This window comes from Lutra lutra, chromosome 1 (genome assembly GCF_902655055.1).
Source record: "Lutra lutra chromosome 1, mLutLut1.2, whole genome shotgun sequence".
Classification (NCBI taxonomy): Eukaryota; Metazoa; Chordata; class Mammalia; order Carnivora; family Mustelidae; genus Lutra; species Lutra lutra.
The window spans coordinates 203,917,768-204,031,368 of record NC_062278.1 but is presented as its reverse complement, the minus strand read 5'-3'; the positions used below and the strand labels follow the sequence as shown (position 1 = coordinate 204,031,368).

General features: G+C 58.5%; 15 protein-coding genes and 1 long non-coding RNA gene across 26 annotated transcripts in view; 6 read left to right on the top strand and 10 right to left on the bottom strand.

Annotated features, from left to right (window-relative positions):
* SLC38A3 (solute carrier family 38 member 3) overlaps positions 1 to 3,142 on the top strand; it is a 14,555-nt gene extending 11,413 nt beyond the window's left edge. Inside the window, exons 11-16 of the mRNA XM_047693547.1 lie at positions 52 to 131; positions 408 to 508; positions 738 to 862; positions 949 to 1,093; positions 2,022 to 2,125; positions 2,214 to 3,142. Of these exons, the coding sequence (XP_047549503.1) occupies positions 52 to 131; positions 408 to 508; positions 738 to 862; positions 949 to 1,093; positions 2,022 to 2,125; positions 2,214 to 2,318 (660 nt within the window). The 3' untranslated portion in view covers positions 2,319 to 3,142. The remainder of the gene's footprint in view (positions 1 to 51; positions 132 to 407; positions 509 to 737; positions 863 to 948; positions 1,094 to 2,021; positions 2,126 to 2,213) is intronic.
* Positions 3,143 to 15,855: 12,713 nt separating this feature from the next.
* Positions 15,856 to 35,221, top strand: GNAI2 (G protein subunit alpha i2). Its single transcript, XM_047693535.1, has 9 exons — positions 15,856 to 16,099; positions 29,794 to 29,836; positions 30,096 to 30,237; positions 30,413 to 30,573; positions 32,947 to 33,075; positions 33,475 to 33,604; positions 33,684 to 33,837; positions 34,194 to 34,408; positions 35,008 to 35,221. The coding sequence occupies exons 1-8, from the start codon at positions 15,982 to 15,984 to the stop codon at positions 34,382 to 34,384; spliced, it is 1,068 nt and encodes a 355-aa protein (XP_047549491.1). The 5' UTR covers positions 15,856 to 15,981; the 3' UTR covers positions 34,385 to 34,408; positions 35,008 to 35,221.
* Positions 35,222 to 40,500: 5,279 nt separating this feature from the next.
* Positions 40,501 to 51,326, top strand: SEMA3B (semaphorin 3B). Of its 3 annotated transcripts, none has more exons than XM_047693513.1 (18): positions 40,501 to 40,610; positions 44,291 to 44,477; positions 45,199 to 45,356; positions 45,522 to 45,584; positions 45,987 to 46,106; positions 46,187 to 46,280; positions 46,454 to 46,573; positions 47,399 to 47,544; positions 47,636 to 47,747; positions 47,864 to 47,933; positions 48,011 to 48,155; positions 48,474 to 48,693; positions 48,962 to 49,053; positions 49,163 to 49,204; positions 49,443 to 49,600; positions 49,702 to 49,757; positions 49,852 to 49,991; positions 50,507 to 51,326. In XM_047693513.1, exons 2-18 carry the CDS (start codon positions 44,369 to 44,371, stop codon positions 50,906 to 50,908), a joined length of 2,247 nt encoding a protein of 748 aa, XP_047549469.1. In that variant the 5' UTR covers positions 40,501 to 40,610; positions 44,291 to 44,368; the 3' UTR covers positions 50,909 to 51,326. The 3 variants fall into 3 exon arrangements, with proteins under 3 accessions (XP_047549469.1, XP_047549474.1, XP_047549479.1); XM_047693518.1 differs by having other exon boundaries at positions 40,518 to 40,610; positions 44,276 to 44,477; XM_047693523.1 differs by lacking the exon at positions 40,501 to 40,610 and adding an exon at positions 41,739 to 42,894.
* A 1,226-nt stretch (positions 51,327 to 52,552) lies between these two features.
* Positions 52,553 to 57,012, top strand: LSMEM2 (leucine rich single-pass membrane protein 2). Of its 2 annotated transcripts, none has more exons than XM_047693546.1 (4): positions 52,553 to 52,700; positions 55,438 to 55,548; positions 55,642 to 55,827; positions 56,006 to 57,012. In XM_047693546.1, the coding sequence occupies exons 1-4, from the start codon at positions 52,679 to 52,681 to the stop codon at positions 56,137 to 56,139; spliced, it is 453 nt and encodes a 150-aa protein (XP_047549502.1). In that variant the 5' UTR covers positions 52,553 to 52,678; the 3' UTR covers positions 56,140 to 57,012. The 2 variants fall into 2 exon arrangements, with proteins under 2 accessions (XP_047549502.1, XP_047549499.1); XM_047693543.1 differs by having other exon boundaries at positions 55,435 to 55,548.
* Positions 56,644 to 61,981, bottom strand: IFRD2 (interferon related developmental regulator 2). Its single transcript, XM_047693529.1, has 12 exons — positions 61,737 to 61,981; positions 59,470 to 59,589; positions 59,300 to 59,384; positions 59,069 to 59,193; positions 58,826 to 58,983; positions 58,613 to 58,663; positions 58,348 to 58,526; positions 58,158 to 58,263; positions 57,693 to 57,830; positions 57,480 to 57,608; positions 57,304 to 57,399; positions 56,644 to 57,166 (listed from the first exon to the last, which is right to left on the bottom strand). The coding sequence occupies exons 1-12, from the start codon at positions 61,792 to 61,794 to the stop codon at positions 57,086 to 57,088; spliced, it is 1,326 nt and encodes a 441-aa protein (XP_047549485.1). The 5' UTR covers positions 61,795 to 61,981; the 3' UTR covers positions 56,644 to 57,085.
* Positions 61,982 to 62,605: 624 nt separating this feature from the next.
* HYAL3 (hyaluronidase 3) lies at positions 62,606 to 68,164 on the bottom strand. The gene is given in 5 exon segments (XM_047693499.1): positions 62,606 to 63,077; positions 63,194 to 63,283; positions 63,696 to 63,827; positions 63,829 to 64,607; positions 67,789 to 68,164. Coding segments are annotated over 4 exon segments (1,248 nt in total). The 5' UTR covers positions 64,591 to 64,607; positions 67,789 to 68,164; the 3' UTR covers positions 62,606 to 62,813.
* Positions 65,328 to 66,800, bottom strand: NAA80 (N-alpha-acetyltransferase 80, NatH catalytic subunit). The gene is given in 7 exon segments (XM_053447785.1): positions 65,328 to 65,637; positions 65,639 to 66,082; positions 66,085 to 66,132; positions 66,134 to 66,235; positions 66,237 to 66,263; positions 66,265 to 66,311; positions 66,392 to 66,800. Coding segments are annotated over 7 exon segments (975 nt in total). The 5' UTR covers positions 66,585 to 66,800; the 3' UTR covers positions 65,328 to 65,523.
* A 1,916-nt stretch (positions 68,165 to 70,080) lies between the features above and the next one.
* On the bottom strand, positions 70,081 to 73,084 carry HYAL1 (hyaluronidase 1). Of its 2 annotated transcripts, none has more exons than XM_047693495.1 (4): positions 72,495 to 73,084; positions 71,100 to 72,023; positions 70,657 to 70,746; positions 70,081 to 70,468 (listed from the first exon to the last, which is right to left on the bottom strand). In XM_047693495.1, the coding sequence occupies exons 2-4, from the start codon at positions 71,997 to 71,999 to the stop codon at positions 70,154 to 70,156; spliced, it is 1,305 nt and encodes a 434-aa protein (XP_047549451.1). In that variant the 5' UTR covers positions 72,000 to 72,023; positions 72,495 to 73,084; the 3' UTR covers positions 70,081 to 70,153. The 2 variants fall into 2 exon arrangements, with proteins under 2 accessions (XP_047549451.1, XP_047549448.1); XM_047693492.1 differs by having other exon boundaries at positions 72,521 to 73,084.
* Positions 73,085 to 76,287: 3,203 nt separating this feature from the next.
* HYAL2 (hyaluronidase 2) lies at positions 76,288 to 81,301 on the bottom strand. 3 transcript variants are annotated; one of them, XM_047693481.1, is made up of 4 exons: positions 81,159 to 81,301; positions 78,063 to 79,030; positions 77,460 to 77,549; positions 76,288 to 77,017 (listed from the first exon to the last, which is right to left on the bottom strand). In XM_047693481.1, exons 2-4 carry the CDS (start codon positions 78,978 to 78,980, stop codon positions 76,607 to 76,609), a joined length of 1,419 nt encoding a protein of 472 aa, XP_047549437.1. In that variant the 5' UTR covers positions 78,981 to 79,030; positions 81,159 to 81,301; the 3' UTR covers positions 76,288 to 76,606. The 3 variants fall into 3 exon arrangements, with proteins under 3 accessions (XP_047549437.1, XP_047549442.1, XP_047549444.1); XM_047693486.1 differs by lacking the exon at positions 81,159 to 81,301 and adding an exon at positions 79,877 to 80,198; XM_047693488.1 differs by lacking the exon at positions 81,159 to 81,301 and adding an exon at positions 79,406 to 79,659.
* A 2,042-nt stretch (positions 81,302 to 83,343) lies between these two features.
* On the bottom strand, positions 83,344 to 86,320 carry TUSC2 (tumor suppressor 2, mitochondrial calcium regulator). Its single transcript, XM_053447783.1, is given in 5 exon segments — positions 83,344 to 84,652; positions 84,785 to 84,820; positions 84,823 to 84,878; positions 84,881 to 84,906; positions 86,023 to 86,320. Coding segments are annotated over 5 exon segments (330 nt in total). The 5' UTR covers positions 86,169 to 86,320; the 3' UTR covers positions 83,344 to 84,586.
* Positions 86,321 to 87,361: 1,041 nt separating this feature from the next.
* RASSF1 (Ras association domain family member 1) lies at positions 87,362 to 96,678 on the bottom strand. 3 transcript variants are annotated; one of them, XM_047693379.1, is made up of 6 exons: positions 96,167 to 96,678; positions 94,209 to 94,315; positions 89,888 to 89,992; positions 89,405 to 89,702; positions 89,172 to 89,287; positions 87,362 to 88,299 (listed from the first exon to the last, which is right to left on the bottom strand). In XM_047693379.1, the coding sequence occupies exons 1-6, from the start codon at positions 96,669 to 96,671 to the stop codon at positions 88,153 to 88,155; spliced, it is 1,278 nt and encodes a 425-aa protein (XP_047549335.1). In that variant the 5' UTR covers positions 96,672 to 96,678; the 3' UTR covers positions 87,362 to 88,152. The 3 variants fall into 3 exon arrangements, with proteins under 3 accessions (XP_047549335.1, XP_047549343.1, XP_047549353.1); XM_047693387.1 differs by lacking the exon at positions 96,167 to 96,678 and adding an exon at positions 93,496 to 93,765; XM_047693397.1 differs by lacking the exons at positions 94,209 to 94,315; positions 96,167 to 96,678 and adding an exon at positions 93,496 to 93,784.
* On the top strand, positions 91,500 to 92,334 carry LOC125079660 (uncharacterized). The gene is made up of 3 exons (XR_007121166.1): positions 91,500 to 91,606; positions 91,706 to 91,775; positions 91,918 to 92,334. It is a non-coding gene; the product is annotated as an uncharacterized LOC125079660 (long non-coding RNA).
* A 54-nt stretch (positions 96,679 to 96,732) lies between the features above and the next one.
* Positions 96,733 to 101,025, bottom strand: ZMYND10 (zinc finger MYND-type containing 10). The gene is made up of 12 exons (XM_047693409.1): positions 100,649 to 101,025; positions 100,273 to 100,381; positions 99,234 to 99,350; positions 99,068 to 99,121; positions 98,812 to 98,946; positions 98,618 to 98,706; positions 98,425 to 98,525; positions 97,955 to 98,127; positions 97,635 to 97,760; positions 97,431 to 97,552; positions 97,185 to 97,310; positions 96,733 to 97,096 (listed from the first exon to the last, which is right to left on the bottom strand). Exons 1-12 carry the CDS (start codon positions 100,738 to 100,740, stop codon positions 97,021 to 97,023), a joined length of 1,320 nt encoding a protein of 439 aa, XP_047549365.1. The 5' UTR covers positions 100,741 to 101,025; the 3' UTR covers positions 96,733 to 97,020.
* An 816-nt stretch (positions 101,026 to 101,841) lies between these two features.
* On the bottom strand, positions 101,842 to 105,245 carry NPRL2 (NPR2 like, GATOR1 complex subunit). The gene is made up of 11 exons (XM_047693416.1): positions 105,043 to 105,245; positions 104,413 to 104,504; positions 104,143 to 104,311; positions 103,895 to 104,003; positions 103,304 to 103,440; positions 103,105 to 103,202; positions 102,948 to 102,984; positions 102,736 to 102,829; positions 102,543 to 102,660; positions 102,139 to 102,281; positions 101,842 to 102,053 (listed from the first exon to the last, which is right to left on the bottom strand). The coding sequence occupies exons 1-11, from the start codon at positions 105,118 to 105,120 to the stop codon at positions 101,986 to 101,988; spliced, it is 1,143 nt and encodes a 380-aa protein (XP_047549372.1). The 5' UTR covers positions 105,121 to 105,245; the 3' UTR covers positions 101,842 to 101,985.
* Positions 105,246 to 105,297: 52 nt separating this feature from the next.
* LOC125079639 (transmembrane reductase CYB561D2) lies at positions 105,298 to 108,031 on the top strand. Of its 3 annotated transcripts, none has more exons than XM_047693443.1 (4): positions 105,298 to 105,443; positions 105,868 to 106,019; positions 106,479 to 106,516; positions 107,206 to 108,031. In XM_047693443.1, exons 2-4 carry the CDS (start codon positions 105,893 to 105,895, stop codon positions 107,707 to 107,709), a joined length of 669 nt encoding a protein of 222 aa, XP_047549399.1. In that variant the 5' UTR covers positions 105,298 to 105,443; positions 105,868 to 105,892; the 3' UTR covers positions 107,710 to 108,031. The 3 variants fall into 3 exon arrangements, with proteins under 3 accessions (XP_047549399.1, XP_047549416.1, XP_047549408.1); XM_047693460.1 differs by having other exon boundaries at positions 105,313 to 105,430; XM_047693452.1 differs by having other exon boundaries at positions 105,319 to 105,452.
* A 651-nt stretch (positions 108,032 to 108,682) lies between these two features.
* On the bottom strand, positions 108,683 to 113,395 carry TMEM115 (transmembrane protein 115). Its single transcript, XM_047693430.1, has 2 exons — positions 112,115 to 113,395; positions 108,683 to 109,466 (listed from the first exon to the last, which is right to left on the bottom strand). The coding sequence occupies exons 1-2, from the start codon at positions 112,963 to 112,965 to the stop codon at positions 109,262 to 109,264; spliced, it is 1,056 nt and encodes a 351-aa protein (XP_047549386.1). The 5' UTR covers positions 112,966 to 113,395; the 3' UTR covers positions 108,683 to 109,261.
* Positions 113,396 to 113,601: the final 206 nt, after the last annotated feature.

The window sequence follows — 113,601 nt, the reverse complement described above, 5'->3', positions numbered from 1 at the left end:
CCCCATGAGAGTGGGGTGGGCTGCCCTGACGTGGTCCCTGTGTCTCCCCAGACGGCGTACACCATCCCCATCATGGCCTTTGCCTTCGTCTGCCATCCTGAGGTGCTGCCCATCTATACAGAGCTTAAGGAGTAGGTGTCTGTGGCGGGGGGTGGAGGGGCCCCTGGAGCTGGTTTGGGGAGAACAAATGTGATCCCGACAGGACGAGGGTAGGGGGTGGGGAACGACAGGGGCCAAGTCACTTTTTCAAACATCTCCATGGCTGCCCTGAGGGGCGACTGGGGGCAAGAGGGAGACATCCTCAGCTGCCAAATGGTGAGGGTGTGGTGTCAGAGAGACCCCAGGGCCCACGGGGACCTCTGGGGTAGCCCAGCTTGGCACCAGCCCCCTCCCCTGCTTTGCCACAGTCCCTCCAAGAGGAAGATGCAGCATATCTCCAACCTGTCCATCTCCGTCATGTATGTCATGTACTTCCTGGCTGCCCTCTTCGGCTACCTCACCTTCTACGGTATGGCTGGAACATGGGGGCAGAGGCCAGGCTGGGGGGCACGGGGCTGGCCGGCAGCCATGGCACCCTGCATACTATAGGCGCTAAGTAGGTGTGCGCTGCCTGATTGTGCCCTGCAGCTGTGGAGGTGAGTCTGTTGCCACTCCCCACAGTGTCAGGGTCAAGCCAGGCTCAGAGCCCACCCCCCTCCCCCGGGCCAGCTGCTGACCACCCTCCCTGCCTGCCGCAGACGGAGTGGAGTCGGAGCTCCTGCACACCTACAGCAAGGTGGACCCGTTTGACGTGCTGATCCTCTGCGTGCGTGTGGCCGTGCTCACAGCGGTCACGCTCACCGTGCCAATCGTTCTGTTTCCGGTGAGTCAGTGGGTAGGAGGACCAAGTCAGGGGGGGCAAGAGGGAGCTGACAGATTGGTGACTCTTCCCATCCCCCCCCCACCCAGGTGCGCCGTGCCATCCAGCAGATGCTGTTTAAGAACCAGGAGTTCCGTTGGCTGCGGCACACGCTCATTGCCATTGGCCTGCTCACTTGCATCAACCTGCTGGTTATCTTCGCTCCTAACATCCTGGGCATCTTCGGGGTCATCGGTGAGGGTCTGGCCCAGCTGTGTGTAGAGGCAGGGCACTGGCCCAGAGAATTTCCTATCTGTACACCCTGGCAGATTCCTGAGATCATGCCCTACATTTAAGTGATGGCTGCTGGCCAGGTGCACAGCTTGGCTTCCTGTCTGAGATTTTGTCCTTAAGGCTATTCTAATCCTTTCTGAGGGCTCAAAACCAGAGACAGTTCCCCTTGCTAGGGGACGGGATGGAGCCCAGGTGCCAGGGACCTCTGCAAAGGATCTCACTGAGTCTTGTCCCCATTTCACATATAAGGAAATTAAGGTCCATCATGATTAGGGGAATAGCAGAGCCATACAGCTGGTAAGTAGGGGGCCTTGATTTAACTCTAGGATCATGGGACTATAGGTTTGGTGTTCTGTCCACTGTCCCATCCCAGTTGGGGCTCTGAGCTTAGAAGATCAGATAATTCAGAGATATCTTCGGGGTGACCCAACTCAGGAGACTCAGAGACCCAAGCCTGCAGGGACCAATACACAGGCCTGGGGGCCGACTGTCATGGATATCATAGACAGGACTGGAGATTCTATGTATCTGAAATCTGACTCAAAATGATTTAAGCAGAAAGGAACGTATTGGCTCAAATAATGAGAAAAACCTTCAGGAAGAGCTGTATCCAGGAGCCCAGTATCTTCAGGGCTTTGTCTCTATCTCGTAGTTTGCCTCTTTTCTTTGCTAGCTTCATTTACTGACAGATTCCTCTACTGCCAACAGCACTAGCTTTCCATCCAGGTAGACAGAGAACAAGGGGAGGGACTGGTAGGCTCTCCAGAATCAGGCAGAGCTCTCAAGGGGAGTCTCCAGGTGAGACTCTGACAACAAGGAACATTTGATCTCATGGAAGGGTCCACCTGCGGACCTCAGCCAATGTGCGGACATGCCTCATTTTTTGCAGGTGCCACATCGGCCCCGTGCCTCATCTTCATCTTCCCTGCCATCTTCTACTTCCGCATCATACCCACCGAGAGGGAGCCTGCAAAGTCCACCCCCAAAATCTTGGTGCGAGGGTCCTGGAGGTTGGCGGCCTGGTGTGGGGCTGAGGGGGCTGCCCTGACCTCACCCCTGACTCTGATTCCTGACCTCACAGGCACTTTGTTTCGCTGTGCTTGGCCTCCTGCTGATGACCATGAGCTTGAGCTTCATCATCATTGACTGGGTGTCAGGGACCGGCCAGCATGGAGGAAGCCACTAGGAGGAGACACCCATCCTGTTCTGTCTACTCGTCCAAGTACCCCTGCCCAGAGTCTTCAGCCCCTGCTCCCATCCAGACAAGGGGGAGGAGAAAGACATGGTTAACACTATGGCATTGGGCCCTGCCTCACATCCTCTCCGTGGAAGGTTTTAGCTAGAGCCAGGACCAAGGCCCTTGGGCCACTACCTTGCTGGGCTCCCATACTATAGGGGATTCATGGGCTGTGAGCAGGGTGGGGCTGTACCCTTGCTCCCTCCCTCTTGCCTCAGGTCCCCCCAAGCCTCTGTTCACCTTGCACAGATGCATACACTGAGGCCCAGCCGCTGCCTCCTGAGGTCACACAGCCTGTAGGGCACATAGAGCTGGAACCTAGACCTGCAGCCATCTCCCCACTTGCTGCTGGGCCGTGGTCTGCACCTGGGGCCTCATCTCCCTCAGTGCACTTGCCTTTTTCCACTTCTGTCCCCGAGGCCCCTTTTAGGCACTTGGACTCAGGCCCTAGGCTACTCTTGTCTCCTTCTCCCATCCCCGTCACCAGAAGCAGCACCCCCCTCCAATACCTGGAGCCAGCAAGTTCTTTTGAGTGTGAGGCTGGTGTGGGCACCCCCAAGGGACCCCTACCCTGTCCCTTCACCAGTCCTGGGGAGGCTGGGACTCCCCCAACCCCACCCCAAGCCTGGGCCATAGCTCACATTCCACTTCTGGAAGAAGAAAGAAGCTGGGGACCGGAATGTCTCTGCCCCTGGGAGCCGAACACCCAGGGGCTGCTCTGGGGCAGGAGTGGAGAGACAGTGGGCTGCCTTTTATAAATATCATACATCAGACCAGCTCTGTTGTGTATCCGTGATCCCCATGGGCCCGGTGCTCTTGGAAAGTAGGTAGACATTGGGAAGTGGATGGTAATGGGAGCCCCTCCTGCCTCCTTCCCTGAGATGAGGGTGGGGACGGGCCCCCTTGCTCCCAAACCGGCCAGTGGCATGCTCAGATTCAGCTCTGGATCCAGGCCAGGCTCAGCACAGACCTGCTTTCTCACGGGGTGAGGTGGGGAGGAATTAATGAGGCCCCAGGAAATGGGACAGAGAGAGGCCTCCGGAAGGAGGCAACGTGAGGTGCATCCCCAGCAGCTCCAGGGAGGGTCTGAGCGGGGGGCAGCCGAGCCCTGCGGAAGCCCTGCCGAAGGGCCCCCTGCCCTCCCTGGCTGCCGCATCGGCCCTCTGTCAATGCCTTGAGTCTGGGAACAAGAGTCCAAGAATCCTGTGACCTGTCAGGCTGATCTTCTATTGAGAGTAAAACCCACTGTGAATAAAGGTAGGTTAGTCAGTTCCTGTACTGGGGGCCCCGGGTTTTGAGTAGAGGGTCCAAAGCAGGGCAGGGCTAGTCTAAGGATGCAGGGTGGCCTCAGGTGCCTTGGCCCCCGCTGGGACTGGGAAGCTGCCCATTGCCTGGGGCAGGCCTAAACCAGCTGGTATCCAGCAAGATGGAGCTGCCCAGGCCTTGGCACCAAACCCTCATTAGGAGAGACCCCGCACCCGGCTAGGCCGCCGGGGAAAGGGCAGCAGGAAAAATCCGGTTTGAACTGGCAGGGCAGTTGCCAGCTTGGGAAACCCCTGAAGAAAGAATTTCCTCAAGCTGGTGGCTGCGAGGCCCCTGGCGGTGCCAGCTGACCAGAGGGGGGCTTCCTGAATCTAGTTCCTTTTAGCCCCAGGCACCTGACTCCAGCCTGGGGACTTACCCGGGAGGCCTGCAGCCCCAGAAAAGAGCTGGACACTGGCCTAGAAGGGGCTGCAGCCTTCTGGGGGTCTCTGGCTTCCTCCTCATCGGACTGGGTCATATCCCTGCGTGGAAACTTCAGCTCCTGGAGAGTGGGAGGCAAGGAAGGACAGGGCCCAGCCTGCCGACAGACCCTGGCGGTCTTTTCTCATACTCCATCTGTCCAAAGAAGGCTGCAGGTCAGGGCAGCAGCAGGCCTGCCTGGATTTCTTTCAGACCCCGGGCCTGACTTTAGGCTTCTCAGACCAAGAGGATCGGTTCACGGTAACACCACCTGCTCCTCCGCCCCCTCCCCACCCATATAGAGCCGGGGTAGAGGAAGAACTCTGGTCCCCCCAGAGGCCTTCTCTGCCTGCCCAGCTAGGTCTCCCCCAGCCTGGCCACTGGACAGCCTTCTCCGGGGGGAGGGGGCAGATGATGCGGCCACCAGACTATATCTAAAAGCCAAGTGTCCACATGGCTGCTTGAAAATGAGTATCCCTTGTCCCTGGCTGTCAAGGTCCAGCTGGTCAGGGGCGCCTCGGCAGCTCAGTTGGTTAAGTGTCAGACTCTTGATTTCGGCTTATCATGATCTCAGGGTCGTGGGATCGAGTTCCAAGTCAGTCTCTGCCCCTGGGCAAGCAGCCTACATGGGATTCTCTCTCTCTCTCTGCCTCTCCCCTCCCCCTCCCCCGCTTGAGCTCTCGTTCTCCCTCTATCTAAAAAAAAAAAAAAAGTCCAGCCACTCAGCCCCCATAAGGATGGGTCTGCAGGCCCTGGGTCATATTTAAGCATTTTTGTATGTTTTGAAGAATTTCCTAGGTCTTCTTTCTCTTCTTTTTTCCTTTTTAAAATTTGCTCTGCTTGGGATATTAACAAGTTGAAGCAGCCGGAAAGTTCAGCACAGGGGTCTTCTCTTCACTGCTTTTCTTACGATTGTTTGTAATAGCAAAGTGAGATGATACAGACCAGGAAAAGGGGCCAGAGCCCCGCCTTGGTCTTCTCTGAGCCACCCTCCTCACCAGTGTGCCCGTGCACACCTCCCCCTGCTGATGGAAAAGAAGTTCATTCATTCAACAAGTGTCTACGAAGATTTCCCATGCTAGGCACTCTGCCAGCCTCGGTACACACAGTAGTGACCAAAGTGAAGGCCCCTGCCTTCCTGGAACTTACATGCTAGGCGTGGGATTGAATTCAGACCAGAAACATGAAACATAATCAGGGAGTGACTTCCTTTGTTAGAAGATGGTCAGGCAGTACCTTAGGTACTGACAATGGCAAGATAAGGGCAACAAAGAGTAGGGGTTCTGGAGGTGGGTCCAAGGTGGGCCTCACTGAGAAAGAGATGTTTGACCAGAGATTTGGAGAGGGAGGAAGTCATGTGGATGCCTGCAGGGAACATTCCAGCCAGAGGGATCAGCCTGTGCAAAGCCCTGAGGAAGAAGTTGCCCAAGAGAGGGGCAGCGGGGAAGTCATTGTGGCTGATGCTGAGGCCGTCAGACGAGTCTAGGATGACTCTAAGGCTGTCTAGAGACCAAACTGTCCCAGCATCCGCTGAAGGAGGCAGTTCTTGGAAGGGAGGGAGATCAGTTTTGCCTATGAAATCTTTAAACAGGGGCGCCTGGGTGGCTCAGTGGGTTGGACATCTGCCTTCCGCTTGAGTCGCCATCCCAGGACTCTGGGATCAAGCCCCACATTGAGCTCCCTGCTCAGCAGGGAATCTGCTCATCCCTCTCTTCTTGGCCCCTCCTCCCACTTGTGCTTGCTCTCTCTCTCACTCTCCCTCTTTCTCTCAAATAAATAAAATCTTTTTTTTAAAGATTTTATTGATTTATTTGACGGAGAGATCACAAGTAGGCACAGAGGCAGGCAGAGAGAGAGGGGAAGCAGGCTCCCGGCTGAGCAGAGAGCCCGATGCAGGACTTGATCCCAGGACCCTGAGATCATGACAGGCATGATCATGACAGATCGTGAGCCAAGGCAGAGGCTTAACCCACTGAGCCACCCGGGTGCCCCATAAATAAACAAAAATCTTTAAAAAAAAAAGCTTTCAACACTGACTGGACATCAAAGTGGAGATGCCAAGTCGGCGGCTGGATATGTGACTCAAGAGTGGCCAGTGGCCAGTGCTGGGGCTTTGGGTCTGGGAAGCAAGGGGCCCTAGATGAGAGGACAGTGGTCAGTGTGGCGGTGAGTGCAGATAGGAGGGCAGCAGTCAGGAGGGAGCTCTGGGACCCTCCTATTAGGAGGAGGAGAGATGACAGTAGGATCCAAGAAGGAGCTGAGCAGGGGGAGCCAGGAAGACGTGGGAGAAAATGCGGGAGGAAGCAGGCTCCTGGGAGCCAGGCAGGGGTCAAATGCCTGGGAAGGTGAGCGTGGAGCTTCAGCTGTGTTCAACAATGTGTGGGGTCACTGAGGACCCGGTCCAGGGCTGTTTTGTGCAGGAGGGGCAAGCCTGACTGGAGGAGGCAGAGGAGGGCCCGGTAGGACTTGGGTGAGACTAGGGATAGGTGACCTGTGTGCAGTGAAAGGAACAGGGCCAACAGAGGCTTTTAGGAAGACTGGGGAGAAGCTACTGAGGGAAAGAGAGTGGACCGTGGGTTGGAGGTAAGTGAAGGCCAGGGCTCTGGAGACACTGGGCTGGAAGACAGTAGCTGGAGGTTGGACAATAGGCACGATGAGTATACAGGGCAGACCCTACCCGGCCTCGCCAAGCTTTGATAGCCAGAGACATGGGAGAGCACATGGAGGGACCCAGAGGACTCATCCAGATACCTGCCTTGACCTCTGTTTAAATTTCCTCCAGCAACTGACTTTCAAACAACTTTGAACAGTAATAATTGACTGGAAGTCACTTAGAAAGAGTAGTCCTGGAAAAAATCTGAAAGAACAAAACTGTTTTCAAAACCATAAGGTTGCAAACCTGCCCTCCAACGCACAGCGGGACCTGGACAGGATTAGACCGCGACGTGAGTCCCCACACCCACACCACCACCCCATCGTCTGTAGAAGGCGGCCTCTGCTGTCCCCTGGCGGCCAACAGCCGGAGTCCGGGCTGCGCCGTGACCCACTCGACATGTTGCAGGGCTGGGTGGCTGGGATGGTCAGCTGTGGTTGTGCAGCCGGGCCTTGAGACTCTGAGGCAGTCTCCAAAGGCTTCTGGGCTGGTGCGTGGAAGGAAGGCAGGCAGGAAGGCTCGGGGAGGGACAGCGGGGAGGAAAGGTGGCCAAGGAGGGGCCGGGACCTTAACGGGGGGCGCGGGGGCTGCGGGGAGGGCATCCTGGGCAGGTGAGTGAGGAGCTGCCAGTCCCACACCTGGCCAGGTCCTGGGGGTGGGGGGTGGGGGAGCAGGCCTGGACCTCCACAGGGTTGCCTGATCTGGAAGGAAGGAAAGGGCTGGACTCCCAGAGCCACTCTTGGGATCTAGCCTTAATCTTGCCTTCTGAGAGTCCCTCCCCGCGTGACCGAACTCCTCTCCTTATCCTACCCACGTCGACACCGCGGTCAAACTCAGAGCCCCCCACTGCGCAACCGGCCCGGGGCTGGGCGCGGACGGTAAATAGAGAGCCGCGGGGAAGTGCCTGCCAGGACTGTGCCCCGAGAGGCGCCTGAGGCGCCTGAGGCGCCTGATCTCCGCTGTGAATTTGGGGAGGCAGAAGCGGGTGAGGGTTCTGGAACGGAGGGCGTAAAGGTGCCAGGACCAGAGAGAGCTGAAGGCAGCTGTTAGGGCACGTTCTGGGGATGGGCCGAGGGAACGCTCATCCTCCATGGCTGGAAAGGCTTGGCAGGCTGGGACCAGGCACAGGAGAAGGCCACGCCACGGAGGGCTCGGAACCGGAGGACGCTGAAGGGCTGCTGCCCTGTGGAGAGAGAACCTGGGTGGCCTCTGATGGCAGGCAGGTCTGCGGAGGCCGGGGCCAGAGCCGGAGACTAAACGAGGCGAAAAGGCAGGTCTGCGACAGCCAGGAGAGCGGAAGGAGAGGAGGAAGGCTGCGCGGAAGCGGAGGCGAAGGTGAAGGGCGGAGGACGCACCGCGGAGGGCAGAGGCGGAGGGCTGGGGAGCGCCGGGCCGGTCTAGGCTCCCGCGCTGCGCCCGAAGCACGCCAGGGGGCGCCGCTGTTCCGCGAAGCCTTGCCGGGCCTCCTGCGGCCACCGAAGTCCCGCACTCCCGCCTAGAGAGGCCCCGGAAGAGGCGGGGCGCGCGCTCAGAGACGGCTTCCGGCCCCAGTTCGGCCCGAGAGGCGGGGGGTGGGGAGCGCCGTGGGTGGGGCCTGGCTGCGAGAATTTGGGGAGTGGGGTCAGAAATGGGGCGGAGCTACAGGGCTGCGGTGGGCGTGCGGGGGTGACGCGGGCTGGAGGCGGCAGGGCTGGAGCTAGTAAGCCCTGTGCCTGAGCTCCGGGCCATTTCTCTCATGAAATACTGTCCTGGGGCTCCGGGGGCCCTAGCGCTGCGCAATGCCTGGGGGCAGGGCATAGAGCGCTTCGAGCAGTGAAGAAAGGGGAAGGGAACTCCAGAGGGGAGGTGGGAGGTACACAAAGGTGGGGAAAGCAGGTATGGGACGCGGGGAAGTGTTTAGACCGATTTTCTTTAAATGTCCGTCTAGAGGCACCTGGGTGGCTCAGCCGTTAAGCGTTTGCCTTCTGCTGGGATCATGATCCCGGGGTTCTGGGATCAAGCCCCTCATTGGGTTCCCTCCTGGGGTGGGGGGAAGCCTGCTTCTCCCTCTCCCACTCCTTCTGCTTGTGTTCTCTCTTGCTGTGTCTCTGTCAAATAAATAAAATCGCTAAAAAATAATAATAGGGGCGCCTGGGTGGCTCTGTGGGTTAAGCGTCTGCCTTGGGCTTGGGTCATGATCTCAGGGTCCTGGGATCGAGCCCTGCATCTGGCTCTCTCTGTCTGGCAGGGTGCCTGCTTCCCCCCCCACCCCCGCCCCCAGCCTCCCTGCCTACTCTCTCTCTCTCTCTCTCTCAAATAAATAAAACCTTTATTTTTATTTTATTTTTTTTTAAAGATTTTATTTATTTATTTGACAGAGAGAGATCACAAGCAGGCGGAGAGGCAGGCAGAGAGAGAGGAGGAAGCAGGCTCCCCGCCGAGCAGAGAGCCCGATGCGGGGCTCGATCCCAGGACCCTGAGATCACGACCCGAGCCGAAGGCAGCGGCTTAACCCACTGAGCCACCCAGGCGCCCCTTTATTTTTATTTTTTAAAAGATTTTATTTACTTATTTGACAGAGATCACAAGTAGGCAGAGAGGCAGGCAGAGAAACGGGGGAAGCAGGCTTCCTGCCGAGCAGAGAGCCCAATGCAGAGAGCCCAATGCGGGGCTCAATCCCAGGACCCTGGGATCCTGACCTGAGTGGAAGGCAGAGGCTTTAACCCACTGAGCCACCCAGGTGCCCCATAAATAAAATCTTTAAAAAAATAATAATAATAGGGGCGCCTGGGTGGCTCAGTGGGTTAAGCCGCTGCCTTCAGCTCAGGTCATGATCTCAGGGACCTGGAATCGAGTCCCGCATCGGGCTCTCTGCTCAGCGGGGAGCCTGCTTCCCTCTCTCTCTCTCTCTCTGCCTGCCTCTCTGTCTACTTGTGATCTCTCTCTGTCAAATAAACAAATAAAATCTTAAAAAAATAATAATAATAATAATAATAAACGTCCATTTGGAGGAGAGGACAAGTCTGTGGAGAGGGGTGAAAGTGCACCAGCCAGCCCAAACCTGCTAAAGGAAACAAGCTCAATCCAGGTATACATGCCCCCCAGTCCATGGGGTGGGGCTACTTTCTAGGGGATGATGGACAGCCATGTCTCAGTAGGCTTCCCTCCATTACCTTCACCCCTGCTTCCCTCCCTGCCTTCTTTGTCCACAGGGGCCTGCCATACCCCTTATAGCTGCCAAAGGGAACTTTAAAATAGTAGATCATGGGGCACCTGCGTGGCTCAGTCCTTAAGCGTCTGCCTTCTGCACAGGTCATGATCCCTGGGATCCTGGGATGGAGCATTGGGCTCCCTGCTCTACAGGAAGCCTGCTTCTCCTTCTCCCACTTGCCCTGCTTGTGTTCCTTCTCTCACTATGTCTCTCTCTGTCAAATAAAATCTTTAAAAAATAAAAAATATAAAATAGCAGATCATGTCACCCTCCCTTAAACTCCCCCCTAGCTGTCAAACAAAACAAAACAAAACCCCTAGTTGTTTCCATCACAATTACATTTGGAATAAAATCTAAACTCTTCTTTGCCCCCATGGCCCTGAGGATCTGGCCCCTGCTGACCACCCCTGGCGCTAGCCCACAGCCTGGACCGTGCTGTGACATCCGGACACCCCATGCCGGCCCAGGACTTTTGCCCTGTGTGGTAGCATCTCAGAAGCTTTTCTCCAGCAGCCTAACGCCGGCCCCAGGCAGGCTCATCCCTCTCACTGTGTAGCTGGCTTCAGTGGCAGCATTTGTTTCCTGCAGTAGGGCAGAGCAATGTCCCACCCCGCAAACCCCCTACTCCCCCCACCACCACCCATGCTTCTTGCTCAATGACCAGCATCCCTCCTGGGACAAGTCCCCTTTCTCGCGCCCCTCTACTCCCAGCTACCATCTATAGGAGGCCCCTGAGCCCAGGTGGCTGGGCCTTGGAGGCACCTCACGGGCGGCTTGCTCTTGCATCACCTTCATTAGGGCTGTTTTTGCTCCTTCATTAAATTAAATTCCAGGAAGCATTGCTAATGAAGGCCCTAAGGAGTCACGGGAGAGGCTACCAGCCCCAGCCTTTGGACAGAGTGACAGAGAGGGCTAGGCAACAAGGTGAACAGAAGAATGGCTCCTGGGAACAGGCTGATTATCATTTCCCAGGCCCTCTGAGGCCCCGGGGTTTCCTGGGGAAGGTGGCCTTTAGAGTCTGTGTCTGCAGCAGATACAGTGAGGAGTGGGACCACAAACTCTTCAAGGATAAGGAGAGGGACTGAGCTTGGACTCTGCCCCCAAGCCCCGAGGGCTCCCTGGGCAGTTCTCCCCCAGTCATGTCAGTAGCAGCCTGAGCGCCAGGACCAGTTGGCTTTGCAGGGCCAGGCGTGGGTCACAGGCTGCAGGCTCAGATATACCCCTGCCTCAGCATCTCTTGGGGACTTGGGAAACCCCTGCCTGCCCTACTCCTCAATAAAGCCTCTTGGCAGTCTTCTCTCACAGCTTTGAACCTCTTGCTCTTGCTATTCTGGTCAGGGTGGCCTCCTTTCTGTTCTAGGAACATGAAATATCTTTCTACCCCAGGGTCTTTGCACTGGTTGTCGCCTCCACCTATCACTCTCTTCTCGGCTTGTCACCTAGTTGGTCTCTTACCATTCAAAGCTCTTCTCAGACTGTTACTCCTGCAAACACTCCCAGTGGCTTTCTCGTCACCCTGTTGATTCCCTCTGAAACCGTGGAGTTCATTTCCCTGTTTACTTGTTTGGCATGGGCTCTTGAAGGCAGGGTCCCCGCAGCCTCTGTCCCCCTAGGGTTCTCAGCACAGTGGCTCACATGGGTTCACAGTAGTCAGTAGCTGCATATATGACTCCTCTTCCCAGATTAACACCCCCCCACTCCACCCCCCCCACCCCCATCAGGTGGAGCCCCCTAGCCCATCCAGTAACTTCTGGCCTGAGTTCTCCCAAGTGAAAGCCAATTATCTCCGAAGGAGGAGGATGACCAGGAAGGGGGACCCTGGACCTCAAGTCCTCCCAGGCTTGGGACTCTTTGGGAGTCTTTTGGGAGTAAGAGAAGCCTGGGAAGAGAGATTTGGAAGGAAGGGGCAGAGAGGGCAGGGTAGCTGACTCAAATCTCAGAACGGCTCCTGGCCTAAAGCAGGAAGGGGGAAGTGCAGGGGTTGTACCAGGAGGTGGAGCCTGGCTTGGGGCTGTAGGGAGGGAGCCATCTCTGGCCACTGAGATCTACAAGCAGAAGCGTCTGAGGCTCTTATCTGCAAGGCCTGTGATTCTGGGACCACAGAGTTTTGTTGGGGACTCCCCACCACCTGGGAGCCATGGAAGTGGGGGTGGTCAGGATCCTGGATTCTGGGTGTCCCTGTGGGGTCCTGCCTGTTCCTGGGCTCTGGGTAAGGGCAGACACACCCACCTCGAAACTGCTTTTGAGGAAGTGCTGGTAGCTTCCCCTTCCTGGATGGAGCCTGTGGGCTGGGGTGTGACAGCCCACTGAGAGGGTCTCCATTCCTCCCCCTGCTCAGGCTGGTGCATGGTAGGAACTCAGTTCCAAGCTGGCCCTGTGTGGCCTGTGGCGAGCCCCGGGGCTGTTCTAGCTGTCCCAATGACCAAGACACTAAGCAGGCACCTGCCACTTCTCCATTCCAGCCCCAGTGCTGTGCCCACTTCTGCTGGCTGTCACTTCACTGGCTTTTATGGTCTAGTCCAGGGACAAGTCCTGCCTCCTCCAGTGCCTATGAGGCCCTGGCTAGGCAGCTGTCCCCAGCCTCCAAACCAACATCTCTCAAAAGGACTCCCAGGTTCTGAAATGCGAAGGAAGCAGACACCTGTGTTGTCCCTCACTAGATGACGGTGAATGGGTCCTGGCCCCTTCTGACCCTCAGTGGCCTCAGAGGCAAAGTGAGGGGTTTCTCCAGCATGACCCTTGATTTTCTCACGGGCTCTTCCCCAAACCCACCCTCACAGTCCCACCTCCAGGTTCCCTCTTGCCGCCTCATCCTTTCTCAGCGCTCCTTTCCCTGTACCACTCGCCACATCACCTCCACCAAGCAGCCTCCTTCCCCAGCACCGGCAGTTTCTCCCTTCTCGACTATGCCACACACGACTATGACAAATATAGTGGCAGCAAGATTAGTTGCTTACAGTTTTCCCAGCTCCAGGAGGGGGGACCCCTGGAAAGGTAGGGTAGGGATTGAGTGATTCATTCATTTAATTTGACAAATATTTATATACCGTTCTCCAGGATTATGCTGTACGGGGTCTGGAATCAGAGACTGGGTGGAAGAGACTTACCACCAGGACAGTGGGATCTGGGCCGGGGGTGGGGGAAGCTCCAGAATGGTGGGGTCCTAGAGGCTCAGCTCATAGCTGTGCAATGAGAAATAGGGAGGAAGAGTAAGTAGAGAGGGCTCAAGGAGAAGAGGATGGGGTGAGTGAGGTCAGTCAGATGGCTTGAGTGCTAATGTGTTAAGTGAGCAGGGAGAGGAGGTGGCCTTGGGTGGGGTCAGGACCTTGCAGAAATTGCTGTTATAACAACTCACCCCTACTATGAGTTTTCCATGTGCCATGCATATTCTGAACATTTTACCTACATTTCCTCCCTTAGTGCTGACTTCAGCCAGTGTAGTACGTAGATGTTACTGTTAGGCCCATTTTACTGATGAGAAAACTGAGGCACCAGGAGTTTCTGATATTTCCCCAAAGTAAGAAACCTGGCAAGTTTGTAGTCTGTGCCCCAGAGTCCTTGCTGTCAACTGCTACTCTACCACTTCTGTCTCCTGCAGAGTCCAAACTGGGGTGTGTGGGTTTGATTCTCAGGACACTGTGGAGCGACAGAAGGTTTGTGAGAAGAGAGTGATGTGATTTCTTTCAACAGGATCCCTTGGCTGCTATGTAGAGGATGAATTGTAGAGGAAAGAAGAGAGCCAGGGATGAGGCTGGAGGCCTTCAATTAGGGACATGGGACAGGAACATATTCGAGGGGGAGTTAAGAAGGGGAAGAAACTGATGGGATGTAGGGCTGGGGACGAGGGGGTCATGACTCCGGCTGGTGAAAGGTCACAAAGTGGAGAGACCAGGAACAAGGGCCACTGGAGGTGCCTGAAGTGTGTGGGAGAGGTTTCAGACCAGTGATGGACATGGGGCTGGTGATTAGGGGAGAAGCTGGGCTAGAGATGACAGAGTGGGGTCCTGAGCCCCTGGAGTGGGAGGGAGGCATGTGAATGGAGTGGCAAGCAGAGGCTCAGCCACAGCCCTGGGGCTCCCATGAAGCCCGAGAGGGGGCAGCCGGGAGGGGTGGAACAGGGGTTGCTGGACACTCGGGGAAGAATGCACAATTGGAGGGAGTGACTATCTTGGTGGAAGTGTGCAAGGACGGCATAGCCTGGCTTGGGGCTGGGGGAGGACATGCCTCCCTGTGGCCCTCTCCTGCCCTGCCTCCATTGATTGGGGTCTGTGTCTGCCCACCTCTGGTGAGCCTGGCCTCTAAGGGGCTGACAGGTTCTCCCCGTTGCCCGGCAACTCCAAGAGCTGTTGGCTGTTGCTAGGAGCCAGCTGGGGAGGCCCAAGGAGGGAGGATCAGCTCTCAAACGTGGGGCGGGGCTGGCGGGGGAAGAAGCCCGTCTTAAAGCTGGGTTTGTAGCCTATGCGTGGACAGGCTGTGTTTTGGGCTGGGTGCACCCATTTTATAGTGTGTTCAGTGGATTTGAGGCATGGTGGAAGCTGGGCCTCTACCTGGATGAATAGTGCATATCTCTGAGTGTCTTTGTCCCTGGATGGCCAGTATATGTTTTCATCATGTTTGCTGCATGCTTGTGGCAGGACAGGCCTGAGCTTTGGCTCCAGGCAGGAGAGGACCCTGGAGGAAAGGCAGGAGGACTTACAGGCCAATGGCTGCTCAGCAAGGGGGCCATTCAGATAGGGATCTACAGACCCTTCAGGGAGAACAGACAGCCTGAGGATTTGGAGCTGAAACAAGGTGTGTGATAGGGGCCATAAGGAGGGAGTCTATGCGGAACAGGGGGCTGTGGGTGGCCAGCTCCCTTCCTGGCTTTGTGGATGTTCCTTGTCTTTGGGCTGGGGCCTCCTCGCCTCATAGCACCGGGACCACACAAGACATCTTTCTCAGTAACCCTTGGTACATCCTTTCATTGGAGGCCCATTGGAGGTCAGGGCTGTGGGCTCTTCCTGAAGAGGATCAGAAAGATTGCAGTGTTCTGCTGAAAACGCTGCTACCTCCACTCCTCTGCCCAGGAATAGGGTTGCAGCCACTGTCCAGTGGGGACAGACCATAGCATCATGTCCACTTATTCTTCAGGAAGTCAGGTGGACCTCTACACTCTCTCGGTCTCTCTCTCTCTCTCTCTCTCTCTCTCGACCTGGTTGCCATGTCCCAGGCTGGAGTCCATGATGACTACGTGTAGGAGGATGCCTCCTAGATCCGTGAAAGATGATTAAAGCCTTGGGTGACAAGGGAAGGCACCCTGGCTGACAGAGACAGCCTGGACAAAGGTGTAGAGGTGGCAATAGACATTTTTTTAACTGCAACCCAAGATAGAAGAGGCCAAACCCGCGGTAAGACAGAGAAAGCCATAGTTCAGAGAGGCTCCGGGGCTCTGTAGGTCCTGAAAGAAGTTTACTGGGTTCATTAACTTTAACGAGACGAAGACACGCCTCCTCCACCCTGCTGGTCGAACTTGCTTAAGCTCGAGGGTTGGTTTCTGCTCAGCCAGCGAGGTGTCCCGGATCCCCACCCTCGGGCTACAAGATCCGCCCGCCCCCGCCGTCGGGCCGCGGAGCTCCCGGCGCTCCGCATCCAATCGGAGCCCGGCCCCGCCTGCCTCTCACCGGGAGCCCAATCCTTCTGGGCTTGGCTCCACTCCGGCCCCTATTCCTCGGCGTGGCTCCGCCTCCGGCCCAAACCCGAGCCCGGGCTGAGCCTAACTTCTACTTCGCTCCGCCCTCGAACCAATCACCGGCCCCGGATCTCCTATGGCCCCGCCTTTGGGCCCGCCCCGGCCCAGTCCCGGGCCTGGCCTGCTTCGGCCCCACCCTCGGCCCGCCCCGCCGTCGGTGCGCGGCGGCCGGGAAGGCACCGCCCGCAGACGCTCGGAACTGCCGACCCGAGAGCTACCCGTAGAGGGCCGGCGGCGGGAGCGGAGTGGGTCGGGCGGGGCCGAGCCGGGCCGGGGGCCGTGTGGGGGCCGGGCGGCGGCCGGGCCGGCGGACGGCGGGATGGGCTGCACCGTGAGTGCCGAGGACAAGGCGGCGGCCGAGCGCTCCAAGATGATCGACAAGAACCTGCGGGAAGACGGCGAGAAGGCGGCGCGGGAGGTGAAGTTGCTGCTTTTGGGTGAGGCCGCGCCCTGCTCTGGGACCCCCGATTCCCCGCCCGAATCCCCAGACAAGGACTTTGGCCTCCAGACTGAGGTCCTTGAACTCCCGGACTCAGCTTGGACCCCCACACCTGGACTTGAACTCCCAGACCCCGCCTGGTCAGGACACTCAAATACTGGTTCAAAACTCTGGGATGGCCTAGACCTCTGATCCGTAGCCTAGATTCTTGGTTAGACCCTCAACTGGCCGCAGACGCCAAGCACGGAGACCCAGAACCCTGCTTGGCCATCCACCTTCGCTGACCACCTCACAGACCCTCAGAGTCCCTGCCTTGTCCTTCCATCCTTCCCTAGACTTTACTCAAAGCCCCCAAACCCCACTTGGCCCCCACCCTCCGGCACCACCTGTTTCCCCCACCTGCTCCCCTGGTTCCTATTGGGCGTGAATATTTCTGGGGCTCCCCGCCAGGCCCCCACCCACCCCCTCCCTCCCGCTCTGTGCCCCATCCCTTCTCTGAACCCTGTATCCTCCACCTGGGCGCCCTGACAGCAAGGTACCTCTCAAGTGGAAACTGATTGCTCATGAGCCCTCTCCAGCCAGAACCCCCAAAGCTTTAGAGATCCTTGCTCCCTCCTTCTGGCCCAACCTGGTCCCTCTCTGCACACAGTACTCCTCAAATCCGCTGCTCCTCCTCCCTAAGTCCTCTCCCACACTTTGGCCTACCTCAGATTCCCCCCATCCCTCCTGCACCGGGTGGGCCCGGCCAGAATGGAAGGAGGGGGCGCAGACTGAGGGGCTGGACTGAGGATCCACTGGTTGCACTGGGGGAGGGAGCCAGGCCTCCAGCTTCCCAGGGAGATTCCGCCGGCTGGCTCTTTCCCAGTTTCTGAGCCCCATTTGGGCCAATGAGGGGGGCGTCTGGGGAGTAGGAGGGAGTGTGAGTGTGGAGGAGTTTGGGTTGCGGCGCCTCCAAGGCCAGGGAAGATGGTGGCTGCTTGAGGGGTGGGGGGAAGTGGAAGTGGTGAGACAGCCGACATATTGCTGTCCCGGCGGGCAGGCCGAGGAGATATGCTGACGGGTGCTGGTCTTCCCGCACCCTTTCTGGGCCCAGCAGCCAAGGACTTGGGCCTCTGGGAGTGGCGGGGGGGGGGGCTGTCAGATTGTGAGGCCCTCTGAGGGGGAAGTGGTAGACCAGCTAGATGAGGACTTGGGGGCCAGCTGGAGTTGGGGGGCATCTGAGGTGGACTTTTGCAAAGACTGTGGGCCTGGTAGTTGTCCCCGTCCAGCCTTCCACTGGGGTGCAGGTGTGGTGTTCGGTGGCTGCCTGATTCGGAGGCTTCGGGGGTCAGGGGAGAGATGCCCTCACAGCAGCGCTGGAGGCTGGACAGTGTATGTGTGGGGGGGTGTGGCCCCTCAGCCTTAGAGCCGCCGTGGGGTCCCCAGGCTCTGAAAAGCAGAGCTTTCCTTGCTGGGGGCCTGGCCAAGGGACAGCGTGTCTTCCATCTGAGCCCATCTGTTGACTGTCCCTGGGGGCCTGGCCTTAGGGGCACAGCCCAGAGGTTTCAAAATGGCATCCGTTCCGCCGCCGCTGCGGGTAGGAAGAGAAGGGGCGGGAAGGGGCGGCGGCCCAACCTCCTGGGCTGTTTTGCGTTGGGCGCTTGCCGCTTCCTGTCTTTACTGCGAGTGCGGCAGCCCCAGTGAGTGGGTGTCGCCAAGGTGGAGGGCCCGTTGCTGATGGCCGCTGGGCCTGGGTAGGGTGCTTCCGGTATCGCTGTCTCCTGGTGCCCACCCCGAGGCCCCCGGCCAGCCCCTTCCCAGGCCAATCGGCTGAGGAGATGGGCCACTGGGCCCTAGGGCCAGGGTACAGAGGGCTTCTGGCCCTCTGTATCCCAGCCCCCTGCCACTAGCTTCGCTCCTTGGAGCTCAGCTCAGGTTTTGGACCTGGCAACCCCCTCCCACACTGGGCTGGCAGCAACCAGGGGTTCAGGGTCTGGCTCAGCATTTTCCAGGCTGGGGAGTCCATCTCAGCATCCTGCTCCTCAGGCCTTTGCTTCTTCTGTTGAATGGGCTTCCTGGGTTTGGGCCAGAGGAGTGCTGGGCCCAGGATGGGAAGAACAGGGGCCTCATGGAGGTTCCTGTTGAGGGTAGGGAATGGGAGCTAAGACCCTGCAGAGGGTGTACCGCAAGGAGCTGAGAGACCTACCTCTGCCTGAAATTGGGGACCCTTGGCTGCCTGGGTAAGTGTCCTGGCCGGCCGTCCCTTTCCCATCCAGGTCCAGGGAGGTGCTGGGAGCCCAGCTGGGGCAGCTTCAGAGTGCTGGGCGCCTTTCCCACATAGCGGGAAGAACTCTGTCCAGGCAACGGGACTCTTCGGTTGGGCAATTGCCAGCTTTCCCTTGCAGCCAGAACCACGCCTGCTGCCCCACCCGCATACTGGCTCCTTGCCCTCCTGGGTAGCCCTGCTGGCGGATGGGCACTGGGAGCAGAGGCAGAAGCGCTGCACACCAGTGAGTGTGCTTTTCCTGGTAGTTTGGTTGGTTGGGGGAGAGCCTCGATACCAGCCCTACTTCAGGGACACCTGACTGACTGACAATCCCCAGGTGGAATTTGGCGCCTTAGGCTGGGCACTTAGGGGAAAGGAAGCCAGAGTGTGTGGGGGGGGATGTTTCTGATTTGGGATGGGCTTGTGTGGGCAGCCCACAGAGGAAAGAGAGACTGTCCCTGGTGGGTTCCACGCAGGCTTCAGAGTATAAATACAGCCCTTCTCTCTTGCCCCTGGGACTTTGCATCTGCTCTCCTAGCCTGGCATGCATTTCCCTTCTTTCCATCTAACTCACTCCTTCTTGATTGTTCTTCAAGACTCTTCTCTGGGGGCACCTGGGTGGCTCAGTGGGTTAAAGCCTCTGCCTTCGGCTCAGGTCATGATCCCGGGTCCTGGGATCGAGCCCCGCATCGGCCCCGCATCGGCCCCGCATTGGCCAGGGGCCTGCTTCCTCCTCTCTCTCTGCCTGTCTCTCTGCCTATTTGTGATCTCTGACTGTCAAATAAACAAATAAAATCTTTAAAAAAAAAAAAAAAAAGACTCTTCTCTGGGACCACCTCCCAGGATCCTTCCTTGACAGCTCCCCTTCATGGAGGCCACTTGATGCTCCTCCCCTGGCTCTTCTTGGTGCTGCTGCTTTTGCCATCAGCATCATACTTGCCTGGGTGACTGCTGCGTTTCCCTGAGCCTACAGGGGCAGGCTGTGTCCTATTCGTTTCTGAGCCTTCTGTGCCAAGCATGGGAGCCTGACACTTGCGGAATGCTTCTTACCTATTTGTTGAATGAAGGAAGTGCTGCTAGTCTGGACTCAGTCTTGGGGATGGGTGGGTGATAGAGGAGTAAGATGGTGGTCACTGAACCTGACACTGTGGGCAGGTGACAAGGGCTCAGTGTCAGGCCAGTGACAGGGACTGGTGGGGGATAGCCAGAGAGAAGTTCTGCAGGCTCTTTCTTCCTCAACTCCCCACCTGCCCGGTCAGACACAGCCTTCATCCTGCCTCGTGCAGAACTCTTGCTGACCAGTCCAGAGCCTGTCACAGGGCAGAGCATGTGGTCAGGCCTCCACCGTTCCTAGGAGAGTGGCGTGGCATGCTTCCTTTCTGCTCAGGCAGTTTGGGGACTGCCACAGGCCTGCTGTCTTTGCTGCTCCAGGAGAGCTGGTCTAGCTCTCAGGGCTGGGACTGCCCCACAGCCTGGGGACTGAGGCCAGAGCAACGCCACAGGAGTTCCTGGCCTGGCCAGACCAGGGACTGCCCACACAAGGGCCCAATTAGGTTTACCAAAAGAAAAAGAAGGGAGTTTTGTGGTCTCTGCCCTGTCTGTGTGTCTAGCAAATGGCCTGGCATACAGTAGGTGCCTATTAAGCATGTGTGGAAAGAATGACGCTATAGAGCACAGGGATAAGTAATTCTGGGGCTGTTGCTTGGCGCTTGGTCTAGCTGGAGAAGGGATAGCCTGGGGTCCTGGTTGGCTGGGTAATGGGAAGAGACCAAATGGAGTGTGCGTGCATGTGTGTGTGGGGGGGGGTGTCCTCTGGGTGGCTTTGAAAAATGAGCAGCATTTGCCAAGGGTAGGTGTGGGGCAGAGGGACCAACTCAGTGAGAGCACTGAAGCTGGAAGGCCTGGCCTGGGGGAGGAGGGCTCACCTCTTTGGACTAGCTCTTGGGGTTACCCAGATGTGGGTTTCTGTCCCAGCTCCACCTAGTGCATCCTCTGAGAAACGCAGCGACAGGTGAAATCCTGTAGGCGTTCTGTTCCCCATGGGGCACCTGCCTGCAGCCACAGGTGTTGTGGGGACAGTGCACCAAAGTCTGCAGGTTGCAAAACAAGTGAGAGAGCCTCTAACGGCTACTGTGGAATTGAGAGTTGAGAGTTGATGGGGAGGGCTCTCCCCAGCCTACAGGCTGCCTGGCCCCAGTATGGGGGATCCCCCTCCCTTCCCCTCAGGCAGCTGCTTATGAAACACGTAGGGAGGCCGAGGTGTGTAGACAGTTTGTGCCACCTGGAGTGACAGACTGTCCTGGGGACCATAAGCCCAACCTCTGGGGACTGAGTGGCCTTCCTGGGGGCCTGAGGTTGGGGATGTGGCTGGGCCCTGGACGCCAGGTGGGCTCGTACCCAGGCCGGCCTCCAGCCTCCCGGTCCTCCGGTCCTCCCCAGAGCCTCGAGGTCCCGGCTGGAGCTCATTAGCACTTGAATGGGGGGCGGGGTAGCTTGGGGCCTCCAGTCTCTCCTTCCCACCCCTCCCCCAGGCTGGGCGAGGCTTTGTCTTCGAGAGCAGCCGCGCCGGAGCTCCCACGCTGGGAAGTGAGCAAGGGTCTCAGGCCTTTCTGAGCCCCTGTGCTTGCGTCCTGCCCAGTCCCGCTGGGACCAGCCCCTCGCCCCTAGTGTTGGTACAGCCATCAGGAGGGACCTGTAGATAGGAGTGGGATTGGATTCCTCAGGGGATACCCTGAGCCAGGAGACTGGGTGAATCAGAGTGGCTTTGCAAAGGAAGTGACGCTGGTACTCAGCTGCGGGCATCCCAGGAGGGTGGGAGTGTCGAACCCCAGATGGGGCAGAGCAGGTGGCAAGGAGAGAGGGAATGAGCGGCCTCCGTAGCTGGAGGTGGAAGTCAAGGCAGCTGGGAAGCACAGGCTTCCATGCCAGGCCCTGAAGCAGCATCTAGCCACCCACTGTGCTCAGCTGGAGCCTAGTCTGCCAGACCATGGCTGGCGTGGTCAGGGACCCCTTCAGGCTTGGGTGGCCCATCAGGGGTTGGCCCTGGGCTAGCCTGAGCTGCAGGGTCACTGGGTGGCATCATTGGCGTCGTAGGCCCGCAAACATGGCTCAGCAAGTGACCGCGGGTTAGGGTGGGCCTGACCCTATCCCGGGGAGGTCACTAAGCCTTCAGCCCTGCAGAGGTGGCTTGGGCCACAGGTGAGCACAGCAGTGTCTCTTGGTCTTTGTCTCTAAAAGCCACCCATTCTTTAGGCAGGAACGGGATGGAAGATGCTTTGTCCACTGAGGGACCGGGGCCTTGCCCTATCAGACCCCCAGGAGAGGATGAGACGGTCTGACCTGGAGCCTGAGTGCTGCCTCCCCAAAACCGCTTTGTGCTTTGTGGGGCAGCCTTGGGCAGATGGGGACAGGGAGGGCCCAGGCCAGCATCTGTCCTGTCTTCACAGTATCCTGGGGCAGGAGTCCCAATCTCAGAGCACATTGCGGGGGCAGGGGTCATCGGGTTCCGACTAGACCACAGTTCATGAGCCCTGCCTCAGGACGCATTTCAAGGTGCCCCGATGAGGCAGAGGACTAAGCTCTTTGATGGTGGCCCCGGTACCCCAGGGAGGGCTCTCAGCAGCCCCTCTGTCAGCCACAATCGCAGGGTGGGATCCCTCTGCCCAGCTCCATGCAGCGCTTCTCTGACCTGAAGCTCTTGCTCCTACTGAACCCCAACCCCATCTTCACCCTCACCCCAGTGCTGCTGCTTTGAGCGATGTTCATCAATGGCTTGGGAGAAAGTGTCTCCGTGGAATCACCCACCAGTGGCTGGGTTGGGTTGGGTCACGGTGTTGGCCTAACGCACGCATTTCCAAGGCTTGGCAGCAAGTGCCAGGTCAGCTGGAAACAAAGCCCAAAGGTGGGATTGTCTAAAGCTCCTTGAGAAGCTTGTGGGGAAGGCTTGGAGGATTCTGGGGTACGAGACTGCTCCGCCTCAAAATATGCAGGCGGGGGGGCGGTTGTCGATGGCAGCATCCACTGTGCCTTGGGCGGGAGGAGGGGCAGTGAAGTCTGCATGGCAGGGCTGGGCCTCTCGGGGAAGTGGTGTCCACACCGGAGGAAAAGGAGGAAGCAGCTGGAGGAGGAGGAGCCCAAAAGAGGAAGAAGCTCGAGGCCTGCTTCTGCTCTGTCCTGGGGTGGGGGTGTGAGCCCTGTCAACGGGGAGGGGGGGGGATCTGGAAGGTGAGTCCCACCTGCTCAGGCTCATCTCTGTGTAGCCCTAAGGGCCGCTGCTGGTAGTCACGAGGTTGGCGTCATTCCAGGCAACTCTGTCCCTTGTCCCACCTTAGCAACTGCTGGGTCCAGGAGCTCAGAAAAGGTGGTGCCTTTGAGAAGGATTCCAGGCCCCTCCTTTGACCACAGGAAGTGGTGGCTGGGAGAGGGACAGGGGCAGGGTGGGGTGGGGGGGCGGGCAGCTAGCAGGAAAGCAGAGGGCTGCTCTTCTATTCCCGAGCGGCCATTGCCCCGCAAAGCCGGAAGGCCGGCTACAGGCCGAGATGAATGCCCGGAAATGGAGCAGCAGCCGTGGGATTAGCTCACTCTGGGTTTCCCCTGCCGGGCAGTGGACAGAGGGGCCCTTAGTCCAGCCTAAGGATTCCCCTCTGCTACTACTACCTGCTGGGCCTGGGAGGGTACCATCACTGGGAGACGAGCTGCTGTTATCACTGGGCCTCAGTTTACCCTCAGTGGTAACAGCAGCTGTCTCTGATCAAACCATGACTTACATAGAACTGGTCCCTTCAGCATCTCTCCGTATTTAACCCTATGAGGCTGGAACGGCCATTACATCCATTTCACTGATGAGGAAACAGGCTCGGAGATATTACATGACTTTCCCAGTACACGGAGACACCAAGATAGGAGCAGATAGTGACGGAGCACCCATCCACAACTACCTTTGTCCGTGAGGAGTCTGTGCCCAACTGGCAGGAATTGGTCAGTCAGGACGAGAGGCAGATTCTGTCGTCTGTGTGTTTTTTACTTATGCTTGGGGACCTGTCTCCGGGGGCCTTGATTCCTCTTCTAGGAGATTGTTTCAGTCTGCCTGCTCTGGAGGTGGGGGACCCAACAGTCTGTTCGTGAATCTTTTTCCTGTTCTATGCCAAAACTCTGCTGTGTGGCCACGGGGTGACTTTATCCAAATGCAGCTGCCATTGTCCCTCCCCGCCCGTGTTGCCTCACAGAAAGACTCGGATCCTAGTTTGGCCACTGAGTCTCCTAACACTACGCTCGTTCCTCCCCTAGCCCCCAGGGTCAGGAGGACGGAGACAAGGCCTGAGGAAAGGTCAGAGTCTGTCAGAGTCGAGGGTGGGGGTGCCTGAGTCTGGGAGTTGTCCAGATGAAGCGAAGGGAAGAGCTTTCCCGCAGAGGGCTCCCGCTGAGCCGAGGCTGTGGGGGACTGGTAACAGTATGATAGGTGAGAGGCTAGTCCTCAAGGTCCTCAGCCTGTGAATCTGAGCACTTTGGCCTTGCCTTCCCCCGCGGAGGCTCCTGGGGGTTCTGCTCTGTGTTATCAGGCCAGGCCGGAGGGTGCTGAGGAGCCTGAGGGAGATTCTAGGATGGCTAGCACAGATGCTTCAAGAGCCTGCTGGGCCATGAGGCCACACACTAAGCAGAGAACATGCATCTTCATGGCCACTCAAGCCCTTGGGTCCCAGAAAGCCCAACCCCGCCCCCTTCTTCACTTTGTGACCTCAGGCTGTCCTTTTCCCTCTCTGTGCTCCAGCGCTGGGACCTGTCATGTCCTGATTCTCAGCAAGGGCCCATGGCTTGTGGGCACAGAGACACGGTGTACGCTTGGGGTAGCGTACCTTGGGGTAGTTTGGGGGGTGAGTGTGAGGGTCTGAGAGAGGCTGCTCAGGGCAGGCCTTGAGTTTGGCACATTCCCTGGAGGGGTACATTTCACATATGGGAACCCTGAAGCCTGGGGGCTGGGCATCTCACCCAGGGCCCACACAACGAACCCAAAGAGAAGTTGGGGGGGGGGGGGCACTCAGATTCTTGGAAAACAGCAAAGGGATTCCTTCAACGAAGAAGCATCCAGGAAGAGGAGTGTGTCAAAAGGCCTGGCTCGTTGTGTGACCTGGGCCCAGTCCAGCATCTCTTGGCTCCTATAGAGGGTGAGACCTGTAGCATCCAGGCCTCCTCCCCTCCAGGTTGGCCTGCCTTACCCAGTGCCTCAGTTTCCCTCTGTCCAGTGGACAGGGCTCCGTGGCAGGGGACACAGCCCTGTCCCGGCAAGCCCTCTCCAGGTCTGAGGCCCCAAGGCCAGTCCCTTACACACACAGCTCTGACTCTGGAGTAGCAGGCTGGATCCTGGTTGCTGATGCTTCCTTCCCTGGTGGGGGCACCATGAAGGCCTGGAAGCCACTGGAAGCTGCCCAAGTGACAGAGACCAGAGAGAGGGAGGTTCCAGGCTTATTAGGGGCATCTGGGGGGAGGCAAGGCCATACTTGCCGGTGGGGATGTCGCGGCCCCCATCCAAGACTCATGTCCCTGCCCCCCACAGTGCCAGACCCTTACTAAGCGCCTTGCCTCTGAGGGAGTGAGGGGACCAAAGAATACCACCTGGAGGAAGGAAGAGACGCCGGGGGCGGGGCTTGGAGGGCCTTTGTCTGGCGGAGCCCTCCTCCCCCCCATTTCCATTGTTCCCCGGTGTGCGGGTCTCCGGGGGCGGAGGGCCTCCCAGGCCTGGGAGAGGTCGTTGAATAAGGGTCCAGGCACCTCCCCCAGCTGCCCCTACCCTAGGCCGCTTTTCAGAAGCGAAGGCTCCCCGGCACTGCCCAGCCCCCATCTCCTCCACTGTCTCTGGCTGCCGGGCTCCCCCTGGCGGTGGCGTGGCCTGGGACCCTGAGGCTGCAGGGGAGGGGCCAGAGCCAAGGGGCCCGGAACCACTGGCTGGGCCAGAGACGTGGCACCTTCCTGGGATGAGAGTGGGAGGTGGTGCCCAGGCTGCCTTTGGGGTAGGCTTCCCAAGGTTCATCCCCACCTTCTCCCTGTGCCCCACTAGGGCCGGGTGGGGGGTGGCCGTGGAGGCGGGCCTGGTACTGTGGGCTGGAGCTGGGCTGCAGCCCAAGTCTACCCTGTGGTCCCAGCCCTGCTGCTTATGAGAATCTCTGCCCTCGGGCTGCCACGTCAGCTGGCTGCGCTCCCCAGCCCCATGTGTTAGAGGGGAGCCCACCAGCGCTGGAGCCTCTGCCTGGCCTTCTGAGCGCAAGGAGTTCTGAGCAGTGTCTGCGGCCAGGCTCTGGGTGGGAAGGAGGCTCCACAGCTATGCAGAAGTCCTGCCTCATGTGGAGGGGGTGTGATGAACCCAGAGCCAGACGCCCGGAAAGGCCCTAGTGGCTCTGACTGCCATCCCAGGGTCCCCGAGTCCCAGCAGGGAGCGGCAGTGCTTCGCCAGCCTCTGAACCACTGGTCCTCCTCGCCCTCTACTGTGCCTCGTCTGAAAGCCTCAGAAACTCTCCTTCTGATGAGATGGCCGCAGCAGGCCACTTTGCAGGTTGTGGTTACAGTGACCTATGCAGTATGGTCTTTGGAGGCTGCAGGATATGAAAGGGTTGGGGACATCTGTGATCTTCCATAGAGTACAAACATCGTGATAACTTTTATCTGAGTGTTCACTGTGTGCTGGGCACTATGAGAAGCGCTTTGTGTCGAATCCTCCCCTCCCTCTTGGAGGAGATAATGGTGGTGTCCTGTTTCATGGATGGGGTACCAGAGCAAGGGCAGGAAGCGGGTGAGGCCCTTGGAGACAGCAGGAAGGATCCGCGTGGGCACCAGGGCTGTGGGAGGTCTGGACCTCCCTCTGGGAGAGGATATGAGAGTGAGAGTTAGGCCAGCTGGCCACTTGAGGCTTGGCAGCCTCTGCAGAAGGGAAACTGAGGCCAGAGAGGACAAGAGCAGCGTGTCAGGGCCTCCCAGCAGGGCAGAGCCTTGTCTGGGATGTAGAGAGTCCAAGATTGTCAGACAGACAACCATGACCTGACGCTGGGGCTGGAAGTGGCATCAGGCCACAGGTCCCATTGGCCTTGCTGGGGCAGGTGGAGCTGCGCCATCTCCTTTCCCCCATCCATTCCCCCCTCCGTTGGGGCCCAGCATTCCCAGAGTGGAAGCAGATGTTCTAATGCAGCCGCTGTGGCCAGCACATCGTGGCAATTATTGCCTGCCTGCGGGGGGCCCAGCAGCTGCGCCCTGGGGCGAGAGCTGCAGAGGTTTCTTCTTGGTGAGAAGAGGTATGACCCCATGGGAACACCGAAGCCATCCTAGGAAGCCTCTGTGGGGCCCTCTGATCTCTCCCAGCTGGAGAAGGGAGCGCCTGGTGGGGTCCTCTGTGGGCGGGAGACTCCTGCCACCTTCTATCAGAGGCACCTTGGCAGCTGTCCAGGGCCAGGCAGTGAAGCCCCTTCCTCTTGGGAAGGTGCAGGGCTGGGTGGGAGGAACCGGCTACTCAGGATCAGCGGGGTACAAGCAAACTCATTCCAGTACTGCCTTATTGGATAGGGGAACACTGTCAGGCCCTGATGGGATACAGCCCCAGGGGTGGTGGTGGGGGCGGGGGGCTGGGACCCACAGCTCATGGGGCACCTAGCCCCACCTGTTCCACCATCTCACCCACCTCTCCCCTGCTCCCTGGTCCCCGCTTATTTTGGCTGCTCCCGGGCCCTGCCTCTGCTTCTCTCCCTGTCTTCCCTGCAGCTTCCTGCCTGGCCGCCCACACCACACCCTCGTCCTGCCACTTGCTCCTTCCTGCTTGAGTCACAGCCGCTAGGAGGACAAAGAGACTGCCCTGAGTCCAGGGATGGGGGCGCCCTGATTTTGGTTTGTCCACCTGTCAAATGGGGGCAGAAAATGTCCTCCTAACCCTCAAAATGAGACAGGAAGGGAGCCTGAGGCTCAAAGGGGATAGGAAAGTGGACTCCTTGTTGGCTGGGGCAGGGAGCAGGTGTCCTGGCTCCAGCCTGGTCACCAGGTGCTGCCCACCTCTGGGCCTGCCAGGCCTGCTGCTACTAGGAAAATCACATGCAAAGCAAGAGCGTGCTGTTATCCCTATCTCTGGGCAGGGCCACGGAATGCCACAGCACTTCACCAAGAGAGTGGTCAGAAGGCCAGGCAGGGAAACTGGCGCTTCAGGTAGACACACAAGAGGGGACACCTCACCAAAATCTCAGGTCTCCTGTGGCCCGGACGGTTGCCCCTGCTCTGAGTCTGGGTTTGCCTGGCTGGGGCCAGCATGACTGAGCTGACCCATCACTTCACATCCTTGGCCTCTGTTCCCCCACTGAGCCCCTGGCTCAGCCACTGGCTGACACCCCTGATTCCTGAGTCTTCCTCCACCCCAGGATGTGCTTCCTTCCTCCTGTGTGGGAGCAAGTGACTAGGTGGGAAGGACAGCCAGGAGGTCACCTGCACCCCTGTGGTTCGCCCCTCCGGTGCTACCCTCCAGGCCCTGGAGGATGGGCCTCTGTGGTTGGGCATCACTGGGACAGTGAGAAGCCTAGTGATCCCTAGCAGCTGGTGGCATGTGTGAGGAGAGCCCAGGCCCTTCTGCTCAGGGAGGCCACTGGGTTGTGGATGTACCCAGTCCTGCCCCTGTGAGGGTGGGAGGTGGGGTAAATGGAGGTGGGGGGCAGGGTAGGGGTGCGCTCCTACTGCCTGGAGGGCACTGCAGAGACTGAGCAGCTCTGCCTAGGAAGGCAGGGTGTGAACCCAGTGACAGGTGCAGTCTGGGCAGAGGATGGTGTGGCCCAGCCACAGGACAGGGCTCCAAGGGCAGTTCTAGGAGGCCAGCAAAGTGGGCCATCCACAGAGAGAATGATGACCGCATGACAGCAGCCTCTCCCTGTTTCTTCCTCATTTGCGAGGTGGATTGCTGGAGATGATTTAGTTGGTGCGGTAGGTGCCGAATAGCATCTGGCCCATAGTGGGCACTGTTTGCGGCTTTGCTGTTAGGAATCTTGCTGCTCGCGTTAGTGTATGTGTTAGCTAGCCCCTCATCCTCTGAGGTTGTCCTGACCCACCCTGAGGGATGCGGGAGCCAGAGTCCCCAAGTGTACCCTCCCCATAGACCCCACTATCTGCCCCGCTGAGCTGCTCAGAGGGACCTCAAGCTGCTCAAGAGGGTTGGGACACATGGAAATGGGGCATAGGACCTGTGTGCCCAGCACAGGAAACTGCATGGGCAAATGCCTGGCGTTGGCAAGAAGAGGCAGGGCCTGGCAGGTGCAGGTGTGACTGGCAGTGATGGGAAGGAGCAGAGGGAACAGTCTGGGCAAGCACTGGGAGGGAAAGCTGGCCCCACTGAGATGTGTTCTACTTGGAGTTTAGGACAGAGAAAGGAGATGAGGTCCTGCCCCCACTCCCAACATCTCCCAGCCAGGGAGGCAGGGCAGCCCTCGTGGTCTTCACACTTCCCTGCAGAATCCCTGGGAAATGTGGGTTTCTGGGCTGCACCCCTCAAGATCTGTGTGTCTCAGATGGGACCTGGGAATCTGCTTTTTTTAAAAACATACTCCCAGGGCTTTCTGAGCCACATTCTGAGAAAGGCTGGGCAGGCCAGGTGTCAGTCACAGTCCTGTGCGTCTCCCTGCCCACCTGAATCCTGGCTGCACAGTCTTGGGCCAGGACTACTTTTCTGAGCCTCAGTGTCCTTGTCTGTGAAATGGGAACAGAAGCAGTATGTGGGGCTCATATGACAGTCATGGGAAAGAGCACCAGCAGATCCCTCAGTACTGGCCAAAGAAAATACAGAATGGGCCTCTGCCAGACTTGGAAGCATATGTGTCCGTCCAGGGGTGTGTGCCTGTGAGTCTGTATGTGTGTCGGTCATGCTGCATGTCTCCCACGTCCCCATCTCCATCTGCTGAGGGTAGACTCAGGCCATGCCTGGGAGGCAAGAGTATGACCCTGTGCCCCAGCCCAGGCCCCTTGGTGGCTCAGAGTGTGAGGAGAAGAGGCACTACTACCCAGCTGAAGTGTGTGGGACTCCTTCCTGTCAGCTGTGCCCAAGCACCATGTTGGCGAGCCTGCCCACCCCTACCCCCATGAGAGTGACAGGGAGACTCCTGAGGGCTGGCGTTGTCTCCGACCGAAGCCCCTGAGCTCAGCCAGCACTGCGGGGGTGGGGCAGGGTTTCCTGTGGTGGGCAGTGAAGCTTATGGGAAGCAAAGCCTTGGGGTGAGTCCCCCAGGGGTGCAGGCGGTCTGGGTTATCTGGAGCACTATGTCCCTGCCAGCTACACCCTGGGTAGCTTTGCCACCCACTAGGCCTCACTGCCTGCATCTCCCTGTGAGGCTGATGGGGAGGGTGAGTTCTGCCTCCAGGACTGTGGGTGGCTGGGCCACTGGTGGTTGGTCCATGTAGCCCTGCTGGGGCTGCTCTCTGACCACCTGTGCCCTCTGTTCCAGGTGCTGGGGAGTCAGGGAAGAGCACCATTGTCAAGCAGATGAAGTAAGTGCTGTGTATGAGAGGCAGCCACCAAACCCTGATGTCCCTTCTTCTCTTCTTCCTCTGAGTCTCTGCTGTCCCCCATCTCCCACCCCTAGTAATGCCCCAAGACCTTCTCAGAGGCAGCCATCCACCCTCAGGTCCCAGGGCTTGGGGAAGGTCCCTCCTCTCTGTAGTAGGTCCTGCAGGCCCCAGCAGCCCCATAAGGCCATGTGTGGTCCTTGTGCCCTCCGGGCCCTAACTCTTGACCCCTGGCTGCCAGGATCATCCATGAGGACGGCTACTCAGAGGAGGAATGCCGGCAGTACCGGGCGGTCGTCTACAGCAACACGATCCAGTCCATCATGGCCATTGTCAAAGCCATGGGCAATCTGCAGATTGACTTTGCCGACCCCTCCCGAGCGGTATGTCCTCCCCTCAACCCCTACCTGCCTCCCTGAAGGCGCCAGGGCAGATGGTGTCCTGGGAAACCTGGGACTACCCAAGCCTGCGTGGGCCCCATTCCGGAAGCCTCCCTGCCTCGGCCAGGTGGGGTGGGGTGCGCCCCTGTGACTGGCTGACCCTCCCCGCTGTGCCCAGGACGACGCCCGGCAGCTGTTCGCGCTGTCCTGCTCTGCGGAGGAGCAGGGTGTCCTCCCTGAGGACCTGTCCGGCGTCATCCGCAGGCTCTGGGCCGACCACGGCGTGCAGGCCTGCTTTGGCCGCTCTCGGGAGTACCAGCTCAACGACTCTGCGGCCTAGTGAGTACCCTGTGGGGCTGGGTGGGGTGAGGGGGTCCTGGACCACAGGCAGGAGTGGAGGGCTTGAGCACTGTCTGGAAGACACTGCCAGTCCCTGTTTTTGAAAGCTGGTGACTGTCTCCCAAGGCCTTGGTGGTTTTTGCCTTGAGGTGGGAGGAGTGGTATTGAAAGCCAGGAGGAGGGCCAGGCAGGGCTGCTGTCCCCCAGGGCCAACTGAGTCTAATCTGTCCTTAGACATAATCATTCTAAAGGACATTTGCTACCACCTGTGTCAAGCCTTGGGCAAGGCTGGAGGGACCCAGGGATAAGTGGAGCGGACGGATTCCCAAGCAGTGACTACCCATGGTGTCTGGGTCAGGGTGGAAGTCGGTGTCGGTCCAGAGGAGGGACCGCCTCAGCCAAGTTCTGAGCAAGAGATGGGCAGGAGAGGAACAGGACAAGCTCACACGAGGGGACACAGCGTGCACACAGTCCTGGAGGGAGCAGTGTGGGCTACAGATGTTCAGACTGGCTGGAGCGGAAGATACAAGGGGAAGAGACTGGGTGGGGCCAGATCGGTGTGCAGCTTAGAGCCTTAGACTCAGCTGGGGAATCCAGGGGGTTCCGGGAGTTTTCCAGAGGCCCAGCCCACAGGATCATGCTCCAAACTCCTTCCCTGAGCTGCCTACCACGTGCCAGGCCTGGTGCTGGGGGCTGAGCACCCATGGAGAACAGGACAGGTTGCTGGCCAGTGCTGATGGCCGGGGGGCTGGAGGGGACGTACACAGGCTTTTTGGACAAGGCCACCCAAAGAGGCAGCTGTCCCTGTGCGCTACCTGACCCCTCCCACCTCTGCTTAAGCCAGCACACCCTGTAGCACTTTCCCTCCCGCTGCCCATCCAGTCCTGAGCCCGCCCACAGAGGGGCTGGACCAGGGCTTGGGTGGATAAGAGGCAGGCCCTGCCTGAGCCTGAGCCCTAAGCGTGCCCCAGGCCCAGGGACTGACTCCCTCTCCTTGCAGTGGCCTGAATGCCCTTGTGAGTGCCCCCCATGGGAGCTGCAAAATTGCAGCCAAACACTGTGAGGACCGTCACACCTCAGCATGCCCCCACCCCCAGAGGTCAGAGGCTTAGCGCCAAGAGAGCTGTTAGGTCCTAGAAGCAGGCAGGGCTAGGCCCTCCCAGCCATTACCACCTCAGTGTCTGGGGCATTCAAGGAGGTGAGGAGAGGATACCTTCCAGGCCACTTCCCGCTCCATCGTGCTGTTCTTCGTTCCCCAGACGTTCAGTACCCACTGTGTGCCCAGCGTTGGTCTGGGTGTGGGGATTCAGCAGTGACACAGGTCCCACTCTCCCAGGCAGGTTTAGGCCATGATAAGCTCACCGCCCCCCCCTCCCCGGGGTGGGGGAGACAAGAGGCAGGGGGTGGACTGGAATGCTGCAGAGGACCCCAGGCCCTCTTCACAGCAGTCCTTCAAGGCTGCTGGCAGGGCAGTGGGTCCCTGTGGTGAGCCCTGCTGGGGAGGAGGAAGAGGCTGGTGTAGAGCCCACCAGGAGGCCCAGGAGGCCTCTAGGCAGGAGCTTCTCGCTAGGCGACAGTGTGTAGTAAGCAGGTCACAGCACATGCGTCACGGGCCCTCACGGTCCTTCCTGTTTTTCTGTTCTGTCCCTGCGTCTCTGAGATCATTTCCCGCTGGCCCCAGCAGGCCTACGCCAGGAGTGAGACCTCGGCACCGGGCAGCCACTCGGAGGACCCAGTCCCCAGGGCACAGCAAAGATATTGAGGCAGACAGCAGAGTCAATCCCAGGGCCTAGCAGGGGCAGTGTTGATACTACTCAGGGAGCTGGTAATGAGGAGACCCTGGGACTCCTGCCAAACAGGTGTCCGTGCCCCCCACCTCGCCCCCGCCGAGGAGCCCAGATTTTATTGGGCACTGGGCAAAGAGCCCATGGAGCCTGGAGGGCCCTGACCCATCCAGCCCTGCATTGAGGGTCATGTCGGGCTGCTCTGCAGCAGCTGCCATGATTGGGCCGATTAATACCCCGAATCCCTCCCCAGAGGACTCATTGGCCCCCTCCCGCCCTCCTCAGTTTGCAGCTCACCAGCCTGGATCCTGTCCGAGGCAGACCTGGCTCAGCCCTGGGGGCTAGGGCTTGGCTTGCGGGGCACAGAGCTGTACTTCCTGCAGGCCCATTCCCCAGGCAGGGGTAAGGGATGCTGGTCCAGTTTTTCCTCATCTGAGCAAAGACTATGATGAAGGCAAGGGTTGAAGAGGCAAGGGCTTTGTCTGAACAGTGAGGGGAGGGGAGCGAAGGGGCCTGGGTCAGCTGGCCCAGGGTCCAGGTAAAGAGGCCTGATGCTGTCCCCCACTGACCCACCCGCCCCCACCTCTAGCTACCTGAATGATCTGGAGCGCATTGCACAGAGCGACTACATCCCCACACAGCAGGATGTGCTACGGACCCGTGTGAAGACCACGGGCATCGTGGAGACGCACTTCACCTTCAAGGACCTCCACTTCAAGTGAGCCCGCATGTGGGCAGGGTGGAAGGTCAAGTCTTTGGAGGACAGATGGGAGTGTGGCGCGGGGGGGGGGGGGGGGATCCCCTCACTCAGAGGCCCACTGATGGCTCTGCTGGGCAGGAGGGGCTATCCCAGGAGTCCTGAGCATCGCTCTGGGTTTCCCGAGGCTGTGTGGGTGCCAGTGGCCCTGCTCCTCTGCTGCCCTGCTGACCAGCCCCGGCCCTGCCGGCACATACGGGCTCTGGCCCAGAACCAAGCGGGAGGCACACAGCCAAGGAGGGTTCCATGAAGATAGCGCCCCCCCCTCTGAGCGGGCGTCTGTCCTTAGCCAACTTGCAAAGCGGGGACCTTCTCTGGGAACGCGCTTTCTCTGGAGCTAAGGCGACCCCGTGTCTGCAGGATGTTCGATGTGGGCGGCCAGCGGTCTGAGCGGAAGAAGTGGATCCACTGCTTTGAGGGGGTCACTGCCATCATCTTCTGTGTAGCCTTGAGCGCCTATGACCTGGTGCTAGCCGAGGACGAGGAGATGGTGAGGGGCCGAGAGGCCGCTGGGGGGGTGTGGGGGCGGGGGGCAGGGGCCGGTGCTGACCGCGCTGTCCTGCCCCCAGAACCGCATGCATGAGAGCATGAAGCTGTTTGACAGTATCTGCAACAACAAGTGGTTCACAGACACGTCCATCATCCTCTTCCTCAACAAGAAGGACCTGTTTGAGGAGAAGATCACACACAGCCCCCTGACCATCTGCTTCCCCGAGTACACAGGTGTGGGGACTGGGCCTCTGGGGAGGAGCTGGTGGTGACCAGGCGGTGCGCCGGCGCCCCCCGCTGGACAGAAGGGTAACTGCAGGACACTCGCGTAGGAGCTGGGGCCTGCCTTGGACTCCCGGGCTCTTACCTGCACACGGGGCCGGCGCCCAGCACACGCGCACGGCGCCCAGCACACACGCACAGTCAGGAGCTCCTCTTCACACACTCTGGCGCCGCATGTACCACACGCACACCATCACCCCTTCCACACAGGGACACATGTTCTGTGCTTGTGTGTCCACTTGCACAGAACCTTGTCGCTTGTGCCCGGCCCACATGTGGCCGAGTCCTCACCTTCTCATCTCCCACAGGGGCCAACAAGTACGACGAGGCAGCCAGCTACATCCAGAGTAAGTTCGAGGACCTGAACAAGCGCAAGGACACCAAGGAGATCTACACGCACTTCACGTGCGCCACCGACACCAAGAACGTGCAGTTTGTGTTTGATGCCGTCACCGACGTCATCATCAAGAACAACCTGAAGGACTGCGGCCTCTTCTGAGGGGCAGCGGGGCCTGGCAGGATGGTGAGCCGGGGGTGGAGCGGAGCGGAGCTGTGGAGCCCAGAGAAGGGAGCAGTGGGGGCTAGGGAGGGCCGCGGTGGGGGTGTGGAGCCTGGGAGTGCAGGATGATAGGTCGGCGGGAGGACCTGAGGGGCTTCGGCACACGGATAGACGGGGCCGTGGTCCAGACGGCAGAAGCATCCGGCCATGCACTGGGAGACAATGGAATGGCTGTCCTGACCACCCCTGGAGAAAGCTCACTTCTGACCCTGCCAAGCCACTGGCCTGGCCTGACAGAGGCTGGCTAACAGAGGGCCCAGCCACCTGACACTCAGTGTGACCGGCTCTGTGCTCAGCCCTGCAGTCTTTCCCTCAGACCTATCTGAGGGTCCTGCGCTGACGCTGGCCCCACCGGCCGTGGGGGGAGATGGGCACGGTTCTGCCAGTGCTGTAGACCCCCCTCCCTTACGTAACCCAGCCACACACACTGGCTCCGGAGCAGCCACTGTGTCCCTCATAACAGGTGGAGGAGAAAAAGGAGAGAGTCCTTGTCTAGGGAGGGGGGAGGAGAGGCACACCCTGGCCACCTCCCAACCCATGTCCTGACTGTCCCCCACCTCCAGGGCCACCGCCGACTCTGCTTCCCCCAGCTCCTGAGGAAGATGGGGGCAAGAGGACCACGCTCTCTGCCTGTCCGTACCCCCCGCCCCGGCTGCTTTCCCCCTCTTTTCTTTCTCTGTTCTTGGCTCCCCTGTTCCCTCCCTCAGTTCCAGAGACTCGTGGGAGGAGCTGCCACAGGCCTCCCTGTTTGAAGCCGGCCCTTGTCCTAGGGTACGCAGTACCCCCCTTCCCGGGCATCTGTTCTGGTTTTAACCATTGTCTTATTCTGTGATGGGGGAGGGGAGCACATGCTGAGTCTCCCAAGGCCTGTGTCTGGAGGGGCGCTCACTTCTCCAGCCTGGGACCCCTGGCTTCGCTCAACACCAGCCCGTGACCCAGCCCAAGTCCAGATGTTTACAGGGAGCCTCCTGCCCATCCCAGCCCTCCAGCCGCTCGGAGGCCCCAAAGGAAAAAGCACAAGAAGCGTGAGACACCACCATTCCTGGAGACTACAGTCCACCTGCTCATTCTAGTAGCTTTTTAAAAAAAATGAAAGTAAAGAAAAAAAAAAAAAAGACAAAACTGCAAACCTAGAAAACTTTTTAGAGAAAAACTATTTAAAACTGTCAGATCCTGACCAGCACCCACCCAGCCCCCTTCCAGTGATTCCGTGCCTTGAGTGTGTCTGCGTGTTTACACCCTTCCCTCTGCTGGCTACCCCCCCTCCCTGTGTGGGCAGCACTCCTGCCCTACCCTCCACAGAATTGGGTTCCAAGGGCTGTTCCAGACAACTGCCAACATCACCGAGGGCCCGTCCCAGTGGCCCTGGGCCCTGGCTCCATTAACCTAAATGTAGCTCTTTAGCACGCTAACCTAGGAACCGCTGCTGCCTGCTGAGGGCCATGGCCCTCATGCCCTTGCCCCAGGCCGGGTCCTTCAGCGTTGAACACTTCCTTGCTTTTTTCACATGTTTTATGGAATTGTTCACCTGGTTTGAAATAATAAAATGTAGAAAGAAAAAATGCCAAGTACTGCTCGGTCCTCTTCTGTCCCCGGGCTAGAGACCCAGACAAAGCTGTGCCAAGGGGATAGTGACCCGAACCAGAATCCTCATTTGTGGTAGGGCCCTGGCTGCCCCATCCTCCTCAGGCCCAGTATGCGGCCCCTCAGTTTTCCCACTTGGTAGTCATTTTATGTCCTGGGGCCTGTACATGCCCCTTCTCCTCCCAGCGCCTGTGTGGCCTTGGGTCAGTGGCACTTGCCAGGCCTCACTGCAGCAGCAGGACAGATATCTTCCAGAGCGGTTCCTCCGAGGGTTTCTCTCCTGGGAGCATCAGGTGTCCCGTGAGGGGTGCAGGAGGAGACTGACTCCTGACTTCCCAGGCCCAAGGCTGTGCTGAATCCCTTGTATCCCCTCCCTTCTAATCGGTGGTGTTCTCTGCTCAGGACTGGGCTTCTCAGGATTGACAAAAGTTGGGGACAAAAGAGGGGCCTGAGACACGTTCAGCAGCGTCTCTGACCTGGCCCAAACCCTGGGGGGCAGGGAGGGACAGGCAGGTGGCTACACATCAGTGTGTCTGTAGGCATAAGCCAAGTGGCCCCGGAGGGCAGCAGACTTGGTGCATTGGGACAATGGCCCTAGAAATGTGGAAGCTAACATGAAGCTATGGGAAGTGCACGCATGTCGCTGGAGAAGACAATGGCAGATGACATGGCGGCAGGGCCCGCCGTGGGTGGGGGTATCCCTGAGCGCCTGGCAAGGCGCCTGGACTTTGCCCCGCGGCTGGCGGCGACAGCGGGCCGCTGAGCCTACGGAAAAGGGCTCTGCTGGGCGGGGCTCGGAGGCGAGCTCCGCCCGCGTTTGGCCGCCAGGGGGCGCCGCAGTCCGTAGCCGGCCCCGCCGGGCTGGTCACGGACGCTGACGTCAGCGGGTCCTGCGGAGGCCGCGGGGCACAAAGACAGCTTTGTGGGGCAGCGACGGCTTCGCGCCCGCGGCGGGACAAAGCGGCCTGGGCCGGGGTCGGCGCCGCAGAGGCGGGGAAGGCGGAGGGTGGGAGGGTGGGAGGGTGGGGCTGGGCACCCGGGACCCCGCCTCCGCACACCTGCCAGTCCCGGCGCGGCCTTAGGGCCCCCGAGTGTTTGGCAAGAGATGAGAGGCTGTGGCCGCCAGATCGGAAGGAGATCAACGCCCCCCAGCCTCCGCTGCCGCCCCAGTACCTCGGGCCTTTCCTGCTACTGCTGCCTCCGGGACTGAGGGCTGAGGGCCGGCTGACAAGGAGAACAGGATCCCGCGCCCCCACCCAGGATCCCTGCCTTCCTTCGGCGGTCAGGCCTGGACCCCGCTGAGCCCCAGATAGCGGGCGGGGCCGGGGCTCCGGGGGGCCGTGAAGCCGGCCCAGCAGGAAGCCGCGCCGGAGATGGTTCCTTCCTAACCTCCTGAGGGGAACCCCCGCACAGAGGGAGCATTGAGTGGCCAGCATTGTCTGCCAGACGCACCCAGTGCCTCTCTCCATGGGTGGGCCCTGCAGGATTCTGGCCAGGATCCCCTTGAATCTAGCTTGCAGCGGGTCTGGGTGGGGTCCTGGCAAGCAGCACTTTCTTTCCTGCGTGCTGACAGCTAGGCTCCCACCTGCCTTCAGCCTTCTACCCCTGCTCTGATTTGGAGGGCATAAGGCCCCATTGTCCCAGCACTGGCGGGGGCGGCCTTTCAATTCTTCCTTGTCTTTGGCAGTTGGGAAATTCCCAGCCTTGGGGGGCAGCTGGGGCTAGCGGAGGGTGGGGGTGGTGGCATCCCAGGTGTCCTGCACCCCAAAGGGAGGGACTCCAGATGGTTGATTTCTGGGGATCCCCTTATGCTTAGAGCTTTCCTGGGGCTGAACCTCATCCCTGGGACCACGGGGTGAGGGCAGCTAGAGAGACTCAGTGATCCCTGGCCCTGTGTACCCTGAAGCACTCCCAGCTTAAGGAGAGCCCCATCTTTTTGGCCCCAGTCACGGGTAGCTTGCAGCTATGAGGACTGGGACCCCTAGACAGGCAGAGCCGGGAAAGGGACCCAGGCTCTTGCTTCCAGACTAAGCTTGTGGGTCCCTGTATGAAGTGGGCTGTCGCCAGCTGATGCAGACTTCCATGAGGCTGACCCACCTCTCAGAGGGCCCACCCTACTCCAAATAGTTGCTCAGGCTACTGATGTGGTGCCGGCCTTGGTATTTTTAACCCATCTGCAGGGTGGGGAAACAGCTGGAAAGAAAGACAAGTTCTGAGAGCCAGAGGGCTTAGGAGAGCAGGATCTAGGGAGACCCTGCAGAGAGGAGCCAGGTGGGCAGCCACTCCCCAGCTCCGGCCCAGGTCCTCCATGACAGGTGGGTGGAGGCCAAGATTCCAGGCGCAGAATGGGGAGGGAACCCATGAGATTTGGAACCTGTGACACTGCAGGGGCTGTCAAGGCCTGGAAGAACACCTCACCGTGTTGCTGGGTGGCCCCACTGTTCCTTCTGATGTCAGGAATGCCTGCTCCCCACGCAGCCAGAGCTCCTCAAATCATCCCCCCAACAGACCGCATCCCAGATCCAGAATGCCAGGCCAGCCAGGACGCTGGAGAACACAAGCCCTGACTCCAGCCACCTGGTCTGTGGCATGAGCGACCAGGTCCTAGCTGCCCTGGGAGTCAGGGTGTGGGCTGGGATAGGATTGTAGCTTCTCTTGGCTCTCTTCTGGGTTCACCGTCATTCCCGAACAACTGAGCTCAATCTTCCTGTCTATTGGCCTAACAAGAGATCCTGGGGGCCCACATCCCTGTCGTGGGGCTACGCATTCCCCTAAACCGTCCTGGACTCCCAGAGGGAAAGCCAGCCCGCATCACACATTCAAGGAGGGCATCAGGCCAGGTGGGGTATGGTGCAGCTATGTGACAGTGAGTGTGTCCATACTTGTCAGCCACTCGGCTCTTTGGTTAATAATGGTGATGGGCACTAGGGTGGAGGGGGTGGTCAGTACCATGGATCACTTTCTCCTATCTTGGTTTCTCCCCTTGCATGAAATAAGCCCCACAGGTGATCTTATTTAGGAGAAAAATAGGTTTGATATCCTTTCCCATTGACTCTGATTTCCAACCTCGTTGTGGATGGAGAGTCAAGGCCTGAGGGGCTGGTGCAGGGTCAAGGAAGGACTTGACCATCAGTTTCCCATCGCACCCCATCCCCAGGACTCAGCATGCCCAGGAGGGTAGAAGGGCTTCCTGTAGGCATTCTCTCTCCTCCCTCCCTGTGCCTGTCCTCTGCTGGGTCCTCTGATGACAGCCATTGGGGGACCCAGAGGCCTGCAGAGAGGCTCGACCCTGGGTATTCTAGGCATCTGGGGCTTCACAGAGGAAGTGACACTGGGAGACCTGAAGACTGAATGGTGACGAAGAGAGTCTAGCAGGTGGCAAAGAGGAGGGGCTAAAGGGTGGAGGGCACAGCCCAAGCAAAGCCCTGCTGCCCTCTGGAAATTGGGTGCCCGGAGCCCTGGTGGGGTCAGCTAAGGCTGGTTGGGAGCCCCCAAGCTCCAGCCAGGTCTCTGAGGTGTGTAGCGGGGTACTGCAGAGGGGAGGTATTGGGAGGAGGAGGGCAGAAAGACCACAGGGGCACAGCCTGGGGGAGAGTGAAGGGGTCAGGTCTCCGTGCTGCTGGGGGAGGAGGCGGGGCCTTGTCTGGCTAATGGCGGGGGGGGGGGGGGGGGGGGGGGGGGGCGCCTAAAGTTCTCCCTAAGATCAGGCCTCAGGGAGAAGGGATGGGCACCTGGGCCCTGCCAGGGCTGGGTTGGAGACCAGGAGGAAGAAGACTGAGGAGTCCCCAGGGGTCAGGGAGGGACGGAGGTTCAGGTGGAGGGTGGCAGCAGTCGTCGTGTTGGGGGCGGGGATGGGGGACAAGAGTGAAGCTGGGCTGAAAGACGCAGCAGTGAGGGGTCTGCCTGGTGCGGAGATGGCACCAAGAGCAGACACCTGTGTTCCCCCACCCTGCCCCCTGCTGCAACCGCAGGGCAGTTGAGTAAAGAGATCTGAGATTCAGTGTCTCCCTAAGAACACACAGCTGGTGAGGAGCCGTGACGACCCCACCCTACCCTTCCCAGCATACTAAGGGTGCTGATCCCACCCCAGCATCTCGAGCCCCTCAAACCTGCACTCCTGGGCAGCTGTCCCCCTCTTCCCCCCCATGCTGATTAAGAGAAGATAGCATTTATGTTAATATATGTTAATAAGCTTGGAGTGCCACCCCGGTCTACCTTGGCTGCATTCCTGGCACCCCCCCACTACTCCCCTAGGCTGTGGAGGAGGGGAGAGGGAGGCTCCACCCCCTGCCCTATTCCCCGCCCCCCCAACCCTGCTGGGCAATGAAGAAAACAGGAGTGAGAGGAGAGCTGTGATGTGGCTGGTGGGGGGGGGCTCCCCCATCCCAGAGGGGCTGACCTCAGCCCAGGAGGAATGTGCAGGAGGCGGAGGGCTGGGGCGGAGCGGGTGGGGGCAGGGCCGCAGTCAGAGGCCCAGGGTTCCAGGCGGTCCCGCCCTCGGCCCCTCCACCTCAGCCCTGACATGGCCCTCAGAAGGGAAGGGGAACAGGCAAGGAGGGGAAGAGCTGATCTTTCCAAAAAGGTGGGCCAGGGGTCTCCGGGAGCATGGATTCCAGGCTGGGGGCGGGTGGGGGAGGGGCCCCCACACCATTTCCCAGGAGATCTCCCTGCCCCCCTGGGGTGGGTAGTACCTTGTCAGGGAAGTCAGGCCTCAGGCTTCTCTGGGCTCATTCCTGCCCCTCAGCCCACCCCCACTCAATGCCTAAGTCCTCAGGGTAGTGAGTCCTAGTACCCACGTGGCCTGAAGTAGGAAAGGTTGTGACGTCGGAGTCACCAGCCTTGATGGCTAAAGCAGGTGTAAGCGGGGAGCCAAGGCCTGACCCAGCCCAGGCTGGGCACTGGGAGGGTTGACGCTGGCCTTCCTCAGATGGATGCCCTACCCCAGCCACACCACCCAGAGTCCAGGCTGAGGGCGGGCCCGGCTGAGGGTGAGGGCCCAGAAAGCAGGTGGTAGGATTTTGGCACAACAATTAAGTATTTCCAGAAGGAAAAACCAAGGCCTTGGAGGCTGTGGCACTGACAGGCAGCATCGGGGCGAGAACCCAGGCCGCTTTTGCCTGTGGCTACCCTGGCAAAATGTAGACGCCTGGAGTCTGAGGTGGCCTTTGGGTGGGGGGGCTGCAGGTAGGAGTAGGAACCCTAGCTGCCTTTTCTAGTTTGCTCCATTCTGTCAAGACTCAGGCCCAGGCTGCTTGATTCTAGAATCCTTAGGAACTCCCGGAGTGCAGTGTAACCCACTGCTGTTCCTGGAGGGCTGCCTCCATGAAGTACCCCCCGCCGCCCCCCGCCTCCCCGCCCCCCCCCGCCCCCCCCCCCCCCGCCAGAGTCTGGCATATACTTGGGCCTGTGGCTGAGGAACAAAGACCCTGGGGGACACCCTGGGCTCCCACCCCTGCATTTCTCCCTTCCTGCCCCAGGGAAGAGGACTCACCTAGGGCAAGGAAGGCAACACAAAGGGCTCCAGTGGGCAAGGGACAGCCCCCAAATGCTGGAAAGATGGTGGTGGGGGGGGTTCCTGGTCCTGCTTTTCAGTATGGACGTGGAGCTTGGAGGGAATGAAACAGAGACTGGGACCCTGAGCCTGAAGAACTAAAAGCAGTGGGGGCAGGAAGGGGGCACCGTGGGGGTGGATGGGGACCTCAAATGCACTTGCTGATTTTGGCGGCTAGGGTGGAAAATTGTAAACAGCCGAAGAATTTTGTTTGCTTGCGTGGGGCTGGGGGAGGCTCCCCAGGTCCAAGGCAGAAGCTGGGAGGAGGAAGAGGCTGCATCCTGGAAGTCCAAAAGCCCAGGCTGGGGTGCATCCTTCTACTCCCTCTCCCGAAGGCCCCTGGTCCTCCCCCGGAGGCCCTCCCTTCATCTGCCTGCCTGCCAGCCAGCCAGCCAGCCAGCCAGGCCAGTCCAGGAACACTAGGTCCTGAGACTCAGGAAAGCAGGGCCCGACCCCACCCGGAACAGATACCGACACCCCTACTCCGGGAGAGCTGGCCAGAGAGGGGCCACAGCCCTTGGAAACCACAGCCTCCCTCACTGACCACTGACAAGCTGCTGACCAGCCTTGGGGAGGTTCCAGGAGGATGCCTTTTGGGGGGATTGAGGGGTGAAAGGCCATCCTCAAGCCCTGTCACGTAGACCCAAGGGCCCCATTCAGCCACGGTCAACATTCGGCCCTTCCAGAGTAGACCCCTAGCAGTCCGAATGGGGTCGTCCACCAGACTCAGCTTCAGGCCAAGATCCCAGACCCTTTCCAGCTGAGCCCCTCACTACCCACTTGCAGCTCTCCAGCTGTGTAGGGACCGGTGAGGACCTCAAGTCCCCTGGACCTGCTGTTCTGCCTGCTTCACAGAGACTTTTGGGGCTGGGGAGGAGGCCCTATATGGTTTCTTCCTCCTTCGCCTTGACTGGCCGCCCTGCTTCTGCACTGGACTGCTATTGGGCGCACCCTATTGCCCCGAGGCCTGACAAGGGAGGGGTCGCCCCTCCCTTGTGCTGGCTCCATACTGGCCTGGCCACCAACTCCTGCCTGGTCACCCGATCCGATCCGCCGCCCCCCCGTAAACTTGCCTGCGCGTGGGGCGGCGGCAGGCTGCGTGGAGGCGGGGGCTGCTCCTTAAAGGAGCCGTTGTAGGGTGCCCTACAGTCCCCAGGCTTCTCCCTTCCTCCCGGGCGAGCCGGGGCTGGGGTGGAGTGGCGCTGCCGCCTGAGTTCTGGTGGAGTGTGGGAAGGTGGCCAGGTGTTCTGTGGCGTTGCAGACCTCACGGGCTCAGAAGAGGCAGTGGCAAGTGTCAGTGGAGGGACAGCAGGAGGTGGGAGTCCTAGCCTGGGAGGGGTCTGGGAGCTGCGGAACTGGGCAGGGGCTTGGGGGCAGCAGTCTGGAACGTGGCTCGGCAGTTGTGCCCCTTGCTTGATGGCACCCCAGGACCTTGCCCCATGCCAAGGCTCCTGTGCCCAGCACCTGCCCCGCCAGCTCTGGAAAGGACGATGGGGATTGCAGCCAGAGGCTGGCCCCACAAAAGGGGTTCAGGGGAAGGCTCTGGCGCAGAGTTGGAGGGGCTCAAAGATGGGGGAACCTGAGGGAGAAGGCAGGGGAGGGAGAGGTGCCGTGGCAGGGGAGGCTCAGAGAGGGCAGGGCAACTCACCTGAAGTGGGGGTGAGAGGCTGCCTGAGACCCTTGGCTCTCCCCCGACTTGATTCCTCTTGGTCTGAAGTCAGCCCACAGAATTTCTGTGTAACCAGCCTCCTCTAGGCTCGGGTGGGGAGAGAGGGGTCAAGCAGGAAGCCAGGACTGCGATGTCCTACTGGGAATCACCTCCAAGTAGAAGCTGAGGTTTCCCTCCAGACTGGGTGGGGGAGCGCAGTCCTCGGGGCTCCTGGACAGACGTCTTCCTGAGGAGTGGCTATCCAGGCGCTCTCAGAGTTGCAGGCAGTTGACTGTCCCTGTGGTTGTATTTACTCACCGGCGTGCCGAGGGACACGCATGCACTTGTGTGTGTACACACAATCGTAATGCACACGTACACAACACACATGTATGAGTGTCTGCAAAGTACACACGCATGCCATCGCAGACATGGACATACACCTGTCTGCACACACGCGCGCACACACACACACAATACAGATACACAAGGGGACCCTCAGAAATACTCAAACTCACGGGTGCCCACACCAGTGGCTCCAGCTCCAGCCCCAAAGGTACCTCTGTTTCTCTGTGAGCCCGTGGGTGCACAACCACCTCCAGAGGCCTGACCCCCTCTTGTTGCTCACTCCTATGACTGTCTTGTTTTGCTCATTGCACTTGGCGCCCTCTGAAATGACTGCACTGATCTGAGTCCTTGTTGGCATTCTGCCCTCTCCTGCATGGGGACCTTGTCTGTGTCCCCCAGTGTCCCAGGCTGGCAAGAAGTAGGCACACAGAGTTTGTGAATTAATGCCTGTGAGCGTGTCTACGGGAAGAGGGGGGTTCTTGGGGAGGGTGACGTGGTGGGGCGGGCTCCTGCCAGTGTGGGGGTGACCCCGAGGGTGTGCCCAGCGTGGGTGTGTCTGTGATTGTGGCCAGGCAGGGCACACTCAGGGAGGGGAGAGCTCGGAAGTGGAATGCGACCCCCCAGCCTCTTTCCCCCAGGGGCTGTAATCTGATCCCTGGGGACTCCCCCCTCTAGCCTCCCGCCCTCGTCCTTGCTGCAGCTCCTTCTCTTCCAGATCCTGGGGCAGAGTCCAGGGCGGCTCAAGGCTCCTCCGTACGCGCCTGCTGAACCGGGAGCACCCTGAGCCACCAGGATGGGGCAGGCCGGGGCTGCCGCCATGATCCCGGTCCTGGCCCTGCTCTGGGTGGCAATGCGGGGGGATGCGACCCCCAGCACCCCGCGCCTGCGGCTCTCCTTCCAAGGTAGGTGCACCTGGTGGGCGGGAGGGCTCCGCTCATGGTGGGCGGGAGAGGATCCCAGTGTGGGTAGGGGGCATGCGTTTGCTGTTGCTTTGTGCCACTGGCCCAGGTTTGATTGGGGGCACTCTCAGGCCATCTCCAGTTAACCCTGTCCTGGCCTCAGCCCCCCGACTTTCTGTGCACATTCTCTTCTTGCTTTCCCAGGAAGACCCCCTTCCGTTCCCATGGCAACAGATCCTGTCTGGGTCCCATCCACGACCCACCCCCAGGGAAACTGAGGTGTGGGGGTCACTAGAGCCTCCTTCCCACACCCCCTACACAGGAGGCCGGTCACTGGTCACTAAGCAATGGCATCGCACTGAGCTCAGGCTGGTGGCAGGAAACCCCCATGCTGGGGTTGGGGTTCTGGCTTTCCGGACATGCTCAGCACCCCACCGGCACCCCGGCCTCCCAGTGTGCCTGCCTGCAGACACTGCTTGTCCAAGCCTGCCCGAGGAGCTCAACCTGCTTGCCCCTTGGTTGGGGGGGGATGCTGCACTGCCCACCATGGAAGTTTCACACCTGGGTGGGCCTGTCTTCATCAGTGGAAAGTCACACATGTGGAAACTCACATGTGTGTGGGCCAGGTCCCATGTACAACCATGACCTGTGAGAGAGACAGGCAGGGTCTAGGGGAAGCTTCCAGCAGGGTTGGCAGATCCTCTGTGGTGTCCACCCCCTGCAGAGCTCCAGGCCCGGCATGGTCTCCGGACCTTCAGGCTGGAGAGGACCTGCTGCTATGAAGCTTTGCTGGTGGATGAGGAAAGAGGACGCCTGTTTGTGGGCGCTGAGAACCACGTGGCCTCCCTCAGCCTGGACAACATCAGCAAGCGGGCCAAGAAGGTACCAGGGACCCCCAGCCTTGGCACCGCCCAGGGAAGGAGCCCCAGGACCCTACTCCAGACTGCCTGGAGAGGCCCAGGGGGATGGGCCCCTGAGCGGACACTCTCTGCACAGAGACCATGCAAGGGCCCTGACCTGTGTCCCCTTCCCCCGACCTCCTTGTAGCTGGCTTGGCCGGCCCCCGTGGAATGGCGAGAGGAGTGCAACTGGGCAGGGAAAGACATTGGCGTGAGTGCTGGCTTCAGGGTGGGAGCGGGGAGACCAGCCCCCCCGCTTTACACACAGTGGCGCCAAGACAGAGGCCTGCCTGTTCTGGTTGTGATGGGGGCAGGGGGTCGAGGTGGTTGAAGTTTGGAGGTAGTGACTCAGGGTGGAGGCTCATGTGATTCTTCTTGGGGGCCTCTGAGTCACAGGGGGACGTATAGGCCTGTGCTTTTCCATGTGAGCCTTCTGGTGAGAGGTGGGCTGGGCTGGTCACCAAGGGCACGCGGGTCACCGCAGCCCATGTTGGTGCTTGCCTGAACTGATGCAAAAGAGAGGAAGGGGTGAGGTGCTACCGGTGAGCTGGGACTCCTTAAAGCTGCCTCTCTGGGGGAGGCCTCATTGTCCCTGACCCTGCCTGCCCACTAGACTGAGTGCATGAATTTCGTGAAGTTGCTGCATGCCTACAACCGCACCCATCTGCTGGCCTGTGGCACGGGGGCCTTCCACCCAACCTGTGCATTCGTGGAGGTGGGGCACCGGCTGGAGGTAAGTCCAGCTCTGGGCAGAGAGGGAGGTTGGGAGGTGAAGAAAGGTCCAGAAGTAACAACTGTCCCCTGCCCCCGCAGGAGCCCATTCTTCGGCTGGACCTTCGGAGGCTAGAGGATGGCAAGGGCAAGAGTCCATATGACCCGAGGCATCGGGCTGCCTCCGTGCTTGTGGGTGAGTCCAAAGGCTAGGGCCCCTCAGAGACTCTCGACTCTCTTGAGAGCCCAGAGATTCCCCCACGGCCTCACTGACTCCCAGGCTACTGCCAGAGCTCTCCAAGCACCCCCCACCTCCATCCCCCACCCAGAACCTTCAGATTGGCTGAGCGGCCCCCACCCTGTCTGCAGGAGAAGAACTGTACTCAGGGGTGGCTGCAGACCTCATGGGCCGGGACTTCACCATCTTCCGAAGCCTGGGCCAGCGTCCGAGTCTCCGAACAGAACCACATGACTCCCGCTGGCTCAATGGTGAAAGGCTGGTGGGGTTTTGGGGAGGGGGCCCTCCGCCCCCACAGGGTAGGTGCCAAGGAAGGCCCATAACAGAAGTGAGCAGTGGGTGCAGCCGGGTCCCACCAGGTAGCTAGCATGGGTCCAGCCTTGTGCCAGGGACTGGGGTTGTAGGGCAGACAAGACATGGGGCCTCTGCCCTCTTTGAGTTCACAGAACTCAGAACGAATACATCATAAGATCAGTTCCAATGGCCATGAGACTGTTCAATGCACAGACAGAACGGGAAAAGGAGACCAGGTGGGAGAACGAGAAAGGAAGCCAGTCCTGCTGGGGAGGGGCCTGAGCTGATTCCAAACGCCCCGCACGCCCCGCAGGATGGAGGGAAAGAGCAACTAGAGCAAAGAATCCGGCTCAGGAACAAACCAAGGATTAGACGCAGGAGAGGATAAGGGGTCTCCACCATCAGGGGCTAAGTCACTTGCTCTAAGAGTGAGGAGAATGGGGGCCCCTGCCTCCTGTCCAAGAGTAGGATCCGTGAGTGAAGGTACAACTGATTGGCCATCTCCCTCCTTTCCTGGCCAGCTGGCCTGGGGAGCTACTGGGCTGAGGTGGGCTCTCCAGGTAGTCTCGGTCTCTGCTGCCCTCTTGTGGCTGCTTCTTGACTCACAGGCCCTGATCCTCTGGATCCTGTGAACTTGCTGGGCCATCCCAATGAACTTGATCCTAGAGACTGGGTGCTCAGATGCTGCCTGGCAGGCTTCTGGAGGCACCAGAGTTAGGAGTTAGGAGAGAGAGTGTATGGGTCTCATGAGGGAATGCTGACTTCACACCTCCTGCTGCTAGAGCCCAAGTTTGTTAAGGTCTTCTGGATCCCAGAGAGTGAGAATCCCGATGATGACAAGATCTACTTCTTCTTCCGTGAGTCGGCAGTGGAAGCTGCACCAGCACTGGGGCGCCTGTCTGTGTCCCGTGTTGGCCAGATCTGTCGGGTGAGGAGTCCCTGGGCCACAGCCTGTGACCACACCCCTGCCCTCTTGCCTCTTTGGGGCTCCCCCTCACGCCCTCTGATTGGCCCCGCAGAATGATGTGGGTGGCCAGCGCAGCCTGGTGAACAAGTGGACCACGTTCCTGAAGGCACGGCTGGTGTGCTCCGTGCCCGGTGCAGAGGGTGACACGCACTTCGACCAGCTCCGTGAGTGCCAGGAGTGGAAGGTGGAGTTGGGGAAAGGGAGCGCAGTGCCCCAGACCCGGGAGCTCAGCCACCCTGAGGGCTGTGTGCCCTCCCCCAACTGGGCCCCTTCCCCACAGAGGATGTGTTCCTGCTGTCCTTGAGGGACCGTTGGAGCCCACTGCTCTATGCCGTCTTCTCCACATCCAGGTGAGGGTCGGGAGGTCGTGGGCGGGACTGGCCCAGCTCTGCTGGGCCCCTCACTCTACTCATGCCTTCGCCCACAGCACCGTCTTCCAAGGCTCTGCAGTGTGCGTGTATAGCATGAACGACGTGCGCCGTGCCTTTCTGGGGCCCTTTGCACACAAGGAAGGGCCCCTGCACCAGTGGGTGTCCTATCAGGGCCGTGTCCCCTACCCCCGGCCAGGCATGGTGCGTAGCCCCAGGATTCCCACCACAACCTGCTCGAAGTCTCAGGGGTGGAGAATCTGGTCTGGGATCTTCTTGGTGAATGTGGTTTCTTCCTCTTGTTATGGGTGGATAAACATCAATTTGATCAGACAGGGCTTCTAAAAGCAAGGCCATATTTCCCCCTAAGACTCCCAAAGGCAGGGCTGGGTCTTCTCTCTTCAGAGTCTCAGGGCAAGGCTCTATCCATTAGCACCCCCACTCCCAGTTCCTGGAGGTCTCTTGTGGGCCCACCAGACCTTCATACCCACATCCCTGTCGCGCCTCCTCCCCACCGCCCAGTGCCCCAGCAAGACCTTTGGCACCTTCAGTTCTACCAAGGACTTCCCTGATGACGTCATTCAGTTTGCCCGGAACCACCCTCTCATGTACAATTCAGTCCTGCCCGTGGGTGGGCGCCCTCTCTTCCTACAAGTGGGTGCCGGATACACCTTCACCCAGATCACTGCAGACCGTGTGGCAGCTGCTGACGGACACTACGACGTCCTCTTCATTGGCACAGGTCAGTGGCCTGCCATGTCCATTCATTAAACCCAGTCTAGACTCTGCCCATTACTGAAGCTGCCCCTGTCCAGGCTCACCTTCGCATCTTTGCCCGGGTTATGCCCCCATCTCCTTCTGGATGCTGCTCTTATTCTTCCAACCCACATTCTTCACTGACCCAACCATGCTGAGGGTAAAGTGAGAAGACCTCCGCAGAAGTGAGGAGACCTCCAGCCCTAGCTATCAGGGAATGCAAGGAGTCAGTCACTCAGTCCTCATCCTTGCAGATGCTGGCACAGTGCTGAAGGTGATCTCGGTCCCCAAGGGCAGCCGGCCTAACGGGGAGGGGCTGCTCTTGGAGGAGCTGCACGTATTTGAGGTGAGATCTAGCCTCCCCCCATTCCCCCCACCTCAGCCTCTGTGCCCCCCCTGCCTGGAGTAACCCCACCTCACTGATCCCTGATCCCAGTGCTCCCTCTCCCTCTCAGGACTCGGCTGCTATCACCAGCATGCAAATCTCTTCCAAGAGAGTAAGTGACCAGAAGGCTTGGGGGTAAAAGGGACCCAGTGCGTTCCCCGAGTGCCCCAACCCCCATGCCTCCCTTGGTAGTTCGAATCCCGGGTTTGAGAATAGGTTCTGCCTTTGCTAGACTGCGTGACCTGAGACCTCAGTGTTCCCATCTGTCAAGTGGGGTAAGGGATCTCTGACCTGTGGGAGGCGGGCACCGGGCTGCCTTCGGTCACCCCGGAGCCCCTCGTGCCCCCTAGCACCAGCTGTACGTTGCCTCACGGAGCGCAGTTGCCCAGATCCCCTTGCACCGCTGTGCTGCCCATGGCCGTGCCTGCGCCGAATGCTGCCTGGCGCGTGACCCTTACTGCGCCTGGGACGGGGCCGCGTGCACGCGCTTCCAGCCCAGCGCTAAAAGGTGGGCCGGGTTGGGGGCGGGCCACCCGGAGTCCTTTGCGGCACCTGGCTGACTAAAGGAAGAAGAGCTCATGGAAGTTCCACGTGTCCTGCTCTCCGCAGGCGGTTTCGGCGGCAAGACGTGAAGAACGGCGACCCCAGTACGCTGTGCTCCGGGGGTGAGTGCCCCAGCTTGCCCCGACTTAGCGGCCTTCGAAGACGCCACAGCCTGCCCTGCCCTGCCTGAATCTGACAATCCCTTGCCCTCCCCAGACTCGTCCCATCCCACATTGCTGGAGCGGAAGGTGTTCGGGGTGGAGGGCGGCAGCGCCTTCCTAGAGTGTGAGCCCCGCTCGCTGCAGGCACGCGTGGAATGGACCTTCCAGCGCGCGGGGGAGGCGGCCCGCACCCAGGTGAGCCTCCCGCCGCCCGGCTCCTCAACTGGCCCTGGCCCCGCCCCTACATCCAGGAGAGGCCCCGCCCTAGCCAATGAGGCCCTCGGCCGGCTCCCACCTGTAGACGAGGTGCGGCCCCGCCCAGTGAGACTCCAACTAACCGGTCCCTCTGCCTGGTTTGGTCCCTTCCCTGCACGCCGCCCCCCAGTGAGGCCTGGTCCTTTGCCTGCACGCCGCATCCCGGTGAGGCCTCTCACTCCAGACCCAGCCCCCACGCCCCTGTCTGAGAGGAGTCGCGCCCTCTCTCCTCCTGTTGCGCTCCCTGCACCGCCCCCCATGTCCTGCCCGGTACGGGGATCCCCTCTCAGACCACCAGTCCCAGTGCCCCCAGCCTCCGAACGTGCCCCTGCGGGCGCCTCTATCCTACTCCCGCTCGGCCGCTGGTGACCCTCTGCATCTCCCGGCCGGTCCTGGAGCCGGGTTTCGCTGTTCCCGACCCTGACGTCCCCGCCTCCCGCTGGCCCGGCCTGCAGGTGGCTGCGGAGGAGCGCGCCGAGCGCGTGACGCGGGGGCTGCTGCTGCGCGGGCTGCGGCGCGGGGACTCAGGCGTGTACCTGTGCGCGGCTGTGGAGCAGGGCTTTTCGCAGCCGCTGCGTCGCCTGGCGCTACACGTGCTGAGTGCCGCTCAGGCCGAAAGGCTGGCCCGGACCGAGGAGGCTGCGCCCGTCGCCCCTCCAGGCCCCAAGCTCTGGTACCGGGACTTCCTGCAGCTGGTGGAGCCGGGCGGCGGTGGCGCTAGCTCCCTGCGAATGTGTCGTCTGCAGCCCGAGTCGCGCCCACCGCCTCCCGAATCGCGGAGGAAGGGCCGAAACCGCCGAAGGCACGCCCCCGAGCCGCGCGCAGAGCGGGGGCCCCGCAGCGCCGCGCACTGGTGATTCGGCCTCCGGGCTGGGTACAGGGAAGGCGACTCCAGGCAGGAGCGGGAGGACAGACCCTGGGGGACGCTCGGCTACGGGGCCCGGCACACTGGTCCCTGGCCGATGGAGACCGACCGACCGACAGGCCCTGGCCGAGGGGCTGCCTCGCCAGCTTATTTATTAACAGAGGATAACCTTTGAATGTAGCCCTGGGAGGGACGGCCCAGGCCGGGCACGGGGTCCTGCTGGTCTCGAGAAGGCAGAGAAGTGGGCTCCAGAGCAACGACCTGGGCGGAGGAGGTGCCCGGAGTGCCCACCCTCGGGGAAGGCCCTCCTCCCTGGGGGATGAGCAGAAAGCTGTGAACAGGCTGAGCAGGTGGGGGTGGGGACAGGGGCGTGGGGGACTGTACTAATGCAATAAACACGTTATCAGCCGAAGCTGGAGCGGCCCCAGCACGCAACCGCTGGTGCTAGGTCTCGCTGTGTGGCCTTGGGCAACTTCTTCGTGGTCTCTAGACCTCAGTTTCTGCTAAGGATGCTGTGGTGAGGATTAAAGATGGTTTCCATGTGACCGAGGGGATTCCGTGGGGCCTTTCCGGGTCCTAGTGACATACACAGTGTATTCTGAATAATAGAATTTCTTGGCTGAGTGCTATGAAGAAAATGCAATTTGGTGATATGTAAAATAATGTAAGAAAGCATCAATGAGGGGGTGACATTTGAGCTAAACAAGGAGCCAGCTGCGGGAGTATCCAGGGGAGAGCCTTCTTGGAAGGAACAGCCAGGGCAAGAAACAAGGTTGCTGTGCTCGAGGAACATCAAGGAGGCCAGGGATACAGTGAAGTGATGGATTTGGGATGTTTAAGGAGGTAGAGCTCATTGTCTTGCTTTGTCCCAGTTGGGAAGGAGGGCTTCAGGGGTCCAATAGCAGAGTGTGAGCCCTAAGATCGGCCACTTCCTCCCTTCAAGGGTAAGTGGTACCATGCCTCCTCATACACTGTGTGTGACTTGTATACCCTTGGAGAGTAGGAAGGTTCTAAACTGCATGTGCTAAGTGCTTCTGACATGTGGCTGTATTTCCATCCTCCTGTGTCCTGTGCCAGGGAGGAACCATTGTCATTCCTGTTTTAGAGATGAGGAAATGGAGGTCAGAGAGGGGGCAATCCCTTCCCCCAGCTTGTAAGCTTATTAACAGAAATACCAATCTTCAATCTAAGTTTGCCCACTGACCAGCATGAGTACCTGCATGTGTAGGTGTGTCTCCGCCCCCTCTGGGGGCCCTCATGTCCCTGGCTCGTTATCCATCACCCCAGTCCCTGGGGCCAGCAGGTCACACAAGGCTAGGTGCTTATCCATCGGTTTGGAGTAGAGATGACCCAGCTTTGAGTAGAGGTCTTTGGGGGTAGAGAGGCTCAGGTCTCAGCTGCCCTGAGGGGCGTTGCTGGAGGTGAGCATGAGGCTGCTTGTCTGGGTAAAGACACCAAGGCCTGTACATATACGGGGGGTGGCAGGGTTCCCCAGGAAAGACCCTGGGCACCTGCATTAGTGGAGGTGTGCTTTGGTCTGGGCTCCATCACCAGCTAGATAGTCCCCACTGGGTCACTCCACCCATTCCCAGGGCTGAGGGCTGCCCCCTCTAAATATAGCCCAGTGGGCTGAGCTCAGGCCTATTTTAGGCCCCGGGCTGGGAGGCGGCTAGCCTTTCCAGCCTCTGAGGAGCCACTGCTGCCTTCATCCTGTCCTGCTACTGGGTGTTATTATCAGCCCCCCAACTGTCCACCACCCACCATGCCTGAGGAGACCCAGGAAGGTAGGAGAGCATTAATGGGGGAGGGCAAGTCCCCTGTCCTGTGACCCTGTAGACTCTGGAGCAGCCCTGCCTCATCCCATTGACCTCACTTCCTTGGTTAGTCATCAGTCACCATGTCCCAGCTTGAGTAAAGGGACCTACCCCCTGTGCATGGAGAGAGGGCTTACCACATCTGGAGCCCCACGTCCTCTCCGGCCCTGCCTGTCTCCCCTGCTAAGGACAGGGAGGGATTGGGGGGAGCTACCTGGTCAACTATAGGCTGTGCCCAAGTGGGTGTGGGCAGGGCAGACGCCTGGCCAGCTAGGCTCTTCATTCAGGGAGGAAGCTGGGATCCGGGCAGGCTGTTCCAGGAAGGCTTTGGGCATGTGGCCCAGAGACTGGGAGTGGGTAGATCTCCGGCCTCCTCCAGCTTGAGCCTAAAATGGACCTAACTATTGGCTAGTTGGGATCCCTTGGCCTGGCCCAGCTTAGAGCTAGTTAGGCCTTTGGTGGCCACTCGCCTAAGTGCCCCATTGCACCCAAGTACAGAGGTTCAGTGGGGCCGGAACAGGGCTGACCAGCTGACCCACACTTCTCTGGCCCAGCCGGTCAACTCCCTTACCACATTTTCAACATTTCAGCTGGATGGGGGCGGGGTGCCCAGCCCCCAGTAGTGATGGGAGATGTTTGCCTCCTTCTGGGGTCCAAACAACGTTTATCAAGCTTTCTCCTGGGAATGAACAGAATCCGAGTTCAACTTAGGAAGGGTGGGGAAGGGGCACCTGGGTGGCTCAGTCTGTTAAGCACCCAACTCTGGATTTCTGCTCACGTCATGACCTCAGGGTGGCGAGATGAGCCCTCTGTCGGGCTCTGCGCTCAGCAGGGAGTTGGAGCCTGCCTGAGATTCTCTCCCTCTCCTGCCCCTCTCCCTACTTGTGTACACACACACTCCCTCTCAAATAGGTAAATATTATTTTTAAAAAGTGTGGGGAAGGGGTGCCTGGGTGGCTCAGTGGGTTAAGCCGCTGCCTTCGGCTCAGGTCATGATCTCAGTGTCCTGGGATCGAGCCCCGCATCGGGCTCTCTGCTCAGCAGGGAGCCTGCTTCCTCCTCTCTCTCTGCCTGCCTCTCTGCCTGCTTGTGATCTCTGTCTGTCAAATAAATAAATAAAATCTTTAAAAAAAAAAAAAAAGTGTGGGGAAAGCAGAGCCAGCTGCAGAGAGGAATTTACTATGACCCCCAACCCATCACCCAGACGTGACTGGCATCTCTTTTTGCTCTGAGGCATCTCAAGGGCCAATTTCAAGCAAATCATGAAGGCTGAGTTCTTGTTCTAAAAGTGACAGACTGAGAGTCCAATCACCCTTGCCCCTATCAGCAGGCATTCCCTCAATGCCCCCCCTGCTTTGTTATCTAGCGTCCAGCTGGGTATCTGGAGGTATAAGGAGCCAAGATTATTTAAAAAAAAAAAAAAAAAAAAGGTATACTTTTTAGAAATCACAAAATATTTTTGATGGGTTTAAAAATCAGTGAAATCACAAGAAAAGTACAGAGACCCCAGTGACTAAGTGGGCAGAGGCTGGGAATGGATAAGGAAAGTATTCCAGGCAAAGAAACCCAATCAAAGGGCGCCTGGGTGGCTCAGTGGGTTAAAGCCTCTGCCTTCAGATCAGGTCATGATCTCAGGGTCGTGGGATGGAGCCCTGAATCAGGCTCTCTGCTCAGCAGGGAGCCTGATCCTCCTCTCTGCTTGCTGTTCTGTCTACTTGTGATCTCTGTCAAATAAATAAATAAAATCTTTAAAAAAAAAAACAAAACAATCAAACAGGTCAAGGAAGGCCTTTCCTCATCTCCCAGTTTGGGAAACATACGTGTACACATGTATGTATGTAATTTTTTTTCAGTGAAAAGGCCTAAAGGTGGTGATATACCCTTCTGGGGGCTATGGACAGCCATTCTGGAGGGCAGTTTGATGATAGCTTAAAGAAGAAGCCCCTGCTCTTTAAGCCAATAACTTTGCTTCTAGTAATCTGTCCTTATTAACAATTAGGAAATTGGGAAAAACCTTCATACTTGCTGATGCATGTCCTTTCCTAGGGGTTATTAGCTTCAGAAGGGAACTGGAAACAACCTAAATGCCCAGGTGGCCTCAAAGGGAAGCTGCAGGAGCATGTGGAACAGCTTGATAACAAAGGCAGGTCTCCTGTTACAAGGCTGAGTGAAAACAGCGGGGTTCACAGAAGAACAGCTGAATCACAGATCTCAGAGGCCGTTAAAGCAGGCCCTGGGGGACAGGTGGCACCCAGCTAGCAAAGGGGTGCTTCTGTGGGGCATGCAAAGTTGCCAGACACTGGGTCTGGCCTGGTGGCTACCTCACAGGGTCTGCAGGGCAAAGTGATAGCAGAAGCAGGGGTGAAATTTCATGCACCGTCAGTTGAGCCCTCCAAGGCTGATAACTCTTTAGGAATGAGCAGGCAGAGGAATGCCTGAAAGTCCTTCCGGTGCTTGCTTGGGCGGGGGCTAAAGTGAGCAAGTCAGATGTACCTCCTGCTGTCGTGGGTGTTACCAGGCCCAAGGGGCTCTGAGGTCATCCTGGTTCCCAGACAAGGATCATTTCTGAGTCGGTTTTGGGGGCATTTGGAGCCACCCTCCCTTTGTCCTTTCCCATCTTCTCTGAGTCCCTGCTGCTGCTGGAAGCCACCTCAAAGAAGGGGGGTGTGTGGCCTGCGGCTGAATCAGTCCTGCCCTGTCCCAGCAGACACTGTGGCACTGACAGCGAGCCCCAGGAGCAGGGCGCCACTGGCCCCCAGCCACACACAGGAGGTGCGGCTGCACAGGGTGGAGTCCATCAGTGACCTGCACAGTGGAGGTGAGGGGGGCAGGGCGGCGGGACTGACGTACTGGGAGAGGGGAGGAGGGCAGGTACACCCCCTACCCTCCTGATGCCCCATCTGCACCCCAGGTTCGCTGTGCCCCTACCTGGCCGAGGAGGCACAGCCATGGGATGAGCTGCTGGGCATCTTGCCCCCGTCACTGTGTGCCCAGGCTGGCTGCGGTCCCCTGCAAGGCCGGGGAAGCTTTCTGATGCTGCTGGCACTGCTGGTGCTCACCTGCCTGGCACTCGCCATTCTGGCTGTCTATCTGAGCGGTACGGACAGACAGATGGTGTAGGTAGCAAGTGGGGACCGAGGGTGAGGAGCAGGGCCTGGAAGGCACTTCCTTCTGCATGGTTGGAGGGAGTAGCTGCTGAGGCCGAGACAGCAAAGGGTGGGGAGGTGTGGGGTGGCATGAGGTCTGATGATCCCCTCATTCCCGCCTGTCCCCAGTGCTGCAGAGCGAGTCTCTCCGCGTGTTGGCACATACCCTGCGCACCCAGGAAGAGACGCTCCTCAGGCTCCGGCTGGCCAGCCTCAGCCAGCTGCGCAGGCTCAACTCCAGCGAGGCCCCCGCACCCAGCTGAGACACCACTGGGACTAGGGCTTGGGGATGGGGGGGGCGGGGATAAAGTGGCCAAGGCAGGCTTCTCCTGACCCACCGTTCTGCACTACTTCCTTGGTGGGGTTTCTGTACCAGAGTCTGACCTGACCACATGCTACCCACCTCTCCTGTCTTCAGGCCAGGGCTGGCCAGGTTTTCTGGTGCCAAGGCCCTGGTTTGGGTGGCCCAAGGTCAGAGGAAGCAATACCAGCCTCCTGGCTCCTTCAGTGGCCTGTCAGCAGCTTCTGGCTTCCCCCAGACATAGGTTCAAATCTAGAAATAGCTGCCCCCACCCCAGTTGCCCAAACTCTGCCAGGCCTCCCAGCAGGGATCCAGCCTCAGTGCTCAAGCAGGAGAGCTCTGAGGATGGGGAGGACGGCCACCTGAGGAGACGGTCTCAGAAGGCAAAGATGAGATGGAGATGGTGCAGGGCCCACGAGGGCAGCAGATGGGAGGGAGGCAGAAATAACCAGAGCGAATGGCTGCAGAAGGCTGAGCATTTAGTTTAATTATCTCTAATAATCTTTAAAAATCAGCATATAGATCCATTCCAGGCACCCCCGTGTCCCCACCTGTTTCGGTGCCATTTGGCAGATGCCGTTCCCCTCAAGGACGTGGGTCATCCCAGAGGAGCAGGGCCCGAGGAAGGAGAGCAAGGGACGGCCCTCCTACCATGTGCCCCACAGCTCTGGGATAAGCACACATCTGGCCAGGCCTGGGACAGGGCAGGGAGAGGCCACAGCGCTGTGGGCAGGGGCAAGGGGCCAGGATCCCAATTGCCCTGGCCTCTGGCCACCCCATCCCCATGTCTGTTTTTGGTTTTGTCATTAAAAAAATAAAGCGATGATTCCCGGCAGGGACGAGTTGCTGCAGTGTCTTCTGTTAAAAACACAGGCACGGGTGTGGACGGTCTCTTCTGCCAGCCCGCCTCAGAGGAGGTCTGCCCGCTTGTCTCGCACGCGGCTGCGTGCCTTGGTCCGTGCTTTGAAGGCAGCAGCGTTGTACAAGTGCTGGAGTGGGGGCAGCGAGCGGGGCTCTGGTGAGCCAGGGAAGGGGAGGCCCAAGCCCTTTCCTCCAGCCCCTGCAGAGTGCGGGGCCTCGAGGCCACGGGAACGTGGGGAAGAGAAGGGTGCCCGAGGGTGCAAACCTTCTCAAAACGTGAGATCTTGCAGGCCTTCAGGGCAGCGGCATCCAGCACCAGCACAGGGCCCAGGCCAAAGATGTCACGGAGGAGCTCGTTGTTCTGGGGGACGAAACGGGCAGTGAGCTGAGGCTGGTCCACAAGAGCCAAGCTGGGCACCCCCTCCCCATCCGTCCTCCCACCTGGAGGTGGTGGTGCATGCCCGATCCCAGCACGTCCTTGAAGGCAGCGTAGGCACGGCGCCGCGCCCAGCTGTCCACATAGAGCACCTCGAGGCCGAAGCGGATGGACTCTTCCTCACACTCCCCGCCCTGCAGCATAGGGGACCCACAGAACAGGGCTCGGCGGCTGTGTCCAGGGAGCACTCTCACCAGGACACATGCGCCCACACGTACCTCAACGAAGTGCAGCACAGCTCGGAAGGTGGAACGCTGCCGCCGGCGGTCAGCCTTGGCACGGTACTTGTTGCTGTCGGTGGCCAGGGTACGCAGGGCGCTGCAGAGGGCCTCCATGTCCTCGTACAGAAAATCCTCCTGCAGCAGGAGCAACGGAAGGTGTGTGAGCAGAAGCCCAGGCCCTGCACGCTCTCAACATGGGGCTGTTCCTCTCACGGCCGAAGTGGTTTCCTCCTTTGCCTGGCTCCCTTGAATCCCTTCCTGGCCCCTCTCTGGCCAGGGCCAGACACCCCTCTCAGAGCCCCCACCACAGTACCCGGCGTCTGAGTCTGTGTCAGGGTGACCTCCCCTCTGTCACGACCTAGGGCTGCCCTAACTTCTGTGATGTCCCCTGCATCCAGCCTAGGTTGGACAGGTGGTGTCAGGAGGCCCCCCTCCCTTCCCTTCCCCCACTCCGCCTCACACCTCAAGGTCCCGGGCAAGCTCAAAGAGTAGTGCGATGGTCTCGCCAGCAGCAATTCGCAGGTTCACGCTTTCACTGGACAAGAGCTGGGGCAACCGGGGCAGCTGCCTGGGGAAGGGGCAGGCTGAGCTATGTGTGGGCTGGGGCCTTATTGCCTTTCCCCTCCCACTCACAGCGAGCAGTCACTCTTACCTGTCCAGGATGTGGCTGATATGGGCACTGGGGCAGACGGTGAGGAGCAAAGCCCAGGCCTGCAGGGCAGCGCAGAGCAGGCCATGCTGGCTGGCGGGGACCACAGTGACTGTGGAGCCACCCATGGCACAGGACCGGCTGAAAACGCTTTCCAAGCAGTTGAGGCAAGACATCAAGTCCTAGGGACACAGGGAGCCAGTGGGAATGGCTCAGGGGCAGAGCCAGGGCCTAGGTGCTCTATTACCTGTGCCCGGAGGCGACTTACCTGGACATCGGCAGCAGCCACATAGCACCCCAAGCCAAGAGCAGAAGCGCACTGTGGGAAGGGGGGCAAAGCCATGCCACAATCAGAGAGTGAGCCTGGGTTCCTGGCCACAGGGCTCACCCTTAGAGTAGGGGAGCCTGAAGGCAGGTGGAACCCACCTCTCTGCTTGGGGACTAGGGGATGGAAGGGGGTCACAGAGCCTGAAACACTTACGTGGAGCCGGGCAGCAGGGCTGGCTGTGCTGTCACTGAGCACAGACACCAGGAGGGGCTGCAGGCTGTGGAAGAGCTCCTCGCCCTTGGGTCCAGGGCCCAGCTGCACGCAGAGCAGGCCTAGCACAGCAGCGGCCAGCGCCTGCTCCTCGCCCTTCCCTGGAGGAATGCTTTCCGGTCAGCCCATGCAGCGAGGGTCAGCACCCAGCCAGTTCAGGTCTCCCCTGAGCCCCCAGGGCCCAACCTTTCTTGAGGCACTTTTCCAAGGCATCAGCCAGGGTGAGGCGGCGCTCCAGCAAGAAGTCGGGGAGTAGGCGGGATGCGAGGGCCAGGCGAAGGCTCTCAAGAGCACCCTGCCGGGTCTTGGCACTGGGGGACGAAGAGAGGGGACCTTGTGGGCCAGCCCTACTGGGTCACACTTGGCATGGGCTGAGCAGGGACACGGGTGTGGGGGTTGGCCAGCAGTCAGGGATACCTCTTATCTGTGAGGCAGTCCACATACTCCTTCAACTTCTCCTCAAGGTCTTCCTGCTGGCCCTGTTCCTCCGCGGCATCCCCCCCTGCAAGGTCAGCGGGTCAGCCCTATGTCTTGACCCATCCCAGGGAATCCCCACAGAGGCCCTGCCACCTCCCACCTGCTCTCACCAAGGCTGTCCTCGGCTAGAGTGCTAAGGAGGCTGGGGCATTCACTGGTCGTGCTGCGGGCCTCACTGACGGCCTCATCCTCACTGGAACCTGAGTCAGCCTGGGTACTGCTCCGGGCACCTGGGAAAGGTTGGACACATTTGTGGCAGCACCTGGCCTGCCTCCATTGATGAGGGACGGCTGGGGGGTACCTCACCCAACCTCATGAGCCCACGAGAATAAAATCCTGCCCCTTTCAGAGATGAGGAAACAGAGACTGTGTCAGGGGGCACTCGGGCTGATTCAGGGGACACTGAGCCAGGAAGGAGGAGAAAGGGAAATGAGGTCCATCAGCTGGAGAACATCAGGCGCGAGGTCCACCCGAGGAAAACCCAGCAGGCTTGGTGAGTAGAGCCTCCTTGAGACTACAGCCTGCTTTACGGAGATTGAGAGCCTGGTAGCGGTAGACAGGGCTGCACAGGCCCCACCTAAGCCTGTGGCTGAGCCTGGAGTGGGGTTATTTCTAGGCAAATCCTGGGGGAGCTCAGCTACTCGCCCAGATTATGCCTAAAAATGGCCAGGGCAAAGGTCAGGGGCTTAATTATAGGATCTGTATATATAGAATACATACAGACACAGGGTTCAAATTCCAGCTCCCTATCTTTTTTTTTTTTTTTTTAAAGATTTTATTTATTTATTTGTCATAGAGAGAGAAGCGAGAGTGAGCACAGGCAGAGTGGCAGGCAGAGGCAGAGGGAGAAGCAGGCTCCCTGCCAAGCAAAGAGCCCGATGTGGGACTCGATCCCAGGACGCCGGGATCATGACCTGAGCCGAAGGCAGCTGCTTAACCAACTGAGCCACTCAGGCGTCCCTCCAGCTCCCTATCTTAAAAGGGGTGTAACCAAGTCAAATACCTAGCCTTTACCCCCTCAATTTCTTCATGTGCAAAACAGAGATGCTAAAGGACTCTTTTGGTATAGCAAATGAAGATAATAACTAAACAACTAGTTATGGCTCTTCTGTGGGCCAACATCACCTATCTGCCCTGGGGCAGAAGCCCAGCTCCTAGTGGATGTGGGTGGCTGCCCCAGGCTTCAAGCATACTGTCTTCTGAGATCCCCCCTGGACCATCCCAGGATTTTGCTTTGGGTGAATGGACACACAGCACCCTCCTGATCCTGGGAAATGCAGAAAGTGGAGTGGCCCCTGACCCCATGAGTCCCTGAAAATAGGTAAACAAAGGAGAAAGTCAGGGTCAGCAAAACGTATACTCCTGTGTGTGGGTTCTGCCCAGGGCCGGGGGCTGACTTTGGCAAGGGCAGCTGCTGCAGCAGAGCCCCACATGGGTTCTGGTCACCAGACTGGTCCTAATTCTCAGGAACTAAATACTCCATGGGCCTGCTGGACAAAGTTGAGCATGCATCCAGGCCTCTCCTCACCTCCTCTCTTACTACCCTAACCAGCCAAAGCAGCCCAGCCTCCCTCATGTGCTCCCTCCAGATGCCAGGGCTTGGCATAACTTTTTCCCTCTGCATAGCGCTCTCTTCTTCACCTTCTCGGGATTCACCCACAGGCCCCTCGAGAATTCCTTGGTTCCTAAGTGTGGAGCTGACACCATTTAATGAACTTATCCCACAGCACCAACCCTTCTGGAATGTCGCTACCCTCTTAGATAGCCCCACACCCAAGTCCTGTTAGGGTTGTGGCCAAGTCTGAGCTGTGCGTAGCAGGCACCCCATTCCTGAAGAGTAAACATATGTGTTTACTGCACCAAAACACACTCCTGTTGGAAGCTGATAAGTCTCAGAGCCGCCTCAGGCTCCAGGGCACTCCCCAACCCTCTCGTGCCAGGCCCACCAAAGCCGTAATCCTGCAACTTCCCTATAGCCGGCTCCCTCAGTACTCCCCGACAGGCTAGGTCTCCCTCCAATTTCCTAGTCCAGTCCAGGAAAGCACCAGGGAGTGGCGAGGGGGACAGGCTTCCTGCTCTGTTCGGCGGTTTGTCCACCATAGGAAGCAACTGGGGTGCGGCGGCAATGCGGGAAACTGAGGCGGGGAGGCGCCCACCGGTTTAGGGCCGGTAACGCGAGATCCTGAGCTGCAAGCAGTGCGCTCGAGTTGGACACCCACGTGGCCGCTGCCTCCTGGGGCACGTGCGACGGCGGGGGAGTTGCGGGACGCAGCGCCAGGTTGGTCGAGGCAGAAGTCTCTGTTCAGGACCCTCCGGGACACAGACGGGAAAGCCACGCAGGACCCCGCTCTCGGTTCACTAGTTGCTCCCCACTTACCCGCTCCGCGGCGCTGGGCGCCCTTGCGGGGCGCGCTGCCCTTACGGGCGCGGGGCATGCCGGGAATCAGGAGCGCGGGCGCGCAGAGGGCGCGGGGTCAGGGACCCGGCGGGTGAGGGCTCCAGACCGGCGAGACGCCGGCCGCTGGGCTAAGCTGAGACTTGGGCAGACGACGGGAGCCACACGCCACACGCGACACCATCTTCGCGAGGCGCCCCGCCCTGCCAAACGGGTCGGAGCGCCCCGCCCTGCTAAACGGGTGGCCGGGAATGCGAGTTCTTGGCCATTGGGTTCAGGCCCACATCCACGCGGCTGAAACTACTAGTCCCAGGGGGCTGTGCGCGCAGATGACGGCCGGCCGGCTGGGCACAGAGCATCTCGGGAATTGTAGTGTACTCCCGAGACCCAAAAGCCCACGAAGCTCTCGCTGAACTATGCACCCACAATGCCCTGCGGACACCCACCCCCTCCTCCCGTGTCCATGTGCTTCCCAGCACAGTCATTAACTCTGAAGCTGCGGCCTTGGAGCCCCCTACCACGGCAGGCAGGACTGGCATTTCTTGGCACTTGAGGCTGGACGTTCGCCACAGGAAGAGCGTGGGGCTTGGTAGAACCGAGTAAACAGTCAAACCTTAGGCAGTGAAAGAAAAAGTGACTTTATGATGAAGCAGAGGAAAGACAACAGCTTAGCACTTACAGACCTTAGCCGAGATCTTGGAGCCTACCCGTCCCTGGATGGGTCTCCTATGACCTTTCCATGGACTTGGTGAGGAGTTGGAACAGAGCTCTGGGCTGGCAACCCTAACCATCTGAAACGCTGACTTGGGCTGCTTTCTTATCAGAAGGGATCCAGTGATCTCAGAAGGACCTTTGGTTTTGAAATGGTGCAAGCAAAATAATAAGGTAAAATGTTGTAAACCATTTTTTTCTGGCCCCTTCCACTTCCCAGGGGTTCCATGGGAAGTGGGGGGTGTGTATGGGAGGACTGAGTATAAACTGAATAGAACAAGTGTGGGACAGGGACAAGAGACATATGGCAGCAGGGACAAGAGACACAGGAACAGATAACTTCTGGCTTTATGCTGCTTCTTCAGGCCTGGGCTCCTGGCAGGTAGGGCCAGCCCAGCCCAGGTAACAACGGCAGCCAAAGGACTCCCAGGGTCCAGGGCCGCCATCTGGCTGCAGGTGTAGAAAGGCTTCCAGCTGTCCTCCATCTTGCCAGGCACAGCGCCCATGGCCATGGCACCGCTGGTGACTGCAGGCTATGGCTGCCCTGGTCACGTTGATTACATAGGGGCCCAGGGTGCCCACTAGGTAGTCATGGAGATGCCAGCACTCCTCCTGAAGAGAGGGGAATGATGTATCAGTGGTCCTGCTCCGTGGCTCTGACATGGTCCTTTCCCCAACCCTGGGACTCTAGCATGGGCTGCATGGCAGGTTGGAGGGACAATGTTCACCTCAGAGCTGGAGAAGCTCAGGTCCCCCCAGAGCACCACGCCGGCTGCCCCGAGTGCTGCGCTCACACCAATGGTCTGCACAAGGTCATCCTGGAGGCAAAGAACAGCTAAGCCAGGGCTGAGCTGGCCGGATCCAACTGGGCCTACTTCCACCTTTGAGAAACTTTTCTGGCTCATCGCCATGATCTGATTTCACATCTAGAGTAAGATTCCTTGGCACTGAGCCTCTAAGTGGCTTCTCAGGTCCTCCGCTCAGAAGATGTCTCTCCTCAGATGAGGGCTCCAAAGGCTGGGCTTGCCTTCCCCCTCAAGATATTCCAAGGCAGAGCCAAACTTCCTTTTCAGATGCTCCAGGATGGGACCTCCCAGGAAGAACTAGATCAGAGCCTCCCCATCAAATTCCCCTGGGGCAAGGTCTTCTCTTCAGTCATTCCTAGGACAGGGCTTTGCCTCCCCACTCATGCCTCCCCACTCAGACCCCTAGATCTCAGCTTTTACTCACCCGAGACAGGAACCTCCCAGAGCTCCGGTGTGTGAGGCGGGCATAGGCCAGAACAGGCAGAGGATGTGGGTGTCCAACAGAGGCCACACGGAAGGCCTCCTCTAGACGGTTTCGGACAAATGCCTGGTGGTAGAATGGGTGGCAGCCTGGGTGGGAGGTAGATGCTAGGGAAGAGGGCACTGGAGGCAGCCCAGAGCCAATGAAGTTGGGTGTTGCGGGCGAGGGCAGCTGGGTGGCAGTGTCCTGTGTAATTGGAAGCGATACCATGCCAGCCATTGCTACAGGCTGGGAAGCGGTAGAAACCCCAGAGCCCATGGGGTTGCAGGGCTTGGCCCAGCCGCAGTGTGTCCTCCATCAGGGCACGGGCTGCCTGCTCAAAGCCAGCACGGGCCTCATGGAGCTGCTCCTGGGGGCTCAGGTCAGGGAATACCCGCTGTGCCCAAGCCCATGAGGCTGCCTGATAGGCTCGGCGGCGGCCCCAGTTTCCAGCCCAGAGTGGGCTCCATTCCTCCCAGTCTAGCACTGCCAGGCCAGCGAAGCCACGTCCTAGGCTGCGATGGATCTGGTAGGCAGCCCGTGCCAGGTGGCGGTCAAGAGGGACAACCTGGGGGATGCCCCCATTGTGAGCTGTGCCCCCGGGCCCAAGGTAGGGATAGAGGCCCAGCTGGTTCTTGTAGAAGATGGTGATGTTCTGGCCATGAAAACGCTGGCCATGATTGGCTGTGATGCCCAGGGCCTCTAGTGGCAGGTGCACGCCGAAGCGCGTCTTACAGTGTGCTGAGGGTATGTTCCACAGCACAGAGAAGGGGCGTTCAGGAGCCCACACCAGAGGCTGGCCAAACCCTAGGCACAGGGCCACTCCGAGCGCTAGGGCCAGGCCCAGCAGCATGATCATGCCCCAGGGATGGAAACCTGCAGGAGAGAGGAGCTGTGAGCTTAGAGTCCGATTCCATGGCCATACCTTCCACATAGCCTAGAAAGCTAGGAACACTCCCCCACCTATTCCCCACAAGGATGAGGGGATGGGGAAAACATGGCCCCCCTGTAGTCCTCTAGCCCCCTCAAACCAGCCACGCCATGCATTGGCCTGGGCAGCTCCCCTCCCATGCTCTCCCTCTTTGTCATGGGACCACTGTGCCCTCTGACACCTTGCCTGCTCACAGTTCTCACCAGTCCCCTTCTGTCCTCTGTCCATCTTGTTCCCTGCCCCAGGAACACGAAACACCCTCCCCCTTGCCTGGCTTGATTCCTACTTAGCACTCAGATCTCTGCTGTGACATTACCTCCTCCGGATTTCCAAATGGACTGAGGGTATTTAGGTTCCCATCGTCCCAACATAGATCCTGCCACTGTATGCCTGTGGCAGGATCAAGGCCCTATCCGTCTAGTTCCCCGTTGCCCGGGCCCAGTCTAGGGCCTGACACACAGTAGGTGCTCAGTGAATGGTGATGAGTGACGTGGAAGGGAACTGACACCTTGTCACAGTGGCCTGGCAGAGTGGGAGGAGCAAAGGTTAGGCTTCCCTTCATCCAGGGCACAGGGCCAAGGTGGATCCCAAGGATCTTACAGAGACAGCAATCTAAGATAAGGGTGGGACGGGGGGGGTGGGTCAACAAATACACTGTCACAGCAGCACCCATCAGAAGCCTTTATTCAGCCACACTGACAGCTCAGAGCCCCAGCTGTGGAGCCTCTCCCAGCCCCGCTGCTGCTCAGGAAACAAGCAGCTTCCAGGTTCTAGGGACTGAGCTACGGCCAATGGGCTGACGCTGGTACTGTCCTAAGCAGTCCATCGACCCTGAAGGACAGTGCTTTCCCGTGGGTAGCCTCAGATGTCCTTTTCCATCCAGAATATGGGGCATCCTCTCAGGTCTTGGTACTGCGTTTCCAGCAGACTTCGTGGAGGGGGCATTGCAGGAGATGGGGGTGAGGTGGTCAAAGGGCTCAGGCAGGGGAGGGGGTGGTGGCAGTGCCGGCCCCTTGGGGGCTCTTGGGGCAGTCTGGGCAGTTAGACTAGGAGGCTTGTAGGGCGGCCGGGGAGGGGGTGCTCTGGGGAAGGCCTTGAGCAGGGTGGCAGGCAGCCGTCGGCTGGTGAAGACCAGGCCCTGCACAGGCTCACCCAGCTGGTAGCCCAGGTGGGCATAGAACTGCAGCTGGTCGTGGGTGGTGAGGTGCAGCCGGCGGAAGCCCCGGGCCTGAGCAAAAACCTCCAGGCCCTCCATAAGACGGCGGCCAAAGCCACGGCCCCTCAGAGCCCGGGCCACCACCACTGTCTCCACCAGGAGGCTCTGGGGCCGGTCCAGCACCCGTGATAAGCGGGGCATGACCACCACAATGGGGAGTGACTCGGGTGTGGGGCGGGGGCTCAGCAGCATCAGGCAGAGGGGGGGAAGGCATCTGAGGACTGGCCCAGGGAGTGCAGGCGGGAGGCTCGGCTTTCGGGGCCACTGCTCATTGATGAGGTCAGCACAGGCATCCAGGAGCTCGGGTCGGCAGTGCACAGGCTCCAGGGTCAGTTCAGCCAGGTTGGGAGCTGGGGTTCTCCTCTGGCTGGTGTGCGGGATCCAGGGGTCAGCTCAGTGGAGCCAGGACTGAGGGTCATCTCTGGATGGCATGCAGAACCCGGGGTCAGCTCAGCTAGCCTGGGGCTCAGGGTCAGCTCTGGTGTGCAGGATCCTCGGTCAGCGCGGCCAGGTTGGATCTCAGGGTCAACTCTGGCTGGCATGCAGGATCCAGAGTCAGCTCGGCTGGGCTGGTACTCAAGATCAGCTCTATCTGGTGTGCATGGTCTAGGGTAGGGGTCAGCTTTGGGGAGCCAGGGCTCAGAGTGAGCTCTGGCCTACATGTAGGATCTAGGCTCAGCTGAGTCAGGCTGGGAGCCAAGGTCATACCCTGCTGGGTTGCAGGTGGCTCAGTGGAAGGCTAGGGATTCAGAGCACAGTTTCCAGACAGTGGTATTTCCTCGGACCACAAAGGTGCTCCTCTTATGGACAATAGCCACGTTAGCTGTACCAAGAGGGAGGACAGGGTTGGGGCAGGGAGGGGCTGACAGAGTGCTAGGGAACCCAAGCATCCTGCAACTACTAAACTATACCTTGTCCCTATACTCACCTGATGACACAGGTGACCTGGAGACCATCCCCTATACCTGACTCAGGTGGACAGCAGAGGAAACAGATCCAGTGTGTCCTGCCCCACACTGGAGGGAGGCTAAAGGCTAAGGCTGGGGCAGCACCCAAAAGTCCTGGCTCCAGCCTGTTGTGGCTACAACTTTGTCCTCCCCAGGACAGTGGATTAGTCCTACCACCATGGCTGGCTGGCCATCAGACAGAACATGCAAACTAGACACCAAGACCCCCTACTTTAGACCATTCAGAATTCTCTGTGGAGGAAACACAGCTAACCCCAGGAGCTCTCTGTCCCTTCCTTTTCCCTACATTCTTGGTCCCAGCCTTTTTGGCTGCTTGGGCCATGCCTGCCACCTGAGCAATCCTGGGGCACGACTCACCCACCCATTAGGATCGGATTTCCTTCCCTGAACTGCCTTCCCTGCCTGCAGCACAGAGTCCACTGCCCCCTCCCCGACATTGTGCAGCTCAGGACACTTTGCTTGGGCAAAGACGCAAGTGTCCCTTCAGATGGGGCCCCAACAACACTGGCAAGGGGCCTGGCTCACAGTCCCACAGCAATGTGGCTCTTGCAGGCTTGGTTCCCCCCCTGGCCTGAGTTTCGTTGTCACCCTAGATAAGGACCACAGCTTCCTTCCTAAATCCACAAGGGTGTCCAACGGCCACCAGGTTGGGGGCTCAAACCTCCTGCGCCTAAATCCCATTGTTTGCCTAAATCCCATTGTTTGCCCATCCGACCCCAGGCCCTGCTGCCAGGAGGGTCTATGCTGGGGGATTTCTGGCGGTGGAGTATCCGCTAGGCCGCACGCTTTTACTCACCTGCTCCAGAGAGGACGTCCTGGCTCCCCTTCCCCACCTTCCCAAGAAGGTCCCCTGAGCTTGAGGCCAATTCCACACTGGTCATGCCCAGGTCGGAGCCCCCACCCCCACACACTATATCACACAGAGGGCTATAAGCCCCTCACCTGCATCAGCTACCTCCTCAGCAGCCGCAGCCCCGGACCTAGAGGGAGGAAGCCCCAGGACCCGCCCGCAGGCTTGGAACCCCAGACGTCCCCGCGGGCTTAACCCTTTCAGTGCCGACCCCACCTACTGTGGGCGGGGCTCCTGTATTCTCAGGGAGAGGCGGCAAGGCTGTCCTGTGGCTGTTTCCCCCTCCCTCCTAATGGGTGACAAACCGTGGAGCTTTTTCGGGGGCAGTTGCTTCGGGAGTTGGACTCTGGGTGGGTGTGGCTCGGCATGCTCTGGGAGGGAACGACAGACGCAGGGAAGGCGTGCGGGGCGGCATAGCCACTTGAGGACCGCATGCGTGGGGCGGACGGGAGACACTGAGGACGAACATGCTGCGCGTGGGAAGAGGGAGGTACTGACATGTTGAAGGCAAGATCTGGGATGCTCCGCGTCCTCGCTCCGCGCTGGCCGGTTTCTCGCTCTGTGGTTTGGATTCTTCCGACCGTCCGCGCTGGCCCCTAGTGGTGCGGCGGACGCACTGCAGCCGTCGCGGCCCGCAGCGCCCCACCTGGTCCGGATTTTCCTTAGGCCGCCAGACCCCACCCCGCCTCCGCGCGTCATCGCTTAGGCTCCGCCCCCGGTTCAGCGCGTCATAACACGGGGCCGACGCAGGTCGGGTCTTTGCCCTGGCTCCGCCTCTGTCTCTCCTGCCGTCGCCAATCCACAGCTCCCGGCTCCGTGCGCAGCAACGCTGTGACCCAGCGCAGGCTCCACCTCCTCTTCGACATGCCCTGCCCAATGCAGAGCTAGTCTCTGGCTCCTGGGCACCGCTTAGGTCCTCCCGGATTCCGTTCGGCCGATGCCCTGCCCGGATCCATCTAGTCAAAGCCTTGGCCGGGTGGGCCCGTCCTCCACCTGGCTCTACTTCCGCCTCGCCTCGTCTTGTCCCACCCTAGGCTCAGGCGCGTCTCGGACCCCGTTGGCCTCCAGGGGTAAAGGGGTCCTGTGTAGAAACCGAGCTTCCTCCTGAAATTTGGGTCCCATCCTCGGAAGCAGCCGTCCTTGGACAGACATCAGGACAGAGTGAGAGAGACGAGCCTTTCCTGTGCTCTCTGCATCCCAGCGCGTGTACGTTTTAGGCACTTAATAGCTCTTGAAGCAAGAATCATGTCTGCTTTATTTGCGAGGCTGGTACCTGTGAACAGGTTCAGGTTGCGTGCAGGGCTGGTTACTGTCAACACACAGGAGGAGCCAAAGGGCTTTACCTCTATGGCTAGACAGCCTGGGTTCCACCTAAGCTTCTCTATTTTTCTGGCTGTGCAGCCTTGGGCAAAGTGCTTACCCTTTCAGTGTGTGCCTGTTTCCTCACAACGTCATGTTAAGATTGAATGAGTTTGTCCACTTAAAATGCTTAACACAGGACTTGGGGAGGAGTAGGTCCCCAGTGAATGTCAGTTTGCTACACTGTCATGATTTGCTACAATGTCATGATTGCTACAGCTTAAAGACTGGGCTCAGTGTCTCTGGAGATATTTATGACCCTGCTGGGTGGGTGCTGGAGGCTCTAACCCCTTCAGCTCTCCTGGCCTGTAGACGTGTGCAGGTGCAGGCATGTGGTGTTGATGGTCTCTGAGAGTACTCCTGACTGTGACCATGGCTTGTGTGATAGCTTGTACTTCAGAAAGCTGTGGTCAGGCTCAGACTGCATTAGGCTGTGAAATCAAATAAAGAAAACATTTAAAATGGAGTCGAGGGACGCCTGGGTGGCTCAGTCAGTTAAGTGTCTGCCTTCGGCTCAAGTCATGATCCCAGAGTCCTGGGATCGAGTCCTGAACTGGGCTCCTTGCTCAGCGGGGACCCTGCTTCTCCCTCTCCCTTTGCTGCTCTCCTTGCTTGTGTGCTTGCTCTTTCTCTCCTTCTGCCAAATAAGTTAATTAAAAATAAAATAAAGTGGAGTCGAGAGGCTAGAAGGGGGAACTCAGACATATCACTCCTTGCAGCCCTTTGCAGACCCAACAGGAAGGAGCCTACTTTACTCCTGCAATGGGAGGAAAGGTTTTCTCATCGCCTGACAACAGCCCAGCCAACAAGAGCCTCATAACTCAATGAAAAGCCATTGCCACCACCCTTCAAACTCCCAGTTTACTCCAATGGATTTTCTGTTTGTAACAGGCCCTTCCAACTACCCCCTTTCCTCTATAAAATAGCATTCCTCCTCTTTGTTCTCCAGACTTGCCCATGGTTTTGCAACAGGTTGCATGTCCCAAATGGCACTACTTTCCTGTTCCCAAATAAACCCATTTTTGCTGGTAAAATAACTAATTTATTTTTAAGGTAAACAGGGGGCTCCATGTGTGTATCCTGGTGTATGACCAGTCACTATGTGCCCTGCTGCTCACACCGTGCTCCCTTCCAGCCACGGTAGCAGCGACATTGGAACTCCACAGCCATCCGCATCTGATCCTCAAGTGAGAGGGCACCTTGTAGGGTCAGGGGCTGGCCACCACTAGCGAGCTGGATGGAGAAACTGGTGGGGTTGAGGATGAGGAGGGCCTCAGGGTGGCTGGGGCGCCGGGCACAGCGGCCATGGCCTGAGCACAGGGCTTGACTGCACAGAAGAGCCCCACTGGTCACGTTGAGGATGAAGGGCCCCAGTGTGGTGTCCATGTACTCCTTGATGGCCTGGCAGGATTCCTGGGAGGAAGAGCATCAGGGACACACAACGATAGTGCATGGGCCTACCTAGGGCATTGAGGCCCCCAGCCTGCTGTCCCAGCCAGGACTGCAGGGATAGAAAGGGCAGGCCAGGGTCTTCCCAATCAGCCTGGCAGCTCCACCCCTGCCCCCACCCTAACCCCCCATCCTGGGCTCACTGAGCTTACCTTGGTTTTTGTGTTCTCCCAGCTCACCCAGAGCACCACTCCTGCTGCTCCCTGGGCTGCACTTTCCCCCAGGCTGTGCTCCAACTCATCCTGGGGAAAGGGACAGCACAGCTCTGAGATGCTTTCCTCCTCCCCACCCCCCACAGCAGATTGCTGTAACACCACTGGATGGGACAAATAACTCATAACCCCCACCGGGGGCCACCCTGGTCTCCCATGGCAAGAGGCAAGCCTGTCACTTTAGCCTGTGAGTGCCATGCAGCAGGCACTCCATCTTTGTGATGAAGGCTGAAACATTGCTGAGCACAGAGCTTGGCACCCAGTAGGAACTCAAGGAATGGAGCATAATGGACAAAAGTGCCCCAAGGCTGTGTGGCCTCCCTTACTGGATCTAATGCCTGACAAGGTAGGCTACAAGGTGGGTGGGGTCATAGGAGACTCACCAGGGGCAGAAAGCGGTTCGTCCAGTCATAGAAGATCTGAGCATAGGGCAGCACCGGCAGACTGGGGTCCCCAACACCCATAGCCATACGGAATGCCTCACCTACGCGATGCCGCACATACATCTGTCCCTTCCCCCGTGCCCTCCAGCTCTGCAGGCATGTAGATGCTGGATAGAGGGCACGGCTCTGGCCCCACAGCCACCCCAGCTGGTCATTCTGGGCACTGACCCCCGGTGGGCACTGGCCAGTATAGTTGGGGCTTAGAAAGTCATAGTTATAGCAGTCAGGGAAGCCATAGAAACCCCAGAGGCCACGAGGCCTCAGTGCTTGCCCTAGCCTGAGGGTGCCCGCCATCCAGGCCTGTGCAGCCTCCTGGAACTGGTTCCGTGCTGCTGCCTCCACCTCAGGAGCTGGCCAGTCAGGGTGCTGCTCCCGGACCAGTGCCCGGGAGCGCTGCCGGTAAATGTCCTTGGTGTCCCAGTTGAAGGCCCAGCGTGGGCGCCACGCCTCCCAGTCGATGACCGCCAGCCCTGAAAAGTCGGATGCAGGGATGGCAGCCAGGATGTCCTGGAAGGAGTGGGCCAGGTGGGTCTCAAGGCTGGCATTCTGGGGCAGGCCACCAAACACAGGCTCCCCGGAAGACGTGTAGTAGGGGTAGGTGCCCAGCTGGTAGCTGTAGAAAATGGTCATGTCAGGGCCACGGAAGGTCTGCCCCGGGTTGGCCACCACATCGAAGACACTGACATCCACGTCCACGCCGTACTTCTCCAGGCACCACTGCGTGTTTGCGTTCCAGATGGTGGTGAAGGGCTGGTTGGGTACCATGGGGCTCCTGGAGCCTTTAGCCGTGCTGAGCAAGCTCAGGAAGAGGGCGTAGGTGGGAAGCAGGTGGACTGCCATGGCAGAGGATGGGTCTAGGAAAACCTGGTCAGGGGAGGCAAAGCTGAAAGCAGGTTCTGAACTCTCTTACCCCTGCTTAGAGAAGGCAGGCCAAGCCCCTTGCTTATTAATCCATCCCTGCTCCACTTTGGGTAAACATTGACCTTGGCTCAGGGCTCAGGGAGGTCAGAGGGCAAAGGAAAGGCATGCAGAGGGAGCGCTGCCACTGGATGGCACACAGAGTTGCCTCGAGGGTGGGGCCTCTGCCTTCTTGTCTCTCATGGGCTTTGCCTTGGCCTACGCTAACCAATCCCCTTCCCCAAGAGCCACAGAAGCCATGACTTCTGTTTTGAGAAGAGCGGCTGAGAGACAGGCCCTCAGTCCCCAGGCTGACCTGACTGATGGGCGGGGGGGGGATCATTTCCTGTCTCTTCCCCTAGGAATCCTGGCCAGCCATCGGAAGAAGAGATGCTCAGCCACCAAGGACAGGTCAGCCCAACCCTCCTGTATACCCACCAGTCTGCCCACCTGTCCCTGCTGACCTCAGGGCTGAAGGGCCTCATCCTCCAAATTTCCTGACCCCAGCGGGAGGGCCTGGGTAGGGCTCAGCAAGATTCTGTTCCTCAACTCTGGCCCCAGCTGCACCAGACCCAGAGGAAGCTGCTGCTGGAAACTCTGAGCTTTTGTAGGGGGGGGGGGGGTCACGCCACCCAGTCTGGGGGCGGGCTGAGGGGCAGGCTGTGGGTTGGAAGGCTGAGCCCCGCAGAGGGCTGCCTTGGCGCCCCTAACAGAGTGCCTTGGTGGGAGGTGGGGCTGGGCCGGAAGCAGCCCCGCCCACAAGGTCAACACCAGGCCAGCTTTGTGGCTTTCTTTGGATTGGGGTGGGGGTGGAAACTTGAGTGGCAGACCCCGCTGGGCAGGTCTGTGTGTGGTAGCAGAGTCTGGGAGTCTCGGTACTGTATCCTGAGGGAGCACACTTTTCTGCATGGCTGCCTTATGCCATCTGCGGGCCTTGGGCACTTTTGCCTTTGTGGGCCCCTTCCTCAAAACATTAAAAAATGAGAGGCATCTGGGTGGCTCAGTGGGTTGGGGCCTCTGCCTTCAGCTCAGGTCGTGATCCAGGGGTCCTGGGATGGAGCCCAGCACCAGGCTCTCTGCTCAGTGGGGAGCCTGCTTCCCTTCCTCTCTCTCTGCCTGCCTCTCTGTGTACTTGTGATCTGTCAAATAAATAAAATCTTTAAAAAAAAAAAACATTAAAAAATGCATTTTAAACTGTGCTGGTACAAGGACAGGTACCATCCAGACTGAAGTCATTATTATATGTTCATTATGAGTATATATTTTCCTCTGCTTAAAAAAGTGAAGACATTTCTTGGGCCCCTGCAAGTATTGCAGCCCCAGGCCCTACACCCACTTGCCCTAGGTGGGGGGGGTGACTAACTCCCCTCTGCTTTAGGGACAAGTCTGAAAGGCACTGTCTAGGACGTTGGGGCCGATCAGCGAATGTGTCTTTGTGAAGCCCCGGTCAGCTACGGCCCAGGCCTCTGTGCAAGGCCCAGTAGTGTGTGCGCGTGCAAGTGCGGACCCAGTACCTAAACTGGGTGTGAGAGTCCACGGTCTCATGACTGAGACCCCGTGTTTGGGTGAGCCTGGGTAGGTCAATGACCACATGCTTGTTCATTCGTGATTTCACTTGTTTGCTGATTCAGAAACTGATTACTGAGACTTGCTAGGTGCACAGGCCCAGGCTCAGGTACGCCTGCCAGGGTGTGGTGAGGGGAGGCTCATGGACCTGGTCTGGGCGAGAGTGCTGCCTGAGTCTAGGGCCCAGTCTGAGCCTGAGCTAGGGATACCCCTCCCCCGCCAGCACAGTGGCCAGTGAGTCAGTGATAGCCGGCTACCATCTGCACTTCATCCCCCAGGCTAGGATGGAGAAGTTGACAGCACCAGAGGAGGACCCCAGCACAGGATCTCACCACAGAGGTGGTGGCTGCTGTTTTATTCAGGAATCAGGGCCACAGAGTGATGACCATTAGGCGCAGAGAGTCTGGCGCAACTCTTGAGGGGACAGGAGAGCATCAAGGCAGCCCCGACTCCCTCTCCCTGAGGGTTCACAGTACCTTCAGGTGCCCCCAGAAACCTAGTGCTGCAATTGGCACAACCCAGCCAACTGTCAGGCCAGCATCCTCCAGCAGCCTTGGTCGAAGGGAGACGCTCCAATGGCGGAACCGCAGGAAGATGCTCCCCAGATGCTCCCCCTAGAGCCCTGCAGACAGAACTACCCCTGCTGCGCTCCGTTGGCCAGATTGGCCCAAGTGCCATGTGAGTCTGGGGTCCATCCGGCTTCGTGGTCCAGCCCTGCCTGCTCTCTGGTGACGTGCACACCCCAGGTCTGAGCCACCTTACTCCGCTTTACCCCATCCCACCCACAGCTGTGGCTGTCCCGAGTTGCACCTTCCACAAGGCTGTTGTCCAGGTCCTCCTGGAAAGGGATGTGAGGTTTGCCCGGAAGGGTCCCAGCCAGATGAGTGCAGGTCACAGGTGTTTGGGGGAGGTAACACGCATGTAAAGTCACACATGTAGGGAAACCACAGCTTTGCTGGCTATGCAGTCCTGGCTAGGTGGGGAAGGCCACGGATGCTGGGTGTTACAGTTGTGGGTGGGGTAGCTCACTGGTGTGTTTGAGGGTCACAGCTGGGTAGGGGAAGTCAGAGGTGTGAGGGCAACGAGGGCAGTAAGTCACAGCTTCTTCCTTGCCCTCTTTTTGCTGGCTCCATCATCTCATGACCTTATAGACCAACACCTTCATCTTCTGTCCAGCAGACTTCTCCCCACCATGGCCATGAGAGCTGGGCATCCTTCCGCCTCAGCCTTCTCCCCCCACCGCATGAACTGATGTTGCCTTCCCCGTGCTACTGCTTAGCCCCCTTCCCTCCATTCTCTGCTGTTGCTCGGCTGTTGTCAGCCAGAGGGAGGAGGATCACTTTACAACCTGAGCTGACATCAGCGTGGTGGGGCTTGCTGCTCTGGGCTCTGTTCTGCTGACTGCCTCTGACTTGGCCTCTGCATCTGGTGTGCATCAGGAGGACAGGGCCCTTTGCTGGTGTTGCTCACGGATGCAGCCCAGCCCAGCCCAGGTACATGTGTATGCTGTTTGCTGAACAGGTGAGACGGTCACCGCCGTCAGGCAAAGTCAGGCGTGGTGGCGCTCAAAGGTGGCCCTTCCTGCCCTTCCTGCAGTTAACACCCTGGCCACGCCACAGCCCAGGAATGAGGCTGAGCCTGAGCCAGGCTGTGTTCAGTCCCAGCTGTGTTCCGACTTCCTCCAGCCTTTGCCTGCATTTTGTCTCAAGCTTCCCCTTCCCCTTTTAAAACTCACTGTAGAAGGCACTTCCGTGAGGATACCTCCCTTGAGTCTTTGTGGCTGGGCTGCCCCCCTTCACCACTTGGCTGTTTCTTGAGTCTGTCTTCCCACAGCCAGTGTTTGCTGAGGGCAGGGCCTGCATCATCACTGACATGGACAAGGGGACCCCAAGTGCGGGTCTTATGGCTGAGGACAGGGGCAGAGCCCCTTCCGAAGCAGGGGAATGAAGCAGGCCGGAGCTGGTCTGATGACTCCAGATGCTACTTCTCTCCCCTGGGAAAGCTAGGGACAAGCCACATTCTCCCAGGGTCAGGAAGGGGCTGACCTTTGAGGAGGTCTCTGTTCCCAGACTCAAGATGTCTCCTTCTTGCCCCAACATAAATCTTTGCAGTGGGTCAGGGACAAGACTTCAGGATTCAGGTCCCAAACCCCAGTGGAGACCTGTGACCCAGCTGGGGAGAGGTATGTGGGGCTGGAGTCCACTGCCCTTGGGAGCAGGGAGTGGAGGAGACGCCCTTGCCTATGGGAACAGCAAGGAGGGGTAGTCTGCCCAGCTAGGGAAGATCAAATATCCACTTCCCCGTTCTCCCTGGGTGGGCAAGGCGAGGTGAGTGGCACTGGGCCAGCTGGGACCCAGGGGCAAGGAGCAGAAACACAATGAGCCTGGTCCCTCACAGAAGGCTGGGCCCAACCACTTTCCAATCAATACAGAGAAAGCAAGACCCTGGGTGTTGGGATGGAATGTGAATCCCTCCATTCCCGGTGGCCCCAGCCTCAGCAGGCAGCTGCAGAATGGGCAGCTCTGGGCCTCCAGGTTCCACGGAGCGCGTTTGACAGGAAGTCCCCAGCACAGGGTCTCATAGAGACAGAGCTGCGCTCAAACCTGAGAGACACTGGGATCTCCGTCACGTGTCCTGCCTAGGTGCACACAGTCTAAGCACAGAAGCAGTTGTTTTGTATTTAATTTACAAAAGAGACCCCAAAATAATAATAATAAACTATCCAAGGGCAGGAGAGTAGGGTCAGGTCCTCTCTGGCCCAGCTGTGCCCCTCTTCCTCTCTGGCAGGGAGAGAAGGGGCCTCTCAGGGAATTGCCCCTCCCCCTTAGAACAGGGGGGTGAGAGCTGGTATGGACGCCCTGCTGGGCATCCCCAGGGATCTGCCCCCTTGGGGCTCCAGTCTGTCCACCTCTTGCAGGCTCCTACGTGCCCGGCAGAGCCCTTGTGGCAGAGGCCAGCTTGCCCGGCGGCCAGGTGAGAGATCCCTATAAAGTCCAGGTCAGGGCCAGGGCTGCCACAGCCAGCGAGCCAGTGAGGTGGGACCCAGCCCCAGCCCCATGGGCACCCCCAGTTGCCCGTGTTCGGTCCCACTGGCATTGCTCGCCACCCCAGCCCAAGTAGCACTGGCAGCGAAAGTGCGTCTGCAGGTAGTTGAGATCAGCCCAGCTGAGCTCCCCCTCCGGCCGCAGCTGGGGCTCACCCGGGACGTGGCTTGGCACCAGGCGGAAGCTGCTGACACTGAGGTGCAGGAAGGTACTGGCGCTGGGGTCACGGCGTACACAGCGCCCGTGGCCGTGGCACTGGGCCCAGCTGCAATACTGGGCAGCCCAGGACACGTTGACTACGTAGGGGACCAGCAGCCGTGTCAGGTAATCCTTGAGGTACTGGCAGGTCTCCTGGAGGCAGAGGCCAGGGATCAGGTCAGTGGCCTCAACCCATAGGCCCAGATAGAAACTCTGTGTTCATCCTGCAGTGTCTGTACATTCTTGTAACAGCACGCACATGTGTTCACATACGTGCATGCTCCAGCCCTGACCGCCCGTTTCCACTGAGAAAGGAGGTGGCTAAAGAGGTGAGCCCAGGGCATGGGGGTAGGGTGAGGGGGAAGGGTGGACCTCTGAGGCTGTTCAGGACAGCATGACCCCTTTCCTGGGAATAGGGAAGGGACCCTTTCTTTGTTGGGACCAGAGATGCCTTGGGAGGGAGACAGACAAAGGGCCCCATCTAGGTTGGTTTGCCCACCTTGAGGTAGGCAGCCGAAAGCTGCAACTCTCTGCCTGTCCCCCACTCCCGCAGACTCCGCTCTGGTAGGCAGGGGTGGAGGGGGGTCTTACTCACCGTGCTGGTGGTGTAGCCTGCATCCCCCCAGAGGATGACCCCGGCCGCGCCCAGAGCTGCACTCTCACCAATGGTGGAGATGAGATCCATCTGTGTGGGAGGAGGACGGTCACTGGGGAAGACTGAGACCACAGGGTGAGGACCAAACAGGCTGGACAGGCCCCCACCCTGTTCTGACTTTCTGGTCCCCTCAGCCCCGTACCCCTTCCCACCCTCAGGCAGAGGCTGTTTCCCTTTCTCATTAGATGTGCAAGCCATTTGCACTCCTACTCTGGCTTCCATTTCCCAAGCCAATGGCCCACTCAAATCTAGGATGTATCTATCCGGATGAATTCCAAAGTGAGGATGCCTAGTCCCGAGTCCCTGCTCTGCCCTGGATGTGCTGGGAAGCTTTGGGCAAATTTCTCAGCATCTCGACCTGAATTTTCTCATCTGCAAAATGGAGCTAATGATGCCACCCTTTCACAAGGTCACAGAGAGAATGACGGGAGGGGATGGAGAGCAGCTAGTCAGCTGGAGGGTAGGAGGCCCCTTGCTATCCCACTCCCGCCCCCACAGTGGTTGGGGGTGGTGGGGGAAGGCAGGGCCTCGGAAGGTACATACCTCGCTCAGCCCCGTGAGCTTGCGGCTATAGGTGGGTCGTGTGAACACGTAGACCGGGAGCGCGTGGTTGGCGTGGTGGGTGTGAGCCACGCGGAGGGCCTCCTGAACCCGGAAGCTGACGAAGTTGCGGCCGTGGGTGGAGGACGCAAGGGCCTCGTCCAGGTAGACGGAGGGGAAGAGGGCTGTGCTCTCCGCCCACAGCCAGGCCAGCTGGTCATTTCGGGAGACCTCGACGTCAGGGCAGCGGCCCGTATAGGTTTCCCAGTTCTGCACGTAGTCGTGGTTGTAACAGTCGGGGAAGAGGTAGAAGCCCCAGAGGTGCCGTGGTCTCACGGCCTTGACAAAGCGCAGCGTTTCCAGCATGAACTGCCGGGCGGCAAACTCAAACTCGTACTGCGCCTCCTTGACCACACGCTCTGCCGGCCAGTCTGGGTGGCGAATAGCCACCAATTGGCGTGACGACTGGCGGTATATGTCCTTGTCCTGCCAGTTGCGCACCCACACGGGCCGCCAGTCCTCCCAGTCGATGACCGCCAGGCCCGCGGGCTCCTGGGTACGGATGTAGTGCTCCACATGCTCCTGCAGCATCTTCAGATGCGCCCAGAGGCTGCCATTCTGTGGCACACCCCCGTGCACAGACCGTCCCTCGGAACTGAAGCGTGGATACAGGCCCAGCCGGTCATGGTAGAAGATGGTGATATTCTGGTTCACGAAACCCTCGTTAGGTGAGGCCTGAACATCAAAGGCCTTCAGGTCCAGGGGCACCTTGAGGCGAGGGCCACAGTCTTGTGTGGGCACATCCCATGCTACCACGAAGGGCCGGCCGGTGAAGATGGGTGGCGCTGTGGGCTTGAGCTGGGTGGCCCATGCCACCAACACCAGGGCCAGTGTGATGGCAGGGCACAGGCCTGCCCACATGCTGGGGGCTGCAGGAAGATGGTGTCACCTGCCTGGCACCAGCTCAGGAACTGGGGGAAAGATGGGAGAGAGCAAGTCAGTCTACAGAATCCTGGAGGTGCCGACCCCAAACCCATTCACACTCCCACAGCCCAGGCTCTGTTGGGGCACAGTGCCCAGGTTGTTCAGACCCTGTTAGGTGAGTGTTACAGGTCTGAGAGACCACAGGCCAGTGAGGGGAAGGCAAGACACCCTGGGAACTCACTGCCAGGAACACAGGGCTCCTTCCTGGAGCAGGTGACTTATGGCTGGGCAGACACCTCAGGTAGATCTGTGACTCAGAACTGGCAGACTGAGCCATGGACTCGCTGCTCAGAAATAGAGATATCTGCATACCACCCAACACAAGGTTTCAGAGAGCCCCGAACCCGAGGCCCACTCTGTACCCCGTGAAGAATTCCCGATCCAGAGAAATGATAGCATTTGGATAAGGCAGGGCACAGCTCATGCAGCCACCAGGAAGCTGGAACACAGCCGCGGAACTGGTATCTGTGTAGCACCCGCCCGGCAGAAGAGCGGGGCTGTCAGGACTTTGTCTCGAGCGCACTCTCCCAAGCTTGGTGGAGGCCCGCACCCGGACAAAGGGGCGGCAGACCTCCCACGGCGGCGCCAGCGAACCGGCCCTTCCCTCCGCAGCCGCCGGGAATGCGCGCGCGCGCGCCCGCCCGCCAGGCGGGTCCGGGGAGGAGCTCACTTCGCCTGGCCTTTGTGCGGGACCCCGCCCCCGCCCCGCACGTGGGGCCTGAGCCGGGCCGGGTGGGGGGAGGGTTCTTGGGCCGTCCAGCTGGGCTCTTCCCGGGGGGTCCAGAACTCAGCCTGTCGGGGAACGCCGCTAGGTTTGCACTGCTCGCCCTCACCTCGCGCGGGGCGCTGCCGGGACCCGCGCCATGACCACCGCCATCCCCGGCCCAGCCCGGCCCACTCCAGCCGCTCGCCGAGGCGCGGCCCGGGCTCGGCGCCTCTGCTGCTCCGCCCCCCCACGCCCCGGCCCGCGGGCTCTTTAAGAATCCAGAGCGGAGGTGGGCCCGGGGCAGGACTTGAGGCCGGGGCGGGAAGGTGTTCCTGACTTTCACGCAGCCAGTGCCGCGTTCGGCCTCCAAGTTCTCAGATCCTCCGCCGAGGAATGTGGCCACCCATCTGGGGACGTGAGGCCCCTCCGAATGGGGCTTTCTTCTGGATTCTGAGGCGCGAGCTCTTATCAGCCCAAGAAATCCTCCCCCGCCAGCTCGCGGCCGGTGGTACAGTCCTCCCCGCTCCGCCGCGCGACCAGCCGCTTAAAGGGACAGCGCTAGGGACTGGAGTCGTGGAGGGAATAAAGAAGGTGGTGTTCCTCCGCCCGTCCATAAGGTGGTGCTGAGGGACCCGGGGCCTTGGCTGGGGGCAGCAGAGGATCTGGCCCTGTACCCGCGAGTGTGGCTTCCAGCTCTGCGGCCATTAGTTTGGAAAGAGGGACGGTGACCAGTGCCGACCTCGGGCCTCCCGGACAACAACACCCAATCCCTACGGATCAGGGCTCCCTTCCCCCCGTTCCATTTTGAAGGGAAGCCCCGCCCCCTGCTAGACTTGGGGAGGGGGCCAAGCACCAGCCTCTTAGCCCTTGCTGGGCTGGGCCGAGGCCGTGGGTTGTCTTGGCAACACGACCTTTGAGTCGTAGCGTGGCCGTTCCCGCTGGGGGCTGTAAGCCAGCGGGCCCTGGGGATAGAGCCCCCAGCCCGCGACCTGCATTAGGGACAGGCCCATGCCTGGGCTCCCGTTCCTTCCTGCCCAGGCTCTCTGGAGGCCTGTAGGAACCCCCCAGCCTTTATTTCAACCTGAAGAGGCTGCTACCCCCAGAAGTACCCGGCCCAACTGCAGAGAGAGCCAGCCTGGCTAGAGGGGCTTCCCCGGGCCTCCACCCGGTATCATGAGCCCTTTCGCCCCACAAGCCCCTCCCGCTGGGGAGCAGCCTTGGAGCCGGACCGGGCCAAGATCTCCCTGCGTCTTCCTAGATCCTCTGCCCCTTAGGGGGCTCAGCTCCCCCAAAGGGCCCGGGTCTGCATCACCAGCCCATTCCCGTCTGCGCGCCAGGGAGGGGTTGGAGAAAGAGCTCCTGTGAACGGATCTAAGAGGGTGCAGAGCAGTCGCCTGCACTGGGCTCACCTGTGTGGGAGCCCGTGGGCCCAGTGGGTCGGCGGCCTCCCTTCTTCCCTGGGTGAGCCTCTCTAGCTAAGCTACTCGCACCAGCTGCTGCCCGCCGGGCAGCCCGCCGGCGACTTGATAAACCCCATCCCCTCCCACCCGCTCCCGCCTCCCACCCCAACCCTTTTTCCTCACTTCCTGCTGCCCCTCTGAGGAAAGGGCCAGAAACAAGCGCGGGGAAGGGACACGCCTTGAACCCTGTTTCCCTCCGACATGCCCTGCTGGCTGGCTGCCCTCCCCCCCCCCCCCCCCCCACCCTGCAGTATACTCTGGCTCTGGGAACTGCACCAGGTGACGGGAAGGCTGTAGGACTTGGCTCAGGTGACAGCCTCCGCCATGCCGGCAGCTTCCTAACCCTGAAAGCTCTTCTCCCTAACCTCCCCTTGAGGTCGGCACTGGTCCTCAAATCCAGTAGCCTGTGGGTAGAGGGGCCCAGTGGTGGGATGTTTGGCTGACGGTCCCCCAAGGCAGGTGGTGAAGAAGGGAACAGGCTCCGGGGGGTTTTGGGGAACTTCCAGGAGCTGGGGCAATTTTCCCCACTGACAGCGGAAGCATCCCAAATGTGACAGAGTGGAAAACATGTTGATGTGTGTGGCTGTGCAGTGTGGGGGTTGGGACAGGGGCTGGGAGGGGTCTATAGGCCCCCAGATTCCTGAGTGAACTTTACCAAGACACTGTAGAGTAGGGAGCTCATAACTTGGCTGAGAAAAGGGCTGTTTCTATGGGAAGGGGGTGCCCATAACAGGACTGGCCCCAGGGAGAGCTGCAGCGGAGTCCCAGCAGGCTGTTCTAGAGGGGTGGGCAAGACTGCACACCCTCAAATCACCCTCAGCCTACCCCATTTACCCTACTGGCCCACCTCCCTGAGGCCAGGGACCCTCTCCTAACAGAAGGCCATGGAAGACTGGGCAACTGGGTACACACCCTAGAGTACCACCAAGGACCAAGGAGTCCAGGACATGGCAAGGGAGGGTGTGTCCCCATACCATTGTGCTGGCTCCGTAAGGGACACAAGCCTTGGAAATGGCAAGGGTGGGGGCCCCTGGGGAAACAAAGGCCAGACCAGACAGTCCCAGGGCAGGGACACTTCCTCAGGCAGCCAGCAGGAAGGAAGTGAACACAGCCCAGTGGAAGGGAGTGGAAGAACACTGCCCTGACCCCCATTGTTTCCAGCTTTGGGGTCAGCTGGGGCAGGCTGAACACAGGGAGTTCCCCCAACACTGGGACAGTGGTGATGGGAGATGGGATGCCATCTGGCATGGCAGAGTCCTGGCCCTGGGGCAGTAAGGGGGATAACAGAGGATGACAGGGCCTTATGTCTGGCATCTTATCAGGGAAGTGGGAAGGTGCCCAAAGAAGACCTACAAAGGCTGCACAGGAAGATCCTGCTCCGGATATGACAAATTTAAGCCTCCAAACGACTGGCAGGCCAACTCCCCAAACCCAGAAGCCTGTGTCCCTGAACTCCCTCTTTCCTAACTGGAAGTTGGGCTGATGGCCAACAGCCAAACCTAGCAGGGAACCAGCCTTCTAGCAGGGCCTGAGAAGTGTAGGCTGAATGTACACAGGGGCAGCAGGAGGTGAGAACACAGGGTCGGCAAGGAACAAAGAAAGTACTAGGTGGATGAGTTCTGCCTGATGGAACAGAAGCCCCAAACCCACTCTCCTGGTGGTATCCACAGACAGTCCTGGGAGGAAGTAGGTGGGTTGGGGTCACATAGTCTGGCGGTAGGCTAAGGGCATGGTGGCACCCAGCTAATTGCTGTCCACTTAAGATGGATATTGGAGGTCCATGGGGTTTGTGTTGTGACCTCATGTGGGGTCAGCTGGCATTGCTGGGGGCAAGACAGCTGTCCCAGAACTACCTGAGGTCATGCTGTCACCTCAGGTCAGGCGGATGGGGCCAATACCTAGTGAAGCACCCCAAAGCCTTCCAATTCCAGGAGTCTCCACCTATTAAACACAATAGACAAGTGAGTGGCCTTCCATTCTGAGGGGCCCTGCCCTGGCGGGTGTGTGAATACACTGCCACCTGCTGGCCACAGCTGGGCTGGCCACAAGCTGGGCTCATCTCGATGATAAAGATGGGAGCCATCAGAGTGGCCCAGTCTATACATGGGATGTCACAGCAGATGCCACTCTTGTATGCAGGGTCTACAAATAATTTTATTGAAACTAAACAAATAACACAACATCCTTCTTAGATTGGGGGCTGCCCTTCCCAAGCCATTTCCCACACTCTTAAAAGCACAGAGCTTGCACAGTAAGGAATTAAAAAAAAAAAGTCATTTTGATGTAGAAATCAGACTCTGCCCCAACATCATGGACTAGACTATTTACAGACTTTCACATTTTAAGTATCCCTTTATGATTGATCTCTCCTTTCTGTCTCTACCCAGGGGCTTCAGTACCTTCCACTGACTGATCCTGGGGGATGGGTATACTGTAGGGAAAGGGGTGGGTGGGCTCTCACAGCTATTGACACCAACCCTAGGGGTGCTATCCCTCACCAAAGGGTGGCAGATGGTCTCCTCCCTATGGCAGGGGTGTGTGTAAGTGTCGGGCTGGTACAAAGGCAAGGAGGATTAGACAAAGTAGGTGGGCTGGGGCAATTCCCCATAGGCACAGGCATCATAGCCCTTCCTGATCCCATCTTATGCCCTCTCAGCTGGGGTGTGTGTGTGTGTGTGTGTGTGTGTGTGTGTGTGTGACAACAAGTAGTTGCAGTGAGGAGGGATCAGTCCAGCCCTGGGTGGAGGAAGAATCCTCCCACACCAGTCCCATCTCCCATTAACAACCAGAAAACTGTCCATCCCATCTGGGGGTGGGAACAGATGAGAAGGTAGGCAGGTAAGAATCAGGCTTGCACTGCCCCCCACCTCTGTCCAACATAGGAGGAATCGAGGTAGCAAACGGCTGAAATGCTCCAACAAGGGGGTAAGGGAAATGAGGGAAAGGAAATTCCCACTTGTGTACAGTTCCCACAGCCCAGGGGCTGGAAGAAGGCAGACCTTGCTTGTAAAGTGCTGTAGCCCCTAGCAGGGCTGGGCCCTAGGCAAGCTTGGAAGAAAGCAGGCCAGGCAAGGGTGCAGGAACCAGGCATTCCTGACCGGCATATGCCCTGCCATGTTCCTTGCAGGGATTACTGGGGAAGGTGGGCTGGTAACTCTGCCATTAGCTCTCACCAGCCGCCAGCCACCTCTTGTCCACATATAAACCAACACCCAACCAACACTGCAGGACTGCCCCCGCTCACAGCTGAAGTTTCCAGGCCAATGCAGTTTATTCAGGGTTGTGGCCCCAGCTTAGGTTCCTTAATGGAAGCCACACCTTGAGCCTGGGGGTTTCTTGGTGGGGTAGGGAGTGCTTATGCCTGCCACTCCCCAGGCTCACACCTCATAGAGGATCACAGGAAAATCCACGTGGATGCGGGGAGGATCCAGCTTCACGATGCCCTGCCATGGAAACAGAGGCTAGTGAGGGCCACCTCCTCCCCCAAGACATGCACATCCCACCATGACAGCAGACCACATCTGGGATCTCCACACACTCAACACAGGCTCTATGACCACTGCCCAGACCCTCACCTGAGGAATCAGGTTCTTATGCACCCGCCTCAGCTTTGGCCCGCTTCTTGCCCGTTCTTGGTGACGATTGTCTCCTCGTAGAACTCGTGAGCCGATCCCCATCCTCATCATAGAACATGGAGCTGTGTGGAGAGAGAGGGAACGGGCTGGGCTGGAGCCCCACACCCAGTCATGGCAAATGACCAGACTAAAGGGAAACGTGCCCACCTCCAAATGGGGAGCAACCTTGGTGGGAGGAAGAGAGGATAATATGCCCGAAGAATCCTTTGTTTAGGGCTTGGGGTCTATTAGAAGCAGTGGGGAGTGGGATGGTAGCCAGTGCTACTCTGTCAGTCTCCCAGAAGAGAAATCAATCAGAGCACGTTGTCATGGGCAGGGCTACGGCAGTTCTCATCACTGGTTTGCTCAACAAAAGCAGCCATTCCAACATCAGGCCCTTGTCTTCACTCAGGACTTCTAGAGTGGGCAGGATGATGGTTTGGGCACATGTCTCTCTCCAGAAGATGCTGCTGGCCCTGGGCCAACCTGAGATGGCAGATGCCTGAACTAGAAGGGGAGCCTAAAGAGAAAAAGGTTGAATCCTCCCTCAACCCACCAGCCCAGATGGCTGGTGTGGCCAGACTACCACTGTTGAGACTCCCTAGTATCTACAAGCCAAATCTCCAACATCACTTGAGTACCATTTCCATTGGCCCAAGGAGCAGGCCAGTATAGCGCTCCTATCTGACCCGTGGAGAAAGAGAAGGGAGGTCAGTACTCCAGATGTGAAGAACATACCTGGGTGAAGGTCTTTTTACCAAGGTTCCATCCTCAACACTGGAGCCCAGTCCTACTTTCGCGGCTACTACCCTCAGAGGTCTAACCCCACGACGGTGAGGAACGAAAACAGCCAAAACAGCGGTTATTCTTCCCTCAGAAGGATTGGGGGAGAGGGAGGCTAGAAGCCTTCAACTTTCATGCTGGGCAGGAGGGGATGAAAGAAAGAAATCCTGAAGTCTCAGGGAGGCTCCAGCTCAGCTTTACCGTGCCGCGGGCCCGCCCATGGACAAGCCTCAGGGCCCACTCTTCCCTAGAGAGACCTTCCAAGCAGCCAGATCGCTAGGAACCGACTGCTCTGCTTTCCCCCACCCCTTGCTCCCACGGGTGCCCGAAACATCCGACTCCTCCTGGAGCTCCCTGTGACGGGGGGCGCCCCGCCGCCCACCTGTCCTCACCCGGGGCGGAATCCGCGCCCTTACCCGCGGCGCGTGAATACGAAGGGGGGCACGACTCGGCCTCGCGGCCGCACCAAAGCTTGCTCAGCGACCGACGACTCCGGGCCTCCGCCCCCCGCCGCCGAGGCGAAGGGCCACAGGCCCCGAGCTTTGGAGCCGCTGGCGCCCATGTCAGGGCCGCCGGCGCATGGCGAGCCCCTCGGCCGCTTTGCTCTCACAGGGCCGTGGGCGCCGCCATGCCCTGCCCGGGCCTCTGCTCGCAGGTGCCGCCGCCGCCGCTGCCGCCGCCGCCGCCTTCTGCAGGCTCCGCTGTCTCCACGGAAACCTCACGTTCCGCTTCCGCACGCTCCGCACGCTGCCTTCTCTGATTGGCTGCTTCTGTCGTCGGTCCGCGGGGCGGGACCAATACGGCTCTCGGAAGCTAGGCATCCCAGCAGGAACCGCGAAACGTCAGGTCCCCAGCAGGCCACGCTCTCCCCAGCTGGGACAGCTCCTACCCAGTCAAGCGGAGGTTGTGTCCTCCTGCTTTCATGTGTGGCGTCTCCGACGTCCTCGGCCCCCAGAAGTCAGGTCCAGCGGGCTGCCCAACCACCAGCTTCCCACAACCAGCCTTTTAGGGCTGCCCAGGCCAGGCCCCGCATTGCCCGCCTGGCTTCGTTTTATTCCCACACTGTTTCTGTGATCACCACTGTTGCATGTAAAGAAACCAAACCTAAAGAAAACTAAGTAATTGGCCAAATGTATAGCTACGTTCAGTCTGAAGAACTTTGGGTTCAGTGTTCTTTCCAAACCCACTAGAAGGCATACTTCACGAAGGCAAGAATTAACAGCTAGACCTTGGGGGCCATGAGCCTCGTCTGGTCCTGGTCCACAGCAGTAGCTCAGTAAAAACGCCTCCCACAGCTTAAGAGTGTGTGTGGGAGTATGTGTTGGGAGGGGTGTGGTTTCCCTAAATTCTAGCTTATATTCTTGCCTGACCTGAACCCCCATGGTGGTGCATGTTGACAGTCCCTATTTGTATCCCCACATCCTTCAAATATTGGTCACATGGTGACTTATTTTTAAAGATTTTATTTATTTATTTGCCAGAGAGAGAGAGAGCGCGCGAGCACAGGCAGGCAGAGTGGCAGCAGAGGCAGAGGGAGAAGCAGGCTCCTGCCGAGCAAGGAGCCCGATGTGGGACTTGATCCCAGGATGCTGGGATCATGACCTGAGCTGAAGGCAGCCGCTTAACCAACTGAGCCACCCAGGCGTCCCACATGGTGACTTTTAAAAGGTGCTCTATGAGCCTGTCCATCACCCTTGGTAGCCACCGGCATGAGGGCAACTTTGGTTGAGGATCCATAATAAAGAGTTCCAAAGCAGAAATCTTAAATCTTTATTCAGACAATTCTCTTCAGGCCCCAGGCCCTGATGATGACTGTCACCCCCACCCCCTTCCCCACAGGAGGCATGCAGCTGAGGCCACAAAATAGTACATACATTCGCACACATCATCAAAAATAACTGAGGGAAAGACCCTCACTTTGATAGGCAAAGAAGGCACAGACCTGGACCAGTCCCCACATTCACACAGACCCTGGTCTAGGGACATCCTCCTTGGAGGAGGCACTGAGGCACTGTTGCTGCACCATGAGCCAGCATCCCTGACCCAGTGTGTGTGAGGAGTCAGAAGCCACTGTAGAGGGAAACCTAGACTCGTCCCCACGCCTGCCTTATCTTAAACACCTGCCCTTGCTCCGACTGTCCTGACACCCCATCTGAGACCCAACACATATGACCCTTCCCCATAGATGAGGGCCCTTATCCTGCAACATGACCCTATTCTGTGTGTAGGGTTTCCAAGATTCTGGTATCTGAGACATGAATTAAAGAGACTTAATTCCGCTCAATCCCTGCTGCAAGCCTGGAGCAGCTTTCTGGGGCAACCCCGGCCCAGCATGACCCACTACATAAAGGGCAGAAGAGCCATGCTCTGCTACACCTATGGGTGGACACAGGGGGCCAGCTCCTTTGCTGTTCTCTGGGCTCATTCCCCTGGTAAGAGATGACCTCCACGCACACTCATCTTCAAGCCACATGGGCCCTGTCACACTCACACGGCACGCTCTCGGCGCTGCCTACTCTCCTCCTTTCCCCCAGGGGTACAAGAGGTCACCCCAGGGGGCAGGCGTGCAGGGCCTCCTGGATCTTCTGACGGCAATAGGAGTACTTTTGCAGGATCTGGCGCAGGTGTTCCTCTTCTTCCCGCTGTAAGATGCGCAGGAAGTTGTGTAGTTCGGGCATGCTGAAGGCATCCCACTGCAGGTGGAAAGGAGGGAAACAGGCTGCAGCAGGCATGGCCAAATCAGCAGGCCCTCCCCAGCGAAGAGCAGCAGTCATGTCACACAGCTAGGATAGGGCTTTCTAATGTTAGGTTCTTGCCTGAATGGCCCGTGCTAGGATTCCTGACAATAGTCTGTAGAGAAGATGGGCCCCATAAAGTAGAGCAGTCACCCTGAAGACAGGCAACCAAACCAGATGTCACCCAGTTATCTGTGGAAAGGCTATGCCTTTTACTACTCCACAGACCCAATACTTTGAAGCCAGAAAGCTTCTAGGTAAAAAGTCATAATGGTTGAACAGGAGCCTCCCTGATGATGTGGACTCATCTGTGTTTTTTTTTTTTTTTTTTTTAAGACTTTATTTCTTTATTTGACAGACAGAGATCACAAGTAGGCAGAGAGGCAGGCAGGGAGAGAGAGAGGAGGAAGTAGGCTCCCTGCCAAGCAGAGAGCCCGATGTGGGACTCATTCCCAGGACCCTGAGATCATGACCTGAGCCGAAGGCAGAGGCTTAACCCACTGAGCCAGCCAGGTGCCCCTCCATCTGTGTGTTTTGATTTGGCTTGGAATCACCATACTATCAGAGGAATTCCTGCATCTCCTGAGGACTTTCCACAACAGAAAAGAACAGACCACCAAGACAATTCTTCCCGGCATCTTGGGACAAGCCTGTGACCTTGGCTTGAGTGGCCTGGAATGCTTCACTGTAGCTACAAGGTTCACATACTCTTAAAGAGGCTTTGCAGGGCTTTTTCTCCAGTCCTATTCTTCCTTCCAACTTTACTGCAGCTGTGACCCACCAGCCTTACCCAGTGACAACCAAGAAGCCAAAGAGGGCTGTGAACTCACATTCACCTCTCCAGAGTCATTCTCCTTGAGGACAAAGCTTAGGGCCTTCTCGCTGGGCCCTGCAAGGAGCCGGAGCCGCAGGGGCTGCTCGTCATCCGACAGCTTCCGGAGGTACACTGAAGGCCAGGCAGGGAGAAGAAACTTATCTGATTAGAGTCAGGCCCAGCCCATTCAGCCCCTTACACACGGTGCATGCATATATACCCTCATACATGGCGGGGAGAGAAGCCTACCTTGGCCATGGCGTTCAGCCCGCTCAAAGAGTGCAAACTTGCGGGGGTCATCCACCACCAAGAATTTGCGAAGTAGGGCCTCAATGACCTCACGTGCCCGCGTGCGTGACAACACATGCAGGTGCTTGACAGCATCCTTGGGCAGGTAGAAGGAGGTACGGCGCCTCACAGCTGTGCCTCGCCCTGTGCCCCGCCTGGCATCCTGCAAGGAGGGTGGCTTCTTGCTGGAGGGCACTGAGACAGGGCGTACCAGCTTCAGTTGAACCTTGATGAAGCCTGTGTAGGAGCCATCCTTGTTCTGAAGAGGAGAAACCAAACCATGACTACGTTCCACATGAGATGGAACAGATTTGGACACTGCTAGTCCACTCGGGGCTAGGCTAGGTGTAAATAAATTACTGCTTAGGCCCACCCAAGAATACCTTAGCTGTGACTTTAGCTGTAGCCTCTCCCCACACCCCCTTCCCCAGGCTGTCAACTCACCAGGCTCATGAAGAGGTTGCTGTTGATCTGGCTATTGTACTCCTTGATCTTCTGTTCAACCTCAGCCTGAGAAAGGTCAGGTGTTTCCCACTCCACAGGCTCGTCCTGAAAGAGGGGCCAGCATGGACACAGGGTCCTTGAAAGAACCAACCCCACTGCAACGCACGTCACATACATGGAGGTAAGTCTGTGTGGGCCACTTTGAAAAAGCAGCCTCTGGAAACTGAAAAAGCAGCCTTTGGAAACTGCCTACAAAGCTTGAGTCCTGATGAGAAGAAGCCACCATTGCTCCTGGTTTGCATGCAATGGATGGGCACAGCTACGGCAGTCATTTGGCTTCTTTATGCTGCCTACGTGGGGCCTCCTCAGCATTGGGTGAGGCCCTAAGGATACCTTAAAACCAAGAAAACTGAAGAGAGAAGGCCAGGGGCCAGGAAAAGATGTGGGGTTCTTATTGACAGTAAAAGCACCTTTCAACTGCACGGCCTGATTCCAGCACCCTAGTTAGGTGGGGTCAGGAGTGTTCTGGAGAAGGGAGACCACTCTGCCACTCTGCCCCAGCAAAGGGCCATGACTACCCAGCAAGAGGTATGGGACTGGTGCACACCATGAGCCCAGCCAGGTATGGGCATGAGGGTAAGGGCAACCTCTACAATTTTAACACCTTCTGGTGAGGGATCTGGGGCCAGCCCTGTATGTCTCACACACAGGGAGGAAACCACTGTGACATGCCATTTGATCTTGACCAAGCTGCGCCAAAGGCAGCTTCAGGCCAGGTTCCAATCTGCCTCCTGATAGAGCTGGTCCCACAAGTGCCAAGCAGGTAGATCTTCTGCACCTCCTCCCTCCTGTCTGGAGGTTCAGCCCAAAGATTTTTTTCCCTCTACCACTCAGCCCATCCCCCACTCCTCCGGGGGCTGGATTCTTGCTGGAAGGGTGGAGTATGGACCAGGGAAGCCAGAGCTCTGAACAAACACTTTTCTATCAAACTCCCTGGTTCCATTGCATCAGCCTTACTTCCTGTTGACGTCAGGCCCTGGCTGGAATGGGAGTGTCACAGATGCAGCTGAGATCACTGCTGACCAATGCTTTGTCCCAGGGGAATTCTTACCAGCTGGGCTCCTGCAAAATGACCTGTGTCCAGCTCTGAGCCCAGGAGAGGCAGGCTTCTCCCTAACTGCTGCTTTGGAGCCCCTAAGCTTAAACCGTCCGATGGGGATGAATAAGGAGGACACATTAGACGGTAGGGTGCTCTTCATCTAGACAGCCTTTTAGCAGTATGCTCTTTATCTAGAACTTTCCAGTAAGTATGTGGCACTTAAAACTTAGTTTGGGGCCTCAGAGGGGAAAGGCATTGGGGGAGGTGTGGAAACTGAAGGCTACTTGTTTCCCCAAGTTTCAAAAAAAATCTGGATGGAGGAGAGCACTAAGAAGTGAAAATCTCAGCAGGGAATTTTTGAAGAAAATTCTTCGAAGGAAATCTTACTGGGGGCAGGGAGGAACCCTCCAAGACTAGTAAAGAACAAATGGTGCGGGCCCTGGGAAATGGGAGGTTTGGAGGGTAAAATGAAGGCTGGAGCCTGGGAATAAAGGGAGTATGTGTTTGTTCAGGCTGGAGGAGAGGGCTTGGGACAGGAAGGAGAGTGCTGTGGGGCAGGAGAAAAGCTGAACAAACTTCCAAACCCCAGCAAGAAGGAAGAGAATTCTGTTTACAGAACGGTGAGCACAGAGATGGCACCAACTTATTTCCCTTCCTTGTGATGGTTCTGAGCTCCAGCCTGAGGATGAGAACACTTGCTCCTTTCTCTTCCTTCCCAGGTCACCCAGGAGCCCTGGACTGGGGTGCAGTGATGCACTGATCTATGTTCCAGTCTCTTCCCCTCTCCAGGTGAACCTCCCTTAGATTTTGCTTATTTGTTTTTGCCTCCCTTAGTATCTTTACTCATAAAATAAGGGACTTAGACTGGAGGCACTGCACTGTCCTGTCAGTATTCTAAAAGAATAAGAAGTTTCTTTTTCTGCTTCCAAAGCTTCCTGCTGGAGGATTCCAACAGCCCTCCCAGAGGTGTGCACAGCAGGACCATGGAGTTTCCCTTCTCCTGCACTATGGTGACCCACCCTCCACTCTGCCACTGTCCATAGTGACTGATGGCTTGTATTTTACCTACAACTGGGGACTCCCCAGCCTCCTTTTCAACTGGTTAGTGTCTTGTGGTTTTCTCACTGTTTCACAACGGAAAATGGCCCAAACCTGAGTGACAGAAAGTCCCAGGGATCCAGTCAAACCTTGCACCAGTCAAAGCTTGACTCAGAGTCAAAGGTCTGGGCTGAAGTTTTGAGTAAAATTTTAAAGAGTACAGGGGTGCCTGGGTGGCTCAGTCGTTAAGCGTCTGCCTTCGGCTCAGGTCATGATCTCAGGGTCCTGGGATCGAGCCCCACATCGGGCTCCCTGCTCAGCAAAAAGCCTCCTCCCTCTTCCACTTCCCCTGCTTGTGTTCCCTCTCTTGCTGTCTCTCTGTCAAATAAATAAAATCTTTAAAAAAATTTAAAGAGTACAAAATTGTCATCTAAAGACTCACAAGTCCCTTTCTGTGGCTCACGTAAGGAATTCTGCTGCATTGCTGCAAGGTATTCGGAGATTCACAATCCCCATCTCTCTTTCCTGATGCTCTGTGCAGGGTGCTCTCCTGAGGTGTACCAGCTCCTGTACAGTTACTTGAGCTTGGTGGTCACACTCATGGCACACAGAGGTTTCTGATAATGGGGACACCTAGAAGACTCAGAGAGGAACAGCTGCTCCAACATCCCATCTTATAGTCCTGGATTAGTAACTCCTATCTCTCTTGATCCCACCTCTGGGCTTTGTACAATCTAGCCTGCCTCACATCCCGTGGATAAATGCTCCTGTACGCTTACAGTCCAGAACTAGGCTTCCTTTCCATCTTCCTTCCCATCGGTGTGGACCTGTAGGAAGGGTATTTAGATTCCTAAATACCCTTCCTACAGGTCCACACCGATTTGAGTATATGTGCTGCCTAAGCGAGCACTCCAGCGAGCACTCCACTCCAGAATCCTCCACATTCCAGAAGCCAGAAGCTGGTGGCAGGCGAGGACTAGTAAGAGGTGGGGACTTCAGCTGGCTCCGTCCAAGAGTGCATATGGGGGGGTGGGGAGGAGTCCGAACCTTCTTCCTAAACACACTTCCGAGTTCCCCGCGAGGACACCTCCCTTCCACTTCCTCCCACCACCCCCACCCCCGTCCCCTAGAGAGGAGGTGGGAGCGTCTAAACGCGGAAATCGAGGTGCTCGTCCAGACTGAGAGGTCGGCTTTACTCATAGGTGGATAATGCCCATCCCGGGTCTACCCCAAGCCACGTAGCTGCTTCCCCTGGTTCAACCGGTCTGTGACAGAGACATCAAGGCCTCGGCACCCGGCATCGAGGCGCTGAGAGCCCCGCACACGGTTCCGCAGGCTGGCCCCGGTGCGGTATGGAATCCCAACTGACGGAGGAGTGGGACTGCCCACAAAATCGAGCCGACAACTTAGTGTGAAGGGGAAGGGTCCCAGCGACTGTCACCGGCCCGCCGCCCAAAACCCCGGCCCCCACCTGGTCCCGACGCGGCCTGCGAGCCAGTGAGGTACGCGCCGTGAAGTACTGTTCGAGCTCCGAGTCTGAGTCCTCCTGGCTGCAGTAACCGCTGCTTGTTGTGCTGCTCCAGGTCATCTCGAAAGAAGGCGTCCCCGCATCCGCCTCGCCCATCGCCGCGCCCGCCCGCCAGCCAGCTCCCCAAGTCCCGTGCGCCGGTAGCCTCCAACCACCGCCCCAGGCGCGTGTGCGCGTGCGCCGCGATCCGAGTTCGCGCAGCAGCCGTTAACACTGAAACGTAGACAGCCAGGATCGGGCTCTCGTCTCATTGGGCGAGGGACTTCGGAGGGCGGGTTCCTACGCGCCACGCCTCCAGGAATGACCTCATAGCCCAGGCAGCTCCCCTCGGCTCTGCCTCGCAGACCCCTCCTCTCTAGGGGAACAGGTCGGAGCGTGTGCGCATGTGCACCAGCGTGGCCGCAAGACCGGATGCGGATGCGGGAAGGTGCGGAAATTGCGCGGACGCGGAGTTAGGGCGATTCCGGGCGGTCTGTGCGTAGTCGGCATCCCTGGCACCCTTTCGATCCCGCGCGCAGAATTAGCCTCTCTCTGTCGCGGGAAACCCCCCGTTAGAACGCTCTTTGCGCGTAACGCCGCGCGGCCTAAGCAACTCCTGCAGTGTGGCCGGCAGGTCTGCGCGCCTTTTCCGTACGCCCCCCCTGCCCCGCGCTCACCACGTTCGTGTCCAGCTCCAGCGCAGGTTCCCAGCCCAGGTCCCGGGGCCCGCAGCAGTCCAGGCAGACAAGCGCGCGGCAACGGTAGTGGCATGTGAACTTGCAATCTGCAGAGAGGCCTGGCGGTGAGGCGGAGGAGCCCCAGCTACAGTTCAGAGAAGCATTCCGGGCACGGAAGAGAACCCCCGGGATGAAGGTCGTTGCCCGCCAGGCTCTGCATGACAGGCCTTATCTTAAGGTCTAGTTACCCCCCGCTGCTATACAGATTCTAGTATTGGTCCCCCAACGTCTGGAAACTGACGGGAAGGCCTCCGGCGGTTAGGGATCCAGGCCTGTTGAACAGCTGGATCTTTCGCACTGAGTGCATAATTTACCCCTCCCTCATTGTCAACGCCCCCCCCCCATCTCCGCGCATTAACAAAAGCCTTTACCCTTGTTCTCCTCCGTCATCTGTCTCTACATCCCTCGCACCAAAACTTACCAACATTTATCTACATACACTGCTTACCGTCCTCTCTTTTACCCATTCCAGTCAGGCTTGCCCCTCCCTCCAGAAAACTAGTTAGGGTCCTCAGCAACATGCGCAGGGTCGCATGCCAGGTTCCTTTTCCATCCTCACCCCCTCAGCATCATTTGATGCTTACTCTCCTTGATTTCCAGAGCTCCCCGCTACCCCGGTTTCCCTGCAGCTCCTGCTAAGTTCCTTTCGTTCTGTCTCAACTCCCAGATCTAATGGAGAGTGTCTGAGGCTCAGTCCTCATCACTGCCCTGCTCTGTGTACACTTACCTACCCCAGATCCAAGACTTCCATCTCTGACCTCCCTCCTCAGGCCAAAGCCCCTGTCAACCCAATGTGGCCAAAACAACTCTTCACCTCCATCCTCCCCTCACCAGAGCACCTCATCTTAGCAAAAATAGCTACTCTCCCAGTTTGAGGTTAAAAAAAAAAAAATCCCAAATCACCCTTGATTCCTCTCTTCTCTTTGCTTCTGACACACACCCAAATTGTCCTGTATTTTATCTCTGTCCACTTTATTTCTCCTTGGGAACACTTCAGTGTTCCAGCCCTTGCTCATGGTTGGTATTCTGTCACAACCCTGGTGTTCAGGACAGACTCTTGTTCTGGATGAGAGGGTCTCCATGCCTACACAAGTCTGGGACACCTTCTCTAAATCCCTAAATGGGCTAGAGCAGTGATTCTCAACTACTCTCAATTCCACTCAATTCCAGGCTGCCTACTGGAATGATTTGTTTTCTTCCAATGGCTGGTACACTCCCAGTGATTGATTCAACAGGTCTGAAGTCCAGGCATAAGGGTTTGGAGGGCTGTAAAATCCCAACCGATTCTAGCTGGTGTATATAGCCAGTGGGGCAGCAACCTCTGCTTGCTGGTGGGTGACTCCTGGGAGGGCAGAAGGGCTGCTGGTGTGTGGTTGTGTTTCATGTTTTGGCACCTGGCTAGCTGGGTCTGCGATAGGTATTTGCTCAACAAAATTCCCATTTGCAGAGGGCCCACCCAAGATACTTCCCCCCTGCCCCCCTCCCATAGCGGGTAAAACTCCCCCAATCCCAGAGATTCTGGAGGGGGACATGGTGAGTGAATCTTTAGGAAGGGGTGGGCCTGGGAACAGGAACTTATAGAGAGTGGTGGAAACAAAGCCTTTCTCAAGAAGAGCCAAGACACTTTAAAGATAAAAAGTTTGGAATCAGCACCTTATTCATAGTTATTCGTCGGCAGCTGCCTCTGCGCAGCTGTGCCCGATGCAGGTGGAGTAGGACAAGGATATACACCATCTATCCGCCTGCACTCTCTTACACGACGGGGCAAAGCCAATGGACTTGGCCCGCGGGAACCGACCCTGCCGACCGACCCCCTCCTTTGCGACTTGACACGCAGCGCAGGCGCTGCCTCTTGGCCGCCCGTTTCGCTCTCGCCAGCGCGCGGGGCTGCTACTCACGCGCGCACTGCAGGCCCTTGCGCACGACGCCCCAGATGAAGTCGCCGCAGAGGTCGCACCACGTGTGCGTGGCGGGCCCCGCGGGCTGGAAGTGGTGGCCGCGGCCTGCGCCCAGTTGCCGTGCGGGATTGCGCGCGGTGCCGGGCGCGATACGCAGCGCGTTGGCGCGCTCCAGCCGGGTGCGGCCGGGACCGGCGCGCCGCGCGGGTTCCAGTTCCCTCAGTTCAATGAGTTCAGGTTCCGTGGACATGGCCGGATCCGGCCGGGACTCCCGCCGGCTCTGGGCGCCCGAGAGCGCGGGGCGGGCGGGGCCGCGGGGCGGGCCGCAATACGGCGCCGCCCCCGGGATCCCGGCAGGGCCGCGGGAGTGAGTCGGGGCTAGCGCCGCAACGGAAACCTGGGCGCTTGGGCTGTGTCGGCCCGCAGGCGGAGTGGGGTGGCGAGGGCGTGGGATGGGGAGCGCTCTCGCAGGGTCCGGGCCCTCCCTCTCCTTTTCTCCCTGCATCCCGGGAGCACCTCCTGCTGACACCGACGACGACAACCGCGAAGGGCCACTCGAAGACAGGCTGTTTCTAGAGGCCAGCTTTACTGTGCTAGAGGAACAGGGTCCCCACATCCGGCCCTTGTCTTTACCCCCGCCCTCCTGCTCCAGCTCGCTGAGGCAGCGCCCTTAGCCAACCCGCTGGGTAGGGCAGGAAGTGGGGAGCGCTTTGCTGGGGAAGATGGGTCTGTGCTCTCTGCGCTCACCACCTGGGAGGCTGGGGCTCTGGCAGAGGCTAGGCTGAGATCCTGAGGTTCAAGGGCACACTCTTGGGTGGGCTGTACGGGTGGCTGGCCTTTAGCAGCTGCAGCCTTCACTTGGCTCTGTCACCTTGGGCTGCCGGGACACAAGCCTTTCCATGCTTCTCCCAGTGCTTGACCTGGCACTCCCTGCAAGCAGGTGGGCTGGTGAGCAGGCAGAGCTAGCGGAGGGTCTGAAAGGGGGGCTTAGGGGTCCAAGGTCCCAGGATGCCCTCACCTGCAGCAATACCATTCACTCTGGCACCGTGAGCAGCGTTTGGAGGCTTCTGCACTGCAGTAGGCACAGTGGGGCCGCTCTGGGGTTACTGCCTCCAGGACGTCCAGCCTGTAAGTCTCAGCCCATCTAGGAAAGAGGTTAGGAAAGCCTGGCTGGGCCTGGCCAGTGGGCATACAAGAGCACCCCTGCCTATGCCCATGCCTTCTGCATCCCTCCCACCCCTTCTGCTTGCTCAGCAGGCCTCACCTTTGTGCCTGCAGCCGCAGGTCCTGCTCTGAGGGGCTGAATGTGTGCCTCAGCTGGTGCTTGGCAATAGCCTGCCACTTCCCTCTGTTCTCTCTCTCCAGCCGCTCCCAGATTTCTGGGATCTGTGGGAGAAACGTGCAAAGTGTCAGGGAGGAGCTGGCAAGGCGGGGAGTCGTCCTGAGTCACTGACTTTCTAGTACCTACCTGTTCCAACACCAGGTCCTTCTTAGGGGGCTGGGTTTCAGCCAGGGCCAGGTGGGCCAGGAAGCCCTGCAGGTCTGCCAGGTTGGGCAGCTGGTCGAGCAGTGTGTCCGTGAGGAAGGCCCGAAGCTGCAAGGGAGTCCAGGGAAGGCCAGTGTGAAGCAGGGCTGACCAGAGAGGGCCTGTGCTGGGCTGGGCTGAGGTGCTTGTGGGGACCGTGTCGCTCGAGGTTCAGGGTCTAGAAATAGGACTGGGGCTGAGGTAAGTGGGCTGCACTGGGCTGGGGTGGGCTGGGTGGCGCTGCGCCCGGAGGAGGGCCCCACCTTGAGTAGCTGGCCCTTGGCAAAGCTGGTGAGGTGGTAGCGGGCCCGGGCTTCAGGGCTTAGTAGCAGGTTGTACAGAGCGATCCACACCTGCCCATCCAACTTGCTCAGCTTTTGCTGCTCTGAGGGGGCCACTGTCTGCCAACGGCCACCCTCAAAGTGCTGCAGCTTGCCTGGGGAGAGGAGTGGGCATTGCTCACTCAGCCACTACAGCTGCATGGGCTCAGGACTGGCCCAGATTGGGGCACTGCTTGCTCTAGAGCAGGGGGAGTCCTTAGTAGCAGACACAGAGGCCTTGCCTGCTGCAGAGCCCAGGTCCAAGCCCATCCCACGTGAGGCATCCCCAGATCCACTACGAGCTAGCGGGCAGAGTGTGTCTCCTGGGGGCAAGCTGCCTGTCTCCGTCAGTCCGGGAAGACGTCTCCGGACAGCCATGAGCTGGGGCTTAGGCAGGTGGGGGAGGACCTTACCTCCTTCCTGGCGGCTCCAGGGACTGTGTTCCAGCAGTTCCACCAGGAGGCAGGGCAAGTTGTGGGTACTGAGCATGCGGTTCAAGGTGCTCAAGGAAAGGCTAGGCGTGGTGGTGGAGAGAAGTGAGCAGAGGCTACAGGCCCGGGATCCCAGTCCTCCACTGTGGGCCCCAGGCCTGGCAGGACTGCCCACCTGTCCACACAGTCTGTGATGTAGCGCAGCACTGAGAGGGCCTTCAATGCGATCTCAAACTCCATCATCTCGGCCTGCTTCTGCAGCTCCTGGGGGTGGGGGGACATGGTGCTTAAGCTGGGCCACCCCCAGCTTGCTCAGGCCTCAAGGGAGCCTGGTCTACCCATTGGCACCCCCAAGGAACCTCAACCTACCTGTATTGGGGTGCTGTACTGGGACTGCTCCTCAGGAGGGCCACCACGGCCACTTCGGGCCACCAACAGAGTCAATTTTCGGTGGCAGTAGTCTACCAGGTCCAAGACAGTGTCTTCTGCTGACTCACACACCTCCTGAGAGGGAGACAGAGGGGAAACATTCTGTCTCCAATGCTCTCCCCACACAGCCACAACCCCCCTTCCCTGTTAGGCCCTAGCATGGGGCAACAGCTGGTGGGTAGGGCTGATGCCTCACCTTGTGGAAGAACACGGTCTCCAGAAGGTTGACAATGGAGGCCTCGTGGTGTACCTGTCAGATAAAGAGAACAGAGCCCGGAGCTGCTGAGGAAATTACTAGCTCTCCTCTCAAATCCAGAGCCCTCTAAAGGCACGGGCAGGGTGTGACCAGGGGCCTAGCTCACCACCATGTATATGGGAAAAGTGTTCTGGGGCTTGAAGTCCTCCAGCCTGCACAGCACAGGGAACACCTTCTGCTTCCACATCTCCACTGCAATCAGCTCCTCCACCAACGTTGGGATCTTTGAGGGGGAGGGGAAAGGAGAGGGATGAAGTAGGCCTACCTTGGCCTGGCAACCCTCCCATCCCTGGCTCAGCCCTGCCTGACTCTCCTCAAAGTCCCCTGGGCCCCGAGATTCTTTCCATAGGCACCTTCCCAATGTGTCTCCTGCACCTTAGACCTTCATTTCTAATTGCCCTTGATATCTCTGTGGGGACATTCCTCATGCTTCCTGTAACTGGCTCTTGCCTAGTCCCTAGGCTGCCTTGTTCTCCTTTACATCTATGCTCTTGTCCCTTCTGTCCCCATTTGGGCATTCCTCTCAGGCTGGCTCTCCTGCTGATGCCCTCCCTCTCATCCCAGTCCTTTGGCCTTCCAAGGTTCTAGTGTGCCTTGACCTCATCCTTACCAATTGGGCCTTGCACAATTTCCTAGTCCCTTCCCACTCTCCGGCAGGAGGCTCCACCTTTCATCTGCAGAGGAACCCTTTTGCCAAGTGATACCTCAGGTTACTTATCTGAGCCATGTCCTGGCTCATGTTCCAGCCGGGCTGATCCCTGGTTTCTAACTCCTCTCTCCTTGAGGAAGAGGAAGAGAAAGTCTGCCTCCTTCCATGCCAGAGTCCCACCCTGTTCTTTACTGAGGGTCCCCTCTGGCCTGACAGTCTATTCAAGGATGTTTTTAGAATGTGGGCCCTCCCCCCACAGCCTAGGCTGTTCTTTGATCCACAACTACCTCCCAAATCAAGCCATGCCTCACACTTGGACTGGTGTGCCAGAGTCCTGTACAAAAGGGGCACAAAATCAAAGGTGTAGCACACTCCTCTCTTTTCCCTTGGGGAAGACAAGTGTACCACCCTGAGGGAAGTGGCACCCCCTGAGAGGTAGAGTGGTGGTGTGGGAGGTGGTGGGAAGGCAGGAACTGTGCCTGTGATCCCAGCATACCTTCCCATGGGTGACCAGCAGCTCCTGGATGGGCTCCCCCTGGCTGGCTGTAGCATCAAGGATAGCCTGCATGTTCAGCTTCTCCAGATTCTCATGCTGCTGGTTCCACCTGCCCCAGAGAATGGGGGTGTATGTGCATTTGGGAGCACACGTGTGCCGTAGGAGTGGGGGTGGGCTGGGTCCTATTGAAGCCTAACCTGATCCTGAGGGGCCAGAGGGGGCTCAGGGCCATATACTCCTAAGTCAGAGAGCTCTGTCTCTTCACCTGGGGGCTCCCCCACACTGGTCACCCTCTCCCCCATGTCAGGTCCCTACTCCTCCATTCAAGGACTCCGACCCCGTGGCTCCGCCTAACCCCTGGATCCAGCTGCCTCACCCTCCGGAGCCCATCTCGCGCGGCGGGAAGCTGCGAAGCCCCCGCACCAGCACGTCAGCCTCCCCTGGCAGCAGCAGCTCCAGGTCGCCCATGTTGTGGCCGCAGAGAGCGAGCGGGAAGGGGGGGGTTCAGCTGACCCCGGACAGCAGCCGGCGCTGAGGTGCGAGTGCTGAAACTCTCGGGGACGAACGTCTCCCGCGGGGTCCAGGTCTTGGACACAGCCGTTGCGGAGCGGTTGAGACGCGTGGGTACTCGCCGTCATGGAAACGGTCAGCTCGGCGCCTGCGCGGTGCCGCCTGCACAGGCTCCGGCCACGCCCCCGGCCGCCTCGCCCTCCCGGCAGCTGGTCTCGACCCTCTTTGGACTCCCAGAACTTTACCCCTCACCTTTGACTGCAGCTCCTGGGTCTGCCCTGAGTGCCAGACTCCTGTGGCCTAGGTTCTCTCCTCGGACGTCAGATCGACCCGCACAGGGATAGGGTCACTCTGCCCCCTCCAGTTCTTTCAGCCGCGGATCCGCCTCGGCCGCGTGGATGCTCCTCCCCGTGGCTTCCTCGTCCTACTATGTCTCGCATCCAGCTCCACCTGTTGCTTCTACCCCCACAAAGTACTGCGCAGGGCCCACTTGTCTCCATCCTAGCTTAGCAGACTGCCATCAACCTCTCACGAGGTAACTGCTGTCGTCTTTTTCTGGGTGACTCTATGGCTGCTTCTAGCCTTTGAAATAGTATGTCCAAAGCAGCTTACCAGGAACTCTGCAGTATCAAGCTCTTGCCCCCTCAGTACCTCGGGACTTCTTTTCTTGCCCCTCTCCCCATTGCCTCCTATGTTGCAGCCCCTGGGGCCTCTCTTGGCTTCCTCATGCATCCTAAATCTGTTTTTGCTTCAGGGCTTCTACACCTGTTCCCTCTGCCTGGAATACTTTTCCTCCTTCAAGTCTCAGTTGAAAGTCACTTCAGCGAGGCCTTCCTTGCCCATTTAATCCAGAACAACTCCAGCTCCCATCCCCAACTCATTCTTCATGACAGCTTCCTGATTGTTTTTTTGACTGTTCAGTTCAATTAATAATTAGCGGGCACTTTTACTTGTGCATTGTCATTCCTGCCCACCAGATGGCGCACTAGAGCGCCAGGACCGCGGCTATTTCACCGCTAGGCCTCTGGTGGCTGGTTCAGAGGCGGTACTCAATAAAGGTAGGTTGAAATGGATGATTTTATTTACAGAAGTGAGGGTCACCCTTGAGACAATATGGACGAGTTTACCGGTCTAGCCCTCATGCACCCGGGAGCACTTAGAAGGAGTGAGAGCAGCCACAGCCGCGTGTAACCCCCACCAGCCTCATTTCCAACAGATGATGATGTTGGGGTCATTTTCCAGCCGTTCATCAAGTTCGTGGTAGCTCATGCCTGTTTGGGACAGTGCAGATAAGGTGAGCAGTCTTGGCCTGGCCACCTGCCCTGACCCCACCCCAGCTGCCCTGCCTGTCTCCACCTGTCTTGCAGCAGATCTCATCATAGCTGTGGCAGCCTGTGTAAAGCCGGGCAGGGTGGCTCCGCTCCTCCCGAGACACCCGCACGGGGTACTTCTGTAGTCGGCGGATGAGGTTCTTCATTAGCCCGAACTGGATCAGCTTCCTGGGGTAGGGTTGAGGGAGAGAGGGGTGATGCCCTGGCCAGGGCTTCCTCCAGCCCCACTAACCCTTTCCTGCAGTCTCCCTTCTGATTTTGTTGGCCTCTGAATGCATCACCTCCAGGAAGCCTGCCTACACTAGTAGTGCCACATGATTCTGCTCACTAGGAATCTCCAGCTTCCTTTCTAACCCAAGGCTCCAGAGAGATGTAGAGTGTATCTGCTTTCATGCAAACCCCTCGTGCCCCTGGGGATCCTCTTCTGACCGTTCATCAACGCGCTGCAGCTGCTGGGGGTGGCGGCCAATGAGGTCTCTCACAGTTGTGCCAGGGCTCAGGCTGCAGTACAGCTGGAACACATCGCGGAGACTGGCCCTCTTGTGCCCTGTGGGCACCGAGGGTCAGCTCTGCACGTAGCCCTGCCCTCCCCAAGACGGCCTCCCCCAGAGCCCACCACTACCTTGTTTGGTCACATAGGATAAACAGGCCTCTTGCAGGGACTTGTCATCTACGAGGTCCTGGACCTTGGGTGTCGGGCAGTACACATTGGAATACTGGAGGGTAGCAGGAAGCACAGGGGCCTGAGTGAGGGGCTTGGAAGTCTGACACCACCCCAGTCTGGCCAAACCATGTAACTTACTCTCTGCTTAACCAGACCCCAGACTCACCTACCTGGAGGATGGACACCAGTGTCACGACGCCATAATACCTGGGGGAGATAGTTGTGCTCAACTTCTGAGGGCCATGCCTTCCCACCTCCACACGTGGGGTCCTGAGGCTCTTCTCTGGCTAGCAACCCTGTCCCAAGTGTGACTGCTGCCCCACTCACAGCAAGTTCTGGATGGCGATGCGCACCAGGTTGAGTTCCACATCTGCCTCGGCTGAGATCTTCTGGACATGGCGGAAGCCATCAATATAGGGCAGGATCTGGGAAAAGTGGGGTAGGGTAGGGCAGGGTCAGTAGGAGTGGGATGAGGCCAGAGCTGTGGCCAGCCCTAGGTGATGATACCCAGGGAGGAATAGCACACCTGTTGTGTGGTAAGGTCCCACTGTGAGTTGAAGAAATCCTCCTTATCCTTGGTAAAGACAGGCACATCATACTCCTGGGCCACAGGAGGGTCAGGTCGCTGCTCAATCACCTTCAAGTGGATGGTGTTGGACTCATCTGCAGGGGCCCCACCCATATCTTCAGTGTCCTCTCTTTCAAGAGGCCCTCAATTACCCTCCAGTCCTCCCAGCAGCTCTTGAGGCAGGTGGGTGGCCCTGGGTAGTCTCCCCAACTCCCACTTTAAGTAAGCTCCATGTCCAACGTGGGGCTTGAACTCATGAACTCAAGATCAAGACTCACATGCTTTACAGCCAGGCGCTCCCAATCTTCCCCTTTTAGGGAGCAAGAGACAGGTCCAGAGAGGGAAGGGAACATACCCAAGGAGCATGGAGAGCTCTTCTGGCCTCCACACCCCAAATCCCAACATGCACTGGACCCTGGACATCATTAACCCAGCTCACTGGGCCACCAATTTGTTCATGAGTCTTGCCCATGGCTGGGCTTGCCTTCCCTTGCCATGTCCGTATCCCTCCTCTACCCCTCTGCTGTCCTTGAAAAGGCAGGGCCATACCGATGGGCAGAGTGCACCGGCCTGAGGCATTTAGCTCCTCCAGCAAGATGGTCATGATGGGCACCAACTTCTGCTTGCTCTCCTCTGTTGACACGAAGCTGCTCTCTAGCTGGATGGAGCATGGACAACATGGTGGGCACACCCCAGGAACCCTGGCTGGTATCCTGCCCTGGCAGATACCCAGGTTTGGAGGGCTTTGGAAACATTTGCCTGCCTTCCCCTCCACTCAAGCCCATCCTGTTGCAGACCTCCAGTGTGGTCAGGTAGCCAGCCAGCTTTTTGACGATGGGCTCGAGGGCACAGGTCTTGGCCTGGGCATCACACACGAAGCCTAGGTTGAAAAGCAGGGCATTGCGGCTGTACTTCTTGTGTTCAATGCACACGGGGCAGCCGATCAGTTTCTTCTCCATGGCTGTGCTGGATGGGGGGAACAGGTGGGAGCAAAGTCAGGCTCCTTCTGTCCCCAAGCTCATCCACTCCTCAGGGGACATTCCCTCCCTTCCCCACTAGGGCCTCACACAGTGATAAGCTTGTTCTGCAGCTCTGGCTTGGTGATGATGTACACCTGGACTGTGTCAAACAGCTCTCGGGAGATGAAGTCTTCAGGGACCTGGGGAGGGGCGTGGTAAGAGGCCCCTTAGTGGACCCTGGGACAATGTAGAGTACACTGGGTGACCCCCAAAGCCTAAGCCCTCTTGTCCAGAGATTCTCCCCCCCCCATCCACCCAGATCTACCACTATTTTGTGTTTCCAAACATATGCCATGTTCTCACCTGCCTCCTGGCTTTTGCATATGCTGTTTCCCCTACCTGGCTCACTCACTCCTCCTCCATCTAAATTCCTAAACATCCAGGAATACTACTAGACCATGCACCCCGCCTCTCTTGGGAGCTGGCACCTCCCTGGGATCTCTATAGCCCGATTTCCCACAATCCTTGCCTATGGGCTGTTTGCCCCGTCACACCGGGAGCCTGGGACCTGGGTCTGAGTGGCCTCTCGATTCACGATTCTCCGCGAATGAAGGAATGGTATGCCTGCGTGCAGCATGGGCTACAGGAATCCACCGCTTCCGGGCAGCTTGCTCAGCTCCCGGGAGCATCCCTCTCCCACCACCCCCACCACCCCCGCCCCGCGGGCACGGATGGCACCTGATAGGTGATCTTGGGTCCCAGCGTGGGGTGGAACTCGCTGAAGAATATGCATTCGATGCGGCAGCCGCTGCCCATGGCGCTGGCAGGGCCCAGGTCTGTAGACCCTGGCTCCTGGACCCCTGCGAACACCCGTCGGAGACAGCCCTCAGGCCTGGCTAGCCAAGGCAGGCACGCCTGCGCACTCAGGGACCGGTTAAGCTGTCTGCTTAACAGCGCTTGCGCAGAGCGACTGGGAGGTGTGGCTGGAGGTGGGGGAATCTTGTCTCAGGAAGTCCCGGCTGGGCAAACGTCGTACCCGGAAGTGAAGAGGCTCCGCGACGGACCGGCAGCGCGCGCGGCAGTGCCCCGAGTATCCCGCTTTCTCGGGAAGAAACCACCGCATCGGGTCAGCGCTGCGGGTGAGGCAGGCGAGTCCCTAGCGTGTAGGCCCAGCATGCCAGGGGCACGTGGGGAGACTGCGCGCGAAGGGATTCAGGCTATAATTTTTTACAGAGATGGGAACTACAATTCCCATAGTGCTTCACGCCCTTTTAGCTGGCGCTCCCGCGCGGCGACGGCGTGACGCCCGCTGGGATTTGTAGTCTATTACATGGCCTTGCGCATCCTACCTGGAAGGTGGGCCAGGGATCAGTGCCGGTTCAGATGCGGGTGCACGCCGACAGGCCGCCGGTCCTCGACTATTCCTAGTGCCTGTGTTGGTACTGTCCCTTCCTATCTTAACTTCTTGGAAGAGAGTGGCATTCCTGACCCGCAACCTTTGCTCCAGTGAGAAGAGTGGACAGCAGGCACCTGAGACACTTGCTCTTTCTACTATGCTTTCAGTCTACAGCCATTGGCCTGGTTGACCATGGCCCTTTCTGTGGAGACCGAGTCGCACATCTACAGAGCTCTGCGCACTGCCTCTGGGGCTGCTGCCCACCTTGTGGCCCTGGGTTTTACCATCTTTGTGGCTGTGCTTGCCAGGCCTGGCTCCAGTAAGTAGAATTCATAGTTGACTTCTGGGAAGGAAAGTGCCCCTTCTCCTGGGGAGCAGGAGCAAGAGGAAGCCTTGGGCCTGACTCCAGGAAAGGCTTGGCTGGCTGGGGGACATCTTATGTTTGGAGGGCTAAGTGGGGAGGACTGGTGAGCGTGGGGGCTCTACCAGTTTGGCCAGAGTACCTGGCTTCTCTTTCCTTGTTGGTGCCCCACTTGGCTGCCCTTTGTGAAGTGCTAAGAGGAGGGAGAACTGCCAGAGTGTCACAGCATGGCCCCTGCTCCACGGAGGGACCAGGAAGCAAGGATAGGTAGGGGGTGAGCTTGTTGCGGTAAGAGGGGGCTAGCAGTTTGGCAGCGCTTCCTTGGGTGTTGGGCTGCCCATTATCCTCACCCTGTGGGGGATTGATGTGGCTGGGTTCTTCTTGCCTCAGCCTCACAAAAACTCCTTTTCATTCCAGGTCTGTTTTCCTGGCACCCCACGCTTATGTCTTTGGCTGTAAGTAGTGCACCTGGCCAGCTCTTAGGGGTGGGAGGGAGCACAGGTATGGGTGGTAGTCCTGACAGTCTCTGAATCCTTATGGACACTTCATTTCTCTTTGGAGGGATGGAATGTGGGATTGGGGAAGTTGCACGCTCCAATTCCTGCATGTGGTTCATACCCCAGACTTGAACCATAGTGTTCAAAACCCAGAGCAAATTGGTCTAAGCACAAAATGAGACTTCACCCACCTCCAGGCAGGAAGCTTAGAAAATGCATTTGGGTGTACCTGTGTCCCCTTTTACCTTAATTTATAGTGATACATTGAATTTCCTTGAAACAGTGCACCCATGTGGCCAGCTCTTGCCAAGAAATTGTATCAGCCCCATGTCAGGGAAACAAAGCCTATGAATCATTTATAATTGCCACATCTCAAGCCTAGTGTTTGCTGGGTAATATAGCAGAGATGACATTTTAGCATATCACCTAGGAAGGAGTGTGGAGACGTACATACTTCTTGCCAGTTACTCAGGGCAGATGTTGGCCCTGGAGTTTCTCTTACTGCACCAAATGGATACTCTTGTCACTGGGGAGAGAGTGAAGAGGGAGACTGCCCAGAGTGACTGGCAGTTTAGCAAGTTACCTAAACCTCTTTTTCCTTCTGCTGAGCAGCACCCTGACTTCGTTTCCCATCCCTGTCTCCCCAGTTCTCTTTCCTGATGACCGAGGCACTGCTGGTGTTCTCTCCTGAGAGTTCGCTGCTGCGCTCCCTTTCACGGAAGGGCCGAGCCCGCTGCCACTGGGTGCTGCAGCTGCTGGCCCTGCTGTGTGCACTACTTGGCCTAGGCCTTGTCATCCTCCACAAGGAACAGCTTGGCAAAGCGCACCTGGCCACGTGGCATGGGAGGGCAGGGCTGATAGCTGTGCTGTGGGCGGGGTTGCAGTGCTCTGGGGGTGTGGGGCTGCTCTACCCCAAACTACTGCCCCGATGGCCCCTGGCTAAGCTCAAGCTGTACCATGCCACTTCTGGGCTGGTGGGCTACCTTCTGGGTAGTGCCAGCCTCTTATTGGCCATGTGTTCGCTCTGGTTCACTGCCACAGTCACTGGTGGGGTCTGGTATCTGGCTGTGCTGTGTCCTGTCATTACCAGCTTGGTCATCATGAGTCAGGTGAGCAATGCCTACCTGTACCGCAAACGGATCCAACCATGAGCTCTTCCCAGCCTAGAAGCCTGGATTTGCCCCTCAGCATAGCAGCTGGGGCTGGGACCTCCTGGACTCTCTCAGCTGACCCAAGTCATGGGAGCACCTCGGGCACTGGGACAGGTTAGAGTAGGAGTCTTGTGTGTGACATTTTGCTTGCTCCTCACCCTGAAGTGCTTCCCCTTTCCTTCTGTACTGTCAGAGGAGCTTATGATGTGGCTGGCTGAAGTGGGGGATGCAAGACTACTTCCCCGGCCACTCACCTCATACTTGTACTGGTATGTCCAAAAATTACAGGAAAGAAAAAAGGAAAATAAAAAAAGAATGACTGAAAAGATTGGTTGGGAGGAATAGCTTAGAGTTGGGGATAGTGCTTGCTAATGCTGTCAGCATGAACTAAGAGGCAGCTGGGCAAGCTGGGGACCCCCGTCCCTGGCTGCTCACTGCGGGGCTGAAGCTGTCCCAGCACACAAGGTTCCAGGATTTGGCTGCTGAGCAGCCTGTGCCAGGAGGGCCCTAGAGCTGTAGCTGTGGGTGGTACAGCTGTGTGTCCTTTCAGTCCCCCAGCTGCCCGCTGTGCTGGTGCCTCCAGACTGTGGGGGTTAGATGTGGACAGTGACAGGGTGGGAACTCGGGATAGCCTATTTCCACAGGTGTCAAGCACTGAGAACTGTTTTTGGGGTGAGCCATCAGGGAGAACAGCTCTTCATGACAGACGGGCCCTCTGCCATCAGATCCTCTGGACAGGGCCTCCCTGACTGGGAATCAGAGGGAGAGAAAATGAGTAAGGATATGAAGTGAGAGCTCTGGGAAGGTGGTTTTAACAGTGGGCATGTGGTGGTAAGGGGGGAGTGGGAGTAACAGAGTTCTTACTCAGCTGGAGTTGCCATGGAGACCAAGCCCCGGACTCTAAAGTCCCCAAGTTTACTGTTGAACACGATGAGAGGGCTGCACAAGGTGGTCTGACAGAGCCCAGGAGCCATACCTCAAAGAACTGCTTTATTGATACTGCAAGGCTGGGCCTGGCTGCCCACTCAAGTGGTCCTGTAAAAAATACTTGGGAGCTGTGGCTCTTCTGGCCCAGAACGAGCCACAGCCACAGCAGAGGGAATCAGAAATCTTCACACGAACATAGTCTTTCTGAGGGTGGGCAGGGAATTGCAGTCCGGCACTGGCTGGACCCCCAGAACGTTTTTGGCAAATCCTTGCCTTGGCTCAGGGCTCTTGGCAACCAGTATCAGGCATAAGGGTTGGCCCAGGCACTGTGACACCAGTGTCCCTGTAGCCACTTGCTTGGGGCTATCTGCTGAGGTACAGTCTTACCTCAGAGGGCCTGGGCTGGCTGATGGTTCAGAGGCCCCATGCCTGGCATAGTGGTTGTCTGGAGTTGGAACCAGGTAGCAAGAGTCCTGGGTAGTGTTGGCGAGAAATAGCAGAAGGATGTGGAGACCCCCCAGCAGGCCTTCTTCCCTCTCCTCAGAGCAGTCAGTGCCCTGGAGTAGCTGAGAGGTGTCAAGGGGGAGCTTGGGAGAGGAGGTGCTACACTCAAGGTGGTCTGGTGTTACAGCTTCGGGGGAGCTGCCTCGAAGGTGATCAGGCTGGATTCTGGGGCAGCCCCCTTTCCTGGGAGCGTGGGGGCCTTGTCTGAGGGTAGGGGGCTATCCACCTTGTCCCCTGCCTCCTCTTCATCGTCATCCATGCTTGGCCAGACGGACTGGTCCTCCACTCTCTTCAACCGCTCATTGAGGGCCTTCAGGGCCAATTGCCTGGAGTCAGGGGAAAGATGACAAATCACTTTGGGTTTGGACTTGGCTCATGCCCTATATTCTTGCCCCATGAAGCTGACTCCCCCTACCACCCAGCTTTCTCTTAGAATCTTATGCATTTCTCTTTACCATGAAAGACCCAGGGCTCCCCAGGGACTGGATAGGACCCACTCAGCCATCAGAATAAGGACCCAAAGGACTTGGCTGCTCACACACAGAGCCTTCCCTTCATAGTCCGGGCACCTCCAGGCTTAGAAGGCCAGCAGGGTGTCTGCCAGACTGGCCACCAGGCCAGCCTCAGGAAGGATTCTGAGGATGGTGCCTAAGCATGGGCAGAGCTGGTACCCCAGAGAAGATGGATAGAAGGATAAGTCTCTTGGATGTGGGCACTGGTATCACATCCAAGGAGAGGGTTATTACTTCTCTCTCTCTCCTTGTTAGGTGTGTTTTGAGTCTCCTGGTAAGGGTCTGAGGGGAATGCTGGAACTCAAGCACCTATGTGGGATCTCAACCTGGGAAGCAGGGCAACTTGGGTCAGCCCATCCCTCCTAACGGACTCCAATGTTTTCCTTCCCGGAAGAATCCCCACAGCCACCAGGACCTGTGTTAGAGCAGGGACACACCAAGTCCTTGCAGAAAGAGGAGGGACAACTTATGTATGTAGGAGACAGGCCAGAGCCTACGGTTCCACTGGACAAACCCTTCTGGACCTTACTTTGGGGGGAGGTGGGAAAGTTGACTGGAAGGTATACCTGTGCACTTGGGACTCTAGTTTACCCAGGAGGTGGAATGCCCATGCTGCCAGCTAATACTTCCAATAGTGGTAACTCTGGAACCCTGATGCCTCAACCTGTCTGTGCTACAAGGATGGGGGACAGCCTGTAACAGCCTTCCAAGTTCCATCAGAGGAGCAAAACCGCCAACATGCCAGGCAACACGACAGGAAAGGCAACAAGAACATGGGCACAGAAAATGCTAGCCCAGTTCCATCCTGTGCTCTAGCCTGACACATGGCAGACTGGCACAGATGGGACAGTTCCCTGTGCTACCTAGGCTCCAGCCTGGAGACAGCCTTGCCAATTCTGTCTAAAGCCCGCTAAAACAGAGGTAGTGGCATAGTACTCACTTCCTCACAAGGGTCAAAGATAGGAAACCCTGCCTCGCACTACTAGTAGCCCTTTGGGTTTGGGAGCAGCATGCTGCTAGAGGCCCAACTGGTTGGAGAAGTAACAACCACAGGGCTATGCCAGGAACCTAGCTCCTGACAACTTTCCCTACCTCAGCCTGCCATTTTCTTGGGCCTGAGCAGAGCTGTTTTGAATCTCCAGCCAACCCTAACTAAACCAAGACTTCTCACTAAAGAAAGAGTCACCACCGGTCCCCGGCCCCACCTACAGAGGTCTGAGGACAGCTCAGTTTCTACCAGGTTCAGCCGTCTTGGTCCGACCTTCTCTAATGGATAAAGTGAAGACAGACCTCAGTCTTTAGGATTCATCGGCCACAGAGATACAAACCACAGGGCTCACAGTAATGCCCCGCAGCACGTTTTGTGTACTTTTCAACACCCACCACCTTAGGCATAGTAATCTGTGGCCCTTCTCCAGCTGGCAACTCCTTCAAGAAAGGGGTGTATCCTACATTCAATGCCACAGACCCAGTGGGCACTAAGCATGGGGATAACCTTTCAGGTGAATTCATAAAGCTTCCTGCCAAGAATCAATTTAAGAGGTGAGCAAAAGCAAAAGCCTTTGGCAAATCCAGAAAGCAGGAACAGAGTCTGCTCCAGATTTCACTACTAAAGTAACCGCCTAAAAAAGAACTTCAACAATGATGTTGAAAATGGAGCTGTGACAACTCTGGTGAGTCTACAGACCTGGGAGAGAGAGAGAGACAACTGGATTAAAAAATGTCTTCCCAGCCCTGGACAAGGTGCATTCAGTGAATAATTCAGCTGGGACTCCAGATGGTGCAGATGGCTTGGTTTACAGATAATGAAGGTTGTCTCCACTCCCTGTGTGGTCAGCAGGCTCCCGCGGTGGGTCACATGGCCTGTCCCCTGGGTGTGGTGACACATACATGCTGGAAGGACAGGATGGCAAATCTAGTAATACCCTGAGGTTTCCCCCTCAATAAATTAAGTGGCAGAGAAGCACAGCATCTGAATTAGGACCCAGGAAGAGGACATGGTTCAGCATTTTGAAATTGGGGTGGCTCAGACCACCCTGTAAGGAAGGTCTTCATGTGTGTCCCTCCCTCAGTGGGGAAATAGGACCCGCAGGTTGTTTCTGGCTCCCACAGGACCAGTGTCTAGGATTCCAAGATTCTGAGACAAGGTCAGGATTATGTGTACCTGGCCCTCCATTAACCCTTACACAGTACCAAAGGAAACTGGACATTTCTTAGGACTTGTTAAGTGGCCTGAGTGGTGTGAAAGGCAAATTGCACTTCTTCATGTTGGAAAGTGCTACTGGAGCCCGGCACCTAATGGCTGAGTTTCTCAAGGCCACAAACCGGATTTTATCTCCTGAGTCTGTCCCAACACCTGACCCTTGGCTGCCAGCCAACACACAGCAAGCACAACAGATGGAACAAGACTTGGTCAATAAAAACTCCCTTGCTCAATAATGTTTTGGAAGACTCCACAGTACCTTCTCCGCTCTGCATCCTGAGGGTCTGTGCCTGGGAGGCTGATGGTGATGGAAGATGGGGCACCTACATCATAGCGCTTCACTGTCTTCTGGCATATCTTTACCTTCACCAGGAGGCTGTGCACCAAGTTCGCCAAGAGCCCCACCACAGGCTGTAGGATCTCAGGGAAGAAGGTGGCAAAAGCAAAGTGGTCAGCCATGTCCCCTCGGCCTCGGCTATGGCGCTGGTAGAAGCGAAGATACACCCAACTGGAGAGAAGCCCAAAGCCATAGGAGGCCAGTGCTGGGCTCTGGAGCAGCGTGGCCAGCCGCAACAGCAGCAGCAGCCCCAACAGCAGCATGGGCACCACGCTGACGCGCACCTGGGGCACACGCAGGACCACGCAGTCGCCCATGGTTTGCTTGAGTGCCACCAGGACACCACCCAGGAAGCCCAGGGCTCCGTGGATGCGGATAGTGAAAAGGTAGACCAAGTTGAAGGAAGCCATGTAGGTGAGGAGGTAGGCGAAGGCCCCCAGCAGCCCCACAGACACATTCACCACTGAGAAGAAGATGAGCAGCTCCAAAGCTCCCCAGAGGGGCTCCAGCAAACGTCCAGCCACCACCACTGTGGCCAGGCTGATGGCCACATCCCACAAGTGCTGTTCCATCAGCCCATGGGTGGCCAGGGTCCAGATCCAGAAATTGGGCGGAAAGAGGTAGCCTGGGGTGACCGCCAGGCAGCCGGTGTCCACGGCGAAGGACAGCAGGTAGAGAAAGAGTACTGCCGCGCACAGGGTCTTTACCACCACGCTGGCGCTGGCCAGAATGGCCCCCAAATGCTGGCGGGCGCCCGGCAGGGCGCGCTGCATCTTCCCGAAGGGCGTCGGCCTGAGGGAAGGGTCTAGTGTGTCAGGGGCCTCCCCGGGGCCTCGTCCCAGTCCGGCCCCGACGGGAGGCCCGAGCTCGGCCTAGTGAAGATTCCACTTCTGGCTGCGTCCGCTCCAGTCCCAGAGGGCCGAGCTGGGCCTGATCGCGGGCCCGGGGCCTAGGCCCCTCTTCGGGGACCTGAGGGAAGGCCCTGAGAAGCTTCGGCACGTCTGCCTGCCGTCCTGCCTGCCTGTGGGCCCCGCGCCAAGCTGATCCGGCTGGCGTTGATCTCAGGGCTCGGCCTCTTCCATCCACTCAGTGGCCCGATGGTCTGAGCCGGACTGGAGCCTTGTTCTGGGCCCCAGTCAAGTCTCGTCAGCTCCGGCTCGGCCTCGGTCTCGGCTGCGACCGTACCTCCTCCCTTCCCAGGCGCCGACAAACAGCGGTGCTGCGCCTGCGCGTCCGGGCAGCGGCGGGATGCCCTTCCGGCTCCGAGGCATGCTGGGACACGTAGTCCTCTCCTGAAGACGGGGACGAGCGGAAGTCAGAGTTCTGTAAAACTACAAGTTCCAGGAAGCTGTGCGCCCCGGATGTTCCGGTTGATAAGAAGAGGCTGTGCTGGGGAGGTGTAGTGCTCA

What these genes read in the sequence shown, in the direction of transcription:
- TMEM115 (XM_047693430.1), bottom strand. Translation starts at nt 112,965, where the DNA reads ATGCAGCGCGCCCTGCCGGGCGCCCGCCAGCATTTGGGGGCCATTCTG. An exon ending in CAGGATGCAGAGCGGAGAAG is followed by an intron (nt 109,467 to 112,114) that starts GTACTGTGGAGT and finishes CCCTGACTCCAG; the next exon opens with GCAATTGGCCCTGAAGGCCC.
- SEMA3B (XM_047693513.1), top strand. Translation starts at nt 44,369, where the DNA reads ATGGGGCAGGCCGGGGCTGCCGCCATGATCCCGGTCCTGGCCCTGCTC. An exon ending in TCAGCAAGCGGGCCAAGAAG is followed by an intron (nt 45,357 to 45,521) that starts GTACCAGGGACC and finishes ACCTCCTTGTAG; the next exon opens with CTGGCTTGGCCGGCCCCCGT. An exon ending in CACGCACTTCGACCAGCTCC is followed by an intron (nt 47,748 to 47,863) that starts GTGAGTGCCAGG and finishes CCTTCCCCACAG; the next exon opens with AGGATGTGTTCCTGCTGTCC.
- HYAL1 (XM_047693492.1), bottom strand. Translation starts at nt 72,541, where the DNA reads ATGAGGCCCTTCAGCCCTGAG. An exon ending in TGAGGCCCTTCAGCCCTGAG is followed by an intron (nt 72,024 to 72,520) that starts GTCAGCAGGGAC and finishes TCCCCTGACCAG; the next exon opens with GTTTTCCTAGACCCATCCTC. An exon ending in GGGAGAACACAAAAACCAAG is followed by an intron (nt 70,469 to 70,656) that starts GTAAGCTCAGTG and finishes TCTTCCTCCCAG; the next exon opens with GAATCCTGCCAGGCCATCAA.
- RASSF1 (XM_047693379.1), bottom strand. Translation starts at nt 96,671, where the DNA reads ATGCAGGGAGAAAAGGAGAGGGAGGGCCCGGACCCTGCGAGAGCGCTC. An exon ending in CAAGGGCCTGCAGTGCGCGC is followed by an intron (nt 94,316 to 96,166) that starts GTGAGTAGCAGC and finishes GCCTCTCTGCAG; the next exon opens with ATTGCAAGTTCACATGCCAC. An exon ending in GCAACCTCTTCATGAGCCTG is followed by an intron (nt 89,703 to 89,887) that starts GTGAGTTGACAG and finishes TCTCCTCTTCAG; the next exon opens with AACAAGGATGGCTCCTACAC.
- LOC125079639 (XM_047693443.1), top strand. Translation starts at nt 105,893, where the DNA reads ATGGCCCTTTCTGTGGAGACCGAGTCGCACATCTACAGAGCTCTGCGC. An exon ending in GCTTGCCAGGCCTGGCTCCA is followed by an intron (nt 106,020 to 106,478) that starts GTAAGTAGAATT and finishes TTTTCATTCCAG; the next exon opens with GTCTGTTTTCCTGGCACCCC. An exon ending in CCACGCTTATGTCTTTGGCT is followed by an intron (nt 106,517 to 107,205) that starts GTAAGTAGTGCA and finishes CTGTCTCCCCAG; the next exon opens with TTCTCTTTCCTGATGACCGA.
- GNAI2 (XM_047693535.1), top strand. Translation starts at nt 15,982, where the DNA reads ATGGGCTGCACCGTGAGTGCCGAGGACAAGGCGGCGGCCGAGCGCTCC. An exon ending in TTCAAGGACCTCCACTTCAA is followed by an intron (nt 33,076 to 33,474) that starts GTGAGCCCGCAT and finishes CCGTGTCTGCAG; the next exon opens with GATGTTCGATGTGGGCGGCC. An exon ending in TAGCCGAGGACGAGGAGATG is followed by an intron (nt 33,605 to 33,683) that starts GTGAGGGGCCGA and finishes TCCTGCCCCCAG; the next exon opens with AACCGCATGCATGAGAGCAT.
- HYAL2 (XM_047693481.1), bottom strand. Translation starts at nt 78,980, where the DNA reads ATGTGGGCAGGCCTGTGCCCTGCCATCACACTGGCCCTGGTGTTGGTG. An exon ending in AGCTCACGGGGCTGAGCGAG is followed by an intron (nt 77,550 to 78,062) that starts GTATGTACCTTC and finishes CCTCCCACACAG; the next exon opens with ATGGATCTCATCTCCACCAT. An exon ending in CAGGCTACACCACCAGCACG is followed by an intron (nt 77,018 to 77,459) that starts GTGAGTAAGACC and finishes CTCTGCCTCCAG; the next exon opens with GAGACCTGCCAGTACCTCAA.
- LSMEM2 (XM_047693543.1), top strand. Translation starts at nt 52,679, where the DNA reads ATGCCTGAGGAGACCCAGGAAG. An exon ending in GCCTGAGGAGACCCAGGAAG is followed by an intron (nt 52,701 to 55,434) that starts GTAGGAGAGCAT and finishes GCCCTGTCCCAG; the next exon opens with CAGACACTGTGGCACTGACA. An exon ending in CAGTGACCTGCACAGTGGAG is followed by an intron (nt 55,549 to 55,641) that starts GTGAGGGGGGCA and finishes TCTGCACCCCAG; the next exon opens with GTTCGCTGTGCCCCTACCTG.
- IFRD2 (XM_047693529.1), bottom strand. Translation starts at nt 61,794, where the DNA reads ATGCCCCGCGCCCGTAAGGGCAGCGCGCCCCGCAAGGGCGCCCAGCGC. An exon ending in GACTGCCTCACAGATAAGAG is followed by an intron (nt 59,194 to 59,299) that starts GTATCCCTGACT and finishes TTCGTCCCCCAG; the next exon opens with TGCCAAGACCCGGCAGGGTG. An exon ending in ATCAGCCACATCCTGGACAG is followed by an intron (nt 58,264 to 58,347) that starts GTAAGAGTGACT and finishes CCCCTTCCCCAG; the next exon opens with GCAGCTGCCCCGGTTGCCCC.
- NPRL2 (XM_047693416.1), bottom strand. Translation starts at nt 105,120, where the DNA reads ATGGGCAGCGGCTGCCGCATCGAATGCATATTCTTCAGCGAGTTCCAC. An exon ending in GCTACCTGACCACACTGGAG is followed by an intron (nt 104,004 to 104,142) that starts GTCTGCAACAGG and finishes TGCTCCATCCAG; the next exon opens with CTAGAGAGCAGCTTCGTGTC. An exon ending in ATCGCCATCCAGAACTTGCT is followed by an intron (nt 102,985 to 103,104) that starts GTGAGTGGGGCA and finishes TATCTCCCCCAG; the next exon opens with GTATTATGGCGTCGTGACAC.
- ZMYND10 (XM_047693409.1), bottom strand. Translation starts at nt 100,740, where the DNA reads ATGGGCGACCTGGAGCTGCTGCTGCCAGGGGAGGCTGACGTGCTGGTG. An exon ending in ATCACAGACTGTGTGGACAG is followed by an intron (nt 98,526 to 98,617) that starts GTGGGCAGTCCT and finishes CACCACGCCTAG; the next exon opens with CCTTTCCTTGAGCACCTTGA. An exon ending in CTGGAGCCGCCAGGAAGGAG is followed by an intron (nt 98,128 to 98,424) that starts GTAAGGTCCTCC and finishes TCCTCTCCCCAG; the next exon opens with GCAAGCTGCAGCACTTTGAG.